Source organism: Muscardinus avellanarius (genome assembly GCF_963383645.1).
Source record: "Muscardinus avellanarius genome assembly, chromosome: X".
Lineage (NCBI taxonomy): Eukaryota > Metazoa > Chordata > Mammalia > Rodentia > Gliridae > Muscardinus > Muscardinus avellanarius.
The window spans coordinates 96,453,202-96,597,380 of NC_137792.1; the positions used below are offsets into that span (position 1 = coordinate 96,453,202).

General features: G+C 39.0%; 1 protein-coding gene across 1 annotated transcript; it reads left to right on the forward strand.

The window, feature by feature from the left end:
* Window positions 1–32,843: 32,843 nt before the first annotated feature.
* Window positions 32,844–92,517, forward strand: LOC308278986 (52 kDa repressor of the inhibitor of the protein kinase-like; the record flags this gene model as incomplete). The annotated part of the gene is made up of 4 exons (XM_080718962.1): window positions 32,844–33,279; window positions 33,454–34,998; window positions 91,883–91,941; window positions 92,344–92,517. 4 exons carry the CDS (start codon window positions 32,844–32,846, stop codon window positions 92,515–92,517), a joined length of 2,214 nt encoding a protein of 737 aa, XP_080575088.1.
* Between the last annotated feature and the right edge of the window lie 51,662 nt (window positions 92,518–144,179).

Consider the following 144,179-nt stretch of genomic DNA (forward strand, 5'->3'; position numbering starts at 1 on the left):
AGGATGTGTTGTCCAGACAGAAAAGATCTGCACCATCAAAACAATTGGGTGAGCCTGAGGTGCTGGAAAAAATGAAGATGGAGGTAACAGTACTACTACCAACCTTCCCAGGACTATGATGATTAAATGAAGTAATACAGTCAGCCCACCATAGCCACAAGTTTTTTTTTTTTATTAGGGATTGATCCCAGGGGCATTCTACCTTTGAACTACACCCCCAACCCTATTTTATTTAACATTTTTTATTTTGATACAAGTTTTGCTAAGTTGCCGAGGCTGACCTGGAACCTACAAATCCTCCTGTCTCAGCCTCCCAAATACTGGGATTATATAGGTATGTACCACCTCACCCATATTCAACCAGGCACAGACTAAAAATGCAGTTTGGCATATAGTGGTTGCATGTGTACTGAACATGTACAGACTTTTTTGTCATTATTTCCTAAACAATACAGTATAACAACTATTTACATAATATTATGTATTATAAGTCATCTATTTACATTGTATTATGTATTACACGTCATCTAGAAATTTTTTTAAGTATACAGGGTTCAGCTAAGTGCAGTTGTACATGCTAGTAATCCCAGTACTTGGGAGGCTGAGACAGGAGGATCTCTGGTTCAAGGCCAGATTCAGTAATTTAGTGAGACCCTCAATAACCTATCAAGACCTTGTTTCAAAATAAAATATTTTTAAAAGTCTGGTGTATATCTCAGTGGTAGAATGCCCCTTGGCTTAATCTTCAGTGCCAAAAATAAAGTATACAGAATTGGACTGTGGTGTAGCTCAGTGATAAAGTGCATGTCTAGCACGTGTGAAACCCTGGGTTCCATTCTCAACACTGCAAAAAAAAGTATACAAAAGGATGTGCATAGGTTATATGAAAATATTATGGCATTTTATATAGAGATTTGAGGATCTGCACATTTTAGTATCCATAGGAAGTCCTGGAAACAAGCCTCCACTAATATGAAGAGCAGACTATACATGTGAAACTTTTAGAACAGTGCCTGGTGCCATTTAACTGTCCAATAAATGTTAGTTGTTCTCTCCCACTGAAGACGAGGTGGCTCGCTAGCAAGGATTTTGATCTAGCACAGGCGATAACTATAAATGATGCTCTTCATTTCCTTCCTTTCTTCTTTCTTTCTTTCTTTGTACTGAAGGTTGAACCCAGTAGCATTCTACCACCAAGCTTCACCCCTAAAACTGTTTTCTTTTTTATTTTGAAACAGTGTCTTCTAAATTTACTGAGGCTGGCCTAGAACCTGTGATCTTATGTTCCCGTCTCCATCTCCCAAGTACTTAGGTTTCTGGCATGTGCCCCCTAACTGGCTCCTTTCTAAGTAGTGATCACTGCCCACTGGAGGGCCACACTTGGAGCTCCTGCTGCCTTCTCCCTCCCACCTCCCATCCTGGCCTGCCTGCTGATGATTTCCTGGACCATCCATACTCAAAGCCCTAATGCCTTCTTTTCCCTCATAATAACCCAGAGGTTTCACAGTGGCAGTAAATATGTGCTGTGGACATTATTTTCTTTGGCTTATTTGGTCTATTTTATAAATTAGAGTTGTGAGACAGGAGAAGAATTGCAGGTTGGAGGCCAGTGCACAGTATCTTAGAGAGACCCTGTTTTGAAATAAAAAATAAAATGGGGCTGGGGTACCAGTCAGAGGTAGAACGCCACCAGGCTCAATCCCTAGTAACACACACACACACACACACACACACACACACACACACACACACACACATCAGGAGTAACCAGATGTGGTGGCATATACCTGTAATCTCAGTATTTGGGAGGCTGAGTCAGGAGGATTGCAGATTCAAGGCTAGTGCACAGTAACTTAATGAAACCTTATTTTAAAATTAGAAAGAAAATAGGGCTACAGGGCATAGCTCAGATGTAGAGCACCCCTTGGTCAATCCTTAGTACAACAACAGCAAATCAGATTTCCTGTAAAAAGCTGCCCCTTTGATTTTTTCCCATCATTCTTTCTTTATATTTATTTCTTTTTTCTCCATTAGTCTTAAGATTCAGCAACACATGTCTAAGACCCAATTGAAAAATGTCTATTGCCCCTTGAATCCCTAAATTCTCTGCCACTGTCCCCATTGGGTCCATCTCTTCCTTACTAACACCAGCAATAGTGCTTCTGGGTCCACCAGGAAGGGCCTTGATGGTTTATTTGAGCCCAATTCAGTGGCAACGGAAGACAGGTTTGTCTTTCCTAAAGAGCAGGAAAGGGGCTCAGTGTAAACAAAATTCAATTGCCTATCCCTATCTCTACTTCCTGGAGGGAAGAAGAGATTTTCTTTTCATACTAGGAAAGGATGTCCTTCAATGAAGGTGAGATAAATTGTTTCTAGTACTTTGCTCTACTACTACACATACATTATCTCTAGTCCTTACGAAGGTATGTTAAAAAGACATGATTAGCTGTATCATCTGGGAAATAGGCATGGCAAGTAAAGACAATAATACTAGCAATAATAATAATAATAGTAATAACAATAATAATGTGAAAGGAGGAAAGGTGGAATGTGAACCTGGTGCGTAGACACCTAAACAGTTTAGAGGCCTACAGAAAGCTCCCTGGAGGAGATGACCTTTGGATTGGCCTCTGGTGTCAATTGTACTGGCTCTGGGGATCCAAGAAATCAGGCCCATCCACTCACTCCAAAAATCAAACAGAAAAGGCAATGGCAAAAGGCATGAATGGAACTTTAATGTAGCAACACTGGGAAGATAAGGTGACCCAAAACCTTTGCCCTGTCTTCAAGGGTCCGACAATGACTTTGAGGTATTAAATAATGTTGAGTTAGGGCAAGAGTGAGGGGGTGCATAGCTGGAGGTTTTTCACAGCCTACAAAGTAGGTGATCTTGATCGGGTGTGTTTCCTCCATAGTTATCTCAGAATGGGTCAGGTGGGACCCTGTCCAAGATAAGAAAGTTGTTGTCACGCAGGGAATAGCTTCGGCTCATCACAAGATGTTTATGAATCAAACCTTGCTGGAACCCAAGGTGACTCAGAGCAAGGGAGATGATGAAATGAAATGTTTCATTTCATGTTCATTGTCACTACCCTCAAGCTCAGAAGAACTGATCTACTGTTTTCTTCTCGAAATTCATAGTAAGCTAAGTTGGGCATGGTGGTGCACACTACCTGGGAAGTTGAGACAGGAAGATCTTTGAGATGATGAAATGAAATGTTTCACTACTACTCTGGGTAGTGAAAATGAAAATGAAGGCAGAGATGAAGAGCCTTCAGCTGTGCTTTTAGTCACCCATTGTAGGCAAAAGTGAAGAGTCTAAGTCATTGTTACAAAATGGCACCTTCTAATTCAGAAAGGAAAAAATACAGAACAAGCTGCGCATGTAATGTTGTTTATATACTACTACAGATACATCTGCCTTCAAATAAGGCAGTCTACACGTGTGTATTTCAATTAAGCTTTCTTTCTTTCTTTTTTTTCATTTAGTCGAGATTTATTTTGGGCTGGGATATAGCTTAGTGGCAAAATGCTTGCTTTGCAAGCACAACGCCCAGAGTTCAATTCCTAGTGCCAAAAAGACAAAAAAAAAAGGATTTATTTTGAGGCCTGAAAACATCATGCAGACTAACAAAAATGAAACTATATGCATATAAACTTAATATAAAGCTTTTTTTTTTGGTGGTACTGGGGTTCCTGGAAGCCCTTCTTCCTCCGGGCTACACTCCCAGACCTATTTTATATTTTTGAAACAGGGTCTCTTATGCCAGCACGGCTGGCTTCGAACCTGCGCGATCCTCCTGTCTCCGCCTCCCAAGTGCGGGGTTTACAAGCGTGCGCCACCACGCCCGGCCCAATATAAAGCTTTTTAAAAAGATAGACACAATTAGCAACTCCTACACAATACATGATACAATTTTTAAAAGCAATGGTATTTAACAACAATGAAAAAAAATCAAAGGACGTGCACATAGTGAATTAGAACATAATTAGCAGTGAATTATTCAGACTAAGTAAATACAAATCTGTCTTTACAAGTTCCATGTTTTTAACTTTGTTTCTCTTATAAAGCTACTGATAATTGAGGTAAGATTTCTAACATTAAAACTGTTTCAAGCCGGGCATGGTGGCGCACACTTGTAATCCCCACGCTTGGGAGGCGGAGACAGGAGGACCGCGCAGGTTCGAAGTCAGCCACGCTGGCTTAAGAGACCCTCTTTCCCAAAATAAAAAAGTATAAAATAGGTCTGGGAGTGTAGCCCGGAGGTAGAAGGGCTTCCAGAAACCCCAGTACCACCAAAAAACCAAAAACAAACAAACAAAAAAAAACTGTTTCAGGGCTGGGGTTTAGTTTAGCAGTAAAACACTTGCCTAGCATGCAAAGGAACTCAGTTCAATCTCCAACACTGAAAATACGTGCTTTTTCTAAAATTTTTCATAGAGAAATTAAAAAACCACAAGTTGCATTTTATGTCATAAACCGAAAAGTAAAATATAATCCAACTGAATCTACTCTTCTACTCTAAGCTATCTTTCTTCCTTAACAAGTAACACTTTGTCCATGGACTTACAGGGGGTGTATTATCCAAATACTCTGAGCTTCTTTGTGGATACATGGATGTACATTCTCCTGGAAAACAGTCGGGATGCAAGAGCCTGCAAGGGTGGGATAGAGAAAACACAGAATGCTGATTTAGCCAAGCTTTTCCAGGTGGAAGTCAGCCTCTGGGTAGTGAAACCCAGCTACAAGCTAGAAAGCTTGTAGAAGTTCATCTGCCCTGAAGTATCTACAGCTTACTCCACTTTTTTTGGTAATGGGATTGAACCCAGGGATATTCTACCTCCAAACTCCACCCCCAGCTCTTTTCATTTTGAAACATGGTCTTGCTAGGTTGCCGAAGGCCTTACTATAGTTCAAACCAAAGATATTCCTGTCTTAGCTTCCCAGGTACAGTGTGTACCACCATGCCCAACTTAGCTTGTTACAAATTTGGAGAAGAAAACAGTAGATCAGTTCTTCTGAGCTTGAGGGAAGTGACAATGAACATGCAGTTACTGTGTGTCTCTCGCACCAATCCTATGAGAGGTCCTGTTACTATACTTTTTTTTCCAAAATGGAAACTGAGGTACAAGAGGCCAAGTCACTAGCTTAAGGCTATGAAGCCAATTAGTATCTGAGAGGGGATTCCAACCCAGGCAGTGTAGCTGCGGAGCTTGTGCTCCTGAGCACTGCACAAAGTTTCTCTGTTGTAACAAGATCAGCAGCATCAGTATTACCTGAAAACTCGTTGGAAATGCAAATTTTAGTTCACCAGCCCAGGCCACCTGATCAGACGCTCTGAGGGTCGGACAAAGCAATTTGCGTTAACAAGTCTTCCAGGTGATTCTTATGTAAACTCAAGCTGAGAACTGATGTTTTAGCATGTGTTCCTAATGTTCAGCGATACCCCCCATGGGTGACACTAGAATGAAACAGGTACTGGTAGTAAGTAGCCTTGGATGCAACTTGGGGGCATTAATAAAAATAAGGGAGTGGTGGCAGTGCCTGGGGGTGAAAAATATTTTTTTCTGCAAAGAGGTCAGTAAACCTATAAATTTGGTAATAAGGGACCTCCAGCATTTGTAATAGAGCACTTCAGGTTATCTGCTTGGAAGAATTCTGTTGCCAGAATATGCAATCATTTCAATGACAATCCAGAGTGGGGGGTGATCCACGTGCCCATAAATCACTTCCCACATGTTCCAATATCTGGGATTTCCACTACTAGCCATTGATGTCTTTAGATTTCAGGATTTAGAAGCCATTTTTATGAAAATACAAATGCAAATGTAGGCTGGGGTGTAGCTTACCCCTTTGCCTAGCATGCAGAAACCTGGGTTCAATCCCCAGCACCATACAAAAACAATATTAGCTGAAGGTGGTGGAGCATGCCTGTAACCAGTACTGTGGAGGCTAAGACCAGAGGACTGTAGGTTCCAGACCTGACTCAGCAACTTGGGGAGATACCTTTTCAAAATAAAATTGAAAAAGGCTGGAAGTTTAGCTCAGAGATAGAATGCCCCCAAGTTCAAGCCCCAATAAACTCCTTCGCCAATTGTGAATGTGCCTGGCAAAAGGAATAAGAGAAGACAGTTTTCAGCCATAGATTCCTGTGAAGAATAACCATCCATTTTTGTTTGCCACATATCTCCTGCCTCAAGGGCTGCACACACCCCTGGTTTATCATAAGGCTGGCTGTGTAGACCTATGTATTCACAAGAAAAAAACACAGGCGGACAGGAGGAAGTGCTCAAAGGGTTCCCTTCTACCTGAACCCCTATGTCCTTTACTCCCCAGCTTGCTGTATGAGAGGAAAGGAAAGGGTGACTATTTTTTATAAAGACTACTGAGCCTGGCCCAGGGTAAAGGTTTTGCTCTGCAGGAGTGTAGCCCTAAGTCAAAACCAGGGACACCCATTGGTTGCTGCCAGGATGGGAACTGAGTTTTCAAGGAAGGCTTTCATGTCTTCACTGCTCTTGGCAAACTCAGTTTGTCTTCTCACTGGAGCCTCACTGGAGCCACACAAGAGCAGTGAAGAAAGTTGGAAGCCAGCTACCTGCCCAGGTTGAACGCAAATACCATTATAAACAAGCCATGCAAATATTTTCAGAATTGACCTCCCAGAACACTCATCTAAGGGATATGCAAAAAGTAAAAGTACACTGGCATGCACTCAGGGAAGTCCAAAACAATCTCCCTGCTTCCCTTCACCCTGTTGTGCCCTTTACCTCTCTTCAAACTGTCCTCCCCACCCAAAGGTTGGAAAGGCAAAACACAAAACATTCTTTCACAGAGGGGAACCTTAGAGGACACAACAGGAAGCCAACAACCATTTTCTTGTTATATTTTCTGCAGGATTAACAATCACTTGGCTGTTTCTCTCCTACTTCCTAATGACCCAAGCAGTGCAGCTATTAAGTGATAAATCCTCTGTGTATTCATGACCGGCTGGTTTAATTCTGCAGTCCAAACTGCAACAATCAAGATAATTGAGCTATCTCGGAAACATTAGGGGAGCCAGTTGTTGTGCAAGGCAGAAAACAAATTTAGCTGGCAGCAGAAACTCTGTCCCCCAGAAAGAAGAGTATAAACTTTAGGAAGGGCCAGTAGAAGAAGAAAATAAGGAAGAGAGTTTCCAGTTCCTTCTCATCTTCCTGCCTCCTCTTTTGGCCTGTATCCTAGCAACCAGCTGGAGTCAGCTGGTTGGATTTACTTGAAGTAGCTCATCTAGGGGTGCAATTTGCTAGAGTTTGGGAATGGGGAGGATGGAGAAGCTACCTGTTAAAGAGAGAGGAATTGGAAGGATGCCACCCAACTCCTGTTCCACCAACATCTCTTACGTGTAATGAAGAAAATTTATTTGTTGGCATTTGCTCTCTCTCTCTCTCTCTCTCTCTCTCTCTGTGTGTGTGTGTGTGTGTGTGTGTGTGTGTGTGTGCATGTGTGTGTGTGTGTGTGTGTGTGTTGTATGCTTTATGGTCTTTGTTGGACAAGCAGATGCTGTTTGGAATAGGGTTTTCTGAAGCTTCATGGCTCAGGAGGGCATATTGTACAGCAAAATGGTTACTTCCTGCAGAAGGTTGTAGCAAGCCCTAGATTATCTTTGTAAGCTACAGTACTTTAGAGGTATTTCTATTGCGTTTTCCTGGAGAATCAGCTCCAGGTAACTGGCACAACCGCTGAGCAGATGGAATTGCTCACAGTCTCTTTATAAACAGGTCAGGGCTTGACGTACCTCTAGTGACTATAAAGTTACTCTTGACTCCAAACTCCCCAGAGCAAACATCCTAATCCAGCAACAAATCAATTGGCTCATAAATTAAAAACTCAAAACCTTTTCCTTGGCTGAATAGTTTAAGAGTTGTATTTACCCAGGGAAAATCTTTATTCCAAATGAATCGTGTTGAAGAGTTTAAACGAGGAAATATCTGCCTGAAATGACTTTCCCCATCCCTGCTTTGATTTTTTCCTTCCAAATTGTTCTGCACACTGTGACAGGTTAACCTTTCACACAATCAATTTCTACTTAAATATTGAAATAATTATAGACTCAAAAAATTGCAAAAAGAGTACAAAAAAAAAAGGTTTTATTCCCATCACCCCCATTACCTGGATTCCCCCTAGTGGTGACATCTTACAGAATATGATCAAAAGCAGACTCATTCAGTCATTACAGTTAAGTGAATTATAGATGTTGCTCATCTTTCAGCAGCGAGAGAGAGAGAGAGAGAGAGAGAGAGAGAGAGAGAGAGAAAGAACTTAAAATATTACAATGAATTTGTAGTGTCCAAGGCAAGTGTTTGTCTGCTGTTCAGGTCCCTCATGCTCAGGCCCCACACCATCCAAGGAGCCATAGTGTCTACTGCTCTCCAAAGCACGTGGACCTCTTTCAGTCTGTCTGGCTATTTTGTTCAGGGTTCAGGCCATGCCCATAACTAGCTCTGGGCCTCCACTTCAGCTCTTCTCCCCTAACTCCCCCTTCTCCCAACTGGATACTTTCATATCAGCCCCATTTATCTCATGCCTTTTCTAGAAAACTTCCATCGGGGATGAGGAGTGTGACTCACTGGTAGAGCTCTTGGTTCACACGCAGGAAGCCCTGAGTTCCATCCTCAGCATCACAAACCAGATCAAACAACAATGACAGAACTTTCCTCAGTCACGGCATCCTCCTTGAGTTTTCCTCATTCTGAGTCCATTATGGCTTAAAATTACTTAAAACCAAGCTGTATAATTTAGCATCTGATGATATTAACATATAGCCTTACATTTTTAAAGGTATGGTAAAATACATGCGACGAACCAAGTGTGATGGTGCATTCCTGTAATCCCAGTACTTGGGAGGCTGAGAAAGGGGGAACACAGGTTCCAGGCCAGCCTCAGCAACTTAGCAAGACCCTGTTTCAGAATAAAAAATATAAAGTGTAAGTGGTATAGCTCTGAGGTAGAGCGATCCTGAGTTCAATCCACAGTACCATACACAAAGTACATTCGGCATATAATTTATCATTTAAACTATTTTAAGTGTAAAAATTAATGGCATTAAATACATTCATGTTGTTTCACAATCATCCTCATATCCATCTCTTGAACTTTTTTGTCTCCCTAAACAGCAACTACACTCATAAAAGAATATCCTCAGCCCCTTGTAACCACTATTCTACTGGTCTGTATCTAAGAATATGACAGTTATAGTTTAATATCAGGTATCTCATATAAGCAAATCATATTTATCTCCTTATTGCATTATTTAAAATAATTTCATGGCTTCTGCTGGATTGGAAATTCTTCAAAGGCTCAGTAACCTGCTTAAATAAAATTTAAAAAGTAACTTATAATAAAAACATATATATATATATATACATAATTTTCCCTACACTACCTAGCACATACTTCTGGGTGATTAATAGATGTGGATTTTTTCGAATTTGTCAGCAAACCCTCTCCCCACACACCTTTTTCATATAATCCAGGAATATCTTAAAAAATGTCTTTCAGAACTTTTATAATGCCCTTCTCAGTTTTGGGTAAAACATCACATTCTGGGGTCTGGGTATGCATCTGCTCATACCAGTGTGTTCTGCCTGTGTACACTGTGGTAAAATATGTATGTTGCTAAGTTGCCGTCCTTTTGGTCCATCTTCCCATATGTTTTGTTTCTTCACAGTATTTGTGGCAGTGTCTGCTCTATTAAAAAGCATGCTATTTTTGCAGTACTTGGGATTGAACAAGGGATGGTTCAGCCACTGATCTACATCCCCAGTCATTTTATTTATTTATTTTTCTTTTGAAACAAAGTGTCACTAAGCTGACCATGCTGGCTTCAAAACTGTAATATTCCTATCTCAGTTACCCAAGTACTGGGAACACAGGTGTGCACCACTGTGCCTGACCCCCCCAAAATCACTTGAATGATGTTGCCAAGATGTACTAGGGGTGGACATTATATGCCTGTCCATAAATCTAGTCTAGTTATTTATTTATTTATTGGTGGTGCTGGGTATTTAACCCAGGGGCTTCCTATTTCAAGTTACAACCCCAGCCCTATTTTTTACTCTTTTTATTTTATTTTATTTTTGCGGGTCTGGGGGTAGAAGCTAGGGAATTCAACCTCTGAGCTATACTCCCTGCCCTATTTTTTATTCTTTATTTTGAAACAGGGTCTCACTAAGTTACGGAGGGCCTCACTAAGTAGCTGAGGCTGTCCACAAACTGCGATCCTCCAGTCTCAGCCTCCCAAATGCTAGGGTTACAAGCATGCATCGCCACGCCTGGCTTCTTTTTATTTTAAAACAGAGTCTTGCTAAGTTTCAGAGAACCTCACTAAGTACCTGAGATTGGCCACAAACCCGGATCCTCCTGTCTCAGCCTCCCAAGTACTGGGATTACAAGTGTGTGCCACCTTGCCTGGCAAAATCTAGTCTAAAAATGAGATGAAAATAGGGAAGAAGTTAGTGTCTGTCTTTAGGACAAACCAGAAGCTTTGTCTTAAAGACAAGTATCAGTCTTGGTGTCCTAATTAGGGAAGAAAAAATAATAATTAGAGCCAATATTATTTTCACTTAAAACCTGCCAGGTACTTCTCTAGACACTTGACACATATCTCTTAATCTTAGCAATAATAGTAAGTGATAGGTATTATTACTAGTGTTATTATTCCTCTTGTACAGATGAAGAAAATGAGACATAGAAGAGTTAAGTGATTTACCAAATTTAGCAATGAAGGGTTAAGATTTAAAATTCAGATAATCAGTCTGGTGTCTGCACTGTTGGGGTCATATGAGGAATCAAAGAACATAATGCCCTTCAGACATTAACGCATTTGAAGCTGCTTCTTCGATGTGGTTATTGAGCTGGGAGCCAGGGGAATGGACCTTATGGTTCAATTAACTTTGTTCCCTTCCATAGCCTGCCCCAGGCTGGAAAGTGGTTGCCCTAGCTCACAAAGGGCCAGAATAAGAGACTTCCAGTTACAGTGCAACTTCATCCCTGTCTGCTGGCCAGTCAACTGTAAGGCTTCTGCTTATTCCAACTCCTACAAATCGTGGGTCAATAATGTCATGGTCATATACTAAGGACAGCATGTTTTGGTATCAAAGAAGCACTATAAACTCCTGGGAAGCTAAAGACTATATAAACTCTGGCTATTGCCGATTTGTTGTTTAATGGCCATGAAAGAGCCATTGTGTTCACGGGGCCCCCCACCACCACCCCCAGAGGGTCTGTTTATTTTTCTGTAGGAAGTGAATAATGTTCAGCAATTTCTGTCCCTAGCTGGGAGACTAAAGTATGATCCCTTGGGCACCCAGCCCACTTCATGTATACAGGAAGAGGCGCCCAAGTGGTTGACTCAGCTTTAGAACAATATATGTCCTGCAGGAATACTTCCTGTTGCAGAACCTCACTGACATCCTTAAGTAGTAAACAGCTTTGATTCAGGTGAAAAAGAAAGGGCCAGATGAAGCAATGAGAATGAATCACTATGCTGATGGGAAGGGCTGGTGGGGTTTTGTGTTCAAAAACAGGGATCAGATCAAGAGAGAAAGGGCAGAATTTGAGAAGAAATCCCCATGGTGGGGATGTTCCTGGTATATTTGGAGAATACTAAGGTGATCAGCTTGGTTGAAACAGATGATTCCTCCTGACTAAAAGTGCAAAGTATTATTTGTTGTTGCTGTTGCTGTGTGGTAATGGGGATTTAACCTGAGTTGTTCTACCTCCAAGCTACATCTCTAGCCCTGTTGGTTTATTTTGAAACAAGGTCTTGCCAAGTTGCCGAGGGCCTAAGTTGCTGAGGTTGGCCTCGAATCTGCAATTCTCCTATCTCAGCTTCCCAAGTACTGATATGATAAGTATGTGTCACTGTGCCCATTAAGTATAAGATGTTATTAAGGGGAAAAGGCAGGCAAAAGGATTTGCATTTGAAATTGGAAGATATCGTGTGTTGTTACTAAAGGCTGACCCCATGACCATTGATCCTATCATTTTGCCAGTGCAAATAGGGAACAGTTCACTGGGGGCTGCTGGTGTTACCATTCCCTCTCCTAGCTCCTACGTGTGTGTGTGTGTGTGTGTGTGTGTGTGTGTGTGTGTGTGTGTTTTGCTCTGGATTGAACCCAGAGAAATTCTACCTCTAAGCTATACTCTCCTCCTTTTTACTTTTTAAATTTTAAGACAGGGTCTTGCTAAGTTGCTGTGAGTGGACTGGAACCTGTGATCCTATTGTCTCAGTCTCCCAAGTACTAGGATTACAGGTGTGGACCACCGTTCTCAGTCCCTCCATCTTTTTTTAATGCATGCTGTGGCAGTAGTAGGATAAAGAATGGGGGAAACAGTACAGATCATCACATTTCTCAGACACGTGGGGTTACTCTACAATATTGTACCAAGATGCCTGTCAGTTGCTTGCTAACGTACTTGAAGGCTTCCAAGATGAATATGACACAGGAAATTCGTCAGATAAATGCAGTTTTTATTCACACCGACAGACTCCTGCTTTGATTCTATTTTGTCTCTTACTTTACTGATCTGAGCTGGACAATGAAGATAATTCATTCCATCTATTTTTTTTTTCAATTCTGGGTATTGAACCCAGGGATATTCTATTTTTGAGCTATATTCCCAGCTCTATTTTTAAAAAATTTGAAACAGGAACTCTCCAAAATGCTGAGGTCCTTGCTAAGTTGCTGGGGCTGGCCTCGAACCTGTGATCCTCCTGTCTTAGCCTCCCAAGTACTGGGATCACAGGCATGCGCCACCATGCCCTCGCTCTTAACTTAGTGAGGGGTTCTGTAGCATGCATTGAGGTTAGAATATGGGGGACAAAGGACTTCCAGTTGAATGAGACAAGAACAATTAATAGGGTTGATGTGCTGGGCATGGTGGAAAGCTGAGACAAGAGGATCGCAGATTAGAGAACAACCTCAGCAAGTAGTGAGACTCTCCTCTTGTACCACCTTTATCTTCCCTCTTAACCTTGTTTAGACCAAAAAGTGGACAGCCAATTCCTCTTTTTCTCCTCTCCCCTGATCCTGCCTTTGCTCTATATAGCTCTCCTACATTGAATTTACCATTAATGTGGGAGATAGTGGTAGAGAGAATTCATCAGGGAGAAAGAAAGCATCAACCCTCTTTGTGTGTGTGTGTGTGTGTGTGTGTGTGTGTGTGTGTGTGTGTGTGTATTCTCTCCTAGGTTGATGAGAATCCTCCTGTATCAGCCTTCCAAGTACTAGAATTACAAGAATGAGCCACCATACAGGGCACATCAAATCCACTGATTGCTCTTAACCTACCAAAGCCCTATTCAAATGGAAGTTCTTTGTCCCCCATATTCTAACCTCAGTGCATGCTACAGAGCCCCTCACTAAGTTAAGAGTGAGGACTAGTGAGCTACATGGCCACTCTCCAACACCAACTTATACCTTGTCTTGGTTCTAGTTAAGATCCTGGTTTTAACAGCAAGATATGTAGCCAAGTAAGGGCACTAGTATTCCATTTGCAGGAGATTGGCTTGTAGCTGAACCTTTCAGTGCAGGAGATATGCAGGCAGCAGAAAACATCTGGGACACATGCAGGGACACTTTAGCCCTCTTAGAGCCTTTCATAAACATCTACCCCTTCGAGCCGGGCATGGTAGCGCACGATTGTAATCCAGCATTTGGGAAGCTAAGACAAGATGGTTATGATTCGCAGCCAGCCTCAGCTACTACTTAGTGAGACCCTGTTTCAAAATAAAGAATAAAAGCTTGGGTTCGGGGTGTAGTTCAGAGGTAGAATATCCCTGGGTTCCATCCATAGTAATATATAATATATATTTCAAAGTTATTAGGGAATATATCAGGCCAACATTTTAGCTACATTGACCCCAAAGCCAGGCTATGAAAATGGACAAAACAAAAATTAACTTTTTAATCTCAATCTATTCCCAACTACATTCCTCAGCCCAGCTTCCTGGAAAAGCTTCAACAAGCTGAGCCCATGGCACTAGGGTTGAAGCCAGAGTAGCAGCCTCTCCAAAAGCAAGCTATGGCTATTCTAGGACAATCCAGGTCATCTCCCGTCACTTGTGTCCAAAGGTTGTTTGAGCAAATGGAGGTCTCTCCCCTCTGTCCTAGCCTGGTTTCTTGTGTTCAGTTCTTTTCCAGAAGAATGTGCCTAGGCTTCTTTTCCAGCAGTTGCCAGCCAGGGCATCTCTGCCTTGGGTGGCTCTCCTCCAATGTGTTTGCTGTGGAGAAATCTTGCTTACCTCGATTCATTTATATTATTTGCTGAGCCGGGCATGGTGGCTCATGCTTGTAATCCCCACGCTTGGGAGGTGGGGACAGGAGGATCGCGCAGGTTGGAAGCCAGCTGCACTGGCTTAAGAGACCCTGTTTCCAAATTTACAAATATATAAAATAGGTCTGGGATTATAGCCCGGAGGTAGAAGGGCTTCCAGGAACCCCAGTACCACAAAAATAAATTAATTTAAAAAATTATTTGCGATTATAATGCATTCTATGATCATGTAGATATGTGGAAGTTATACAAAAGGGTCAAGAGAGAGAAAAAAACCCATCACTCGTGCATGATATCATTACCCAGCAACAACCAATATAAACACCAGCTGCGTTCAGTGGTGCACACACTTGGTTGGCTGAGACAGGAGGAATGCAGGTTTGAGGATAGACTCAGCAATTTAGTGAGACCTTCTGAAACTTAGTGAGACCTTGTTTCAAAGTGAAAAATGAAATAGGGCTGGGATTGTAGTTCAGAAGTAGACTGCCCCTGGGTTCAATCCCTAGTATCACTAAGTTAATTAATTAATTAATTAATTACATGATGTGCATATTATATTTCAATAAAGCTGTTATAATAAAAATAATACATATCTATTATAAAAATAAGAGAATTCAGAAAAGTAAAAAGAAAAAAAGAGACTTTATATTAAAAAAAAACATAAAAGTTGGGTGGTTTTTTTTGTTGTTGTTGTTGTTTTTGGTGGTACTGGGACTCCTAGAAACCTTTCTACCTCCGGGCTACACTCCCAGACACCTATTTTTTATATTTTTCTTTGGAAACAAGTTCTCTTAAGCCAGCGAGCAAGGCTGGCTTCGAACCTGCGCGATCCTCCTGTCTCCGCCTCCCAAGCACGGGGGATTACAAGCATGCACTACCACGCCCGGCTATTTTTATTTATTTATTTATTTTTGTGGTACTGGGGGTGGAACCCAGAGGCTTTCTACCTTTGAGCTATACGCCCAGACCTATTTTCTATTATATTTGGAAACAGGGTCTCTCTCACTAAGTTGCTGAGAGCTTCACTAAGTCGTTGAGGCTGGCTTCGAACCTGCATGATTCTCCTGTCTCAGCCTCCCAAGCATGGGGATTACAAGCGAGCGCCACCTTGCCCAGATATTTCTGTAAACTTGAAAATTAGAATTAAGACACTGTGCCAATTAAACATTTTTAAAAAATCAATTTTACTGAGCCTCAAACATCTTTGGGGCAATATCACAACCTCTAACACTCATGTAATTCAAATTCCAAAAGGGGAAGAAAAAGCAATTGGTGCAGAAGCTAATTTTTAAATAAATAATTGCAGCCAATTCCCATACATTTTATCAAATATATTAATTTACAGAGTCAAGAACTCAATGAACCCCTAACTGTATAAACTTAAAGAAAAATCACTCCTAGACAGGTGATAAAATTTCTAAATATCAAAGATAAAGAAAAATCTTGAAAGCACTTTAAGGAAATGTCATATATTATATAGTATGGTAACAATAATTTTTAAATGCTATGAATTTCTCATCAGAAAACATGGAGTCCAGAAGACAATGGAATAATGTCTTCCTTCCTTCCTCCCTCCATCATCTTTCTTTCTTTCTCCCTTTCTTCCTTCCTTTCTTTCTTTCTTTCTTTCTTTCTTTCTTTCTTTCTTCCTTTCTTTCTTTCTTTCTATTTCTTCCTTTCTTCTCTTATGTGCTGGGATTGAACCAACCCAGCATTCTGCCTCTGAACTACACCCCCAGCACTATTTTGTTTTTTATTTGGAAACAGAGTCTTGCAATATCGTTGAGGGCCTTGCTATGTTGCAAAGTCTGGCTTTGAACCTGCTATCCTCTTGTCTCAGTTTCCAAACTACAGGGATTACAGACATGTGCATTACTCCAGCTAACAATGTCTTTAAATTGCTGAAAGAAGTCTGGTATGGTACATGGGAGGGTGAAAAAGAAAAATCACAAATTCAAGGCAAGTCTCAGCAACTTAGTGAGACCCTCAGACTCTGTTTCAAAATCAAGTAAAAAAACCAAAGGGCTGAGGGGTATAACTCAGAGATAGAATGTTTCTAAATTCAATTCCCAGTACCAAAAAGCAAATAAATAATATTGCCAAAAGGAATCTGGGCATTGTGGTACACACCTGTATTCTCAGTACTTGAGAGGCCAACCCAGGAGGAACATAGGCTCAAGGCCAGCATGTGCTAACAGACCCTGTTTCAAAATGAAAAATAAAATAGGGCTTGGGGTGTACCCCAGAGGTAGAGTTCCTCTGGGTTCAATGCTTCTCCAAAACACACACATACACACACACACACACACACACACACGCACGCACGCACACACACACGCATGCACGCGTGCACACACACAAACACACAACCATATTTCTCTCCCAGCCTTTACTGCTGAACATATATATTTTTTTTACTCTCTTTCTGGAGCTGGTGCTGTGAATGAGGCCTTAGCATGTACCCTTCCAAGAAAAAGGAAGAACATTCTTAGCTTCCTCCTCAGTCTTCTGTGGAGGCCAACCTTCCTTTCCTGGAGACTCTCCCTGAAAAAGATCCTGCTTTCAGCATAACCTGAAAAAGCAGAATCTGCTGCTTTGAAAGGTGTCCAGGCTTGTACTGTCAGAAGCCAGGGATGTGCCAGGGCAATTCTGTCCTTTGCAGTCCTCCTTCTATGTCTGCTTTTCCTCTTTATCCTTCCTGCACTATTAGGAGCAGAGGACACTCCCTCCAGTGAAGCCTGCTCCAGAGATGCAGCCGATCCCAGGCCTTAGCCTATGAAAGACGTTCAAGCCTATAGTGCCAGAGGCCAAGGATCAGCCATGTATTTTGGTTCTTTTCTTCTCCATTTAGGTCTGCATTTTTGCTGTACTTTTCTCTCCCCATTGGCTGTCACAAAGGCCTTCTAAAGAGGGCCCAACTTGGCTTGCTTCTGGCAGCAGCGTGCCAACCAGCACCTCCCAAGGCCAAGCAAGAGCTAATGATTTCCCCTTCTCATTCTCTCCCCCTGGCTCCTGTTTGCCTGCCCCACATCAGCATCTGGCAAAGCCAAGTCTGGCCCAGAAATGGGGCTGAAGAACATGCCTGAGTCTGTCATGTCAGCAGCTAAGGAAGATGTACAGTCCTACTTTCCTATCTCTTTTTCCTTTTACAGCTGTTTTTCTGCCTTATATCACTCATTCCTGCCCATCAGCAGCAGAGAAAACCTCCTTCAATGTGGCATGACCCAGAGCCACATCTGGATAGGGGCCAGCAGCCTTTGCGCTCTGACACAAACTAAAGCCAGATGTTTTTTACTATCTCGTCGTAGTCTTTTTGACCCACGCTTTTCTGCCCCACATTTATCCCATTACTTTAAGCTGGTGAAGCATGTTCAAGTGGAGTCTGAACCAGAGTTGCCACGCCTGTGGGTTTTACTGCTGCTGTGGTGGCTGCATCCGTGTCACTTGCCCCAGTGGACAAAACTACCACATGAGGCAAAATGTCTTTGTCCAGATTTCTCCTTGCTCCAACTTTTGCTCTACTTTTATTTCTGAATCAGGCAGAATGTTTATCTGGAACAGAAAGAGCAGAAAGAAATCCAAGAGGTGAATGTGAGTTGGGCTAGCAAGAAGTCTGTTTTGGAAGAAAAGCATTAAGCATCAAATTGGAGGGCTGAAATCGAGATCAGGCATCGAGGATACGTGGAATGATTAGGATCAGGAACACAGGGTGGGTTGAAGAGGCCACAAACAAGGCAAGGGTGACAATCCGTGTTCATATTAGTAGTTGTCTGTCTAATGCAGCAATAGGTACTCCATGACCTTCCTCAAAATATTCTACTCCTAGTACAGTGGCCACCGGGGGACTCTGTATGCTCTAAAAAACTAATGGGTGGCATCATTTCACTCCTTATCAGCTTTTTATTTTCTCTTGGTGTGTATGTTACTGAGGATTGAACCCAGAGGCATTACACCTCTGAGTTATGCCCATAACCCTATTTTTATTTATTTATATTTTAAATTTTTGTGTGAGACTGGGAATTGAACCTCAGGGACATTCTATCTCTGAGATATACCCTCAGTACATTTTTTTGGTTTTTGTTTTTACATGAAAAATAAATTTCATTCTAAAAACAGACCTCAGTAACAAATAACCAAGGCTGGTCAATATAATAGAAAAAAGGTAAGAGGAGCTTGCTTTCTTGCTCTAAAAATACAGTTATGACTATAATAGTCTGCCCACACTCATCTATCTTTATTCTAATTGTTCCTTTTATTCAAGGATATTTTTGAATCAGAGTGGCTTCTGCCTGATACTTAGAGACATAAATTTGGATTTTTTTTTTAAAGTAGATACCTTCTCAAGGAATGCAAAGAGAATTAAACACAATTATCAAAATAAATGTGTGCTTAGGAAAATATTAATTTTTTAGCTTTTGTTTTGCAACAGGGTCTTGCTAGATTGCTGAGAGTCATGCTATGTTGCTGAGGCTGTCCTCAAACCTGTGATCTTCCTGTCTCTGCCTCCCAAGTACTGGGATTAAAGGTGTGTACTAACAACCACTATCCCCTCCATTTTTTTTTTAGTAGTGGAGATTGAACCCAGGAGCATTTTCCTCCTGAGCTACACCCCAGCCCTCTTTTTTTAAATTTTGAAACAGGGTCAAGTTGCTGAGGGTCTCACTTAACTGCTGAGACTGACCTCGAGCCTTGGATCCTCTGCTTTCAGCCTCCCAAGTACTGGAATCACAGGCGTGAACCACCACACCCAGCTTTAATGTATACCTCTACCATCTTGTACTCCATTAAGATGTATGACTACAATACACCAACAAAAAATTCAAAAAATAAGCTTTGGCTATCAACACCAGCTTCTTTAAAAGCAGATGACGATACTGAGAGGAAAAAACAAGCTACGAAGATATTCAGATAAACATTCCTGCTTCCATATAAGGGGGACAGAAACATCGCTTAGGGAATAGGTAAAGGCTTTAGTATTTTTATTTCTCCATGCTTCAGGTTTCAGCCTCATGAGACCAAATCAATAGCAGTGGTTGAGTCTACACAATCAGAGAGAGATGGCATGATCAACATGAGCCTCAGCAGGTGTGCCCGGATGCCAGTCTGAGCAGACTCTTGCCTGCCAATCTTAGAAATGCATTGTTCCACATTCCTGTCTAACTTTCTTTGGTCCCATGAAAAGGAATTGGTGTGTATGCTCATGCCTCAGAGCCTTTACATAATTCTGTATGTAATAAAATAACTTCAGCAATTGATGAAGGAATTCCATCAGGTTCACTAGGTTCGCTATGGTATTAACCTTTAGGCTTTCTTCCCTGATGACTGATTCTTTGCGAGCTAGAATCCAGGATGGGCTGGGAGGTCTCATGCCACTAGCCAGCACATCTCTCCTTCATCTGTTTTGGATAAGTAGACCTAGAGAGATAGTTTCAATTCCCTAAATTCATAAACTGACTAGACCTGCAGCAAACTACAGTCCTTTTAAAATATTTGCACTATCTTGGAATGGCTGTTTACATAATATATTTTCTCTGAGTGAACATTTTTTATTAACCTTCTAACCAAAAAAAGAATAAAAAATAAAAAATCTGGGCGTGGTGGTGCATGCTTGTAATCCCAGTGTCTGGGAGCCTGAGACAGGAGGATCGCACAGGTTTGAAGCCAGCCTCAGCTACTTAGTGAGGCTCTCAACAACTTAGTGAGACCCTCTTTCCAAATAAAGTATAAAATAGGTCTGAGTGTATAGCCTGAAGGTAAAAAGCCTCTGGGTTCCACCCCCAGTACTAAAAAAAAAAAAAAAAGAAGAATAAAAACAGGGCTGGGGAATGTAGCTTAGAGGAAAATGCCCCTGGGTTCCACCCCCAATACTGACAAACAAAGCCAAGATGGGATCAAACCATTTTTTCTAGCTATGACTGACACAGCGCAATGTGGCTCCTGTGTTTTCCTTCAATAAGAAAGTGTAACCACAGAGCAGTACAACACAAGTTCTGGCATGGACCTGGGCAGGAAAGCTTCTGTTTGCTCTTTATTTGGAGCATTTTTTCCTACAGTAAGAGATACAACTATGCCTATGTGTATGTGGTACCTTCAATAGAGAGGAGGGGGGGAAAAGGCCCTCTGCTCCTTCTCTTGGTTCCATAAAGGGTTTAGGACAAGTTTTGCAAAGATCATATACTCACCCAACTCTCTGACAATGTAAGGTTGTAGAAACAGGAACCACACAGTGAATATTACAAACAGAACTGGGTGTGGTGTTGCATGCCTGTAATCCCAAAAATTGGGAGACTGAGAAAGGAGGATTGCAGGTTCAAGGACAGCCTCAGCAATGTAGTGAGACTATCAGAAACATAGTGAGACCCCATTTCAATGACAAAATGTTAAAAAGGGCTGGGAGTAAAGTGCAGAGGTAGAATGCCTCTGTGTTTGATCCCCAATATCAATAAAGGAAGGAAGGAGGGAAGGAAGGAAGGAAGGAAGGAAGGAAGGAAGGAAGGAAAGAAGGAAGGAAGGAAAGAAATTACATACACCAATTATCTAGAGGGGTTTTAGATATTCCCAGCATCTTTCATGGCTCTGAGAGTAGTTTAAATAATTGTACTTCTTAGATTAGCTCAGCTCATGACAAAGGCAGAGGTTATCACTAGATGAAAGCCAGCTGGCTGGCTGCCTAAAAGCCACATAAGGTGAAATTTACCTTGTTCAATGTAGTTGGGTCCAAAGTCTGACATCCAAGCACCCAGTTCTCTATCTTTATTTTCTGTGTTCGTATCTATAATAAATGCTGTCTCCTAAACAGTATGTGAAGAATGATTACCTGCTGCAGGCTCCTTAGATTTCCCCTGCTATGTTGACCCTTTTGTTCATGGAGATTCATTCACTCAACAAATATTTACTGACGCTGCTCTGTGCCAAGTATGAGGCTAGGTGCAAGAAGACATATAGTTCATTTTCAGGTTACTTAGAAAACTCTCTCCAGGTTTCTGAGGCCTGCACACTCTTTGCCTCCCTGTACTGGCAATCAACCTCTCTGGATTTGGGTAGGAAGAGGAGAGCTCCTGATTCTAGTGCCATCCTCCTGTATTCTGTCATTACCAATGCCCTTTCAACTTTTTGGTAAACAGGTAAGAACTGTTTGCTACTCAATTATTTGTATGTTATATGGTGGTTCAATTAATGTGCACTGTGGCATGCAAATCGTTTGATGTCCCTCCTTTGACAAGCAGGAACCAGTGAGTGGATAGGACTGATGTGCAGTGTCTTATGAGAGACAAATTTTGGAAATCATGTCCCAGAGTGGGTTGGGACCCAGGAAAAACAGTCATATCCTGTGGGATTTTTTTTTCTTTGCAAGTGATAAAAAAAGTCTCAAACTAGCTTGAGCAAAACAGGCTTACTAAAAGTTAAATGATCAAGGATAAAGCCAACTTCATATGCGATTTAATAAGGAATGCAAATGATTTCACCAAGAGCCCTTGGAGATACTTTTGGGTTGCTTTCAATTTTTGGGGTTCCTACCGAGGAGCCCAGGCATTTTCAGTCTCACAATGCCTAATCCAGTAGTGGCATTCACCTCCCTCGAGGAGCAACTGGAAGTCTCTAAATTAAATCTTGTTGGTGAATTGGTCTGATGTGGGTCATTTATCAGCACTTCATCCTTTTTTATGTTCAATAAATATTCTTTTATACAGATATACCATATTATGCTTATCTAGTCATCAGTTGGTAGACATTTAGATTGTTCTGCCATTTTGTTTCTGTATTTGTGGTACTAGGAATGGGACCCAGGGGCATTCTACCTCTGAGCTATGCCCTCATCTCTTTTCATTTTGAAATAGGGCCTCACTAAGTTGCTGAGGCTGGCCTTGAATCTGTGGTCCTCCTGTCTCAGCCACCCAAATACTAGGACCACTGTGTCTGGATGGGTTATTTATGTTTTTATTATTGAGTTGTAAGAGTTCATTATATATTCTGAATCTAAGTTATTGATAATATGTGACTTGCAAATAGTTTTCCCACCCTATGGGTCAACTTTTCACTCTCTTGATAGCTTCCTTTGAAGTACAAATTTTTTAATATTGATGAAATCCCATTTATCTATTTTTCTTTTATTTGTGTTTTAGTTATCATATTATAGAAATGATGGCCTAATCCAGGATCGAAAAGAATTATGCCTATGTTTCCTTTCAAATTTTTATAGTTTTAAGCCAGGTGTGGAGACACATTCTTGTAATCCTAGTTCCTGGGAAGGGAGGCTGAGACAGGAGGATTGCAGGTTTGAAGACAGCCTTAGCAAGCAATGAGACTCTCATCAACCTAGCAAGACCTGTTTCAAAATAAAAAATAAAATAGGGGTACAGGTGTAGCTTGGAGGTAGAATGTCCCTGAGTTCTATCCCCAGTACCACACACATAAAATTTTTATATGGTTTTAGCTCTTACATTATTTACATTAACCCTTCTATCCATTTGGAGGTGTGACATACAGGAGTCCACCTTCACTTTTTTCACAAGGATATTCCACCATCCCAGCACCATTTATTGAAAAGACTAGCAGCATGCAATGGCACATGCCTGTAATTCCAGCAACTTGGGAGGCTGAGGTAAGAGGACTGCAAGTTCAAAGGCAGCCCACACAATTTAATGAGATCCTATCTCAAAAAATCAAAAAGGCTTTGGAACATAGCTCAGTGGTAAAGCACTCTTGTGTTCAATACCCAGTACAAAAAAGACTATCCTTTGCCCATTGAATATCCTTTTCACTGTACATTGGATTTCTTATGGTTTTATTTATTTGGGTTTTGTTTGTTTGCAGTGCTAGGAATTCAGCTCCAGGCCTAGCATGTGCTAGAAATGTGCTCTATCACTGAGCTACATCCATAGTCCTTTTTATTTCTATTTTATTTTGAGACAAGATCTCATTAAGTTGCCCAGGATGGCCTTGAATTTATGATTATCCTGCCTCGGCTTCTCAAGTAGCTGGCATTACAGATCCACATCACCATGCCCAGTCATACATTGACTTTAGTTTTTGTTTGTTTGGTTTTGGTACTGAGGATTGAATCCAGGTGTGTTCTACCTCTGAGCTATACTCTCAGCCTTTTTATTTTTTTATTTTTGAAATAAAAAATTGCTAAGTTGAAATCACTAAATTGCTGAGTTCCTGAGGCCGGCTTCAAACCTGTGACCCTCCTGTATCAGCCTCCTAGGTACTGGGATTACAAGTGTACACCGCCACATCTGACACACACTGACCTTTATTTATCTGTTTTTACCTTTTTTTAATACTGAGGATTTAACCCAGGTGTGTTCTACCTTTGAGCTACACCTTCAGCACTTTTTAAAGTTATTTTTTTTATTTTGATAAATGGTTTTGCTAAGTTGCTGAGTATCTTACTAAATTGCCAAGGATGCTCTCAAACTTGCAGTTGCCCTGTCTCAGCCTCCCAAATATTGGGATTACAGGTGTCCCACCAGCACATCTGGCCACACATTGACTTTTCAAGATGTTACTGTGCATCATATCAAGAGGCATGTCATGTCAGATGGTATCAATACTGGCAGTGTTAACTATAATCACTCCATTAAGGTGATGTCATTCAGAGTTCTCCATTGTAAAAGTATTATTTTTGAAATTAAAAAATAATCCATAAGGAGCTACCAATTGGCTTCCTAGGATCAAATTAAGATGACACATATAAAATACTGAATGCACCGGGCATGGTAGTACACGCTTGTAATTCCAGCATTCAGGAGACTAAGACAGGAGGATCACGGCTCACGGACAGCCTCAGCTACTGAAAAAGGTGCTCTGCAACTTAAAGAATAAAAAATAGGGCAGGGGTGTAACTCAGAGGTTGAATGCCCCTGGGTTCCATCCCCAGACCCCCCATACTGAAATCAATGCTTGTATATTGGTTTTGTGTGTGTGTGTGTGGGGGGTCTGGGGCTGGAACCCAGGGGGATTTGACCTCTGAGCTACACCCTCTGCCTTATTTTTTAATTCTTTATTTTGAAACAGGGCCTCACTAAGTTGCGGAGGGCCTCACTAAGTAGCTGAGGCTGTCCGCAAACCGCGATCCTCAGGTCTAAGCCTCCCGAATACTGGGATTACAAGCGTGCGCCACCACGCCCAGAAATGCTTGTATATTGTAAACCTGAAAAAAATGTTAGGTAGTATAATATTTTTACTAATCTTACTATTATAGTTGTTATTATTCGATTGTTATTGGCATATTGTAATTAAACATCATAATGAGGTTCAGAGTAATAAATACATGCATGCACACAACATGTGTTGTGTGTTTCCCTCTGGTGCCAGCCCTGCTCCCCCATTCTCCACATATAATCTTTACATTGATACAAATAACTTCATGTATAAACAAAGGGTTATTTTTATAGTTACCATCATGAGGAGATCTGTTATTATTAACTTAAAATACTTTACAGCCCTGTGTGGAGATGCTCACTTGTAATCCCAGTACTTGAGAGACTGAGACAGGAGGATCGCAGGTTCACGGCCAGCCTCAGCCACTTAGTGAGGCCCTCTGCAACTTAGTGAGACCCTGTTTCAAAATAAAAAGAATAAAAATATAGGCCTGGAAGTGTAGCTCATAGGTAGAATGTCTCTGGGTTAAATTCTCAGTACCACAAAAATAAATACTTTCTGTTATATGAAAAGAGAAGTCTGGAACATAGAACAATATAAGTTGAAGAATTATTGAGTACAAGTACTCAGTGGCATGTTGGACAAGAATGCTCCTGCAGCCTGGTACAGTGGCTTACACTTGTAATCTCAGTACTTGGAGGGCTGAAACAGAAGAATCTTAGGTTTGAGCCTAGCCTCAGCATCTTATCAAGACCCTCTCTCACGATAAAAAATAGAAAAGGAAGTGAGGGTGTAGATCAGAGAGGTAGAATGCTCCTGAGTTCAGGAGAGAGAGAGAGAGAGAGAGAGAGAGAGAGAGAGAGAGAGAGAGAGAGAGAGAGATATGCTTCTGTGAATTTTCCTTTTCAGCAATGAGATGCTAACTTCTTTGTTTCATGAACTATTAGCTGCTTATAAGATTCTTGAGAAGACTGTTGATGCAATTTAATTAATTTTACACTCTCTTTAGGGCATCTTCACCTCTCACTGTGTTGTATTCCTAGAAATTACATAAAAGAAGGAATATATAAAGTAGGTTAATGGGTTTCTGTAAGAGCAACCTTACAATTACATGGTATGTCCCTGATTAAGCCTTAACTAAATCACAGCTATGATGAGCTAAACAAATATGAAATAACTATAAATTCAGTCATGACTTTTTGTGCAAAAACATTTAAAAAAAATCAAAAGTACATACATGTAGTAACACACCAAACAGTAGAAAATATTTTATTATGAGAAGCAACTCCGCCCCTCCCCAGCCCAGGAATAGAAGCAATCCTACCAGGTGTTTGGGGCTTATTTTTTATTTTCATATGAAAGTCTCTAAAATTACACTATTCAGTATGCTGTTTTCTTTAAGTTTTGAGTTAATGCCACACATCAGGTTAAATAAAGATTCACTTCTACTCTCAGTTTACAAAGGTTATTATTTTCATTTTTTAATAATAAATGTGTTGAAATTTATTAAAATTTATTTTTGCCTCTGTAGGATTGGTCACATTTTTATCCTTTAATTTTTTAATGTGGTGATTATTTTAGTAGACTTTTTGTTACTGGGAATTAAAGCCAGGGGCATTCTGCCTCTGATCTACACCTGCAGCCCTTTTTTATTTTATTTTATTTACTTTTATCATATATATATATATATATATATATATATATATATATATATATATATATATGGATTGAAACCAGGGGCAGTCTATCTCTAAGATACATCCTCAGCTGTATTTTATATTTTATTTTGAAACAGGGTCTCATTGAATTGCTGAAGCTTATCTCAAACCTGTGACCCTCCCAAGTAAACGTTCTTATGTTGCAACAACCTTTCATTCTTTGAATGAACTGTACTTACTAATGATATATTTTTTAAAAGAGTTTACTAAATGGTCTTGCCAAAAGTTTTTCATTTATATTTGGGGATCTGGTTCGTAATTTATGTTAGTGTTCTTATTTGGTTTTGTATTCATTTTATGAATCACTAATAATTCTATAAAATGAATTTTAGAACCTTTATATCTTAAACATTTATGGCAAAATTTACCCCTAAAACATTTAGAATCTGAAAAATATGTGGTTTCAGAGACTTTTAACTGTGATTCAGTTTATTTTCTAATTATTGATTTATTTATATTTAGTTATTTGTTCATAACTAAGTTTGGTAACTTTTGTTCTCCAACAATGGTGCCATTCATCTGTCTTCATATTTACTTGGACAATTTTTTATTGATCATGCTTTTAAAATTGTTACTGTTTATGGATATATGTCTATGTTACCTCTTCACACAAATAAAACAAGGGTCAGAACCACAGTGAACTTTATAGCCTAAATACCTTCAGGCCTCTGAAACACAATTATTTTCATTCATTCTATAATTCTATACCCATTGAGTTTAGATTAAAAAGTCACATTTATTCATGTAATATGACAAGACTCAAAGTATTGTGTCCAGTTCACCCTTTTATGTGAGGCTACCAGAGTATTTTATACAGCAAAATGGGCAATAAACCAAGAAGGAAGACCTGAAGCCCAGTAATCAAAGGCAATAACACTACAAAGAAGTAAAGAGAATTTCCAGGATGACAAGTTTGCAGCAGGACTAGAGAACAATCACTTAATAGCAGGCAAAGGAGGCATGCAGCTGTGAGAGGGAATTTCCAGTAGATAAAATTGGATTGTTATATTATTTGATACACTGAGGTTGAAAAATTTTAGTAGACAGTTTACTAATCTAAGAAAGAATTTTGATAGGTATGTAGTATATAAGGAAATAAAAATCCTAACAAAATTCTAAAAACTAGCACAAATAAAAGAGTATATGAGAAAAGAAACAATCACTGAATCTACTTGGTTCGATGATAAAAGATAAAAGATATTCTTTTCTATTTTTTAAATTTTTTATTTTTTATTGGTGCACTGTATTCATACATCATAATGGGATAAAAAAAAACTTTTGTAGACATACATGCACACATCGCCCAGTTAGCCCCTATCCGATCCCCACCCCCTTCCCTCCCCATCCCTCCTTCCCATGCTTGGCTTAGTGGTTGACATCTAGTATTATAGCAATTTATCCAAAATTAACAATGATAATCTCACATAACAGTTTAATTTGTCTGATACCAAGCTTTTGATGACTTAAAGATAACATTTCAATATTTCTTTTTGCTTTCTTTCTTACCAGAGAATATTTTTTCTTTCTTTTTTTTAGGTGAAACTATCATACATTTATTTATTTATTTTTCAGAAAAAAATCTATCCTAATATGGAATATGGATTCTAGATACCCAAAACGATCTCGAAAAAGAACAAAGCTAGAAGATGTATATTTTCTGATTTCAAACCTTATAAAGCTACAATAATTGAAATGGTTTATATATCTGTTATAAAGACAGATATATAAACCATTGGAGTTAAATAAAAGCCTAGAGATACATTCTTCCATATATTGTCAAGATATTCTTAACATTGATTGAACAAAATGAGTTGGGAGAGTGGGAGAAATGCACATGACACAATAGGAGGTCAATTGACAATGGAAAGAAAGAAAGAAAGAAAGAAAGAAAGAAAGAAAGAAAGAAAGAAAGAAAGAAAGAAAGAAAGAGAAAAAAGAAAGAAATGAAGAAAGGAAGGAAGGAAGAAGTCTAATAAAAATAGCAATGTAAGCCTACAAATTATACATAGAAATGGGTAGCTAAATACAAAAACAGCCTAGTTAAATTGTTGAAAATGATTGTTCCTGAGACATGTGACTGGCAGATAAGGAAAAAAAGACCATACTTTTCATTATAAACCTTTTATATTAGATTATTTTAGGTTTATTTAATTTTATATTAGTATGCATTTATCTTTATTTATATTTTTCAGTGTGGGGGTTTGAACCTATTGTCCCAAATATATTAGGCAAGCACTATACCCCTGACCTATGCCCCAATCCCTACAATTCCTAGGTATTCCTTCCTTCCTCTTTCTCTTTCTTTCTTTCTTTCTTTCTTTCTTTCTTTCTTTCTTTCTTTCTTTCCTTCTTTCTTTCTTTCTTTCTTCTCTCTTTCTCCCCCCTCTCTCTGTCTTCCCCTTCTTTCCTTTTCCTCCCTTTCTTCTTTCCTTGGAATGAACCTAGGCGCGTTCTAAGATACACCCCGAGCCCCTTTTTAAAAATAATTTTGAAACATGAAATCTTGCTAAGATAACACATGCTGGCTTGGAACTTGTAATTTTCCCTTTTTAACCTCTCAGTTACTGGAATTACAAGTGTGCACCATGGAATACAACATTATTTGTTTATTTTTAAATATAACTTTTAATTTTGGCAAAACTGGAGATTCCCGTGCAGTTTGAGGAACTAACACAATGAGATCCTCTGTAGGCTTACCCTGTTTTCCCCAATGGTAACATCTTTCAAGACTGTAGAGTACTGTTGCCACCAAGAAGTTGATATTGATAGTCAAGACCCGGAACTTTGCCATCACCACTAGGATCCCTCACCTTGGCTGGTTAGAGCCATACTCACTTCCTTCTCACCTCCATCCCTCTCTTTAACCACTGGCAACCTCGGAATTTCTCCATTTCTAAAATTCTGTCATTTGAAGAATGTTATATAAATATAATCACACAGCATGCAAACTTTTGGAATGAGCTTTATGATTCAGTGTAATTCTCTGGAGATTCACTCAGCTCATTGTGTGTATCAAAGGCTTGTTCATGACTTCCATTGTATAGATATACCACAGATTGTTTAAACTTTCACTCATTGAGTATTGTTTCCGGTATGAGGTTATTATAGATAAAGCTGCTCTAAATATTATTTTGCATGTTTTTGTGTAAGTAGATAACTTTTCATTTTTCTGATTTAAATGCCCAAGATTGAAGTTTCTGGCTCATGTGGTAGTTGTAATTTAGTTTTACAAGAAACTGCCAAGCTGGTCATCTGGAGTGGCTATGCCATTTCACGTTTGCCCCAGCAATATATGTATTAATGATCAAGTTTCTTCACATGCTCATCATCATTTGATGTTGTCACTATTTTTTAAATGCTAACTATTCTGATAGGTATGTAGTAATATCGTATTATGATTTGGGGGGTAGGTGCTGGGGATGGAAAACAAGCGTAGTCTAGCTCTGAACTGTACTTCCAGCCATTTTTACTTTGAAACAGGTTCTCTCTAAGTTGCTGAGGGTCTTGCTAAATTGCTGAGGCTGAAGCCAGACATGGTGGTATATGCTTGTAATCCCAGTACTTGGGAGGCTGAAACAGGAGGATTGCGGGTTCACAACCAGCCTCAGCTAATTAGAGAGCTACTTAGTGAGACCCTGTTTCAAAATAAAGAATATAAAATAGGGCTCTGGCTGTAGCTTGAAGGCAAAATTCCCTGGGTTAAATCCCCAGTACTGCAAAAATGAATGAATGAATAAATAAGTTGTTGAGGCTGGCCTTGAGGCCGAGATCCTCCTTTCTCAGCCTCCCAAGTACTGGGATTACATGTGCATGCCACCATGCCTCACAGAGGAAAAATTTTCTTTCTTAAATGAAAGTATTCAGTGAATTCAATTATTTGGGGTAAGTTTTAAATTGAAAATTCAATTTTTCAATAGTTATGAGGCCATTCAAATTATTTATTTTATATTAGATGAGTTATGGTAGGTTGCATTCTTTGAGGAATTGATCCATTTTATATAATTTGTCAAATATATGCCTACAGATTTGTTCGTAGCATTCCTTTATATCTGCAAGGTCTATAATGACACCATTTGTTTCATTCTTCACTTTGATAATTTACTTCTTCAAACCTTGCTCAAACTTTGTCAATTTTATTGATATTTTCAAAGAACCTGTCTTAGTGTCATTGAATTTCTTGATTGTTTTTATATTTTTAATTCTACTGACTTTTGTTTATATCTTTATTATTTCATTACTTCAGATTACTTTGTGTTTATTTTGCTTTCCTTCTTCTAGATTCTTGAGGTAGGAACTCAGGTTATGTGTTAGAGATTTTTTTCAAATGTAAGCATTTAGTGCTATAAATATCACTCTTAGGACTTCTTATTCTCCATAGATTTTGATATATTCCATTTTTATTCTATATATCTATTTCACTTACAAGTTCTTGAGATGCACAGTATTTTTGTCTTCCTGTGCTTTCCTGGGCTGCTCCACTGCTTATTGATCCAATCAGAATGTCACCCTTTTACAATCTCTACAGGTTGCAAGGGACTCAGCACCTCCTTCACTATTTTTGTTGTCTATTAACCTATTTTGCATCTGATTGATTTGCTTCGTTAGGGCCTTTCATGAATCAACTTTTTTTTATTGAAGTATGTATGTTTATACTTTGCTCTTCAGTGGAAAACCCCAGTGGTCCTAAGTGTATCCTACCTGGGTTCAGAATTGTCTCAAGCATTTGTTAATTGGGCTTTTCATAATATGTTATACTATGAGCGCATGCCAAAATTGGGCTTTTTTATCCTATAGTAGAAAAATCCAGTAAGCTTCCTTCCTTCCTTCCTTCCTTCCTTCCTTCCTTCCTTCCTTCCTTCTTTCCATTTATATACTAGGAACTGAACTCAGGGTCATTCCATCTCTAAGCCACACTCCCAGACCTATTGTATTTTTGTTATGAAACAGGGTCTTGCTAAGTTCCTGAGACTGAACTCAAACCTGAGCTCCTCCTGTCTCAGCCTCCCATATACTGGAATTACAGGTATGTACCATCACACCTGGTTCTAGGATTTTCCAGATACTGTTTGTGGTTCCCACTGAGATAAGTACTATAGGCAAATCTATAATCTGTAAGATTAAACCCCATCTGGGTTTTTCTTACCCAAAAGTAGATTGGCTTCTATATATATGAACATATTCGTGTGTATATTCCAATATGTCCAACATTCAGATACCTAGCTGTATGATAGTTGACTACTTAAAGTACTGTTCTGGTTTGAGATATTCTGTAAATCGACCCCCAGTCTTCCAATTCCCATGGATCTGTAACTCCTTCCCTTTAGTTCAGTCAGACAAGATCCATAAAACAGATGAGTTCCTAAGTATTCAAATTGTTGACATTCTATCTACTTTTTTTTTAGGTACTGGGGATGGAACCCAGGTGTAATATACCTATGAGATACACCCCCAACCCTATTTTTTAGTATTTTTATTTCTTGAAACAGGGTCTCACTGAGTTGCGAAGGGTCTAAGTAGCTAAGGCAGTCCTCAAACTGCAATCCTCCAGTGTCAGGCTCCTGAATGCTGAGATCACAGGTGTGCGCTACCACGCCCAGCTCTTCTAACTACTTTTATACAAAGTCTATTTTGCAGTTCTCTGATTAAACTACTTAAGTTCTGAAAATAATGGGTCATTTTCTTGAAATTCGATTATCATTACATTGTTAGCCTGATTTATTCCTGTGCAAAGCTAAATATATGAATGCAAATCCTTCCGTGCCAAATCACCTTGCCCAGAACCCATTGTTTTCCCTCCATACCAACTGGCACCTTGTCATCTGGGAGTGGAAGAGGAAGCTTACATTCTCACTTCTTCTTCGTGGCATCACTTTGGGCTGATGGTGTGTCTTCTCTGGGCCTGAGTACATGTGATCATTGTTTATCATCTCTCCATTTCCTTTGTCTATTTGCTTATGTTTTGCTTCAGTTTTTATTAGAATTATATTTTTATTATTTTTTATGTATTTCTTTATACAATTTTTTACTGACTGGTTGAGATCTTATATTATCATACATAGCTTGTCACATTTTACTGGGATCATTATTTTATCAGTTTGGGTGAAATGTAGAAACATTATCTCCTTTTTTGGTATTGGAAAGTGAACCCCGGGACAGTCTACCCTGATCTATACTTCAAGTGCTATTTCATTTTTTTTTAATTTGGAAGCAGGATCTTGCTAAGTTGCTGAGGGCCTCAAGCTAGCCTCAAACCTGCCATCCTCCTGTCATGGCCTTCCAAGTACTGGAATTAAAGGTGTGTACCACCACACCCAGCTACATTACCTCCTTTCATGTCCTTTTATACTTCCTTGTTTATAACTGTCTTATAAATTTCATTGTGACAATTTTTGGTACTGGGGGCTGAGCCTAGGGTCATTATTCCTCTGAGCTATATCCATAACTCTTTTTATTTTTTTCTTTGGAAACAGGCTCTCAATAAATTGTTGGTGGTTTTGGTAAATTGCTGAGGCTGGCCTTGAACCTGTGATCCTCCTGCCTCAAGCTCCCGAGTACTGGGATTTCAGGCACGCACCACTATGCCCTGCTCTTTTATTATACTTAGAATCACATCTTGGAGCTCCCATCCCTGGCCTGCCGGGTGCAGGCTTTCCTGAGGAGGCGGGGAGTGGAGCTCTGGGCCGGCTGGCCGGCAGGCAGCCATGCCGAACTTCTGCGCGGCACCCAACTGTACCAGGAAGAGCACACAGTCCGACCTGGCCTTCTTCAGATTCCCGCGGGATCCCGCCAGATGTCAGAAGTGGGTGGAGAATTGTAGGAGAGCTGACTTAGAAGATAAAACACCTGATCAACTAAATAAACATTATCGATTGTGTTCCAAACACTTTGAAACTTCAATGATCTGTAGAACTAGTCCTTATAGGACACTTCTTCAAGATAATGCAATACCAACAATATTTGATTTTAGCAGTCATTTGAACAATCCGCATAGTAGGCACAGAAAACGAATAAAAGAATTGAGTGAAGATGAAATCAGGACACTGAAACTGAAAAAAATTGATGAAACTTCTGAACAGGAGCAAAAACATAAAGAAACAAACAATAGTAATACTCAGAACCCTAGCTCAGAAGAAGGGGGTGATGAGCAGAATGAAGACATTTTGCCTTTAACTCTTAAAGAGAAGGAAAACAAAGAATACTTAAAGTCTTTATTTGAAATTTTGATTCTTATGGGTAAACAAAACATACCCCTGGATGGGCATGAGGCTGATGAAATCCCGGAAGGTCTCCTTACTCGTGATAATTTTCAAGCACTGCTGGAGTACCGGATAAATTCTGGTGAAGAGGTCCTGAGAAAGCGCTTTGAGACCACAGCGGTTAACACACTATTCTGTTCAAAAACACAGCAGAAACAGATGCTAGAGATCTGTGAGAGCTGCATTCGGGAGGAAACCCTCAGGGAAGTGAGAGCCTCACAATTCTTTTCCATTATCACTGACGATGTGGTGGATATAGCAGGGGAAGAGCACCTGCCTGTATTGGTGAGATTTGTCGATGAGTCTCATAACCTGAGAGAGGAATTGGTGGGCTTCCTGCCTTATGAAGCTGATGCAGAAATTTTGGCTGTGAAATTTCACACTACCATAACTGAAAAGTGGGGACTAAATATGGAATATTGTCGTGGCCAGGCTTACACTGTGTCAAATGGATTTTCTTCGAAAATGAAAGTTGTTGCTTCTAGACTTTTAGAGAAATATCCTCAAGCTGTCTACACACTCAGCTCTTCCTGTGCCTTAAACATGTGTTTAGCAAAATCAGTGCCGGTGGTGGGGGTATGTGTTGCGTTAGGAACGATCGAAGAAGTTTGTTCTTTTTTCCATCGATCACCACAATTGCTTTTAGAACTTGACAATGTAATTTCTGTTCTTTTTCATAACAGTGTGGAAAGGGGAAAAGAACTGAAGGAAATTTGCCATTCTCAGTGGACAGGAAGGCATGATGCTTTTGAAATTATAGTGGACCTGCTACAAGCTCTTGTTTTGTGTTTAGATGGTATAAATAGTGACACAAATAGTAGATGGAATAACTGTATAGCTGGCCGAGCATTTGTACTCTGTAGTGCAGTGACAGACTTTGATTTCATTGTTACTATCGTTGTTCTTAAACATGTCTTATCTTTTACAAGGGCCTTTGGGAAAAATCTCCAGGGACAAACCTCTGATGTCTTCTTTGCTGCCAGTAGTTTGACAGCAGTGCTGTATTCACTCAATGAAGTGATGGAAAATATTGAAGTATATCATGAGTTTTGGTTTGAGGAAGCCACAAACTTGGCAACCAAACTTGATATTCAAATGAAACTCCCTGGGAAATTCCGCAGAGCTCAGCAAGGTAACCTAGAATTTCAGCTAACCTTGGAGAGTTACTATAAAGAAACCCTAAGTGTTCCAACAGTGGAACACATTATTCAGGAACTTAAAGATATATTCTCAGAACAGCACCTCAAAGCTCTTAAATGCTTATCTCTGGTACCCTCAGTCATGGTACAGCTCAAATTCAAGATATCAGAGAAGCACCATGCTGACATGTACAGAAGTGACTTACCCAATCCTGACATACTCTTAGCTGAGCTTCACTGTTGGAGAATCAAATGGAAACACAGAAGGAAAGATAAAGAGCTTCCATCTACCATTTATGAAGTCCTCCATCTGCCGGATATCAAGTTTTTTCCTAATATGTGTGCCTTGTTTAAGATTCTGTGTATTCTTCCTGTGATGAAAGTTGAGAACGAACGCTATGGAAATGGACAAAAGCGTCTCAAAGCATACTTGAGGAACACTCTGACAGACCAAAGGTCAAGTAACATGGCTTTGCTTAACATAAATTTTGATGTAAAACATGATCTGGATTTAATGGTGGACAGATACATCAAACTATATACAACTAAGTAGAGTTTCCTACAAATAATTTAGAAAGCATTGAAAATACCTAGGAGACTAAAAATGGGCTTTTTCTTATATTGGATATTTCGAAGAAAAGCTGTAAGGTATATGTCAGCCACTTACTGGATATCTTTGCCTATAGGCCTCCCAGTACATACATTAGTCATTGGTAATTTGCCTATTTAAATGGCTCCTATCTGAACTCTCACATTTCAAGGACCTGTCTGTTCTTCCAGAAGATAGGAAGTTCCACACCTCATTTCTACGTGACCTCTGCTAGTGGCATTCTAGAATTGTTTTAGTTAAATTGTTTTAGATATAACATTTATTATCACTGTGGAACCAGTTGTCAGTTGTTGAGTTAGGACAAGCATTCCTTGGGGAAGCCCTGAACAACAGATTTTGTTTTAATATCAGATTGAGACAATTTATGGAGACACTTCCAGCTGCGACTTCCTATCTAGAATACAGGAGAGAGAATGGATAACAGTGGAATTAGAAGCAAGATGACAAGGAGGCGCCCACCATGCAAGAAAAACGATTTTTGGAACAACATCCCAGAAGGGATTAGAGAAAAGACCACTTCAGCTGCGCATTTTGAGGACGCTTAACAACATACCTTATAACAAAAATGATCCAGGCGTGGTGGAGGGAGCCGAGCAGTGCAACACGAGGAGCCGAGGTGCACATCCTGGGAATTCAGCGTGCCTGGAAGCTGCACTTCTCTGTGCTGCACCAGTGGCCACGGTGCGCTCGGAACAGCAGATCCTGCTCAACGTGGTGAGGCTGTGGGCCTCCACTCTTGGAATGGAGATAAAATTCATTGCTGCTGAGTGCTCGATCTCACGACCTCTTCAAAGCACACATACTGTCTTCTATTATTTAAAAAAAAAATTGGAGAGGGACCAAGATGGCGGCAGTGGCAGAGAGGACCCAGGAGATGCAGACAAATCCTATCCAATTCACCTGGAACTTTTGGAAAAAAAATCCCCGCGAAGGGGGACTGCCCCTGCTGCACATGCTTAAGAATTATGGACATCATATCATGTAAGGAAGGAGCTCAGCAGAGAACCAGGAGGAAGGTGGCAGCAGAGGTAGAGGCTATTATTTTGGAGAGGCAGAGATCTGATTCAAATCACCTTGATCATTTGAAGAAATTTTCGCAAAGGTAGAAGGCTACCACCACACATACTTGAGATTTGGGGCAACATGCTGTGTGAAAAAGGTGCTCAGAAGAGAACTGAGGTGGCTGTGGCAGCGGCAGTGGTGGTTAGTATTTGGTAGAGGCAGATATTCAATCCAACCCACCTCATAATTTTAAAGAAATGTCCTTAAAGGTGTACTGCCATTGCCACACATGCTCGGGAATTCTGGAAAACAAACTCTGTGGGAAAGGTGTTCAGGAGAGAACTGAGATGGAAATGGCGGCACCGGAGGTGGTGGTGACCAGAATTTGGAGGGGCAGACAGATCCAGTGCAGTCCACGATGAGTCTTGGAGGAAATCTCCCCAAACGTAGACTGATTACTTCTGCCACACATGCTTGAGAATTCTGGACAACATGCTAAGTGGCAAAAGGGTTTGGGGAGTATAAGAGGGAGCCCCGCATAGCGGGGATGGGCCTACACACTGCGTGTTCTGGGAGTCATCAGCCCTCATGGTCACTGCGCTTCTCTGCGCAGAGTGGGAGGCCAGAGCCTGCTTTCTGAAGGGAAGCCATGGACCTCTGCCTTTGGGGTGAAGACAAAATTTATTGCCACTAGGTATTTGTGGTCCCAGCTTTTGCAAAAGACATGTACTGCTTCCTCATATTAAAAAAAAAAAAAAAAAAAAGAAGAAGAATGCCGGGCATGGTGGCGCACGCTTGTAATCCCTGTCCTTGGGAGGCGGAGTTAGGAGGATCACGCTGGTTCGAGGCCAGCCTCACTCCAGGAGTGTAGCCCCAAGGTACAAGGGTTTCCAGGAACCCCAGTGCCACCAAAAAAGAAAGAAAGAAAGAAAGAAAGAAAGAAAGAAAGAAAGAAAGAAAGAATAAAGGGAACATCTGTAGATGACCTGCTCATAGTGACAGAGACCAGAGCCCGATGCACAGCAAGGCTGGTGCCGGGGACTCTGAGGCCAGTATAGGAGCTTGCCAGGTGGCTAGGCTGGTGCTGGGCCAGAGTGGCCGGGATTGGAGCCTTCTGTGAGGCAAGGCTTGTGCTAAGGCCTCTGAGGCAGGGATCAGAGCCTGCCAAGGGTTGAAGCCGGTCCCGGGGCCAGTGAGGCCGGGATCTGGGCCTGCTGTGAGGTAATGCTGATGTTGGGGCCTCCAAGGCCGGGATAGGAGCCTGCTGAGGAGTGAGGTCAGAGTCGGGGCCAGTGTGGCCAGTATTGGAGCCTGCCATGAGGCAAGGCCAATGCTGGGCCTCAGACTGGGATAGAAGCCTGCTGAGGGGTGAGGCTGGTACCAGGTCCAGCAAGGCCTGGATTGGAGCCTGCTCTGAGACAAGGCTGGTGCTGAGGCCTCCGAGGCCAGAATCGGAACCTGCCAAGGGGTGAGGCCAGTAACAGGGACAGCGAGGCCGGAATCGGAGCCTGCTGTGAGGCAAAGCTGGGGCTGAGGCTTCTGAAGCTGGAACTGGAGCCTGCCGAGGGGAGAGGCTGGTACCGGGGCTTACGAGGCCGAGATTAGAGCCTGCCATGTGGTGAGGCCGTACATGGAGCCAGCAAGGCCGGGATAGGAGCTTGCCTAAGGCAATGCTGGTGCTGGGGCCTCCAGGACTGGGATCAAGGCCTTGCATGAGGCAAGGCCAGTGCTGGAGCCAGCGAGGCTGGGATCAGAGTCTGCTGGGTGGCCAGGCCAGTTCCGGGGCCTTCAAGAGTGGGATCGGAACTTGCAATGTGTCATAAACAGAGAATTATCACAGAAAATAAAAAATCAGATGCTTTCCCTAATATGCAAAAACTAGGAAGAAATGGGTAATAGGAGGAGATCTAGTTGAAGAAACGGCCCTATGGAGGAGCAATTAAGGCGACCAATCAGAGGGGATGGGATTGGGGAAGATGGAATCTCTTTAAAACACATGATGTGAGCTTTAAGGAAGATGGCGACTAAGACAAGCAGCGTTTACGAGTCCCACTAACAATTGAAATCTATTGCCACAAAATCAGTGCTTTTCATAGCCAGAAAACACCATCAGTAGAGAAATAAAAACTATAAATACAAGGGACAGAGAAAAAGAAGGCCAGAAGAACAACCAGAGACAAGAAAAGAAAACAACCCGCATTGTGGCTGCAGAGCCACGTGGGTGTCATCTTGCCTTGCAGCATCAGGCTCCAGAGAAGAAAGGGACTCAAAACAGAGCTCAAAACCAGAAAAGAAATACACCAGCCTCACAGCTGAGGGCGCAGAAGCAGTTCCATATTCCCAGCAGCAGCGGCGAGTTCACCATGCCTGCAACAACTCAAGATCAGGGCATTAAAAAACCCACCAGGCTCCAGAGAAGAAAGGTAAACAAGGAGCTGAAGTGAGCAGCTGCAGATCATTCTGGTGTAATTCAGCAGTTTTTTCATTACAAAGATCGTCTAAAACTCCCAGGGGCAAGGTCATCATGCCTTCCAGGGACTCAGAACAGAGCTCAAAACCAGAAAAGAAATACACCAGCCTCACTCCTGCCAAGGGCATGGCATCAGTGCCATATTGCCAGAGGCTGTGGTGAGTTCACTGCACCCAGGACAGCTCCAGATCAGTGCATTCAATAACCGTAAGTGAAATTGTGGCCCCTAAAGGAGAAATCCCAGTACTGCACCCCCAGGGACTTGCACAGCTTTGATAATCTACCTGGGTCCGAGACTTTGCAGTCCAACCCAGTGAATGAGTAGTGGTGGAAGAGATACACACCCTAGTCACAGCTCCCTTTGGGAAAACACCCAGCCTGGTACCCCCATGGTCTTGTGCAGCGTCAGTTAACTCCCTGGGTCTGAGACTTTGCGATACAACCCAGTAAAGGAGTAGTAGTGACTTAGATTAGCAAAGACTCGAGATCCAAAGTACCCTAAAAGAAGTTGTAGTGACCCAGGAAAGAACCCATAGAAGGCACAAACTTCTGATATCATGGGAAAGCAGAATAAAAATGGAACAATGAGCGCCCACAACCCCACAACATAAGAACCTAATAACACAGAAATTCAGAGGTCTCTAGAAGATCAAATCAGGAATATAACTGTAGAAATAATACAGGACCTTTGAAAAGAATTTAGAGAGTTTAAACGAAATAAAGGATGGATTCGTTGAAGTAAAGGACACAATTCAAAGTATAAACAATCTATTAGACCACATGGAGAATAGAATCTCACTCCAAGAAATGATAATTTCAAAAATGAACACATTGTTTATAAATTATTTATTTATTTATTTATTCCGCAATAAGTATGGAACCCAGAGGAATTCAACCTCCTAAGCTACACCCCCTGCCCAATTTTTATTCTTTATTTTGAAACAGGGTCTCACTGAGTTGTGGAGGGCCTCACTAAGTAGCTGAGGCTGTCCGCGAACCCTGATCCTCCGGACTCAGCCTCGCAAATGTTGGGATTACAAGCATGGGCCACCATGCCTGGCTTATAGTTTATAATTTAGAAAAAAATCCGACAGTAGGAATCTGACATTGAAGAAATATGGGCCCATTTTAAGAGAGTTAACCTAAGAATAATTGCAATAGAGGAGGGAAAAGAAGGTGAAACCAAAGGGATCAACAATTTCTCCAAGGAAGTAATAGCAGAAAATTTTCCAAACATAGAGCAAGAGGTCAATACACAGGTCCAGGAAACTTATAGAACTTCCTTTAGACAGGATCAAAGAAGAGGTTCCCCATGCCACATAATAGTCAAAATGACCAATGTGGAAGCCAAGCAGATAATCTTAAAGGCAACAAAAACAAAAGGCCAAGTGACATTCAGAGACAAACCAATTAGAATCACTCCAGACTTCCCAAACAAAGTCATGAAAGCCAAAAGGGCGTGGAGTAACATATTCCAAACTCTGAAAGAAAATAATTTCCAGCCAAAAAAATTCTACCCAGCAAAACTATCTATCAAATTAGATGGGGAAATAAGAAGCTTCCATGACAAACAGAAACTGAAGGAATTTATGTCTTCAAAACCAGCGCTAGAGAAAATACTCAAAGAGATTAACTACAAAGAAGAAATAGGTAATACACACCAGAACCAAAGAAACAAGATTTTCCATCCAGAAGACAACTAAGCAAAGAATAATAAACAGTATTTCAAACTGAAATAAAATCTTAACATGTTAGGAATTAAAAATTATATCTCAATAATCACACTGAATGTAAATGGCCTCAAATCCCCAGTAAAAAGACATAAAGTGGCAAAATGTATTAAAACCCAGAATCCATCCATTTGCTGCTTACAAGAAAAACACCTTACAAGTAAAGATAGGAACAAACTCAAGGTAAAGGGCTGGAGCAAGGTAATCCATGCTAACGGAACTCAAAGGCAAGCAGGAGTAGCAATTATGATGTCAGACAAGTTAGACTTCAAGCCCAAACTTATTAGAAGAGACAAAGAAGGTCATATTTTACTGGTAAAAGGAATAATCCATCAAGCTGAAATAACAATAATCAACGTTTATACCCCAAACATAGGTGCAGCTACTTTCGTAAAACAAACTCTTTGTGACATGAAGTCACAGATAAATACCAATACAATAATACTGGGAGACCTCAACACAGCTCTCAGAACATTAGACTGATCTTCCAGACAAAAGGTCAGTAAAGATGGCTCAGAACTAAAGAACACCATTAATAAAATGGACCTGCTGGACACATATAGAATATTTCATCCCAAAACAGCAGAGTTTACATTTTTCTCAGCTGCTCACGGAACTTTATCCAAAATATATCACATCCTGGGACACAAAATGAGCACTAAAAATTTAAAAAATGTTATATACTTCCCTGTGTTATTTCAGATCATAATATAACGAAACTAGAAATAAACTATAAGAAGACCCAGAGAAACAATAAAAACATGTGGAGACTGAACACCACACTTCTGAAAGAAGAATGGGTCATAGAAGATGTAAGAGGTAAAATCAAGAAATTTCTAGAAACAAATGAAAATAAAGATACAACATATCAAAACCTCTGGGACACTTTGAAGGCAGTATTAAGAGGAAAATTTATAGCACTGAGTGCTCACATAAGACAAACAGAAAATCTTCAAATAAATAACTTAATAACACACCTCAAAGCCCTTGAAAACCAAGAAAAATCAAACCCTGAAGCCAGTAGAAAAAAGGAAATTATTAAAATCAGAGAAGAAGTTAATGAAGTAGAGAATAAAAAAAGAATACAGAAAATCAATGAAAAGCTGGTTTCTTGAAAAAACTAAGAAGATAGACAAACCACTAGGCAACCTAACTAAAAAGAAGAGAGAATCAACCCAAATTATGAAGTTAAGAGATGAAAAAGGAGATATTACTTCTGACAGTGTTAAAATCCAGAGGATTATCAGAAACTGCTTTGAAAAACTATACTCCACCAAAATGGAAAATCTGGAGGAAATTGACAACTTTCTAGATAAATATAACCTTCCTAAACTGAGTCAAGAAGATATAAAACACTTTAACCAACCAATAACAATCAAAGAGATTGAAACAGCAATAAAGAGCTTACCATCAAAGAAAGCCCAGCACTAGATGGTTTTCCAAGTTAATTCTCTAAAACCTTAATAGAAGAGCTAACCCCAATACTCCTCAATCTATTTCATGAATTAGAAAAAAACGGGACTCTCCCAAATACATTCTATGAAGCCAACATCACATTAATACGAAAACCAAATAAAGATAGTTCAAGAAAGGAAAACCACAGGCCTATATCTTTGATGAATTTGGATGCAAAACTGCTAAACAAAATACTAGCAACATGCATTCAAAAACACATAAAGAAAATCATACATCATGACCAGGTAGGGTTCATCCCAGGGATGCAAATCTGGTCCAACATATGAAAATCGATTTATATAATTCATCATATAAACAGAATCAAAGACAAAAATTACAAGATCATTTCAATAGATGCTAAAAAAACCATTTGATAAAATCCAACATCCATTTATAACAAAAATCACTGCAGAGAATCAGAATAGAAGGAACCTATCTCAACATCATAAACGCAATCTACAATAAGCCCACAGCCAACATCATATTAAATGGGGAAAAACTTCAAGAATTCCCCTAAAAATTGGAACATGACAAGGATGTCCATTATCACTTCTCTTCAATATAGTACTAGAGACTCTAGACAGAGAAATAAGGCAGGAAAAGGAAATCAAAGGAGTACAAATAGGAAAAGAAGAACTCAAACTTTCACTATTTGTAGATGACATGATACTACATTTAGAAAACCCAACAAACTCAACCAAAAGGCTTATAGAACTGATCAACAAATTTAGCAATGTGTTGGGACACAAAATAAGTCTTAAAAATCAGAAGCTTTTCTGTACACTAACCATAAATCCACTGAAAATTTCAGAAAACACTTCCACTGAGGATATACTACAAAAAATAAAATAGTTAGGAATAAACTTAACCAAGAAGGTAAAAAATCTCTACAAAAAAAATTACAAAATATTGAGAAAAGAAATCAAAGAAGAACTGAGAAGATGGAAAGATTTTTCATGTTCATGGATTGGCAGAATAAATATCATTAAAGTGGCCATCTTTCCAAAAGTGATCTACAGATTCAACACAATGCCCATTAAACTACCAAGATCATTCCTCACAGACATAGAAAAATCAGTCCTTAAATTTATTTGGATTAACAAAAGGCCCAGAATAAACAAAGTAGTTCCCAGCAGCAAAAACCTTGCAGGAGGAATCACAATACATGACTTTAAACTATATTACAAGGCCATTGTAATAAAAACAGCACGGTACTGGCACAAACACAGATATATAGACCAATGGACCAGAATAGAAGACCCAGAAACAAGCCCACACACTTTCAACCAATTGATTTCTTACAAAGGGGCCAAAAACATACCCTGGAAAAAAGATAGCCTGTTCAACAAATGGTGTTGGCAAAACTGGTTAACCATATGCAGAACTTTGGAAATTAATCCCACTTTCTCACCCTGCACTAGAGTCAATTCAAGATGGATCAAAGACTTGGAAATCAAATTAAATAACTTGAAGCTCCTTGAAGAGGCATAGGTCCAACACTGCAACACATAGGCACAGATAAACACTCTCTCAACAAGACCCTAAAGGCACAATTAAATTAAAAGGCAAATCAATACGTGGAACTGCATGACATTGAAGAGCTTCTGTTCAGCAAAGGAAAACTGTCAAGAACCTCAGTCGAGAGCCAACAGAATGGGAGAAGATTTTTGCCTCTTACACCTCTGATAGAGGACTAATATCTAGAATATACAGAGAACTCAAGAAACTCAACACTAAAAAAATAAATCATCCAATGACAAAATGGGCAAGCGAACTAAATAGACACTTCACAAAAGAAGAAATACAAATGGCCAATAAATGCATGAAAAATGTTCAACATCATTGGCAATCATAGAGATACAAATCAAAACTACCCTGAGTTCTCACCTAACTCCAACTAGAATGGCAGTCATTCAAAACACAACAACAACAAATGCTGGCGAAGATGTGGAGAAGTGGGAACTCTAAAACATTGTTGGTGGGATTGCAAATTAGTGCAACCACTTTGGAAAACAGTATGGAGAATCCTCAGAAGAATGGGAACAAATCTACTATTCAATCCTGCAATACCACTTCTGGGTATCTACCCCAAAGAAAGAAAACCAAACTACCAAACTAATGCATGTGTATCTATGTCCATAGCTGCATAATTCACAATTGCCAAACTATGGAACCATTCAAGATATCCATCGACAGATGAATGGATTACAAAATTGTGGGATATGTACAGAATGGAATTTTACTCAGCCATTAAAAAAACACAATTACATCATTTTCAGGGAAATGGATGGAACTGGAGGACATTATGCTAAATGAGATTAGTCAGTCACAAAAAATAAGAAATTAGATGCTTTTTCTAATATGTGAGAGCTAGGGAGAAATGGGTCATAGGAAGAACTCTAGATGACAAAGGAAATCCTATAGAGGAGCAAACAAGACAACCTAAAGGAGGAAAAAGGAGGGGAAAGAAGGAAAATCTCTAAAACACACAATGTACTTAAATATATTGAAGTCAACCACTAAGCCAAGCAAGGGAAGGAGGGATGGTGAGGGAATGGGGTGGGAATTGGGTAGGGGCTATTTGGGCGATGTGTACATGTATGTTCACAGAAGTTGTTTTACCCCAATATGATGTATGAATATAATGCACCAATAAATAATTTAAATAAATATGGTCTTTTTAATTTTAAAAAAAGAAATAGGCTGGCCTCGAACCTGTGATCCTCCTGTCTTAGCCTCTCAAGTATTATGATCACAAGTGTGTGCCACCATGCCCCGCAACTAGAGTCCTTTACATTTGTTTTATCCAGGGTTTTTAGTTCTACTTAGTGTGAGGAAATGGGGAAAGTGCATCAACTACATCATCTGAGAAGCAGAAGACTCATTTTATTTTGTTAGATGTGTCCATGCATATTTTTACCTATTATGTATTATCTATCTAATCTATTTATCTGTCTATCTATCATCTATAAAGACATTGAAGGAAGCTACAGCTAATGTCTTGTTCCTGTCTTTTGGAAGTGGAGACATTAGTAATCATTGCATTTACCTTAGAATTGTACGCAATCACTAAAGCAAGTGATCATCATGTCTTTAAGATAACGACATTTCTATCATTCAACGTATTGCCTAAAGTACAAGCTGACTAATATTTCCATTTTATGTTATCTCACACTTTAAGATGTAGAAATATAGACTAGATTATATTGGGTTTTTTTGTTCGTTTTTTGTTTTTTGGTATTAAGGCTTGAACCAATGAGCATTCTGCCTCAGTTACACTGCAGTCCTTTCTAAAACAATTTGTTGTTATTTTGAAACAGGATTTAATTAAATTACTGCATGCAACCTGCGATTCTCCTGTATCAGCCTCCAATATACTAAGGTCACAGGAACTCACTACTGCATCTGGCTAGATCATATTGTTAAATAGTATTTGCAACAATTCTGGATATGTTGGATAATTACCCAAAGCTCTAATTTTAAAAGGCACAGTATACAAAATCTAATTTTCATTACATTGTGCTGTAGGATAATGATATAATTTATTGACTTCGAAAAAAAAAAACCAGTCATATGTCTGGTATTTTTTTTAATGGACAAGTAGCTCAAATGCTAGACTGTTTTTTTTATCTAAACCAGATACCTAGCAACCTTAGAACCTCACTAGGGAGGACCAGACCTGCTGGAGCAGAGCAGGCAATCTGGGAAGTTTCCAGGAAGTTAAATTCAATGAGCATTTGTTGTACAAGGAGAGGACATATGGGACAGCATGCAGCATATTGGTTAAGTCTCACAGGTAATAGATAAGTAGATCATTGGCATCAGAGGGATCTCACTGTAGGTGTGTTCCCCAGAGGCCTAAAAGAGCTTACTCATGTAAGTATTTGCCTATTAGTCCCAAAGAACTGGGGTAAATATGTGTATCAAGAAACAAGTAGAGGAGAATGAAGTTCAAGTAGTGACATTGTAGAAAGAAGGATTGCAGAGCTCCAGGTCTACAGGAGTTAGAATTCTGAAGTTATCAAATCAGTGGTGCAGGTATAAGGAAGAAAATTAAACAGCAAGTTAAAGAAACATGGTAAGAATCCAATAGGTCAATATCTTAGTACACAGACGCCAGACATTCCCAAGCCTCTGTCATCTGATCTCTGGATACCAGTTCACTTAAGCCTATGCTGTGACTGTGTTCAAAACAATGAGAAACTTCCTCACTTATTTATTGCTAAAATTCCTTCGTGTTTGTTTTCATTTATTCAACTGTCCTTTGCTCCTTAGTTGGCGTTAGATGTTGTTCATATTTGTTTTGTTTTGACTTGTTTTGCTCTTCCTGTGATTCCAGACTTTAGCCCTTACACGTTGCCTTCACAGCTCCACATGCTGTCATGACTTTGGTCCATAGCAACTGCCAGGACACCTGCAAAACCCCACTAGGCCCTCTGCCTTCTCACACCATAGCCACAGGAAAATCATGCTCTTTATGATTTCATTAATCACCTGGTTGCTTGTATGCTTGGTCTGACAGAAGAAATGATCCATACAGACTAACACCAGAGTTAGCTTTTGCTGAGACACTGAAAATTGTGGCTTAAGGCTCATAATGTCTTCTGGACTAGTGGCAAGATGGCTAGGGCTGTGTCTGCACACAGGGTGGGTCCAAATAATCCAGAAAAATGAGCAGGTCATTTCATTTGCCTCTTACAGTCTTTAAGGTTCAATGTCAAATTTCAATAAAACAAAACCGTGGGATATGTACACAATGGAATTTTATTCAGCCATAAAGAAAAACACAATTACATCATTTACAGGGAAATGGATGAAATGGGAGGACATTATGCTAAGTGAGATTAGTCAGTCACAAAAAATAAAAAAATTGGATGCTTTTTCTAATATGCCAAAGCTAGAGAAAAATGGGTAACAGGAGGAACTCTAGATGAAGAAGGAAATCCTATAGATGAGCAAATAAGGCAACCTGAGGGAATGGGAGAGGGAAAGAGGGAAATTCTCTAATGCACATGATGTACTTTAACACATACATCAAAGTCAATCAGTAAGCCAAACATGAGAAGGAGGGAGAGGGAGGGAATGGGGCAGGAATTAGGTAAGGGCTAATTGGTTGATGTGTGCATGTATGTCCCACCACCTTTTATCCCATTAAGATGTATGTCTACAATTCACCGATAAATTTTTTTAAATCCACAGGAAAAAATTCAATAAACGTCATTGGAAAATGACTTGTTTAATCACTCTTCAAATTTTTGACAGCATTCTATTCATCCTAAAAAATCTACATATGACAATCACCAGCTTATTTTTGTTATTGTTATTACTGGGGCCTGACCTCATTGTCATTCTTCATCTGAGCTACACTTCCAGCCCTATTTTATTTTTTATTTAGAAACAGGGTCTTGCTAAGTTGCTGAGGGCCTTGTTAATTTGCTGAGGCTGGCCTCGAACCTGAGATCTTTCTGTCTCAGAACGAATAGGATCTAAATGCAGAATTATGAAACATTTCTCATAGAATATTCAAGACAGATATTAGACTGCAAAGGGGTGCTTTTCTTGGTACATTCAGGCACTGGAAGGAAATGTTGAATGAATGGAAGAGGACAGAACCAATAGAAGGTGTGTGTTTTCTAGAGCATCAAGTGAGCAAGGTTATAGTCTAAGAATCCACGAATTAGTGAAAAGTAAATAATAAAAGTCCATGCTTCTACAATAATCTTTCTTACCAAGTTCCCACAAACACAAACCAAGGCCCTCATACATGCTTAGCAAGTACTCTGCCACTGAGCTACATCCCCAGCTATTTTTAATTTATTTTGAGACTAAATTTAAGTTGCTCAGGATGGCCTCAAACTTGTGATCCTCCTACCTCAACCTTCTGAGAAAATAGTCTTCTCAAGATGGACTCTTACTAGATTGCCTAGACTGGCCTTGAACTCTTAGCCTCAAGCAATCCTCCTGCCTTAGCCTCCTGAGTAGCTAGGACTACATGTGTACATCATTGTGTTCAGCTTTATATTTTTCTTTTTAGCCAAAATTAATGAATGGGGGTTATGGTACAGATGAGGGACCAACTCCATTAATCTATTCTAACAGGGAAAAATAACCTAAGTTACCATGTCAATTGAAAGGTTTTAAAATTTGATGAACTTTGGAGACAAAAATAAATGCTGTGGAAGACCACTTTTCCTTCTACAGGTTTTCATAGGTTTTGAAAGTGCGTTGATCATCTGGGTATAGTGTCAAATGCCTGTAATGCCATAAGTTGGAAGACTGAGATGGGAGAATCGCAAGTTCTAGGCCAGCCTTAGCTACTTAGATACTCAGCATCTTAGACCCTGTTTGAGAAAAAAAAAATATCTAGGAGTATAGCTCAGAGATAGAAGTCCTCTAGATTTAATACCCAGTACCACCAAAAAAAAGTACTTTGATCTTTCTCTAAATTGTGAGAATTCTACTAATCATCACCCCAGGACTTTCCTCCTTTTATTTTAATTAATTAATTAGCTAATTAATTAACTTTTTCAGAATTGGAGATTGAGTCCAGGGGAATTCTACTGTACCCTCAGCCCTTTCTTATTTTTTGTTTTCAAACAAGGTTTCGCTAGGTTGCTGAGAGTCTCACTAAGTTGCTGAGACTGGCCTTGAACCTGCAATACTCCTGTCTCAGCTTCTCAAGTACTGGGATTACAGGCATATGCCACCATCACACCCAGCTTCTCTTTTTATGTAGTTGGCAGTTGAAGACTATAAATGCAACAAGAGTTTAAGGTGCTGAGCACATTTCAATAACATGAAATAAAACTGCCAAGTCCACTCAGTGATATATATGAACTTGATATAGCCTTTACATAATTTTTCTGAAGTTGCATTAAAGTGAGAAGATAAATATCTCATAATCAGTACATGAAGTGCCTTCAGCATTAAATAAAGTAACAAAAAAGTCCTAAGAAGGCGGAGGGGAAGTTCGTTTGCCCAGAGGCTTTGGTTTTTGAAGCGCCACTTCACTGAAGGAAGCTCTGAATCACTTGTATGTTTTACAAAGAGAAATGTGAGCAAGTCCCTCCAGTCAAAAAAGGCTTGAAAGCCAAAAGTTTCACGGGCTCATACTTGCCATGTGATAGTCTGAAAAAAGGTACTCTGTCACGTATGTTGGTTTGGTTTTGTATCACTTAAAATAATATTGCTATGACTTCCCTGCTGTTGCAAAATTTTCCACAGTAAAATCATTCATATATGAATGCTATCTATATTAGCTTCCTACTAGTGTACATGTTCTCCAAGAAGCTCATTATGACTCAATCTATTGAAGCAAAGCCACATGTGCACTGCAGTGTCTATTGTTTTTTCATTATGGAGCATTCAGAGGCATGGGAACTGCCTCTCGCAGCCTATACTTGATGCATGGGTGGCATCAGGGTAGGGGTCCTCAAACAGAGCAGAACTCAGGAAGGTGAGAGATATTTATCTTAAATTCAAGCCAGGTGTGGTGTTGCAAGCCTGGAATCCCAGTACTTGGGAGGGTGAGAAAGGAGGATTTCAAGTTCAAGGCCAATTATAGTATCATAGCAAGATGTTATATAAAAAAAATCAGAGGCATAGCTAAGAGGTAGAATGATCAGGGGTGGTACTGGGAATTGAGCCAATGGGTGTTCTCAGTGACACCACAAGCGCTTTTTTATTTTTATTTTGAAACAGGGCCTCACTAAATGGCTGAGAGTCTAAGTTGCTGAAGCTGGCCTCAAACCTGTGACCCTTCTGTCTCAACCTCCCAAGATCTGAGATTCCAGGCTTTTGTGCCATCATGCTCAGCAACAAAAATATTTTTATAAGATATGCTGAAGACTCAGAACACTTAACTACCAGCATCACAAAATGTAATCTTATTTGGAAATAATATCAATGCAGATGTGGTTAATTAAGATCAAACTGGACTAGGGTGGGTTGTTAATCCAATATTTATGATGTTTCTAAGAACAGGAGCGAAATACATAAAGGGAACTCCACCGGAAAATGGACACAGAAATTAGAGTTATGCAGCTGCAAGCCAGGGAGCACCTGGTGCTATTCAAGGCTGGAATATTCAAGAGAGGAACATCCTTTAGAAACTTGAGAGTGTGGTGGTTTCATACTTCTTGCTTCCTCACCTGTGAAAGAATAAATTTCTATTGATTTAGGCCTTCCCAGATTGTGATGTTTTATTATAGTTGCTCTAAAAAACCAATATAGCTAACATCTAAGTTCTCTGTCCATTTACTGAAAATGTCCAGTTCATTGAACATTGTTTGTTTTGGTACTATATATTTAACCTAGACATATTCTTTCTCTGAGCTACATGCTCAGCCTTTTTTACTTTTTTTATTTTGAAACAAGTTCTCACTAAGTTACTGTGTGCTTGTCTTGAACCTGAAATCTTGTCTCAGCCTCCCAAGTACTGGGATTGCAAGCATGTACAATCATGCCTAACTATATACTGAACATTTAAATTTTTTTAGGTACTGAGGATTGAAACCAGGGCATTCTATCTTTGCTCTACACCCTCAGCCTTATTTTCTATTTTGAAAAAGGGTCTCACTAAGTTACTAAGGCGGGCCTTGATCCTCCTGTCTCAGTCTCCCAAGTACTGGAATTACAGGTGTCCTATTACACTGAACACTTTTCAACTCTGATTTAGATAAAACATTTCTAGCCAGCCATGGTGGCACACACTTGTAATCTCAATACTTGGGAGGATGAGACAAGATGATCGCAGAATTCTCGGCCAGCCTCAGTTACTTAGTGAGTCCTTTCACAATTTAGTAAGATCCTGTTTCAAAATAAGGAATAGAATTTGGTCTGGAAGATGGCCACCGAGTAAAGCAGCTTTTACAAATATGGCTGACACTCAATCTCCATAGCGTCAAAAATAATGCCTTACAGATTCAGAAAATACTATCAATAGAGAAATAAAAGCTATAAATACAAGAGGCAGAAAAAAGACTAGACCAGAGAAGCAGAAAAGAAATTGTCCTGACGCGGTGGCAGCCACCGGGCCGACAACACCTTGCCTCACAGAACCAGATTCCAGGAAGGAAAAGCAAAGGAGCTGAAGCAACCAGTTGCAGTCCATTTAGATGTAATTAAGCAGTTCTTTCATGTTAAAGACAAGCTAAAACTTTCAGCGGCCAAGCCCATCACGGTCTCCAGGGATTCAGAACGGAGCTCAAAACCAGAGGAGATATGACAGCCTCACGGCCGAGGGTGTGGCAGTAATGCCATATTGCCATCAACAACAGTGAGTTCACCATGCCCATGGAAGCTCCAGCAAAAGCTCCAGCCCAGAGCTTCTACAATCCTGACACCTAGAGACTGAAAGTAATCTACCAAAAGCAAAGGGTACAAACTTCTGAAATCATGGGAAAGAGGAACAAAAACAGAGCAATGAGGTCTCACAACCCCACAATAACAGAATCTGATAACACAGAAATGCAGAGATGTCCAGAAAATAAAATCAGGAATGTAACTGTAGAAATAATTCAGGAATTTAGAAAAGAATTTAGAGAGTCTGAAAGAAATAAAGGATGCAATAATTGAAGTAAAGCCATCAATTCAAACTATAAAACATCGATTAGACCACATTGAGAATAGAATCTCACTCCTAGAAGATGATCACTCCAAAAATGAACGCATAGTTTATAACTTAAAAAAAAAACAATTCATCAACAGGAATTGGACATTGAAGAAATATGGGCCTATCTTAAGAGAGCTAATCTAAGAATTATCAGCATAGAGGAGGAAAAAGGAGGTAAACCCAAAGGGATTAACAATCTCTTCAAAGAAGTAATAGCAGAAAATTTTCCAAACATAGAGCAAGAGGTCGATACATAGGTACAGGAAACTTATAGAACTCCCTTTAGACAAGATCTGAGAAAATGTTCCCCATGTCACATAATAGTCAAAATGACCAATGTAGAAGCCAAGGAGAGAATTTTAAAGGCAGCAAAACCAAAAGGCCAAGTGACATTCAGAGGCAAACCAATTAGAATCACTCCAGACTTCCCAAGCCAAGTCATGAAAGCCAGAAGTGCCTAGAGTAACACATTCCAAACTCTGAAAGAAAACAACTTCAGCCAAAAATTTCCTACCCAGCAAAACTTTCTCTTAAATTAGATGGAAAAATAAGAAGCTTCCATGACAAACAGAAACTGAAGGAATTTATGTCTTCAAAACCAGCGCTAGAGAAAATATTCAAAGAGATTAACACAAAGAAGAAATAAGTAATACATGCGAGCACCAGAGAAACAAGAACTTCTATGAGCAGACAACTAAGCAAAAAAGAACAAATAGTATTTCAAACTGAAATAAAACCTTAACATATTAGGAATTAAAAATAATCTCTCAACAAACACATGGAATGTAAATGGCCTCAACTTCTCAATAAAAAGACATAAGTTGGTAAAATGGATTAAAACCCAGAACCCTTCTATTTGCTGCTTGCAAGAAATACACCTTACAAGTAAAGATAGAAACAAACTTAAGGTAAAGGGTTGGAGCAAGGTATCCATGCCAACAGAACTTGAAGAGGAGCAGGTGTAGCAACTATGATGTCAGACAAGTTAGATTTCAAGCCTAAGCTTATTAGAAGAGACAAAGAGGGTCATTTTTTACTGGTAAAAGGAACAATCCGATAAGAGGAAATAACAATAATCAACATTTATGCCCCAAACATAGGTGCAGCTACTTTCATAAAACAAACTTTTTGTGACATGAAGTCACACATAAATCCCAATACAATAATACTGGGAGACTCCAACACACCTCTCACAACACTAGACTGATCTTCCAGACAAAAGGTCAGTAAGGATGCCTAAGAAATAAAGAACACCATTAATCAAATGAACATGTTGGATACATATAGAACATTTTACCCAACTACAGCAGAATACACATTTTTCTCAGCTGCTCACAGAACCTTCTTTAAAATAGATCACATCCTGGGCCACAAAGTGAGCACTAGCAAATTCAAAAAATATGACACTCTTCCCTATCTCTTTTCAGACCATAATGGTATGAAGTTAGAAATCAACTATGAAAAGACCCCAAAAAAACACATGAATATGTGCAGGCTAAACACCACACTTCTGAATGAAGAATGGGTCATAAAAGACATGAGGTGAAGTCAAGAAATTTCTAGAAACAAACAAAAATAAAGATACAACATATCAAAGCCTCTGGGACACTTTGAAGGCAGTATTAAGAGGAAAATTTATAGCACTGAGTACTCACATAAGAAAAACAGAAAATCATCAAATAAATGACTTAATAACACACCTAAAAGCCCTTGAAAAACAAGATCAAGCCCCAAAGCCAGTAGAAGACAGGAAATTATTAAAAATCAGAGCAAAAATTAATGATGTAGGGAATAACAGAACAATACAGAAAATCAACAAAACCAAAAGCTGGTTTCTTGAAAAAACTAACAAGAATAGACAAACCACTAGGCAACCTAACCAAAAAAAAAAAGAGAGAATCAACCCAAATTATGAAGAAGATAAGAGAAGAAAAAGAGATGTTACTACTGACAGTGTTAAAAATCCAAAGATTATCAAAAACTGCTTTGAAAAACTATACTCCACCAAAATTGAAAATCTGGAGGAAATTGACAACTTTCTAGATAAATACAACCTTCCTAAACTGAGTCAAGAAGATATAGAACACTAAAACCAACCAATAACAATCAAAGAGATTGAAACAGCAATAAAGAGCTTACCATCAAAGAAAGAGCCCAGGACCAGATGGTTTTCCAAGCGAATTCTATAAAACCTTTATAGAAGAGCTAATACCAATACTCATTCTGTGAAGCCAACATCACATTAATACGAAAACCAAATAAAGACAGTTCAAGGAAGGAAAACTACAGGCCTATTATCTTTGATGAATTTGGATGCAAAACTGCTAAGCAAAATACTAGCAACACACATTCAAAAGCACATAAAGAAAATCATACATCATGACCAGGTAGGGTTCATTCCAGGGATGCAAGTCTGGTTCAACATTCAAAAATCAATCCATGTAATTCATCATATAAACAGAATCAATGACAAATATCACATGAGCATTTCAATAGATGCTGAAAAAACACTTGATAAAATCCAACATCCATTTATCATAAAAGCACTGCAGAGAATCAGAAGAGAAGGAACATATTTCAACATCATAAAGGCAATCTACAGTAAACCCACAACCAACATCATATTAAATGGATAAAAACTTCAAGAATTCCCCTAAAAATTGGAACATGACAAGGATGTCCATTATCACTTCTCTTCAATATAGTACTAGAGACTCTAGCCAGAGCAATAAGGTAAGAAAAGGAAATCAAGTAGTACAAATAGGAAAAGAACTCAAACTTTCACTATTTGTAGATGACATGATACTATATTTAGAAAACCCAACAAACTCAACCAAAAGGCTTATAGAACTTATCAACAAATTTAGCAAAGTGTCTGGATACAAAATAAATCTTAAAAAATCAGAAGCTTTTCTGTACACTAACCATAAACCACCGAAAAAGAAATTCAGAAAACACTTCCACTGAGGATGTACCACAAAAAAATACTTAGGAATAAATTTAACCAGGGAGGTAAAAAATCTCTACAAAGAAAATTATAAAACACTGAAATAAGAAATCAAAGAAGACCTTAGAAGATGGAAATATCTGTCATGCTCATGGATAGGCAGAATAAATATCATTAAAAATGGCCAAGTTTCCAAAAGTGATCTACAGATTCAACACAATTCCCATTAAACTACCATGATCATTCCTCACAGACATAGAAAAATCAGTACTTAAATTTATTTGGAATAACAAAAAGCCCAGAATAGCCAAAGTAGTTCTCAGCAACAAAAACCATGCAGAAGTAATCACCATACCTGACTTTAAACTATACTACAAAGACATTGTAATAAAAAAAAACATGGTACTGACACACAAACTCATACATAGGCCAATGAAGCAGAATTGATGACCCAGAAACAAGTCTGTACACTTTCAGCCGATCGATTTTTGATAAAGGAGCCAAAAACATACACTGGAAAAAAAGATAGCCTCTTCAACAAATGGTGTTGGCAAAACTGGTTAACCATATGCAGAAAATTGGAAATTAATCCCATTTACTCACACTGCACAAGAGTCCATTCAAAATGGATCAAAGACTTGGAAATTAGGCCAGAGACCTTGAGGCTCCTGGAAGAGGGCATAGGTCCAACACTGCAACAAATAGACACAGATAAAAACTTTCTCAACAAGACCCTAAAGGCACAACAAACTGAAAGGTGAATCAGTACTGGGGATTGCATGAAATTGAAGAGCTTCTGTTCAGCAAAGGGAACTGTTAAGAACCTCAGTCGAGAGCCAAGAGAACGAGAGAAGATTTTTGCCACCTACACCTCCGATAGAGGACTAATATCTAGAATATACAGAGAACTCAAGAAACTCAACACTAAAAAAACACCCCAAATTATCCAATAACAAAATGGGCAAGCAAACTAAATAGACACTTTATGAAGGAAGAAATTCAAATGGCCAATAAATGCATGAAGAAATTCTCAACATCATTGGCAATCACAGAGATGCAAATCAAAACTACCCTGAGATTTCACCTAACTCCAACTAGAATCGCCATCATTCAAAACACAAACAACAACAGATGCTGGTGAGGGTGCAGAGAAGTGGGAACTCTAAAACATTGTTGGTGGGATTGCAAATTAGTGCAACCACTTTGGAAAACAGTATGGAGAATCCTCAGAAGAATGGGAACTAATCTACCATTTGATCCAGCAATACCACTTCTGGGTATCTACCCAAAAGATAGGAAACCAAACTACCAAACTAATGCATGTGTATCTATGTTCATAGCTGCACAATTCACAATTGCCAAACTATGGAACCAGCCAAGATGCCCATCAACAGATGAATGGATTACAAAACTGTGGGATATGTACTCAATGGAATTTTACTCAGCCATAAAAAAATACAATTGTGGTATTTCCAGGGAAATGGATGGATCTTGAGGACATTATGCTAAGCGAGATTAGTCAGTCACAAAAAATAAGAAATCAGATGCTTTCCCTAATATGTGAAAGCCAAGGTATAAGGGGTCATAGTAAGAACTGCAGGTGAAAAAGTAGATCCTTTAGAGGCGCAAATAAGGCATCCTATTTGTGGGGATGGGAGGTGGGGAGAGGGAAACACTTTAAAGCACATGATGTACTTACTCATATTGAAGTCCACCACTAAACCAAGTTGGAAGGGAAGGGTGGGGAGGGACTGAGGTGAGGACTGGGTGGGGGCTGACTGGGTGATGTGTGCATTTATGTCTACACAAGTTTTTTACCCCATTATGATGTATAATACAATGCAGTAATAAAAATATAAAAATAAATATAAATAAATATATAAAAATAAAGAATAAAAAATACGGCTCAGGGTGTATCTCAGAGGTAGAATACCCCTGGGTTCAATCCCCTGTACTGAAAGAAAGGAAAAAGAAAATGAAAAAAATCATGTACATATTGCAATTTAGTAGCATTGGCATGTTTAATATCCAGTGAACTATAAGTGGGTATTTCCTGTCCTATGTTTTTTATTTTGAAGCAGGGGCTTGCTAAGTTTCTGAGGGCCTTTCTAACTTGCTGAGACTGACCATAATCCTGAAATCTTCCTGTCTCAAATTTCCAAATACTGGTAATACAGTTTACACTTATAATCATCATAATCATCACTCTCATTCTCATATAAAATGAACAATTATTAAATATTTCATTTAACGCATTATTAATGAGATAACTGTAAATTGTTACAACCAGTTCAAATGAGTAGTCAAAAATGCATGCACACATTTATATGAAGTAAAGGAAGTTTGAAATGAATTTGCAAATGGATTAGGTACTAGATTTTTCTATAGTGTGGAAAAGGAAAATCAATTGCCCTGTCAATAAGCAGAATTTATATGTTTGATAGATATTCATACTATAGGCATATATGCAAATAGTCAGAAAAGACAAGAATTACTTGGAGATAGGCGTGGTGGTGCACACCTATAATTTCAGTAATTGGGAGCTGTAACAGTAGGATTACAAATTCCATGACAGCCTCAACAATTTATTGGGATCCTGTTTTAAAATTAAAAAGGGCTGGGAGTGTAGCTCTTAAGGTAGAATGTCTCTAGGTTCAATCTCCAGGACTCCCAGAATAACTTTGTACTGATACCAGTTTTCTATAATTTATAGTTTTAAAGTCACTGAAATAAAGGAAAGATTGTAATTGGATAGCCTAGAAGAATATGCTCTAAAAATGCAGAGTTTTCATTGCAGATACCTAGTAATCTTTTTTGCTTATTCCAAAGTTCCCTCTGACTATGATTTAAGTGTGCCACTCCAAATTCAGGTGTTGGAGAACTAAAACCTCAATGCAAGCAGTGAGAGGTTCATAAGACATCTACCACACGCATGAATGAATTCAGACCATCAATGCCAGAGTGGGTTAGTCAGAATAGAGCAAAATTCAGCCTCCTTCCCTTTCAAGCCTTCGGCCATGCTAAGATGTAGCAAAAGTCCCTCACCAGATGTGCTCTTGGTCTTGGATTTCCCAGCCTTTAAAACAATTAGCCAAATAAATATCCATCATTTAAAATTTACCCAGCCTGTGGTGTTCTGTTAAAGCATCAGCTATACACTGAGTAATAGACATACACAGAATATAAGAGGCATGATAGCAAATGGTCCAAGCCATTTGGGTTGGAGGCGGGAGTTATGAATTTCTTGTACCATCTCTTGTGCTCAGAAGTTAGTCTGGAGCTTCTTATGACCAGGAATATAATCAAAAGAAAGGGAAGGGGTTTTATATGACAAATAGTCCTTCAGAGAGGGTTTCTTTAAGCCAGGCCGGTTTTGAGTTCAAGGGAAGTGCAAAAGTGAGATTTCAGCGTTGCTGAGTAGTAGATGATGGTGGGTACAGTACAGCAGAGCAATTTTATAGGACCCAGATTCAAAGCTTCAGATCACCATTTATTTAAGCTTATATCTAGCACTGCTTTTAAAAAAACAGAAAATAATAATTAATTTTATAAGATGAATGTGGTTATACTTTCCTTACTGCCAGAAAGTAGGAGTACCAGGTGAGCAGAGAAGACATTTTATTGAGGCCCTAATGGAAGGTTTGTACAGACATGCACCTATATGTGAATATGTGGCTCATCATTTAAAATATAATTATGCACTTATACAAGGTGATACATGTATTAGTACAGCAACTTGGTCTTCTATGTAGGCAGCCACCTACATGGTGTGATATGAGTGTGATCAAAAGTCTCCCTGCTCCCAGATGTCTCCTAGTGATCTGTCATTATTTATAACACTTATACCATTAATGTTATTTCTTTGAGAAAAAATAGACCCAAAAAACACTTGTTAAAATGCAACAGGAGCTTTGAAATAGGAGTTATGAGAGTATTAAAAAGGTCTAGTATGCAGACAGAGATGGCAGGCCTGAGAAGGATGCCAAACGGGCAGCTCTGAAAAGTCCAGGAGGTGACTTGGGAGTCTCAGGTACCTGGAAGGGGGATCAATGACAAGAAGGACAGTAAAGGAAGATTGTAAACAATTTTTACTGTACCACAAGGGCCTGTGACAGTATGCAATGATATAAATACTTTAAGAATTACTCAGAGCTGATTGTAGCCAGTAATTTCAGTTATCAGGAGGCTGCAACAGGAAGATTGTTTAAGCCCAGAAGTTCAAGGCCAGCCTGGGCAACATAGTGATTGATACTCCACCTAAAAAAAATCTGAACCTGTCATGGTGGCACATGCCTGTAATTCTGGTACTTGGGAGGGTGAGACAGGAGGATCATATATTTGAGTCCAGCCTCAGCAATTTAGTGAGACCTTGTTTCAAAAACAAAAAATATAACAGGGCTGAGTGTGTAGCTCAAATGCCTTTGAGCTTCAATCCCCAATTCCCCATCAAACAAAAATCTGTACAAGAATTGAGTTTCCCTGGGTATAAACCTGAAAATATCAAAATCAGAATTAAATAGATATAACTGCATACCCATGTTAATTGCACTACTATAGATTATATCCAAGTTATGAAATCAGCTCAGATGCCCATCAGTGGATAAATAGATAAAGAAAATGTGTACACAGTGGAATGTTATTCTGCTATAAAGAAAAATAAAATAATATCATTTGCCAGAAAATGGGTGGAACTAGAGATCATCATGTTAAATGAAGTAAGCCAGACTCAAAAAGACAAGTATTGCATGCTTTTTCTCAAATGTGGAATCTAGAAAAAAATTTAAAAATACTACATTAAAGTAGAAATGAGACTATGAGGGAAGGGGAAAGGAAACAGGGGAGTAAGAAAGAACAGGGAAAGTCGATATGATGAAAGCACATTCCTTATAAGCATGCATGAAAATGTCACAAGGTAGCATTGTTTTATATAATTAATATGCACTAACAAGTACAATAAACATTGTTATTATAAGAGAAGGACTGACTTTCAAAAGGCAATCATTCAAAACACAAACAACAACAAATGCTGGCGAAGAGAAATGGGAACTCTAAAACATTTTTGGTGGGATTGCAAATTAGTGCAACCACTTTGGAAAACAGTATGGAGAATCCTCAGAAGAATGGGAACAAATCTACTATTCAATCCAGCAATACCACTTCTGGGTATCTACCCAAAAGAAAGGAAACCAAACTACCAAATTAATGCATGTGTGTCTGTGTTCATAGCTGTACAATTCACCATAGCCAAACTAAGGAACCAGCCAAGATGTCCATCAACAGATGAATGGATTACAAAACTGTGGGATATGTACACAATGGAATTTTACTCAGCCATCAAAAAAACTCAATTACATCATTCACAGAGAAATGGACTGAAACTGGAGGACATTATGCTAAGTGAGATTAGTCAGTCACAAAAAAATAAGAAATCAGATGCTTTCCCTAATATGTGAGAGTTAGGGAGAAATGGGTCATAGGAGGAACTCTTGAAAGAGGAAATCCTATAGAGGAGCAAACAAGACAACCTAAAGGAAGAGAAAGGAGGGGGAAAGAAGGAAAATCTCTAAAACACACAATGTTCTTAAATATATCGAAGTCAACTACTAATCCAAGCAAGGGAAGGAGGGACGGGGAGGGAATGGGATGGGAATTGGGTAGGGGCTAAATGGGCGATGTGTACATGTATGTTCACACAAGTTTTTTGTCCCAATATGATGCATGAATACAATGCACCAATAAAAAATTAAAAAAAAGAAAATGTCACAAGGAAGCATTATTTTGTATAATTAATAGTCACTAACAAGTACAATAAACATTGGTATTATAAAAGAAGAACTGACTTTCAAAAAGCTAAGTCACATATTATATAAGAGGCATCTAGTTTTGCTCTTAGTATATCGTTGAAAGGCATTTGGCTAACACTTGATACTCCGGAGCCAAGTTGCAAATCAGGTATTACCAGAAAACAAGAGTAGAAGTGGAAAAACTGGTTTATTTTCCAAGGTTAAGGATTTAAGTACAAATAGCCAAGAGAGACGTCCTTATTGCCATCCACATGTCATCCTTAGGATCAAAGGAGTCATTAACTACCTATTGGTGCACTGAGCCATAGCAAAGGACTGAGCATGTGCCCAATCAACTGCTCACATGGCATTTGCACTGGTGTAGATAATTCCATGATGGAGGCACAGTGAACACACACCAGACTTAAAAAATCCATAACTACTCATTAATTTAGGAAATTACAGTTTCACTCAGTGCAAATGTGAACTGAAGTATACTTACCAGAGAGTGGAGCAAAGGAGCTAGGATGTGAAATTACTGTCAATTTTCTCAAGACTTATTCTGGTGGAGAGAAACTTTCAACAACTGTTTAAATGATGGAGGGATACGGATCTTATAGAATTAAATTTGGTGAATTTCAGTAGAATATTCAGAGGTGAGGATGACTCAGAGTCACATCACTCATTAAGTTTGTATCTAGCAGGTTTTTTTTTTTAAAGGGAGTAGCTAAACTAGCATAGTGGCACATGCCTATAATCCCTGTTCTTGGGAGGCTGAGACGGAGAATCACGGATTTGAGGACAGCCACAACAACTTAATGAGACCTTCAGCAACTTAGTGAGATCCTGCTCCAAAATAAAAAGGGCTAGGGGTATAGTTCAGAAGTAAAATGCCCCTGGGTACAAAGTGCCAAACCAGTACCAAAAAAGTAATATTTATTAATTTTATGAGACTAACATGGATATACCTTTTTCTTTTCTTTCTTTCTTTTTTTTTTTTTTTTTGGTGGTACTGGGGACGGAACCCTTCTACCTCCGGGCTACACTCCCAGACCTACTTTTTTATGTTTTATTTGGAAAGAGGGTCCCTTAAGCCAGCTAAGGCTGGCTTCAAACCTGCGCAATCCTCCTGTCTCCATCTCCCAAGCGCAGGGATTACAAACGTGCACCACCATGCCCGGCATTGGATATACCTTTTTTTATTACCAGAAATTAAGGGAATTAAGTGAGAAGGGAAGGTATTTTATAGGGTCCTAATGGAGGGAATATACAGACATGCACCTATGAAATTTGCATTTATATCTAAATATGTGGCTATGTGGTTTATTTTTTTAAATATTATTATGTACTTATACAAGATGATACAGATATTGATGCACAGACTTGGCTTTCCATGTAGGCAGACACCCTCATGGTGCCCCTCATAGTTTCTTGAGAAAATGGACAGTAGAGTGACACTTGTGACCACTCTCTTTGCCCCTCCCTTATGCCATATCAATTGAAGAAAGACTCATCTAAGTTTTTTTTTTTTTGCAAGTCTGGGGATGGAACCCAGAGGCATTTGACCTCTGAGCTACACCCCCTGCCCTATTTTTTATTCTTTATTTTGAAACAGGGTCTCACTAAGTTGCGGAGGGCCTCACTAAGTAGCTGAGGCTGTTCGCAAACCGTGATCCTCCAGTCTCAGCCTCCCAAATGCTGGGATTACAAGTGTGTGCCACCATGCCCAGCTCTAAGTAATTTTTTAAAAGAAGAAACTGGAAATGCTCTGTTCTTCCATTCCTAGGTATTGTTTCTAAGGTTTTAATTGTGGTCTATTTGAAGCTTGTGGGGCAATTCAAACCCAATGCAGAAATGGGTAGATTTAGTAAGAAATGAAGACATCTGACAATACAGGATGATAACTCTCATAAACCTCATGAAGAAACTTCACTGTCTTCTATATTCCTTTTCACAATGGTCTTTACTAAGATATGCTAGATAGTCCAGGGCTTTTCAGATGAAAGTGAAGGAACCATTTCTCATTCTTTTAAAGACTTCAATCTAAAGCCGGGCATGGTGGCGCACGCTTGAAATCCCCGCGCTTGGGAGGCGGAGACAGGAGGATAGCGCAGGTTTGAAGCCAGCCATACTGGCTTAAGAGACCCTGTTTCCAAATAAAAATATAAAAATAGGTCTGGGAGTGTATCCCGGAGGTAGAAGGGTTCTCAGGAACCCCAGTACTACAAAAATTAATTAATTAATTAATTAAAAGATAAATAAAACTTTAATCCATCATAGGCTTGTACTTAACAATTCAATAAACATAAATTCTTATAAGATTGAATAAAAACCAAAGAAATACAAAATAAGTCCAAATTGGTTTAATGGTTACATTCAATTGACAAAATATTGTTATATTGCCATAAATGTTTATAGAAGCTGGGCAACAGTGGTGAACGCCTTTAATTCCAGTACTTTGGAGGCTGAGACAGAAGGATTGCAGGTTTGAAGCCAGCTTCAGTAACTTAACAACTTAGCGAGACCTTGTTTCAAAATGAAAAATAAAAAGGGCTGGAGGTGTTGTTTAGGGAGAATTCCCCTGAGTTCAATCCCCAGGGCAAAAAAAAAAAGTGCTTATAAAACCTAGCTTTCGGAGGACTTCCGAGAAGATGGCGACCGAGAAAAGCGGGGCTTAAGAGCCCCGCTAACAACCAATCTCGATTACCACAAAATCAGCGCCTTTCATAGCCAGAAAACACCATCACCAGAGAAACAAAAAAATCACCAGGCTCCAGAGAGAAAGCGGACTGAGAACAGAGCTCAGAGCCACAGAGGAGATACACCGGCCTCACGCCCGAGGACGCGGCAGCAGCGCCATACTGCCGGTGGCAGTGGCGAGTTCACCGGACGGCTACAGCAAGCCGAGGTGAGCCACTGTGGAAGAGCCAGGCGGGATTTCTCGGTGCAGGGAGCATCTAAAGCTCCCAGTGGCTGAGCTCAGCACACGCTGCAGGGATTCAGAGTGGAACTCAAAACCAAGAAGAAATACGCCAGCCTCACGGCCGAGGGCATAGCAGCGGCTCCATATTGCCACCGGCGGCAGCAGCAGCGAATTCACCGAGTCCAGTACAGCTACATCTGCGTACTCAAGAACAGTGAGTCAAATTGTGGGCTACAGAGGAGAAATCCCAGTACTGTACTCCCTGGGACTTGACCCAGTGGGGGAGTGGCGGTGGCAGAGATATCACACCATACGAGAACGTGCAACCTGGCACCCCCCACAGTCTAAAGCAGCCTCTATCGACTCTCTGGGTTGGAGACTCTGTGATACAACCCAGTAAAGGAGTAGTGGGGTCTGAGATACCACAGACTCGAGATCTAGAGCACCTTAAGTGAAGTCATAGTGACCCAAGGGAAGAACCCAGAGAAGGCACAAACTTCCAAAATCATGGGAAAGAGGAATAATGCTGGAGCAATGAATGCCCACAACCCCACAACATCAGAACCTGATAAAACAGAAAATCAGAGATTTCTAGAAGATCAAATCAGGAAAATAACTGTAGAAATAATAGAAGTGCTTCGAAAAGAACTCAGAAAGAGCCAAAAAGAGATAAAGGATGCAATTAATGAAGTAAAGGCCTCAATTCAAAGCACAAACAATCGATTAGACCACATGGAGAACACAATCTCGCTCTTAGAAGATGATCATTCCAAAAATGGACGCATTGTTTCTAATCTAGAAAAAAATAACCGACAGCAGGAATCTGATATTGACGGAATATGGGCCCATTTTAAGAGATTGCTAACCTAAGAATAATTGGAATAGAGGAGGGAAAAGAAGGTGAAACCAAAGGGATCAACAATCTCTTCAAGGAAGTAATAGCAGAAAATTGTCCAAACATAGAGCAAGAGGTTGATACACAGGTCCAGGAAACTTATAGAACTCCCTTTAGACAGGATCGGAGAAGAGGATCCCCACGCCACATAATTGTCAAAATGACCAATGTGGAAACCAAGCAGAGAATCTTAAAGGCAACAAAAACAAAGGGCCAAGTGACATTCAGAGGCAAACCAATTAGAATCACTCCAGACTTCCCAAACCAAGTCATGAGAGCCAGAAGGGCTTGGAGTAACATATTCCAAACTCTGAAAGAAAACAACTTCCAGCCAAAAATTTCCTACCCAGCAAAACTTTCTATCAAATTAGATGGAGAAATAAGAAGCTTCCATGACAAACAGAAACTGAAGGAATTTATGTCTTCAAAACCAGCACTAGAGAAAATACTCAAAGAGATTAACTACAAAGAACCAGAGAAACAAGAGTTTCCATCCAACAGACAACTAAGATTGGTTGTCTGTGGAGATTCATTATTTATGTTAGTCTTTTGCCTATCTTTAAATGGTATTGTTTGCCTTTATTGTTGTTAATTTTTAGGATTTCTAGTTGGAATATTAATATACCTTCAGATATAGCATTTGGAAATATTTTATCCCATTCTATTAGTAACTTTTAACTCTGTTTACATTGTCTTTGGATATACAATATTTTTAGGGAGTTTGTATACTCTTCTGTTGCTTGTGCCATTGAAATCATATCCAAGAAATCACTGCCAATTTCAATGTTGTGAGGTTTTATGACCCAGAATTTCTCCTAAAAGTTTATATTCTTAAGATTTATATTTAGGTCTTTTATCTATTTTGAGTTAATATTTGTATATGGGATTAGGTAAGGGTCCAATTTTATTCTTTTCCATGTAATTATTATTTTTCAACAATATTTAGTTAAAAGATTATTATTTCCACCACCAAATGTTCGTGGAAACCTTGTCAAAAATAACTTGACAATATAGGGAAGAATTTAGCTCTAGGCTTGTATTTAACTCCAATGGTTTATATATCTGCCTTTAGAATAGTACTACACTGTTTCAATTATTGTAGCTTTATATGGTTTGAAATCAGAAAATATATATCTTCTAGCTTTGTTCTTTTTCAAGATCGTTTTGGGTATCTAGAATCCATATTCCATATTAGGATAGATTTTTTTTCTGAAAAATAAGTATATAAATATATGATCGTTTCACCTAAAAAAAAACAGAAAAAAAATTCTCTGGTAAGAAAGAAAGTAAAAAGAAATATTGAAATGTTATCTTTAAGTCATCAAAAGCTTGGTATCAGACAAATGAAACTGTTATGTGAGATTATCATTTTTAATTTTGGATAAATTGCTATAATACTAGATGTCAACCACTAAGCCAAGCACGGGAGGGAGGGATGGGGAGAGAATGGGGTGGGGTTAGGGTGGGGGCTGACTGGGTGATGTGTGCATGTATGTCTACAAAAGTTTGTATCCCACTATGATGTATGAATACAGTGCACCAATAAAAAAAACCTAGCTTTCAAGAAAATAGGAAACTAAAAGGACTTTAGATAAATTAAAGAGCTCAGTAGAATAGTGGAAGAGATAGGAAGATGTAGGTAGAAGGGAAAAAGGAGAATTGAGGAAGGGAACAGTTCAAAATGGTATGTCCATATCAAATGGTATCACTAACAATATTATTAATGTGCACAGGGATGGAGGAGCAGAGTGGGATGCAGAGATAAAACAGCAAGTGATGTGCACATGCATGAATGTGCCATTTTAAATCTCCCTGTGATGTATAATTATATTACATCTATAACATCTGGGGACAGAACCCAGGGGCATTCGACTTCTGAGCTATACCTCCCACCTATTTTTTACTTTTTATTTTGAAACAGGGTCTCACTAAGATGTGGAGGGCCTAAGTAGCTTGGGCTGTCCACGAACTGCGATCTGCTGTTCTCCTGCCGTGTCACACACCTGCAAGAAACAGGACACGAATCAGCATTGGTCTGGAACCCATGCTTTAAAATAATATTGATATAATCCACTTAAGTTCACAGAATCCTCCTCATTATCCTCTAATAATGGTACCTAGAATATAATAGAGGTTTAGAGTATAGGCCTGGAGACTGGCACAGTAGTGCATGTCTATGTAATCCTGGTACTTGGGAAGCTGAGACAGGAGGATTATATGTTTCAGGTAAGCCTCAGCAACTTAGTGAGACCCTCAGAAACTTAATGAGATCCTATTTCAAAACAAAAATAAAAACGGGCGCCGGGCGTGGTGGCGCATGCTTGTAACCCCAGCATTTTGGAGGCTGAGACAAGGAGGATTGTGGTTCACAGACAGCCTCAGCTACTTAGTGAGGTCCTTTGCAACACAGTGAGCTCCTGTTTCAAAATAAAGAATAACCAATATGATGTATTAATATAATGCACCAATAAAATTTAAAAAATAAAAAAATAAAAATTAAAAATAAAGAATAAAATATAGGGTTGGGGTGTAGTTAGAGGTAGAATGTCCCTGGGTTCCATCCCCAATACTGCAAAAAAAAATCAAAAACTAAAAAAAGGGCTGGGGTGTATCTCAGAGGTAGAATTCTCCTGGGTTTCACCATCATTTCCACTAAAAACTAAATAAAATGAATAAAGAGAAAAGTAAAAGAAGAGTGCAGGGTCTGGCAGTTATGTGCATGTACAAATATGTAGCAAGGAATCCCTCTAAGTACACCGATTTAAAAAGAAAGGTTATGAGAAGCCATGCATGGTGGTGCACAATTGTAATCCCAGAACTTGGGAGGCTAAAATATGAAAATTGAACGTTTGAGACCAGCCTCAGCAACTTAGTAAGAGCTTGTTTCCATGTGAAAAATAAAAAAGTCCGGGAGTATAGCTCAGAAGTAAAATGCCCCTGGGTTCAATCACACACACACACACACACACACACACACACACACACACACACACGCACAGTATAGCCTCAAAAGATCAGAAAATCACCAAATATGTTTCTGTGAACATTTGCAGTGTATTTTTTAAATGCTGTTGAATATTGTCTCGCAAAATATTAGTCCTATTTCCTATAAGAGAAGAAGGCCTAGAAGGCTTTCAAAATACTAGAATAACTTAAGAGTTCAGAGGGGTGGAGCCTAGATTGTACTTGCTCCATTAGATCAGGAAGCAAAGCATGCCAAATGGCCTTGTAACAGAGTTAAGCAGAAATTTCTGTTTGTCAGAGAAGTGGTTAACTGTTCCAATCTCCACCCCCGTTGGCATTTCCTATTCTGCACTTTTCCGGTTCCAACTAAGTCAATTTCTTTTAATTATATAAAAATGCTAATGAAACACCTGAGTTGCATAGAACATTAACGGAATGTTTCCACACTCAAATACACTTTCAGTAAGGCAGAGCTAGGAAAACTTCCTATTTGCTCTCACCACTGTGGTCTGTTCTGTCTGTAGGGCCCAAACAGGCAGTTTGGGTCACAAGAGCTTTCTCGAGCGTGCTTCTCATCTCACTGGGGCCCAGTTTCCTTTATTGTGGTAAACTGAAATGACTTTAGATTTTCCAGTTTGGTCTGGTAAAGCTGCATATTTATTACTTTTTTTCTGTGATACTGGAGATTGAACCTAGGGGCATACTACCTCTGAGGTATACCACCACCCGGATTTTATTTTGAAACTGGGTCTCACTAAGTGGCTGAGGCTGGCCATGAACTTGCAGTCCTCCTGTCTCAGTCTCCCAACTACTATGATTACAAGTGTGCACCACCACACTCAGCGAGTATTCCCTTCATAAGTGCCTTTGTAGAGTCTTTAAGCAAAATTAGAACATGAAATGTATAATTTTAGCCAGACAACTTAGTGAAGCCCTCCACAGCTTAGTGAGCCCCTAATTCAAAACAAAATAAAAAACCAAATAAAATGGGGCTGGGTTTTTAGCTCAGTGGTAGAATAGCCTAGGATTCAGTACCCAGTAACACACACAGACACACACACACACACACACACACACACACACAGGAATACTAGCCAGGCCCAGTGGTATACTCCTATAATCCCAGTACTTGGAAAGCTGAATCAGGAAGATCACAGGTTCAAGACCAGCCTCTGAAACCTACCTAGACTCTCAGAAAATTAATGAGACCCTGTTTCAAAATAATAAAATATATAAAATAATAAAATAAAATAGGGCTGGGGGTATAGCTCAGAAGTAGAATGCCCCTGGGTTTAATCCCCAGTACACAAAAGGGTCGGGGGTGGATACCATCTTGAGACAGGTGAAGCAAAATTTTTCAGAATTGAAGTTTAGTTTGTAAAAGAGCACATAAGCTCAATATGACATTTTGGGAATGGTATATAAATTCAAGGTGTCAACAGGTTATTATGTCATGCTTATCTCTGATTTGAAAGATTATAAAGCCCTGTAATTTCTCACTAATGTTAAGAGGATGGGAGGTGGGGAGTAGGGCATAAAAAACTTTCAGAATTGAAGATTTATTGTTCTATGAAAGAGAAAGCTAAGTGATGAGTAGGATATCCTCCCAAACAAAGCCATCTGGCAGGCCTTTGGCAGAACTGAACTTGAAATCAAGAATAATTATCAAGTCCTCAGTCAAAATTAAAAATCATTCTTGCTCCTCATCTAGTGAGTAAAAATAGTGCATATTTACCTGGAATATAAGCTTCAACAGTCTCACTTGTTCTTGGGGTTCTGGAGAGGAGTTGGGTGAATTGATATTTTAATAATTGAGTAAAATGGCTCTCCTCCTGCTGTCACCCTCTTCATATGTGGTTTATCATTAGTCAGATTGAGGTGAATCACTTCCAGGTGGGCAGCTTCACCTGGGAAATGGACTTTTCAGCAGCCCCATATTCAAATGTACTTACAGAGACAATGAGAGACATTAGAGGAGTCATTTAATGGGAAGTCATCTTTTGATAAGATGGAAGAGTATCATTCGGAAGCATCTTCTTTTTCTTTGTATTATAATTCAATCACTAGTGAGCCAGAATACCTTGATTCTGACTCAATAGGCCACAGTGAAAGAATACTTGGCTAAAATGCCTTTGAAACCTACAGCTAGCAAATATACAGTAGAAGCCAACCAGTGCTCCTGTGGCATTTAGCCTACACTTATACCCCTAAATCCATATGCCATAGATGATTCACCTGCCTTTGATCATCCACTATTTGAGTTTTTAGGGAGCGGGGTTCATTCGTTTATGCTTCATAGAAAGTGGCATTTAGTTGTGTCTGGGTCCTCTTTGGTTAACATTTGAAAAGCCCCCAAACCTTTGTGGCTTGGATTTCTATATTTTGGGCTTGAGTGAACATTATAGTCAAGTGAGAGTCAATGTTTTTTAAATCTCTCTCTCTCTCTCTATCTCTATCTCTATCTCTCGTTGGAAACATAAAAGACTTTAAATAATGTGGAGTGAGACCTGTGGAATAATGGAAGAGAATTGGGGGGGGGAGTTGGAGAGGGGAAAAAGGAAGACTGAGGAAGGAAAAAGTTCAATTAATATGAAAGTGTTACTATCAATTTCACTGAGTAGGCGAATATGGCGGGATGTAGAAGATAACAGACCAAAAACTCTGTTTATGTATGTTTGAAATACAATGAACCTCACCATGATGTATACTTGAAATGCATTAAAAAAGTATTTTATTTATTTTTATTTTGGTAGTACTGGGGTTCCTGGAAACCATTCTACCTCCGAACTACACTCCCAGACCCATTTTATATTTTTAATTGGAAACACGGTCTCTTTTTTTAAAAATTTTTTATTGGTGCACTGTATTCATACATCATAGTGGGATACAAAGAAAACTTTTGTAGACATACATGCACACATCGCTAGTCAACCCCCACCTGATCCCCACCCCATTCCCTCCCCATCCCTCCTTCCCATGCTTGGCTTAGTGGTTGACATCTAGTATTGTAGCAATTTATCCAAAATTAAAAATGATAATCTCACATAACAGTTTCATTTGTCTGATACCAAGCTTTTGATAATATATAGATAACATTTAAATATTTCTTTTTACTTTCTTTCTTACCAGAGAATATTTTTTTCTTTTTCTATTTTTTAGGTGAAACTATCATATATTTATATATTTATTTTTCAGAAAAAAATCTATCCTAATATGGAATATGGATTCTAGATACCCAAAACGATCTCGAAAAAGAACAAAGTTAGGAGATGTATATTTTCTGATTTCAAACCATATAAAGCTACAATAATTGAAACAGTGTAGTACTGTTCTAAAGGCAGATATATAAACTATTGGAGCTAAATAAAAGCCTAGAGCTAAATTCTTCCATATATTGTCAAGTTAGATTTGACAAGGGGAAACACGGTCTCTTAAGCCAGCGAGGCTAGCTTGGAACCAGCGCAATCTTCCTGTCTCCACCTCCCAAGCACGGGGATTACAAGCGTGCGCCACCATGTCCGGCCAACAAAAGTATTTTAAACTGTGCATGGTGACATCTCAGTACTTGGGAGGCTGAGATAAAAGGATTACCGGTTTGTGGCCAGCCTCAGGAACTTAGTGAGACCAAGTTTTAAAATAAAATAGAGATGGGTGGTGTAGCTCAGAGGTAGAAAACCCCTGGGTTCAGCCCTTAGTACCACAAAAAAAGTATTTTAAAATCTCTCTCTCTCTGTCTCTCTCCCTCTTTTCCCTCTTTTTGGTCTGTACATCCTGAAGTTCTCTGACTTCCAACTAGATCCTTTTTTGGTACTAAAGATTAAACCTAGAGGCATTCTATCACTGAGAGCCCTTCTTGTTTTTTAATTTTTAAACAGGGTATCATTAAGTTTGTGGAAGGTCTGCTGCTGAGGCTGGCCTCGAACCTGTGATCCTCCTGTTTGAGTCTTCCAAGTATGGGATTATAGGCATGTGCTACCATGCCTTGCCCAACAAGGTCCTTGAATAGTCACTACTTTACTGGATCTTCATGATTCTTGAAGTGGCCTGATTACAGGGTGAACTCTCTAAATGAGGTAACTGTGGTAAAAACGGTTCCTAAACCTCACTTGGCTTCCAGAGGAAATTCAAGAATCTCTTAAGCCATTCTTGGACCCAAGAATTGGAGATAAGTATACTTAGCAGTCTAAAAATAGTTTTTAGGCAGCGGGAGCTAGCCAGTTTATTACTTGGGTATAGAAAGAAAATACATTTACTCTACCAAAAGCTTATATAATCTTTACAATTTTCAATGTGTTATAGCAGTAGCACTGTCTCATGAAATCCTCTCAACCCGTGAGGTGAGGGAGTTCATTATATTCCTGTAAGGAAACTGAGGTCAGAAGATTAAATAACTTCCTTAAATGTGTTATTCCAAACTCTTTCAACTGGAAGGTTAACTTTAACACAACAGGGAATTTATTTGTTCACATAACTGCATGGTACCTGGCAGAGTTAAAGGAAGAAAGAGTTTCCAGGAATCAGAGTCACAGAGATGGGAATAAGGAATCAACATTGCCAGAAATTTTTTCCACTCATCTTCATTTTTTATTGTCCTTGCTTGGATTCATTCTGTAGAAAGGATCTGTAGTCTATAGAATGGTGGGTTGTAACCCTTCTCCTCATCTTCTTCCTCTTCCTCCTCCTCCTTTTGGGGTACTGGGAGTCGAACTCAGGCAGTCTACATCCAAGCTATGCCTCTAACCAGCCCTTGTGTGGTGTTTTATTTGCTTTGGTACTAGGGTTTGAACCCAGGGGCTTTCTTCTTCTGAGTTAAACCCTCAGCCCTTTTTATGTTTTGTTTTGAAACAGGATTTCACTAAGTTGCCGAGGCTGTCCTTGAACCTGTGATCCTCCTGTCTCAGCCTCTCAAGTACTGGGTTTACAGTCATGCACCACTACACTCTGCTCAGCCTTTTTATCTATTTTTTTGTTGTTGTTTGAAAACAGGGTCTCACTTGTTTGCTGAGAGTCCCACTATCATGCTAAGGCTGGCCTTGAACCTGCAATCCTCCTGTTTCAGCCTCCCAAATACTAGGATTACAGGTATACTCCATGCCCATTTCCCAGCCCCAGTACTTATCCCAAAGTAAAGGTTACCTTCATTTCAGATACTTTTGGGTAAGACTCCAATGTGCTTACATTATGTGACTTCTCTCTGTTTCCCAGGAAATACAGTGAGTGGCTGGAACCCATTTTTCAGTCAGGTTAGCTGGGAACTTTATCAGGAAGACAAGGGAGCAGGGGAGGTCTCCAAAGGAAAGATAGCAATGGACAACGATGGGTATAGACAAAAACAACAACTAACACACCCACCACACTAAAATTCTGGTTGCTTTTCCCAAAATACCACACTAAGACAGAGTGAGGAAAAGCAAATTGGTTGAACACATAGTGTTTAAGGAATTTTAGAAGGTTACATTAGAGCTGCCAATCATTATTTTTAGAAGTTATAAAAAAAAGATTTAGGCCTGGACAAATGAAAAGTTTGTGTACAGCCCATAAATGAAAGGAGAAAAATTGCTGGGCATGGTGGCATTCGACCTCTGCCCTAGTTTTATTCTTTATTTTGAAACAGGGCCTCACTAAGTAGTTGAGGCTGTCTGCGAACCATGATCCTCCTGTCTCAGCCTCCTGAATGCTGGGATTACAAGTGTGTGCCACCACGCCCGGCTTCATTCTTTTTTTTTTTTAATTTTTAAACAGGGTTAGGTTGCTGAGTATCTCACTAAGTTGCTGAGGCTGGCCTCAAATCTGTTATCCTCCTGTCTCAGTCTCCCAAGTATTGGGATTAAAGGTAGGCATCAGAGCATCCTGCTATCCCATGATATATTTAAAAGATTTTTAAATTGGTGTATTACAATTATACATAATAGTGGAATTCCTTGTTACATATTTATACATGCACATAACATCTTATGACATTTGTTTTGTTCTGTTTTGTTTTTTTTTTTTTTTTTGGTGGTGCTGGGGATGGAACCCAGGGGCCTTCTACCTCCAGGCTACAGTCCCAGATCCATTTTACATTTTTTATTTGGAAACAGGGTCTCTTAAGCCAGCGAGGCTGCCTTCAAACCTGCGCGATCCTCCTGTCTCAGCCTCCCAAGTGCGGGGATTACAAGCGTGCGCCACCACGCCCAGCATCTTATGACATTTTAATTTCCGTTTTGATAGAAAAGTTAGGCAAAGGAGTTAGAAGTAAGAGTCATTTTAGTGAAATCAGTTTGAAACGCTTTAAAAATCATGTTAGGCATTTACAGTCATATATATCAAAGAGTATTTGTTAACCTTGGAATTCCCTTACTTCTAAGAGTTTATAATGTAAAACAGAATATATCTGTAGAGTTTGCCATAGGAATCTATACTTAAAAAAACAGGGAGCTAAATAAAGAGTCTCAGATTTAAACAATTGAATTAGTATATTAAATGCTCAGATTCTATTTAATGTCACAGTGTTTTCCATGATACCACAATCAATGGTTATTTGTAAAGAATTGTTAATGTGGAACCATATCTATCTGGCCACCATAGCTCATTATTAACCCAGAGATATAGTCTGACATGATGATTCACAGCTGAGTGCTGGGGATGGTATTTCAAATTCATCAATAACTCCAAAAAGTATTGATAGGGTTTTCATACATTTTGATATAGTTCTAACTTATATACCTGATTATATTGGAACTGCACCCTGAGAGCAGGCCAGGTAATATTTCTGGGCTTATTGGGCCAAGCGATAATGTTTGGGGAAATAGAACTTCTAGAGGAAGAGTTCAGTAATTGTAAATTTGAGTGTTTTATTTAGTATCTACGTTTCTCATTCCCCACAGTGTCCACAAAGCCTGATGGAGAGTACTATTTGGTACTACCTGGTCCTTCATTACCTTTCTTTCCAGCCTCCGCCCCCAAGGTTGAAATATCTGGCTCTCTGAACTCCAATCAAGGTGGCACACACACATACTCATTCATTCTCTCTCTCTCTCTCTCTCTCTCTCTCTCTCTCTCTCTCTCTCTCTCAATTAGGGATAGAATCCAGGAGCTTCCTACCTCTGAGCTGCATTCCAGTTCATTTTATTTTGAAACAGAGACTCGCTAAGTTTCTAAGGCTGGTCTTGAACCTGCAATCCTCCTGTCTCAGCCTTCCAAGTTAGAGTCTAAGTCAAGCTTACGTTGTCAGATTTTAGCTCTAGTTCTAAATTCAGATTCCTCAGGGATGCCCAATGACTAGACTATTCCTCCTCTTACAAAGTTTCTTAGAACCTATCACAGGTACACGCTTGCCATTGTTTGTGTGATTATTTGTTCAATGTTTATCTATGTCCTCATCTAATTGGATTGTAAATGTCACGAAGGCAGAGATTAGGTATGTTTTCACTCTTTCACTCAGCATTATAGATCACAGTACTACTAGATGTCAAATAGAGGAGATATTAAATGCAACAGCATGCTGGGCTCTTGTCCTCTAAAGTCTCCAGTACCATTTGAGGTGGGGTGGGCATTGGAAGAGCCATGACTTATCCTTCCATCTCTTAAGTTTGTCTCACTCCCTTTATTTTCTCCACAGTTCATTTACTTTTTGTGATTATGAAGTTAAAGAGGCTATTGTAACTCTGAAAGGCTAATGTAATTATATAGAACAGGGGTAGACAAACCCAGTAGCCAACTTACAGCGTATGTTTATAAATAAAATTTTATTGGAACAAGTTATGTACATTCATTTACATATTGCTGATTACTGCTTTAGCCACACAGCAGAATAGTTGAATATTTGCAATGCAGACTGTCTAGGCTAGAAAGCTGAGAATAACTCCCACCACGCAATTTACTGAAAAGGTTTAACAACTCAACATACAAAAATGTTTGGGTATTTTTGTGTGTGTGTGTGTGTGTGTGTGTGGTACTGGGCTAGAAACCAGGGGCATTCTCCCTCTGAGCTACACTCCCAGCCCTATTTTTTATTCTTTATTTTGAAACAGAGTCTTACTGAGTTGTAAAGGGCCTCACTAAGTTGTAGCTGAGGCTGTCTGCGAATCATGACCCTCCTGTCTCAGCCTCCCAAATGCTGAGATTACAAGTGTGCACCACCATGCCTGGTATGTCTTGGGTGTTTTGAAAGCCTTGTATCTGTGTTTAACTTCCAATATATCACTGGACTGTCCCATGAGACACTTATAATGATCACTATGTGTATAGATGGACACAAAATGATGTTGGGTTATTGACACTCCTTCCACATAATCTTCTCAAAAGCATATGCCCTTTTTGGTATGTGTGGCACTGGGAATTGAACCCTGGGGCATTCTATCTCTGAGCTACACCCTCAGCTCTATTATTTTATTTTAAAACATGGTCTCATTAAGTTGTGAAGGGCCTTGCTAAGTTGCTGATGCTGACCTTGAACCTTCCATCCTTCTCTCTTGACCTCCAAAGTACTGGGAATACAAGCGTATGCCACCATGCCCTAATATAACAGTTCTTTGATTTTTCAGAGTTGCCCTATAGAAAGCCTGAAATTTTTGAGTCCCTTGACAGTTAACATTTACTTAGCACTTTCTTGGGGGGGGATGAAACCTAGGGCCTTGTGCATGTTAGGCCAGCATTCTACCTTAGCTACACAGTTAAGCTTTTATTCAGCATTTTCAATGTACCAGGTTCAATTATTTTTAATACACCTTTATTGTTGCATTATAGTCTCACGTCATAATGTAAATCATGTTGATAGTGACATACATGCACATAGTACTTGGTGGACACTCATCACATCCCAATTTCTTGCCTTCCTGATACAGAATATTGAGATTGACGTTAGTATTTTCACATATGTACACAAAAACAACGGCAATAGTTACTTCAGTGAACCGCACTCTTTCCGCTCCCTTTCCCTTAGGTAATTTCCTTGACTCCACTGAAATTTCTCCTCCATTATCTGGAGTTCTGGTATCCCAGTTACTCCCTCGCTTGTACATATTAGAGAAAATATATGACCCTTCACTTTCTGTGACTGGCTAATCTCACTTAATATTATGTTCTCCAGGTCCTTCTGTTTTCCTGAAAATAACATAATTTTGTTCCTCTTTATTATTGATTCTCGAGATCTTTTTATTTCTCCCCTTATTTCTTCTCTGATCCAATCCCCATTCAAGAGTATATCAGTAAGTCTCCATGTATTTATGTAATTTCTTTTGGTCTTTCTGTTGTTGATTTCTACTTTCATTCTATTGTGATCTGAGAAGATGCAAGGGATTATATTACATTTTTTTTCAATTTGCTGCTACTTGCTTTGTTGCTGAGAATGTGATCTGTTTTGGATAAGTTTCCATGGGAAGCTGAGAAGAATGTGTTTTCAGCTGTTGTTGGCTGAAATATTCTGTATATGTCTATTAGGTCCATTTAGTTTATAGTATTCTTTAGGTCTGAAGAGTCTTTACTCATCTTTTGCCTAAAAGATAAATCCAGTGCTGTGGGTGGTGTGTTGAAGTCTCCCAATATTACTGTATTTCGATCTATTTGGACACGATGTTATTTTTTTATTTTTTTGAAGGGGAGTAAATGGTTTATTGAGAGGAGCATGGAATAAGGAAAGATGGCTGAACACCCCAAAGGGGCTGTCAGAATACTGGGGTCCAGCAGTTGTCTTCAGGACAATACTTGCGAGTAGCCCAAGTCGAATGCCTTCAGTTACAAGCTGCTTTCTTCCAGAGTCCACGTAATCAGCCAGAAAGGAATAGGGAAAGTGGCAGAACACCTCTCGGGCCATCGGATCTCTAGTGTCCAGCCGCTGCCTTCAGGACATTACTTGGGAGTAGCCCAAGCCAAATGCCTTCAATTACAGGCAGCTTTCTTCCAGAGAGCCGAGCCACATGCCCTCAGTTGCACTCCACCTTCTCTCAAGGCTAACACGACCTGTAGAGAGAGAAAGAAACGCTCCCTAAAGGGGAGGGGGTCCCCAAGAAGGAAAAACCCCAATGGACATGATGTTCTAAAGAGATTGTTTTATAAAAGTTGGTACACCCAAATTTGGGGCATAAATGTTTGCTATTATAATATCGTCTTGGTGGATAGTTTCTTTTATTAATAAGAAGTGATCCACTTTGTCTCTTCTGATTTTTTTTTGTGGTACTGGGGGGTGAAACCCAGGGGCTTTTCTACCTCTGGGCTATACTCCCAGACCTATTTTATATTTTATTTGGAAACAGGGTCTCACTAAGTTGCTGAGAGCCTCACTAAGTGGCTGAGGCTGGCTTCAAATCTGTGTGAACCTCCTATCTCAGCCTCCCAAGCTCGGGGATTACAAGTGTGCGCCACCACGCCCGGATCTTCTGATGTGTTTTAGCTTAAATATTTTTGTTGAAATGAGTGTTGCTACCCCTGCTTGTTTTTAGTCTCAAATTGAATGGTATATCTTTTTCCATACTTTCACCTTTAGCATATGTATATCTTTGCCTGTAAGGTGAGTGTCTTGCAAGCAGCATATAGTACAATTATGTTCTTTATTCCACATGGCCTGTCTATACCTTTAAATTAGGAAGTTAAAACCTTTGACATTTGTGTTTTTTTTGAGATATAATTTTTGTTTCCTCTTATTTTGAGCTCTATTTTTTGTTTGATGAGGTATTATTTCTCCTTTGCTTATTTGCCTATCTGGTAGAATTTGCCCCTCCTCTGGTTCTGGTATTTGCTTTTTCTTCTTCTTTGTGTTTTATTTCTTTAAGTATTTTCCCTAGTGTTGGCTTGTAGTCATGAATTCTTTTGTTTCTGCTTCTCTTGGAACATTTTTATTTCTTCATCAATTCTGAATGATATAGCAGTCTTGGTTGGAAGTTGTTTTCTTCCAGTGTTTGGAGTGCATCATATCAGCCCTTCCTGACTTTCATGACTTGAATTTAAAAGTCTGAACTAATTTTTCTTGTTTTTCCCCTAAATGTCACCCATTATTTTGTTCTTGTTGCTTTTAAGATTTGTCCCTTGGCCTCTATTTTATTTATTTTTAGTAGTACATGTTGTGGAGAAGTCCTTCTTTGATATTATCTTGTTGATGTTCTGAATATCTCTTATATATTCCTGTCCAAGTCTTCTTCTGTGGGAAAGTCTCTAAAATTATTTCTCTGAAGAGGTCTCTGATACCCTTGGTTTGGGGTTCTAAACTTTCTTCAATGCCTATTATCCATAAGTTAGATTGTTTCATATTGTCCGATATTTCTTGGATGTTTAGGTTGTGTTGTTATACTGTCTTCTCTATATTGTTGACTGTATTTTCAGTTTCAAATGAACTGTTTTTCAAGAATAGTACTCTGTTTTCCATGAGGTCTAGTCTACTAGAGATAGTTTCTGTTATAGTCTTTATTTATTGACTCCTTTATTTCACTCAAAGCCTCCTTTTGGTTCTTATTTAGGGCCTCAATTTCTCTAGTGATATGATTTTTCACTTCCTGTACATTTTATTTGAGGCCTTTCATCATATTGAAGATCAAAATTTAAAATTCACCTTCTGGCATTTTCTTCAGGTCAGTATTGATGACCTCCCTTGTTGGGTTGTGGGAGTTTATTGTTTCCTAGCTGCTCTTCATTCTCATGTTTTAAGAATTCTCAGGTTTGTATTTCTCCTGTCTTGGCATCTTATTCCTCTTTGTGTGAGTTCTATGTTTATTTGCTATCCCTTTCTAATAAGGTCTTTGCTGGAGGTATATATTTGCCTCTACAAAATTGTCTCATAATTGAAAAAATTTTAATGTGGATCATATTGGAAAAGGCATACACTCACATAGTGCTTGGTGTCCTTCCCCATGCTTCCCCTTTCCCCCCTTCCAAAAATGAGTGTCCAGTTTGACCATGCTACATTCACACTTATGCACATACTCAAATGTAGCTCCTCTAATAATCAACCTCAGCCGTCTTCCTTTCCTATCCTACCATTCTAGCGTTGCTGAGGTTTCCCCTCAATTATCTGGAGTCCCTCTGATATCCCTAATACTGTTAGGTTCTGGACTCCCCCCAGGGGGCAGGGGCGGGGCTGGAAGCCAGGAGGCAGGAAGACCCGCCTGCTTACCCTGCAAGGTCCAGGGTCTTTCCCACGGAAAACCACTCCCCTTTGATAAAAAGGGGGACGGAGCGATCCAGAAGAAGAAGCTTGCGAGACAGAGAGATTCCTACACTCGTGGAAGGCTCTCTTCCACACATCTCCCCCACCCCACCCCGCACCCGCGACACGGGGGTGGGGGAGGGAGCTGCCCGGGACTAGTGGGCTGGACTAATAAAAGACTTATGGCACCTGCATGGATGATCTTGTGTGTCTGTGGAACTTGCAAACCTTATAAATACTCCTAAGTTTGGGCGTAGTAGAGAAAACACATGTCGCTTCTCTTTCTGTGCTTGGCTGATCTCACTTAATGTTTTTCAGGTCTATCTTCTTTCAAATGGTGTGATTTTGTTCTTCCTTATTGCTGAGTAGAATCCCATGTGTATTTATTATAACTTTGCAATCCATTCATTTGTTGGTGGAGACCTAAGTTGGTTCCATATTTTGGCTATAACAAATTGTGCTGCTATGAACATGGGTATACATATGTTACTGTAGTTCTCTGATTTCAACTCATTCAGACAAATACCCAGGAGAGGTATAGCTGGATCATATAGTGGCTCTTTTCCCAGTTTTCTAAGGAATCTCCATACTGATCTCCATAGTGGCTTAACTAGTTTGCACTCCCACCAACAGTGTAAAAGAGTTCCTGCTTCCCCACACTCTCACTACCATTTGCTTATTTGACTTCTTTATGCTTGCCACTCTAATTGGGGTTAGATGGAATCTCAGCACAGTTTTGATTTGCATCTCCCTTATGGCTAATGATGTTGAACATTTTTTCATGTATCTATTGGCCATTTGTATCACTTTTTTTGCAAACTGTCCATTCAATTCATTTGCACATTTCTTGACTGGGTTATTTGTTTCGCTAGTGTAGAGTCTTTTGAGATCTTTGTATATTCTGGAAATTAGCCCACTATCAGAATGGTGGCTGGCAAAGATCTTCTCCCATTCTCTAGGCTTTCTCTTTAGGTTCTTGATGGTCTCCTTTAATGAGCAGAAACTTTTTAGTTTGATGCCATCCCACTTGTTAATTATTGCTTTAATTTCCTGTGCTTTGGAGGTCTTGTTGAGAAAGTTACTACCTGTGCCTATATGTTGGAGTGTTGAGCCTATGCCCTCCTCTAGTAGCTTCACAGTCTCTGGTCTAATTTCCAAGTATTTGATCCATCTCTAGTTGATTCTTGTGCATGGTGAGAGGAAAGGATTTAGTTCCATCTTTCTACAAATGGAAAGCCAGTTCTCCCAGCACCATTTGTTGAAAAAGCTGTCTTTTCTCCACTGTATGAGTTTATCCCCTTTGTCAAATATTAATTGATTATAAGTGAGTGGGTTTGTTTCTATATCTTCTATTCAGTTCCATTGGTCTGTATGTCTGTTGTTGTGCCAATACCATGCTGTTTTTTTTTTTTTTACTACTATTGCTCTATAGTATAATTTGAAGTCAGGGATTGTGATGCTTTCTGCATGGTTCTTATTGCTGAGAATTGCATTGTCTATTCTGGGTATTTTCTTTCTCTATATGAAATTCATGACTGATTTTTTTAGGTCTATGTAGAATGTCATTGGGCATTCCAAAGCAACCAATCTAAATTCTTTTACTTCCTTTGTACATTGAACAATATCCAATTGCCTTAGTTCCTTGATACCAGGCTGTTTGATGCCTCGATATTCCTTGATTTTGCTATTTCTGTTTCCTAGAATATGCTTATACTTCACTCCTAAAGATTTCAGCATTAAGGCAATCAATATTCATTAATTGTAACATTTTTTGTTTGGTGGTACTGGGGTTCCTGGTAGCCCTTCTACCTCCGAGCTACACTCCCAGACCTATTTTATCTATATATTTGATAGGAATTTCATTGAATCTTTAGATCACTCTTGGCAGAATGGCCATTTTGATGATATTTATTTTGCCTATCCATGAGAATGGAAGATGTTTTCATCTTCCAAGGTTTTCAATTTCTTTCTTTAATGTTTTGTAGTTTTCATTGTAAAGGTCTTTTACATCTTTGGTCAGGTTTATCTCTAGGTATTTTATTGATTTTTGAGGTTATTGTGAATGGGATTGTTTTATTTCTTTCTTTCATTGTGGATTAATTTTTGGCATACAGGAAAGCAACTGATTGATTTATGTTAATTTTGTATCCTGCAACTTTGCTGAATTGGTTAATCAGCTCTAGTAGTCTTTTGGTTGAGTTATTTGGGTCTTCTAGATAAAGGATTATGTCATCTGCAAACAAGGATAATTTTAATTCCTCTTTTCCTATTTTAATTCCTTTGCTATTCTTCTCTTATTGCTGTGGCAAGAGTCTCGAGGACTGTGTTAAAAAGGAGTGGTGGTAGTGGACATCCTTGTCTTGTTCCTGATTTTATAAGAAATTCTTGCAGTTTCTCCTCATTTAATATGATGTTGGCTTTGGGTTTATTGTATATTCCCTTAATGATGTTGATATATATTCCTTCTATTCCAATTTTCTGCAGTGTTTTTTAACATGAATGAGTGTTGTATTTTATCAAATGCTTTTTCAGCATCTGTTGATATGATTATGTGGTTTTGTTCTTGGTTTTATTTATGTGGTGAATACCAGGCACTGATTTGCATATATTAAACCAGCCTTACTTTTCTGGGATGAAACTAATTGGTTGTGGTGTACAATTCTCTTGATATGGTTTTGAATGCGTATAGATAGATAGTATTTTGTTTAGAATTTTTCATCAAAAGATATTGTCTGTAATTTTCATGTTCACCAAAGATATTGCTCTGTAATTTTATTTCCTTAAGGTATCTTTATTTGGTTTGGGTATTAATGTGATACTGGCCTCGTAGAAGGAGCTTGGGAGAATTCCATCTCTTTTGATTTCCCAAAAAAAAGTTGTGAAGTACGGGGATTATTTCTTCACTGAAAGTTTTATAGAATTCAGCTGGAAACTGTCAGGGCCTGGGCTTTTCTTTGATGGTAGAATTTTTATTGCTGTTTCTATTTCTTTGCTTGCTATTAGTTGGTTTAGGCTTGCTGTTTCCTCTTGGGTCAATTAAGTAGGTTATATGTGCTTAGAAATGTATCAATTTCATCCATGTTTTCTAGTCTATTGAAGTATAAATTTTTAAATAGTTTCTGATAATCCTTTGAATTTCCCCCACTGTCTGTGGTGATGTCTCCTTTCTCATTTCTGAGTTTAATGATTTGAGTTGATTCTTTCTTTTTCTGGTTAGGTATCCAGGGGGTTGTCAATCTTATTAATTTTTTCAAAGAACCAACTTTTTGTTTTTTTGATTCTTCGAATTTTTTTTATTTTTTATTTCATTTATTTCTGATCTGATTTTAATTACTCCTGCCTTATGCTGGCTTTGAGAGTAGACTGTTGCAGTTTTTCTAGGTCCCTGAAATGTGTCATTAGGTTGCTTACTTGGTGACACTCTTTTCTTAGTGGGCACTCAATGCTATAAAGTTTCCTCTTAATACCACATTCAAAGTGTCCCATAGATTTGATATGTTGTTTCTCTATTTTATTTAATTACAGGAATTTCTTTATTTCTGCCCTTATTTCTGATCTTACCCACTCATCATTCAATAGTGCATCATTTAATCTTTATTTATTTATTTATTTATTTATTTATTTTTGGTGGTACTGGGGTTCCTGGAAACCCTTCTACCTGCGGGCTACACTCCCAGGCCTATTTTATAGTTTTATTTGGAAACAGGGTCTCTTAAGCCAGCGCAGCTGGCTTCGAACCTGCACAATCCTGTTTCCGCTTCCCAAGCGTGGGGATTACAAGCATGCACCACCACACCCGGCTCAATCTTCATGTATTTAAAAAGTTTCTTTTGGTTTTCCTATTGTTGATTTCTACTTTCATTCCATTGTGTTCTGAAAAGATGCAGAGAATTACATCTTTTGAATTTTCTGGTGCTTGTTTGCGACCCAGGGTGTGATCTATTTTGGAGAAGATTCCATGGGCAGCTGAGAAGAATGTGTATTCTGCTGTTCCTGATTAAAGTATTTTGTATATGTCTATTAGGTCCAACTGGTTTATAGTTTTTTTTAGTTCTGAAGAGTCTTTACTCATCTTTTGCCCTAAAAATTGATCTAGTGGCATAAGGGTGTGTTGAAGTCTCCCAATATTATTGTATTTGGGCCTATTTGAAATCTGATATCCTGAAGGGTTTGTTTAACATTTACTATCATTATATCTTTTTGGTGAATTGTTCCTTTTACTTATTTCTTTTTATTTTATTTTTGGTGGTACTGGGGATGGAACCCAGGGGGCTTTCTACCTCTGGGCTATACTCCCAGACCTATTTTATATTTTATTTGGAAACAGGGTCCCACTAAGTTGCTGAGAGCCTCACTAAGTAGCTGAGGCTGGCTTCGAACTTGTGTGATCCTCTTGTCTCAGCTTCCCAAGCGTGGAGTTTACAAGGTGCACCACCACGCCTGGCAAATTGTTCCTTTTAATAAAAGGAAGTGCCTGTTTTGTCTCTTCTGATGTGTTTCAGCTTAAAGTCTGTTTTATTGGATATCAGTGTTGCTGCCCCGTGACCATTTTTGGTCTCCATTAGCATGATATGTCTTTCTTCATCCTTTCACTTTCAGCCTATGAATGTCTTTGGCTGGAAGGTGAGTTTCTTGAAAACAGCATATATTTGGATTAATATGACCTTTATAATATAATAAAGTCTATGCTGGAGGTATATATTTGCCTCGACAAGACTGTCTCATAATCAAATTTTTTTAGTTTTCCCCCAGATCCTTTTTAGTGCTTAGTTTAGGCAAACAAGTGTCTCTAATTGGTTGCAGGCTATCATATTCTTCTGGTCCAAATTCTGTAGTGTCAGAGAATATGATGTTCTGTTCAGAGTCTGCAGCCCACTGGTTGGCATTTAATGGCCCACAAATACCACCACTGCTCTGTTAACTGTGAGCCTATTAAATTGCAGAGCACTGACCTCTGGCCTCTGTGGCCAGTAGGCCTAAGTTCAGTAGGGCCAGCAATTGATATGTTCTTTTTTAATTGAATGAAAATTTTTTAAATTTATTTTTATTGGTACATTGTAGTCATATATCACATTGGAATACAAGACTTGAGAGGATATACAAGCACACATCATCCAATCAGCCCTCATCCACTCCCCATCCCATTCCCTCCCCCTCCCTCAATCCCATGCTTGTTTGGTGATTGACTTTGATACATTTGTGTATGTACCTCCTTCGTTTTAAAGAGGCTCCATCGTCCCCTATTCCATACCCTCTGATTGGTCACCTTAGTCGCTTCACTATAGGGCCCTTTCTATAGCTCGACCTCTTCCTGTTGCCCCTTTCCTCCTAGTTTTTGCTGATTAGGGGAAGCAGCTGATTTTTATTTTATGCGATATTTCTCTGTGCATGCCGTGTTGCCAATACCGATTTCACTCTTGATGGCCCCAGTAGTGGCCTGGCTACTAGGTGGACTGATCCAGACCTCGCTGGCTCAAGCAGCGGCCTTGCCTCATGGGAGGCCCCGATTCTGGTCTTGCTGGCACTGACACTAATCTAACCCCTCAGCTGGCTCTGATCCCGGCTTTGGAGGCCCCAGTAGTGGCCTTGCCTCACTGCAGGCTCTGATTACGGCCATTGGCCCCGGCACCGGCCTAACCCCTTGGCAGGGTCCAATCAAGGCCTCGGAGGCCCCAGATCCGGCCTTGCCTCATGGCAGGCTCTGATCCCGGCCACGCTGGCCCCAACACTGGCCTAACCCCTCAGCAGGCTCTGATCCAGGCCTTGGAGGCCCCAGCTCTGGCCTTGCCTCACGGCAGGCTCCGATTCCTGCCTTGCTGGCCCCGGTACCGGCCTAACCCCTCGGCAGGCTCCTATCCTGGCCTCGGAGGCCCCAGTAGGGTCCTTGCCTCACGGCAGGCTCTGATACCGGCCGTTGGCCCCAGCACAGGCCTAACCCATCGGCAGGCTCCCATCCCGGCCTTGAAGGCCCCAGCACCGGCCTTGCCTCACGGCAGGCTCTGATCCCGGCCTCGCTGGCCCCAGCACCAGCCTAACCCCTCGGCAGGCTCCGATCCTGGCCTTGGAGGCTCCAGCACCAGCCTTGCCTCATGGCAGGCTCCATCCCAGCTTTGCAGTCTCCGTCGCCGGCCTCAACCCTCGGCAGGTTCCAATCTGAACACCCTCTTCACCCAGCCATTTGTCCCAAGTTCTCGAGGGTGTGTGGTGGTAGCCTTTTGCCTCTGGGGTTATTACTTCAAAAGTTCTAGGTGTAATGCATCAGATCTTTGCCTCCCCAGAGTACTGGCCACTGCCATTGCCACTGCCTCCACCATTTCAAATCTTTCCCAAGCTCTTTTTCCACTCTGAATGTTGTCCAGTGTTTCTAAGCATGCGCGACGGTAGCATTCGACGTTTGGTGTAATATCTCCAAAAACTAAGGTTGGTAGGATCCGATTTCTGCCTCTCCTGAATACAAGTCTCCACCGCCATCGCAGAGACCGCTTCCAACACTGCCTTCCTCCTAGGTCTCCACTAAACTCTCTTCTTACAGGTGATGTCCAAGATTCTTAAGAATGTAGAGAAGAAGCAGTCCTCCAGGGGACTGGCGTGCTTCGCGCGATCCCGCCCGAGGCCCATAGTCCTGCAACCCGGGCCCTGGCTCTTCCGGGCCCCGGCGTGCCCCGCCTGATATGTTCTGAGCTATGGCCCAGTTTGCTGAGCTTTACTGGCCCAGAGACATTGCTATTGATCTGCTGGTTAAGATACTGTGGACTGCCAGGTGTGGTGGCACATGCTTGTAATCCCCGCACTTGGGAGGCTGAGACAGGAGGATAGCACAGGTTCGAAACCAGCCTCAGCTACTTAGGTTCTCAGTAACTTAGTGAGATCTTGTTTCAAAATAAAATATAAAATAGGTCTGGGAGTGCAACTTAGAGGTAGAAAGCCTCTGGGCTCCACCCCCAGTACCACCATAAAAAAAATATCCTGTGGACCACTGTCAGGCACTGGCATGTATGCATGCCAGGGACAAACTCTCCTGGTAGAGAGAGTGTTGAGTTCCTCTACTGTAGATGAGATCACATGAATCCCTGCTGCCCCTGGACTTCCTGCTTTCAAGGCCCAGTCTCTTGGAGGGAGACATTATGCCAATCTAAGTTCAGGGTTGGGTGGCTCAGTTATTTAGCCCCAGGGACACTGTTGCTGCTCTGGGCAGCTGCAATTACATTAGCCCCTGTTAGCCTCTGGCATTGGTTCTTGTAGTGCCCAAACACAGCCAGGTGACAGTTTATAGCTTTCTGAGTTTTCAAATGAGTAGATTTAGTTATTTCACCGCACATATTTCACGGTTGGCTGTCCTGTGATTATCACTAGGGATTCTGCAAGAGCATGGCAAACTGTAGACTCTAGTTCCCTCCTGTCTGAATGTCCCTAGGTGCTGTCTGTTAATTCACATGCTATCTGACTATACCTTCTACCCCCATCTCCACAGGGGATAATATGCAGACTCACAGACCCAGCGAGTCTGTTCATTACCACCGAAGTTCCTATGGCCAGCCCCACATGGGCTTAGAAAATGGCGCCGTATTCCCCTTACCAGCCAAAACACACAGAACTACTCTCAGTCCTCTGCTCTTTCTGTTGCCTCAGATTCCACCGTGTTTTGACTGTCACTGTTGTGTTGAGTTTTGGCTGCTTTTCTTCTCTTGCCACAAGCAGTTTTCCTACTGGTTGAGTTCCAAGTCTCGTAGCACTTGAAACACACTGTCTTCCTCTATTTTGCCATTTTTAATACCCCCAGGCTTAGCATGGGTAATGATAAGTACCTGTTTCCTCTATTCTCTGCTTTGTGTTACAATGAACTAACAACACTTGCTATCTGATTATATTCCAGCACTTTGTTATTGGTGAATCTACCATGATAATTAATGTTAGTAGATCACACACACTTGATTTGGTAAGGTAACAAGTTAAATTTTTTAAATTTAATTTAAATTGGTGTGTGTGTGTGTGTGTTTGTGTGTGTGTGTGTGTGTGTGTGTGTGTGTTTAGAACTGGGGCTTCAACTCAGGAACACTCTACCTCTAACCTACACCCTCAGCCCTACTTTATTTTTTATTTTGAAACAGGGTCTCACTAATTTTCTGAGGGTCTTACTAAGAGGCTGAGGTTGGCCTCAGAACTGTGATTCTCCTGTCTCAGCCTCCCAAGTACTAGGATTACAAACATGTACCACCACACTCAGCTGGTAAGGTAATGAGTTTAAGGGTCACATAGATGATTTGTCCAATCCCCACTTATAGCTCCATACTGTTTTAAAGACGGAAGATATTGTGAGCTGGAAGAATTTTCAAAGTAGCCAGACTTATTCAAAAGTTGCCATAACTCAGTTCCATTGATGACATTAAGAGGTTTAGCGAGATCAAAAGACCACATAAAATCCTGATGTCACTTTGCCCACATACAGACACATTTTTATAAAATCTGCCCAATGGTCACACAGAGAGAAGCATCTTGCTGCTTAGTGTCCCGTTCTAATTCCTAGGGCTCATAATTATGGAATATTGTATGGGGAAGGATTTTGCCAGCCAGAGAAACAGTGGGAATGTGTTCCTTAATATTTTTCATTCAACTCTAATCTATTGTGTGCCTCCTGTGAGGAGCCTGTATTCTAAGTGCTAAGATTGTTACACTGAAAGAAACCAAACAACCCCTTTTGTTCTCATGGAGCTTACATTCTTGTTGGGAGGAAAGGAGAGAGGACTGCTAAGGGCATGATGGTGGATACCTGTAATCTCAGTACTTAGGAGGCTGAGACAGGAGGATTGAGACCAGCCTTAGCAACTTAGGGAGACCCTGCTTCAAAATAAAACATAATATAGGGGTGAGAATGTAAATCAGAGGTAGAATTCCCCTGGTTTCCATCCCCAGTATTCCCCCTCTTCCTGAAGAGGTATAGGAAAGAAATATATAGAGGGCTGGGGGTGTAGCTCAGTGGTAGAAAGCTCACCTAAATTTGACCCTTGGTACTGCAAATAAAAAATAATATCAGGTGGTGACAAATGCTATTGAAACTAATAAAGCTAATATAAGAAGAGGGAGACAGAGAGCTGGGTGACAAATGTTGGGGTTGTGTGTGCTACTTTGCACAGGATATTTAAATAGGGTAGTTAGGGAAAGCCTGTGTATAGTGCATAGCATTTCATGAGACCCAAATGAAGTGAGGGATGTCAGAGGAAATTGTATTCGAAGTTAAGAGCAGCAACAGGGGTAATAAAGTCTTTTGGTTATTCAGGGAACTTCAAGGAGGCTAAAAGGGCTCAAAAAAGAATGGGTAAAGGGGATAGGTGCTCAAGATGAGGTCACAGAGAGAGAGTTGGCAGATAGTTACTGTGTGAACTGGTGGGCAAATTCAAGGCTTTTAAAATCATATCATGATAAAAGCTACTCTTGGTTTTATGTTTTCTATTTTAGAGTTTCCAGTTGTGAACTAGGCCACTGATAATAGAACAATATTTAGTTGTGGAGGAAGAAGTAGCCAGCATGTATCTCAAAAGCTCATAAGCCTTTATTCTCAACCTAATTGGGAAATAAGAAAATAAGGGCAGGGATTGATACGTGTATGTCATAACAAAGTTATACTCAAGACAGATTAGCTCTCTGTGAATGGCTTAATATTTGGCATGATAACATCTGACATTTTAAAAATGCTTTTAGATCCGTGACATCATCAGACTCTCATTAATAACCTCAGAGGACAGGGAGGACAGTTGACGTCACTGATATGTTAATAGAGGGAGCTTTTACGGTTTACCCCAAGACCACTCAGTGTATGAATCATTATCAGAGGCATGGACTCCTGACTCTTGAGTACACTACCTCCTCATTTCTGGCTAAAAGAATTATTGAGTAACTTTTTGACTCAAAGGTCAGAATGTTGAATCAACCAAAAATATTAATTTGTTTCTCTCAGTTCCCAGGGGCAGAAAAATATGAGCTACAGAGTTGAGCTAGCAAAGGAAAAGGGAACTTTTGTTTCTTCTCTTTTCTTTCTTTTATTTTCTTATTTCTCCCTTCTCCTCCTCCTCCTTCTCATTCCTCTTCTTCTTTGTCTCTCTTTCTCCTCCCCTACCTAGAGCAGGGCCATTGACTGGAAGCTCAAATGCTTTGAAAGCATAGACCTATCCTCAGACAGCAGCTTGGGCATATCAGACCCTGACCACCTTGGGCATATCAGACAATTGACCATCGCAATAGTCAAGGGAACATTTTTCCTCTGTGGCAGAAACCACTTTGGAAGAGTATAGCATCACTAGGCATGGTGGTGCATGTATGTAATCCCAGTACTTGGGAGGCTGAGGCAGGAGGATCATAGGTTTGAGGCCAGCCTCAGCAACTTAACAAGAATCTGTTTCAAAATTTAAAAAATTAGGGCTGGAAGTATAGCTTAGTGATAGAATACCCAAAGTTAACTCTCCAGTCACACACACACACACACACACACTAGCATCCCTCTGAGTCTCATTTATTTTTCTTAATATTTTAACAAATTAAATATCTACCACCATATCCACATTTTACAATATATTTGCCAGCATCTTCCTAATGATACTTAATAAAAAGTGAAAGTACCTATCAGCCAAAATAGCACAGTTCCTTCAACAGTGCTTATTTAAACAGAGGAAAATTATTTTTTGGACAGTCCCAAGTAACTGGGTGGCCAAGAAAAAAATAATTCAGGAGTTCTGAATTCCCGAAGTGAAGAAATAATCCATGTATGATTACAACTTCCTCCCCATTACAAATGCTGGAATCTCCTGAGGCCCAGCCCACAGTGCTCTCCCATTTCACTCTATACTTTCTCCCTAGGCAAGCTCACCGTTCTGTAACTTAATTACCACCTGCAAGTGATTGAACTCCCAATCTATATTCCCAGTTGAAACCTCTCATCTGAACATCAAAGCAGTATAGCCAACTGCCTACTTGACCTCTTTTATGAGATGTTGCAAAGGCCTTCAGACTCAACTTGCCTTCTAAATTTGGTTCTCTTCCAGTCTTCCCTGCCGCAGTGGCTTTCCCTACCACAGTATGTTATACTTAGGGATCTTTTGATACCTCTCTCCACCCTAAATCTTGTGGTATTTGTTTATTTATTTATTCATTTATTTTTGTGGTGCTTGGGTTGAAACCCAGGAGCATTCTACCTCTGAGCTACACCCCCAGCCCTATTTATAATTCTTTATTTTGAAACAGGGTTTCACTGAGTAGCTGAGGCTGTCCGCAAACCAAGTTCCTCCTGTTTCAACCTCCCAAATGATGGGATTAAAAGCGTGCATCACCACAATGGCTATCCTGTGTTTAAAAAATCTCTTATTATTTTTGCAATAAGAGGGAATAGACTTTATTCTAATATGCCTTTATTTGTGTATTGTAATCATACATCATACTGAGGTTTTGTGTAATAGTAACATACTTGTACATAGCACCTGGTGCGTTTGCCTATGGTTGGAACCTTGCTCCTTTACCCTTTATGTCCATAATATTGCAATTGGTATTGATAGACTTACAGATATACATGAGATTGTTTGAACCAATTGCTTTATCAAGTCTTCTTTCTCCCCATCTTACTTCCTTCCCCAAACTCCCTTCTACCATTTTCCTGGTATTTCTCTTCATTGTTTGAAGTCTCTTTTGTTTGCCAGTTTCTCTCTAGCTTTTACATATGAGAGAGAATATATGACCCTTCACTTTTTGAGACTGGCTAATCTCACTTAGCATAAAATTCTCTAGTTGCATCCATTTTCCTACAAATGACAAATCGTCTTTTTATTTCCTAAAAATTTAGAATCCATCTAGTTCTTTTCATCTCAATTGCCACCATTGACTGTGCCAACATTTTTTACCTAGACAAGTGTAGCACCTCCTAATCTCCTCACGTCTGTTTTGACTCCTTTTTAATCTTATCTGTTCTCACTGCAGGCAAGATGGTATTTTCATAAGGAAAGTCATGTCACTCTCACATTAAAACCTTCATGACTTCCTGATTTTTTGTGGAACTCGGGATTGAACCCACAGGGATTCTACCTCTGAGTTAGACTCTCAGCTCCTTTTATTTTTTATTTTGAAACAGGGTCTTCCTAGGTTGCTGAGGGTCTTGCTAAGTTGCTGAGGCTGTCCTCAAATTTGTAATTCTCGTCCCTCAGCCTTCCCAATACTGGGATTACCAGTAGGCACCACCATACCCATTTCTTTATGTTATTCTTACAAAGCTCCTTAATGTAGCCTATAAGGCCTTGCATGATGTGGTACGTGCTTATTTTCCAGCTTCATCTTGACTGTCCTCAGGTCTCCACATTGCAGCCACATTTGTCTTAAAGTTCCTCATGTTGCTATGCCCCCTTTTCATATGAAGCCTTTGCATATTTTTATCTCTCTCTCTCTCTCTCTCTCTCTCTCTCTCTCTCTCTTGCAGTATTGTGGATAGAACCCAGGGACATTCTACCTCTGAGTGACGCCCAAGCCCTATTTTTTTAGTCTTTTTTTTAAATTTTTGAAACAGGGTCTCACTGAGTTGTAAGGAGCCTCACTAAGTAACAGCTGAGGCTGTCCTTGAACCTTGATCCTCCGGTCTCAGCCTCCCAAAGGCTGGGATTAAAAGTGTGTGCCACCACGCCCGGATGATTTCTCTGTCTTAATGGAACACCTGTGCCCTTTTTCTAACCTTTCATTCATCCTTCAGATTGAATTTTGATTAATTCCTTCAGGGAAGCACTTCTTGATACTCCTGACTAGGTCAACCCAGCTGTTAATTAGGTGTACTCTTGTACTTTTAACAGTTCCTTTTTACATTTGTTAGTAGGATTACATCATGATGACAATGATGATGATGATGATGATGATGATGATGATGACTATTTGGTACTGCGGATAGAGCCCAGCTGCATTCTACCTCTGAGCTACAACCCAGCCACTTTAAAATATTTTATTTTGAAACAGGGTTTCACTAAGCTGCTGAGGGTCTGGCTAAAATGTTGAGCCTGACCTCCAACATGTGATCCTCCGAACACTGGGATTACAGGCATGCATCACCATACCTGGCTGATGATTGTTTTTTATTTGAAAATATTGATTGATTGATACCAAGGAGTGGTAGCCAGCAAGGGATGATCTCTTGTCCTCTCCTTCCTTGCCAGAGACTACATACACTGATCCCTTGGCAATGATTTTCTTTCTGCTCTGATCTTGGAAACAACCAGGCATATTTCTGCTTCGTCAGGAAGCAGAGGAAATGTGTTCCTCTGTTTTGATGATTAACTCTAGCCTGTCAACCATTCAAGGCTCCTTGGCTTTGGACAGCAAACCGTTCTCCAAGGAAAGACCAAAGGGCATCAGACCTCAGAAACTGGTGTGCTGGGTCCTGATTACTTGATTGATCGTTTCTCTCCACTGATTGGCTTGTTCCTTGAAAGCAAGAATTCATCATGGGATTCCTAGTGCCAACCACAGTGCCCAGCACATAGTACACTCCTAATAAATACTACTTGAATGAATAACTGAGTGTGTGGAAGCACATTGGATCAGTGCTTTTCCTCCCCTGGGGAAAAATAACAAATAGTTTCCCATATTTTAGTCTTCCTGGGTTTCATATCTATGCTCAAATTCAAATAGTTATCTATGGTTTATAACAATATTTTCTATATTGGCATGGAAAATAGACATTGTTATGGCTCCCATAAATTTAAAAGCCAGTGTCTGGGCACGGAGGCACATGCCTGTAATTCCAGTACTTTGGATGCTGAGAGGGAAGGATACGGGTCACAGCCAGCCTCAGCTACTTAGAGAGGCCCTCCACAATTTAGTGAGACCCTGTTTCATATTTTAAAAATAGGTTTTTAAAATTTTAGGCAGTAGCTTGGAGGTAGAATGCACCTATGTTCCATCCCTAGTACCACAAAAAATAAGATAAAACAGGGCTGGGGATGTAGCTCAGAAAAAGAATGCTCTTGGGTTCAATCCCCAGTGCCACTAAAAAATAATTAAATGCCAGTGAGGAGAGGAATGGCAGAAAGGAATAAACAGTTTTTCAATGGGAACTTAAGGTATAAATCACTGAAAAGAATGTCATCTAATCATGCCATTAAGATCATTTAAATTCTAGCAGTTTTTAAAATTATTTTCCCCTTTCAAGTAGACTTTATTTTTAGGACAATTTTCAGTCCACAGCAAAATTAAGCAGAAAGTACTGACAGTTTCCATGTACTTCCCAACCCCACACATGCACAGCCTTCTAGCTATCAACATCTAGTACCAGATTGTTACTCTATATTGATACATCATTATCATCCAAAGTCCATAGTTTACATTAGGGTTTACTCTTGGTGGTGTACATTTTATGTTTCTGGACAAATGCTTAACAAACTGAATCTGCCATTATAGTATCGCTCTAATATTTTTATTTTTTGTGTTTTTTGTTTTTAAATTTGAAACAGGGTCTTGCTAAATTACTACATGCTGGCCTTAGACATGTGATCTTTGTCTCAGCTTCCCAAGTACTGGGACTACAAGCATGTGTCACAGCATCCAGCCTTTCACAATTATTCATTCATTCATTCATTCATTCATTCATTTAGGATACTGAGGATTGAACTCAGGGACATTCTGCCACCGAGCCACACCCTCCAGCCCTTTTTATTGTTTTGCTTGAAAACAGTCTCACTACGTTGCTGAGAGTTTCACTAAATTGCTGAAGCTGGTCTTGAACCGGCCATCCTCCTATCTCAGCTTCCTAACTACTGGGATTAAGGTGTGCACCCAGTCTGCCCTTCAGTTTTAATTGTTATGTATCTTTTGATTTACAATAGATTTGTTATAGCTGAATCAAAAATTCAGTTGGGACTTTTTTATTCACTCTTTACAATATCTTTTCATTGTTATATTCTGACCACTGATACTTAAACATGATTATTTATATAGATAGATTAATACGTACCAAATTTACTATTTTCTTCTATTCATTTCCCTTGCTTTTTGTTTCTATTTTTGTCTTTCATGATTTTTCTGCCATTTTTAGTTTTAATTTAGTATTTTACATCATTTTATTTTTTCTTATCTTTCTTAGTATAACAGTTATACATTTTGTTTTGGTACCGTTGGTTTAACCCAGGGGTATTCTACCTTTGAGCTATAGCCTCAGCTCTTTTAAATCTTTATTTTGACATAGAATCTATCTGAATTTCGGAGGACCTTGCTAGCATGCTATGTACTTGTCTCAAACTTGCAATCCTCCTGTCTCAGCTTCCCAAGTACTAGGATGACAGGTATGCACCATTGTGCCCTCCTTTCAACAATTATATCTTTTAAAAACTTTTAAAGATAAAGATGAAACTTTTTTATTGTTTCTAAACAAAACAATAAAAAGGGCTGGTGGGTGTAATTCAGGGAAAGTCTGCTCCTGAGCTACACCCCCAGCTCATTATTTTTTGTTTTGAAACAGGTCTCACTAAGGTGCTGAGGCTCGCCTCCAACCTGCAGTCCTTCTGTCTCATCCTCTCAAGTACCTGGATTATACGCATGCACCACCACACTTGGCTATCAAGTCACTTTCAAATAATACTCTACTGCTTTATATGTAGCACATATGCCTTATAATAACAAAATATTCGTATTTCTAACTCCTATTCCTCTTTTCTCTTGTATTAATGCTGTTATTTATTTCACTTATACCTAAGCATGCATAATTATATATGTACCAGAATATATGCAGATGTAATCTAACTCATTGTTGACATTATATTCAACAAACCGATCGATATAATTAGATTAAGAAAAAGAAAAAATTGCTAAAAATCTTAACACCACAAAACCAAATAACCCAACTAATAAATGGGGAAATGAACTGAACAGACACTTCCCAAACGAAGACAAACACATATATTAAAAAAGCAGTCAACATCTTTAGCAATCAGGGAAATGCAAATCAAAGTATACTGAGGTTTCATTTCACTCCTCTTAGAATGGCAGTCATCAAGAATATAAACAATAATTGCTGTAGAGACATGGGGGAAAATTAATGCTTATATATATTTGGTGGAATTGTAAAGTAGTACAACCACTTTGGAAATCAGTATGGTGGTTCCTTGAAAGACAAAAAAATGGAACCACATATGACCCACTGATACCACCACTTGGTATATACTCAAAAGTATTAAAGTCAAATTAGTATAGAGATACACACATACCCATGTTTATAGCAGCAGAATTCACATTACCTAAGTTATGAAACAGGCCTATTTTGCTAGTCAACAGAAGAATGAATAAAGAAAATGTGGATATATGATGAATTTTTACTCAGCTATAATGAAGAACAAAATTATATCATTTGCTGGTAAATGGATGGAACTCAATAACATGCTGAATGAAATAAGTCAGATGCAGAAACTCAAGGGTCATGTGTTTTCTCTTATATTTGAAAGCTAGAGAGAATACAAGAATAAAAAAGAGATCTCATGGTAATATAAGGGAGACCAGTAGAGCAGAAGAAAGGGAAGGGGGGAGGAAAGAGGGTCAGAAAAGGAGAGGTACTGGGGAAGGGAAATAACCAAATTGTTATGTGCACATACTAGTATTTCACAATGAGTCACACTTTTATGTGTAATTAAATGCACCCATGAATAAATAAAATTTTTAAGAAAATAATTTTTATTTACTACCACTTATTTCTTATCTGATGTTCTTATTCTTTTTATGTAGAGTCAAGGTTCGGATATATAATATTTTCTTTCCCTCTGAAGAATTTCTTTTAACATTTTTTTTTCCAAGGGGCAGGCCACCATCAACAAATTTCTTTGATGTTTGCATACTGAGAATGTAATTTTTCATCTTCACATTAGACAGAAAAATTTGCAGGTTACATAACTCGGGGCTGATTTGTTTATTTCTCAACACTTTAAATATTTTACTTTGCTTTCTTCTTACTTCAATAATTTCCTAGGCAATAAGATGTAATTATTATCTTTGCTTCCCTATAGGAATGATAGGTTCTATCTGTCCTTTTCTTTTTGTGGCACTGGGAATTGAACTCAGGGACAGACTACTTCTTAGCTATACCTCCAGTGCTTTTGATTTCTTATTTTGAAACAGGGACTTTTTTTCTGTCACTGGAGTTTGAATCCAGGGATATTCTACCTCTAAGGCACACCCTCAGTCCTTTTTATTTTTTGTTTTAAAACATGGGCTTAATAGGTTGCTGGGAGTCTGGCTAAGTTGCTGAGGCTGGTCTTGAACCTGAGAACCTACTGACTCAGCCTCCCAAGTGCTGGGATTACAGGCATGGACCACCATGCCTGGCTAAAAAAGGGTCTTGCTAAGTTACTGCTCACTAGCCTCACACCTTCAATCCTTAGGTCTCAGCCTCCTAAGTACTGGGATTACAAGCAGGTATCACCAAGCCCAGCCTCCTCTGTCTTATTTCAAGATATTTTCTTTATCTTTGATTTTATATTATATGGCTTGGTATGATGTTTTTGTTTACTTGTTTGGTAGTTATCTTGCTTGTTGTTCTCTGTGCTTCCTGGGCATGTGATTTAGTAACTGACTCTAATTTGGACAAATTCTTAGTCATTGCTTCAAATATCAAATACTTCCTGTTCCTTTCTTTTTTACCCTTATAATTTCCATCATACCCCGGTTACATCTTTTATACTTGTTTATTAGTTCTTGGACATTGAGTTTCATTTTTTTTCAGTCTATTTTTCTCTTTGTCTTTCAGTTTTAGAAGTTTCTGTTGACATAAGGTTTTGTCATTGTTTGTTTGGGGGTATTGAATTTAGGAGCATGATGGCCCCATGTTTGACCCCCAGCCCTTTTTATTTTTCATCTTGATACAAAGTCCTGCTAAACTGTGAAGGGTCTTCTTAAGTTGCTGAGGCTGGTTTTGAACCTACGATTCTCTTGCTTCAGTCTCCCAAATATTAGAATTATGCATCACTACACCCGGCTTCTAGTGACATATCTTTAAGAGCAGATATTCTTTCTCCAGCTGTGTCCAGTCCATCAATAAGCCTATCAAAATCATTCTTCATTTATGTTATAGTATTTCGATCTCTAGAATTCTCATTTTTAGAATATGCATCTGTCTTCTTACATTGCTCACCTACTTCTGAGCTACAAAACCACCATATTTTATTTTTTAAAATAAAAACACCAGTTCTTACTAAGTTGCATTAGACCTTGATAAATTGATTAGGCTTGAACCAGGGTGGTAGCCTGCGCTAATAATTCCAGTGCTTGGGAGGCTGAGGCAGGAGGATTGGAGGTTCGCGACCAGCCTCAGCAACTTAATGAGGCCCTCCACAACGTAGTGAAACCCTGTTTCAAAATAAATTAAAAAATAAAAAAATCAGGCAGGTGTAATTTCCCTGGGTTCAATCCCTAGGAACTGAGGCTGACTGCAAACCTGAAATCCAACTGTCTCATTCTCCTAAGGACTGGGATTACAGGTGTGTGCCACCATGCCAGTCTCTCTCTCTCTCTCTCTCTCTCTCTCTCTCTCTCTCTCTCTCTCTCTCTCTCTCTGTGTGTGTGTGTGTGTGTGTGTGTGTGTGTGTGTGTGTGATGCTGGGAATGGAAGCCAAGGCCTTACATATGCTAGGAAAGTGTACCATGACTGCACTACATCCTAGTCCTACCCATCGCTTCTTGTATGTTGGCTTCTCTACCACTTAGATATCTTAGCATATTGATCATAGTCATTTTAAATTCATGTTCTGACGGTGCCATCATGTAGTTTTTAAGATTTCTCTTCCTTTCATACTGTATTCTTTGACTGACTCTTAGTATCCTCATTTTTTTTTGAAAGAGGAACATGATAGGAACAGCACTAAATAGGCCTTTAGTGATATGGTGGTAAGGTGTGGGGGGGCAAGCATTCTGTAGTCCTATGCTTCTCAGGCTTTTAGTGATTTTGTGACCCTGGCTGTAAGCTTTATGTGCTCCTCTCAGTTCCCTCTGATGAAACTCCTATGGGTTAGGATGTTAGGATCTGGTCAAATTGATTCTCTCTCTCTCATACTGGGGATAGAATCTGGGGACATCACCCCTATCACACTTAATCTTTTGTTTTGAAATAGGGTCTTTATGGATTGAGGAGGATTTCACTAAATTGCTAAGGCTGGTTGTGAACTTGCAGTCCTCCTGTCTCAGTCTTCCATGTGCCAGAATTATAGGCATATATTACCACACTCAGCTAAAATAGACTCTCTTAAGGTCAAGTCTTGTTATAAACAGAACACAGTGGCCCATTATAAAATGTATAGTCAGTTGAGTTTTATCTATTTTCTCTTCTGGAGTTCTACTATGTTCTCACAGTGAAGATCAGAAAATAGTCCCCTTGAGCTTCCTGTAGCAGAAGAAAAAGGTATTCTTTCTTCTTATTTTTGCAGTACTAGGGGCCAAATCCATGGCCTTGCAACAAGAGCTCTAACACTGAGCTACATCCCCAGGACTTTTTAATCTTTTATTTTGAAACAGAGTCTCACTATGATGCTATGTTGCCTAAGGTGCCCTTGAATTTCTATCCTCCTTTCTAAGTCTCCCAAGTAGCTGGTTCAGAGACAAAAATGCCTCTGGGTTCAATCCCCCGTACCAAAAAATAATTGAAATAATAAATAAGTAATAAAAGGGACCGTGGCGTAGTTCAAAGATAAAATTCCTCTAAGTTCAATCCCCAGTACCATACACCAAAAAAAAAATGGAAAGAAAGAAAGAAAAGAAAAGAAAAGAAAAGAAAAGAAAAGAAAAGAAAAGAAATCACTTTGCTATATATTATCAGCATAATTGACCAAAGAGCTATTATTCCCTCTAGGCAAAGTTTAAGTTTTCTGTAAGGAAATAATTTTAATTTCAATGGGGAGAGCCATAATGGCTTTCTTTTTAAAGACAAAGGCTATATTCCAAGCCACTCTTTTAAACATATTTTTTATTTTCTGAATTTCTGCACCATCATCTTCTCCCTGTGAATTATGAAAAGAAAACACTGTTGGCAGAGTCATTCCTAAGTGAAACGGTGACTGAGGACTCCATTGACCACACCAACTTTTCCATGCTAGTGTGTAAAGAACTCCAGCTACCATTTCTGTGAACTTACACTATTTCCAGGTCTGATCTTTTATTCCAAGTTACAGCCTGTGTCTCCCTCTTCCCCACATAAATATTTTGCACCATCAGGCCAATTTATGTACCGATAGGTGCAGAATATTTTACTTGTTCATCTCAAAAATATTTGACTTATTTCCAGTCTCTATCCCTGCTTACACTGTCTTTTGTTCCAAGGAAGTACTCTGTCATCCAGCTAAAGTCCAGATTTTTTTGTGAAACCCTCTGTGACTCGAGCCTTTTGGACTTGTTCTGATACTTTTGGTCTGTTCTACAGCCTTTGGCCTCTTTGTTTGTTTTATAGCTTCCTCTGTTTTGTATATTCAAGTTTTGTCTCCTCAATAAGTGATTAAATGTCTCTTTCATTCACCCTGAGCAGCTAGTGCAGTGGAAGGCACATAAGAACTTCTACATGTTAATGACTTCCCTGACAGTTGTCTATCATATTGGAGTGTTTACTGCCGTGAATGTCTAAAATTCAATGGATCTGGAGAGGCCTTAAAGCTCTGCTTTACAATGACTTTATATTGTTTCGTGGAGGAGAGAGACTACCTATTTACTCAAATTGTGTTTACTATGTGGAAACCTTTGCAATGCATGTAAGATCTATGATAACTCCACTCACCTTCATTTTTTGGTGATCTTGGTTTGTCATGTGATTTCTAAGGATTTCTTAAAGGGAAGGGTGATAAAGGTATTTGAAACACCTAAGACCCAACTCTGATAACGTGTGTGTGTGTGTGTGTGTGTGTTTTACAGGGAATTGAACCCAGAGGCATTTGTACCTTGAGCTATGCCCCAGCCATTTTATTTTACCTTTTTTTGAAACAGGATCTCACTAGATTGCTGAGTCTCATTAAGTTGCAGAGGGTGGCCTTGAATCTGTGATCCTCCAATCTCAACCTCCCAAATATGGGGATTACAGGTGTGAACCACCATGTCTGGCTCTGATAACCTTTTTATTGATGTTGCTTTAATACTTTTTCTACTTACTTAAATTTCCCAAGATATCAACTTTTTGATTATGGTTTTCTTCAATTTAATAGGATTTTAAACTAATGTTTAGTTGCCTCTAAGAATATCTTAGGAAGCAAGATTAAATTTTCATGATTTACATTGATATATGATTCCAGTAGTATTCATATTCATTTTCTTCATCTTTTTTTCTTTTTTCTTTTGGTGGTACTGGGGTTCCTGAAAACCCTTCTACCTCTGGGATACACTCCAAGACCTATTTTATACTTTTTATTTGGAAACAGGGTCTCTTAAGCCAGGGGGGTTGGCTTCGAACCTATGCGATCCTCCTGGCTCCACCTCCCAAGTGTGGGGATTCCAATCGTGTGACACCACACCTGGCCATTTTCTTCATCTTTGACACATCATCTTGTAGATATTTTCTATATCATACACTTAGACTGTAACAGAGCAGTTCATGGAGGCATTTTTTTAAATAACAAAGCTATTTCCTAAAGAAGGTGCTTCTTCTCTCCTCTCAATTTCTATTCCTCTATCTTTAACATCCTTTCTAAATCTTTCTGCATGCCAGTTGTGGTGGCATGCTTGTAATCCTAGTAGTACTAGAGAGGCTGAGACAGGAAGATTGCAGGTTTGAGGCCAGCATCAGCAACTTAGATCCTCAGCAAATTACTGAGACCCTGTTTCCAAATATTAAAAATGGTAGGGTATAGCTCAGAGGTAGAATGCTCCTAAATTCAATCCCCAATATCACCAAAAATATGCAAATAAAAGTAAATAAAAAGGTTGAAGGTGTAGCTCAGGAGGTAAAATGTCCCTGGCTTCAATTCCCAGTACCACAAAAATAAATCCATCTGCAAAGATTATTCTCTTTTCACACTAAAAGGACACTTGTGTTTCTAAAAAGTAGATTCAGATGCTGGCCCTAGCAGATTGAGTTTTCCATTGACTTGATAAGGAAGTCCCAGAGTATTTGAGATAAGTCAGGATTTCCTATTGCCAAACAAGGACACAAGGAAACAATGAAGGCAATGTGGTCTGGGAGGAAAGAGAAAGCTGTGAAATTTCTGTCCTTTGTCCCAAAAAACTCCTTTCCCTCCATCAAAGCTTCCCTTGTCCTTTAGCTTTTGTAAGATAGGAATTTGAAACAAGAAAATTTTCTCTATCTTCATTTAAAGTTGACTTTTCATAAAATCTGTTTTCCCAACAACGTGACTCGGCCTTTGTGGAGCAGAGGAGTGGTGGGGCCAAGCCTCTGGTCCCTCTTGGTGACAGTTCCTCCAGGTAATTACATGGTAGTTGAGAAGCAAATCAGAGTAAATAATGTGACCTAATTGAGGGGATGGGAGGGGAGAAGAGGGAAATTTTCTAATGTTCATGATGTACCTTCACAAACATATCAAAGTCAATCAGTAAGCCAAACATGAGAAGAAAGGAGAGGAGTGGTAATGGGGTAGGACTCGGGTAAAAGCTAACTGGGTGATGTATGCATGTAAGCCTCTACTATCTTGTATTCTATTAAGATGTATAACTACAATGCACCAATAAAAATTAAATAAATAAGTTCAGGCCAAAGACCAGTTTCAAAGTTCCTTGTTGAGTTATCAAAAATGGCTTCTAGAGGAAAAATCAATCTATACAACCTTTTTCATCTTCTTGTTGATAGAAGGGAATTATTAGGATATCAACCTCTATCTCCCTTATAGCTGACCATATTTTTATGGACTATTACATGGGTCTTATATGAATCTTAAATTCTCAGGTAACAAGATATGTGGCTAGAGTCCAAGGAATTTGTATTCCTAAATCATGCGTTCATTGATAATATATTCAAGAAGTCTGGCTATTCACTGATTTTTTTTTCCTGTACTTAACCACAGTACAAACATTTTGAGGACACTTTTTTCTATACTGACCAAACAGTTCCAAGAAAAAAAGACAAGGAACAAAATAATGATTATAATTATTGTACTTATCCAAAGTTGCAAAAGTTTGGATTTTCAGACTCTCTTTGTCTGAAAGAGACCAGCTTTGCCAGGCATGGTGGTGCATGCTTATAATCCCAGAATTCGGGAGGCTGACACTGGAGGATCGCGTTGCGCAGACAGCCTCAACTAGTGAGGCCCTCCGCAAGTTCGTGAGACCCTGTTTCAAATTAAAGAATAAAAAATTGGGCAAGGGGTTTAGCTCGGAGTTTGAATGCCCGTGGGTTCCATCCCCCAGACGCGCAAAGAGAGAGAGAGAGAGAGAGAGAGAGAGAGAGAGAGAGAGAGAGAGAAGCTTTCATAAACACTAAGTTATTGAAAGAAGCAAATGTCTCCCTGTAGGAAATGTTTACAAAAGGATATTTAGAGCTTACCAAGTGGGTAAAATAAATATAAGCTAGATGACTTTTCTCAAGGAAGAGTGTCCTTGTTGACTTAGTAGGGTATCTGGGGAAGACTAACTCCAGGGAATTTACAAAAGATCAGAACTGTGACCAGTTACTATGATGTTAACAAAGATAACTTGGAAGGACTGTCTTAAAGGAAGTAATCGGGTTCCTTTAGACTTGGGAGAAAAGTAATGGCTCAGAACTGGAATAGTATTCTTTTCTGTGTATGTATGGTACTGGGAGATTAAACGTGGGGACATTCTATCACTGAGCTATACTTCCAGCCTTTTTTTTTTAATCAGGTCTCATTAGGTTGCTGAGGCTGGCTGTGAACCTGCGATCCTCCTGTCTCAGCCTCCTAAGTACTGAGATTACAGATGTGTGCCACTTTGGTGCAGTATTGGTTTAAGATCAAGGCAAGTTTAAGAAGTCTTAGTTGTTTTTAGAATTGAGGCCTAGGGAACAAAAAGTCTATAACCCAAATATCACAGATTTTTCCAGCTGGTGAAATGAGATCACATGAACGCTAGTATCTAAATTTCATCAGCTGCAAGTCCCCACCTGTTCACCAAAGATAATAGCTTCCTTCCAGAGACTCTCCAGTTATTTCTGGCCAACCTCAGCAGGGTGGTTACCACATGTGTTTACAACAAGCTCAATTCCATTCTTACACTCCAGGCTACTTGTCGTCAGTGCTTCTGCTGTGGATGTTTTTTTTTGTGTGTGAAATGTATTGCCTTTCTGGCATGGTAGACTTTGGAATCCTAGCAATTCAGGAGGCTGAGGCAGGAGGATCACAAGTTCCAGGCTAGCCTGGGCAATTTAGCAAGACTCTGTCTCAAAGTAAAATTTATTTATTTTGGTACTGGTGATTGAATCCAGGGGCATTCTATCTCTAGGCTACACCTCAGCCCTGTTTTATTTTTTTTTTATTTGGAAACAAAGTCTTGCTAGTTTGCTGAGGGCCTTTCTAAACTGCTGAAGCTATCCACAAACTTGCAATCCTCCTGTGTCAGTCTCCCAAGTACTGAGATTACAGGTGTGTGCCACCACACCCAGCTCAAAGTAAAATAAAAAAAAAGAAATAGGATTGGGTATGTAGTTCAGTGATAAAACGTAATGCTCACATGCATGTGGCCCTTGGTTTAGTCCTCAATACCACAAGAAAAAAACAGTATTGTCCATCAAAGAAAATGGCCTCCAAATTTCCCAAAGTTTTCAGAAGCTGAAGTACTGGGATATGGGCTTCTCATCCAACTCCATGATATTTTGACAGTTTAACAATGAACAGCATTAGTTGAGCCCCAAATGATAGAAAGTCCTTCATGAAAATGATTCCCTTAGCTTTTGACTATATACTCTTCCCTCGATGTGCCTCTAATCCAAAGGGTCAGCCAGATTATCAGCACCATATCTTCCCTTCCATTTTTTCCAACTTTATTTCCCTTGTTCTGTGTGCCCCAGGAAGAAACAAAAAACATAATTCATCAGTCTTCCTCGAGCCCAGACCCCAAAGTCTCCATGCATATAAAATTATGCAGATGAGTAAAGGAAAGGATAGGTAAAGTGGCATTTAATTTCTCTCAGACAAGGTGCTAGCTTCAGCAAAGCCAAGACATCTTGATACACATATAGTCAAACATAGGTTCTTTCAATGAGGGCTTTGTGGGGATTAGAAGTGCAAAGTAGAGGAATGAAACAGTGATATAAAAGGAACCACCTGGGAATGGTGGCACACGCTTGTAATCCCAGCGTTTGGGAGTCTGAGACAGGAGGATGGCAGTTCGCAGACAGGCTCAGCTACTTAGTGAGGCCCTCTGCAACTCAGTGAGACCCTGTTTCAAAATACAGAATGAAAAATAGGGCTGTAGCTGGGCGTGGTGGCGCACCCTTGTAATCCCCGCACTTGGGAGGCGGAGACAGGAGGACCTCACTGGTTTAAGAGACCCTGTTTCCAAAGAAAAATATAAAATAGGTCTGAGAGTGTAGTCCGGAGCAGGGTTCCATCCCCAGTACCACCCAAAAAAATGGCTGGAGGTGTAGCTCAGAGGTAGAATGGTCCTGGGTTCCATCCCCAGTACCGAAGGGGGAAAAAAAAAAAAAAAGGAACCACCATACTGGGCACACTGGTCTCCCAGTATTTTGGAGGCTGAGATAGGAGAATAGCAGGTTTAAGTTCAGTCTCAGCAACTTAGCAAGACCCTGTTTCAAAATAAAATAGAAAGGGCTGTTGGGGTAGCTGGGAGGTAGTTCAACCTGGTACCAAAAATAAATATAGTAAGACATTATATTTGAATTATCTAGAATATCACATTCTTCTACCACCTCAGGAGATCAGGGGGTGAATTCTAATAAGGAATTGTATTTTTCCTAGTTATCATATGAATCACTTAATATTTAAGTTTTCTATGTCATATATAGACATTTACATAATGTCCGGTGTCCTATAACTGACTGAGAACCTGTTTCAAATTTAAAAAAAATAAGGCTGGTAGTGTAGGTCAGGGGTAGAACACTTCTGAGAGTTCAATCTTCAGTACCCCCTACACTAAATAAATAAATAAATAAATAAAAGGAATAAAAGAAACCACTACTTTATAAATAAGGTTAAACCTTAAAAGATATAGTAATTCCACTGGTCTTTATTTCTTACTGTTATTTTTCATTTTTTTCAGGTTTAATTTCAACATTGGGTCATACTCTCTTCTTCCTTCATATTTAGCCCTAGAGTAAAACAGAAATTAGTATTCGTGGCTTCACAATTACTACCTAAGGTGTTTTTTTTTCAGCACAAAATGCTACAGAAACTGACCGATGATGTTGGGTTTGCCAGACCTCTTTGCCTTAAAATAATTCTATTTCATAGCTGCTGTTGAAGCCTTCTGTTCCATAAATCAGTGGAATGTCTTTTTAGGACAAAGCAGCCTTAGTACAAAGAAAGTGTCACTCTCAAACTACAGTTATCACGGCAGTGATGAAGTACAAGTAGTCTTTTTAATCAATCATCTTAGTACACAGAGTTTCAAAGTTGAACCCTTACCTCAGTTACCCAAGCCGGGCGTGGTGGCGCACGCTTGTAATCCCCGCGCTTGGGAGGCGGAGACAGGAGGATCGCGCAGGTTCGAAGCCAGCCACGTGCACTGGCTTAGGAGACCCTGTTTCAAAAATATAAAATAGGTCTGGGAGTGTAGCCTGGAGGTAGAAGGGCTTCCAGGAACCCAGTACCACCAAAAAAAAAAAAAAAAAGATAGTGTTACCCAAGAGGAAATGACATTGAACTCCTATGACATTTAACTCCTACTTCAATTGGTATGTTGTGAGTAGCTAAACAAAAGTGGAGATGAGAAAAAGTCTGGAAGCTATAGGTGACAACACAGGGGATTTTAAAGTCGGGAGTAGAATTCTTGAATATCAAAGGTTTCTGACAGCATGGAGATCCTGGAGTTCGTAAAAAATATTGTGAAGGGTGGAAAGTGCCATAATGAAAAAGTGAATAGCTATATTGACCTAGAACAGAAAAATTTCCCTCTAAGGATAGTTGGAAATAGCTGAAGATAATTAAAAAATTAGTTTAAAGATTTTTTTAGAATAGCTTTAGAGTTACAAAAATGTTGCAAAGATAATACAAAGACTTCAGTGTACCTCTGCTTCGTTTTTCCCTTTTGTTTTTGTGTTTTGTTGTACTGGTAATTGAATCCAGAGGCACTTTACCACTGGTCTACATCCTTAGCCCGTTTCTCATTGTATTTTGAAACAGGGTCTCACTAAGTTGTGAGGCTAGCCCCTGTTGTTAAGAATTTACATAAGTATGATACATTATTGCAAGAATACATATTGACACAGTATTGATAGATTAAATTTATACCTTAGTAAGATTTCCTTAGTTGCTACTTTTCCGTTTCAGGTTGGGGGTTGAACCCAGGGCCTTGAGAATACTAAGCACATGCTTTCCAAAGGAGCTACACACCCAACACTACTGAAAACAATTTTTTGTTGAGTCACCCTCTTTTTTGAGGGAGCACTGGGGACTACACTTACAGGGTCATTCTATCTCTGTGCTATTCCCCTAGTCCTTTTTAATATTTTTATTTTGAAGCAGAGCATCACTAAGTTGCTGAGTCTTGCTAAGTTGAGAGGCTGGTCTTGAACCTGTGATCCTCCTGTCTCAGCCTCCCACGTACTGAGATTACAGACATGTGCTATAACACCTGGATAATAAAGATGTATGTGTGTGTGTGTGTGTGTGTGTGTGTGTGTGTGTGTGTGTGTGTTACTGGTGACTGAAACCATGGTCATTCTACAATGGAGCTGTACCCTCAGCCCTCTTTTATTATTTATTTATTTATTTGGCGGGTCTGGGGATGGAACCCAGAGGCATTTGACCTCCAAACTACACCCCCTGCCCTATTTTTTATTCTCTATTTTGAAACAGGGTCTCACTGAGTTGCAAAGGGCCTCACTAAATCCTCCCAATGCTGGGATTACAAGCTTACACCACCAAGCCTGGTTTATTTTTTAATTTTGAGACAATGTCTCACTAAATTGCCCAGGCTGGCCTCCAATTTGCCACTCTCCTGTGTCAGCCTCCCAAACTACTGAGATTACAGGCATAAAACACTGCTTCCTAGCCTTTTAAAAATGGAAACCTGTCAATATATTTACAAAATATGAATTATTTTAAAAGAACCATTAGCTGGGCATGGTGGCACATGCCTCTAATCCCAGTACTTGAGAGGCCGAGACAGGAGGATGACCAGTCCATGGCTAGCCTCAGCAATTTAGCAAGATCCTCTGTAACTCAGTAAGACTCCGTTTCAAAATAAAATAAAGCTGGGGGTATAGCTCAGAGGTAAAATGTACCTGGGTTCAATCCCCAGTACCAAACAGTACCAAAAATTAAGAAAATGTTTATTCTTAGAAAATAAATCAAGATAAATGATAATTATACCATGATGGGGTGGTAGTACATGCCTATTATCCAGTACTTGGGAGGTTGAGACAAGATCTCAGATTTGAGACCAGCCTTAGAAATTTAGAGAGACCCTTGGCTACTTAGCAAGACCCCATTTCAAAACAAAACAAAATAAAAATAAATAAATAAAAAGGCCCAGGGGTATATGTTGGAGGGTTTAATCCTCAGCACCAAAAAAGATAATTCAGAGATAACTCTCTGAATATGAATTTTACCCCATGGAAACTTGATTTGCCCAGTTTTATTTTCTGAGTTATTTAACTACCAGCAGTGTCTTCTCTGATGCTTTATTTCATGAATTTTCATAAAGTCAAAGTGTATAATCTATTGCTTCATGTTTGTAATGCCAATTCTTTTAAAAATAATAAGGTAAAATTCTAATAATACAATATAAGGAATTTAGTGACATTTAGTACATTTACCAAGTTGTGCAACCACCACCCCTACCTAGTTTTAAAACCTTCCCACAGCCGGGCGTGGTAGTGCACACTTGTTATCCCCGCGCTTGGGAGGTGGAGACAGGAGGATTGCTCAGGTTCGAAGCCAGCGCTGGCTTACGAGACCCTGTTTCCAAATTTACAAATATATAAAATAGGTCTTGGAGTGTAGCCTGGAGGTAGAAGGGCTTCCAGGAACCCAAGTACCACACAAACACACACACACACACACACACACACACACACACACACACACACACAAATATATATATATATATATATATATATATTTGTTTTCTATATTTTCTACAATGAATAACAGTTTTTAGAAATAGATATAAAATGCTATTAAGCACTTTTAATGAAAGTAAATTATACAAGAGTGAGAGTAATTGTTCTCTATTAAATTGGCAAGATTTTTAGTTTGCTAATATTTGGATTTGGTAAAGATATAAAGAAACTGGCACTCATACGCACTTGAGTAAGAGGTTCTTAAAAATTTACTTTCTAAATAGCTTTTAATGAATGTATTAAATTCATGTACAGTGATATAAAACTACAGATTTTAGACATCTTCATGTAGGGCCTAATGGTCATTATAGCTCAATATAGAGACTGCAGTCACAGGGAGAAACGGAGTGATAAGTTGATCTAGATCACTGTAACTAAATTTTGGCCCTATGGCCACAAAATTAGATTTGACTGTTTCATAAATACTATTGAAATTAGCTTGCAGAAAGTTATGTCATCACTGATTCTGAAAGATATCTGTATACATTTTCTGGATTAGATACATATATCACCTAAAATCGACCTACTTAAAATCTGTGGGTTCGCCTTCAAAGTATTGCTATAAATGTCTTCTTCAGAGAAGAGTTACTCCTGGGTCTAATATAAAAGTAGAATGCTAAATGAGATTTTGCTTCTCTTTGAGGTGGACTTATGTAATAATGAGTCCAGACATGTTAAATGTTGCTTATTCATCCATATTTCCTCTGAAATAATAACAGTATCTACCTCATAATCTTGTTGTGACAGTTAAATGACCTAATGAGTATAATGTGTTTGGTGGTGGCTGGCATACAGTAAATGCTTAATAAATGGTGGATTTATTATTCAAACATATTGCTAATGATTTTCTATTTGAAAAATAAATTGCAGCCTATAGCAGGTACCATATAGAGTCCAAGTGAAGCAGATATTTTTATTTTAGTATTTTAGCTTTAAGTAGGATTGCTAAGAATATAATTCTGAAGGTTTGAACAGGGTGAATATTTAGGTATAATTATGGGGTTTATCCTTTTCATGGAAGTCATAAGCAAAGGGAATATTTGCAGGACTGAAGGAAATATGGATTAGCTTGGAGGTCAAAGAATGATCTAGTGAATGAAATGGCTGTGGACTATTTCTCAGAGGCTTTAGCCCTTGGCTTTCAAAGGTCACTCAATAAGTCAGAGAATCTGGAGAAAGATGTCTTGGTTGCAGCTGATTTTTTTTCTCATCTGTAAAATAAGAAGGTCAGGTTTGTTAATTAATAGCCACCATTTTCTACTTACTCTTCACACAACTAAGCATTTTATGAGCATAATTTAATATAATCATCAGATGAGCCTTATGTGTGATACTATCATTATTTCCATTTTACAGATGAAAAGACTGAGGCTCAAAAAGAGGTTAAGTAACTTTGTCTAGGGTGCATGTTCTAGGTCCAAAAGCCTTATGATATCCCTCCTATACTCTTCCTCTCAAGAGCTTCCCAGTTCTGAGTAAGGAACATTAAATTTTTTTGGTCATTTAATTGGTCTTTTAAAATGGTAAATATTGGAATAAAGGATAACAAATCAACGACTGACCTTTTTTCCCCTAACATGACTGGGCCAGAATCGCAATAGGGAGTGGGCAAAACTCCTGCAGATTTGATAAAAATAACTATTTATTTCTCTCTTCCTTGGCTTCATGGATAAGACATTCTTAATCTTCTCAGAAAGTTGATAAAGCAACTTTCAAGGATAACTATACTTTCAAGGATAACTGCAGAGGATTTTATTTACGAGGGAAATGTGTTAACTTTTTCTTTTTTGTGGTACTGGAGATTGAACCCAGGGACATTCTACCTCTGAGCTACATCCCCAGGTCTTTTCAATTTTTATTTTGAAACAGGGTCTCCTTACGTTGCTAAGGCTGCCTTGGAACCTGAGATACTCCTATCTCAGCCTCCTAAGTACGGATTACAGGCATGTGCCACCGTGCTTGGCTTAGGCGTTAGCTTTATAAAGGTCAGTGAATGAGTTTCATGAGAGATACTAAAATTAAGTCCATTAAAACCCTCCTGGGATTTTGATTTGGACTGCACAGGTATAGATAAATTTGGGAAGACTCAACTTTTTACAGTATTGCATTTTTTCCATTCAGGGGCCTTAGACATCTTTCCCTTTGTTTTAGTTTTTCAGCTAATTTAAAATCTGGTTTAAAAGCCAGGTTTGAAACCTGTAATTCCAGTATTTGGGAGCCTGAGATAGGAGAATAGTAGGTTTGCAGCCAGCCCTGGCAACTTAGTGAGACCCTATTTGAAAATAAGAAATAATTTAAAAAAATGGCTGGAGATGTAACTTGCAGGAAGAATGCCCATGGGTTCAATTCCTCGTACTAAGAAATAACAAAACAGTACAAAAAAATAACCCTGGTAAAATGTATTGCAATTAAAAAGAAATAGTTATTTGAAAAGATTAATCAGTTCTCAAAAAATGACATTTAGATCTAACTACTATGCCTTTGGCCCTTTTTTTTTTCTTTGTAATGCTAGGCAAGTGTTCTATCACTGAGCTACTTTCCTCTCTGCCCTGCTTTGACCATTTTTGAAAGGTGCAGATTATGTTACTTAAATTCACAGTGAGATCTTTCTAGGTTTCTGATTTCACTAGTTTCAGAAACAGCACTGAAAACAGTAAATTTACCTGGCATTATATGTGCAAAAAGTAAGTTTTTTTTAATAGCAAAACCTACTTGCTTGTGTAAATAGTATTACAAAGTCCTTCTGTTTGTACTTGGACCACAGGAAGAAATTATCCCCAAAACCCATGAAGTCAATTTTAAACGCAAAAGCTTGTTACACAATCAATGAAGAACAGTTGTTTTCTGTCCTTCCATAAATAACTAATGCCAAGAGCAGCCTGGCTATCTGTTTCAGCTTCTTGTTACAGAAGAACAAAATGGCAAGGCCTAACTATTAGTAGTGCCTGCTAACAGAGTGGTTCTGTTAAAACGAAAGGTTTAATTTTCATGCTTTCAGTCTTTTTTTCTTGGTGTTGTTTTTATTTATTTTTTTGGTACTGGGGTTTGAACCCAGAGGCATGCTACCTCTAAGCTACATCTGTTTTTCTTTTTTCTTTTGAAACAGGGTCTTGCTAAGTCGCTAAAAGCTTTGCTAAATTGCTGAGGCTAACTTGGAGCCTGTGATCCTCCTGTCTCAGCTTCATAAGTAATGAGACCACAGATACGCATCATTGTACTGGCTAATAAATAGCTTAAGTGACAAAAATCTTATAATACAATTTTTAGTCTGATAAATATATTTGTATCAACCTGGTGCGTGGTGGTGCATGTCTGTAAGCCTAGTACTCGGGGGGCTGAGACAGGAGGATCACAGGTTCGAGGCCAGCCTCAGCAATTTGGTGAGGCACTTTTCAACTTAGTGAGACCTTGTTTCAAAATAAAAAATAAAATAGGGCTGGGGTAAATCTGGGAGGTAGAATTTCTCTAGTGAGACCCATTTCCAAGAGCCATTATTCCCAGCACCAAATAATGCACATAGGCATATATATATATATATATATATATATATATATATATCAGACATACATACAAACAGAAATTGGGCTTGAGGATCTTGTGATTTCTTCCCTTTATTCCTTATAAAGTTGAAGGAACTTCAGGAAGCTGAAGACTCAGTGTTCAAAGAATTACCTGATTGAAAATGTCTGGACCAAGAAGCTGATAATAAAGGAAATGGGCAAAAGTACCCTTTAATTACAAGTTGGTTTTCATCTTGGTCTAACAGATTGATTTATGTGCTATACTGGGTCTGCATTGCATCTATGACTTAAACCCACAAGTAGACATTAAATGTGTTGAGGGCAGGGATGATGAGTTCTCCAACTTCTTTTATGTTAAGCCCACTGTACAGGGCAGTTCTCTGTATGCAATAGGTATCTAGGGATTTTTTTGGTGGTACTGGGGTTCCTGGAAGCCCTTCTATCTCCGGGCTACACTCCCAGACCTATTTTTACATTTTTATTTGGAAACAGGGTCTCCTAAGCCAGCGCGCGCGGCTAGCTTCGAACTTGCGCGATCCTCCTGTCTCTGCCTCCCAAGCGCGGGGATTACAAGCGTGCGCCACCACGCCCGGCCCTCTAGGGAATTTTAAAGCTGGCAAGTGATTACCTATTTCTGGTATTACAACAAGATCTCATAAAAATAGAGACGACAATTAAAATTGTTGTTTCATGTCTGACCTTTCTAGGTCACTCCTGAGGAAAGAAACTACATGACAACCTTACTGTTGGACATTGAGTAATATGACTTCAGAGTAGTAATGTACAAAAGCAAGCTGTATCTGTGTACTCTCGCCAGTCACCTACAGTGTCACTTACATATTATTAAGAATTCAAATTTCTCAGCCTCTCAGATTCAGATCAAAATATCTGGAGATTACAGTCTTAGGTACCCACATTTGAACAATCACCTTAGATGACTGCGATGCACACTAAAGTTATTTATTTTTGGTGCTACTGGGGTTCCTGGACGCCCTTCTACCTCCGGGCTACACTCCCAGACCTATTTTTACATTTTAATTTGGAAACAGGGTCTCCTAAGCCAGCGCGCGGCTGGCTCCGAACCTGCGCGATCCTCCTGTCTCTGCCTCCCAAGCGCGGGGATTACAAGCATGCACCACCACGCCCGGCCACACTAAAGTTTAAGAACCACTGTAAGTGGGCACAGTGGTCCACACCTGTAATCCCAGTATTTGGGAGGCTGACACAGGAGGATCGTAGCTTCAAGACAAGCCTCAGCAACTTAGTGAGGCTCTAAGCAACCTAGCGAGACCCTGTTTCTAAATAAATAAATAAATAAATAAATAAATAAATAAATAAAGTGAGTAAATACGGCTGAGTATGTAGCGCAGAGGTAGAATGCCGCTGGGTTCAATCCCCACCCCCTTCCCATAGCCTGTAATCTGATATAGTGAGGCACATACATATATATGTGTATGTGTATATGCAATTCTATGGCGAAGTGGAAAAGAGCAAGTGAAGTAAAATACCCATTACCAGAAGGAGAGGAAGCTAGTCCACCATCATGCACCAGGGAACTGGTAGCATACTTGACATTTACTTCTTTTGGTGATACATTCTTGGCAGTCTGTAGTGGCTCATTTGCAATTATAGCCTGTCCCTTTGGAAGTTTTGAGGCAGTTCGTTGGAATTTTATTTTTACTAGTAACTTCTCGAATCTCCTGGGGAAAGCGTTTGTAGCGCTGGCTTAGAAGCAACGAACAGGGCCAGCGTGACCTCACAGCACTGAGATGACATTTTCTTGTAAGTTGTGGGCTCTTTGGCTATTACGTCGTGGAAATGGAATAGCGTGAAAACCCTGCCTGGCTATGGTCTATCTTATGAGCCAGAGGGAGCTAAGATCTGAAGGCAGCGAGGCAAGATAAAGGGATGAGAGGTGCAGGATGCCTTCACTCAAAGACTAAGATCTCTGTCTCTAAAGGAAGAGCAATGCAGTCAAAGATGAGTATCTTTAAAGGGCTGCTGGAAGATGACCTCGGGGGAACTTTCGAGCCTGGGGTGGAGTCCTGGGAAGCAGGTGCGGGCGTGGGCCGCCTCTGCATCTCTCCTCAATTAGGCGCCAGGCCTTTCTAAAGCTGGCGATCTGGGCAGCAGCGGCCACCCTCCGGGAGCCGTTAGCTGCCTGGCGCCCCCGCAGCAAGCCAGTCCTGGCAGCTGGAGGCCCGCTTTGCTCCGCCTTTGCGCTGACGTCCCCGGCTAGCGGGGGCGGGCGCGTGGGTGGGCCGAGCCGTCTGCTGCCTGCGATTCGGCGGGCGCAGCCACACCACCGCGCGCCCCCGCTCCTCCCGCCCCTCCGGGCGCGTCTTTTCCGGGCTCGCCTGCGCCCCGCCCCCGCTGGCTGTCCGGGTGCGCGCGCGCTGCTGCGGCTTTTTCTCTCCTGCGCTCGCGGGCACGCGGCTCCCTTCCCTGAGCTTCCCGAGGGCCGGGCGCCGGCGGGCGGCGAGAACACAGTGGGCAGCGCCTTTGGTGAGTAGTCCTGGCTGAAACGCCTGCGGCCCCTCCACCCTAGCCTGGGGATCTCGCGGCCCCAGCTGCAGGGCATAGTGAGGGAGAGCCTCACCTGAGCCGGGGGAGGCTGGCTGGGCATTCTGGTCCCCAGAATCCGCTGGCTTTCTTCCTGAGCCCGGCAGATCTGCCTGCCCGCCTCACCAGAGGCCAGGAGCATTCCCGCGGTCACTCTCTCCTCCTTTGATAGAGGCTGAGGTCCTCGAGAACCCGGCCTCCCTCTTCCTACCGCTCACAGTATCTCAAGGGCCACAAGTCATCTTCCCGATGGGTTACTTAAGCTTCGCTATGACCCTTTTGAGAGGGGCACAGTAAGTGCTCGCCAGACCTCCAAACGACCTTTAGGGCGCCCCTAGACCTCAGCTCCATTTTGTCCCCTCCCCGTCGCTCTCCATCAGAGAGCCGGGGGTCTCTCTGGCTCCAGCAGCATCCACTCTCTTGAATATGAGGGATGTCCCGGCTTCCTATAGCTTTTTAACATACACACCTTAGAAAACAGCTGGAATCTCACAGAAGCATGCTCCCCCACCCTCGCCACACACACCCCATTCTTTCTGTCTACATCTCTGCCTTCAGTGGGTGCTGCATATTTAGTACTAGCTCGATTCACTTCCTCTTCCTCTCATTTGAGCACCCGAAAGAACTGTGGCTGATGTCTGTAGACATAGAAAAACCTAGGAGAATATGATTCATTGCCTAACCCCATCAAGGGGTTACATTTTTGAAATCAGACGTCATTTCTCTTCGGAGGCATTCCCCCAACCCCCCAACCACTTGAAATTAATTTTGCTCCGTTCGCTTTTTTTTTTTTAAGTCAACCCTCGCTCTAAGAAACGACAGTGAGATCCAGAACAAGGGTAAAAATGTCACTGAAGTGAAATTAACCCCTTTGGAAAAGTAAGCTTTTTGCTTTTTTGGTTAATGCCTCGATGCACTGTTCAGTTTCCCTTCTTCAAAAATAAGGATGTTGGACAAGAGCATAACTAAGGTTCCGTCTAGTGTTTTCATTCTTGTACTTCTAAATTAATGCTTAGTAACATGTTGCTGCTTAACGGAAATTTAACTTGATGGAAAGCCCTATTTTCTATTGTTAATCATCACTTTAGTTTTTCTTTTATTTCGCCTCTAATAGTTTTCAATGTTCTTGATACATAAGGCAGCAAGTGGAGATTCAATTATAATCCTGCCAGTGAGCATATCAGTGAGGATTATAATAGTGTAAGGCCTCTTCCTTAAACTGTGAAATAGCTCCTCTTTTTAACTGAAGCTGCTAAAGCCTAAGACATGCGTGACTCCCTGATAGAATTAGTACTCACTCTGCCCTTTAGGTGGAGAATGAAACCTGAAACCGTCAGTATGCTTCCATCTAAGCCTAACGGGCCTTATTGTCCTGATAAGAGAAGTAATTTCACACCTAAAAGTCTTTGGAAAGTGTAATGTGACAATTACATGTTTGAGTAAATTCAGTTTTGTGTTTTTTGGGGAAACTATTGAAAAACACAAGTAGCCAAGCCATTAATCCCAGTACTTGGAAGACTGAGAGAGGAGGATCACAGGTTTAATGCCAAGATCTGCAAATTAGACCCTCAGCAACAATCCCCAGTATAAACAAACAAACAAACAAACAAACAAACAAACAGAAACACATAAATGATTCAGATTAAGTTTGAGTATTTAAAGTAGGGATGAGGTGGCTGGGCAAAGTAGAGTCTTGCCCAATTCAATGCGAAGAGAAATGTATTGGTGCTCTGGCGAGGCTCAGGTTCTAGTCCCAACTCTAACTAGAAGTGTGGCCTTGAAAAAGTCTTTGTACCTTTCTTAATTTTCAAATCCCTCAAGAAAGTATCTTCATGGTTGGCAGAATGATCTGTTCAGTGTCCCAGTTTGAATTCTAGATTTTTCTTCTTAATAAAAATGAATACATATGAAATGCATTTGCATTAAAGATGGTGTCATAAATCCTTTTATACCAGTTGTTTAGAGTATTTTTTCTAGAAGATCTGCATATACTAGCTTCAATTTAGACATGCTTAATTTGTTTCTTGGCACTGGGAATTGGACTCAGAGACTTTCTTTCTCTGAGCTATAACCCTGACTTTTTTTTTTTTTAAATTTTGAAGCAGGGTCTTGCTAAGTTGCCAAGGGTTTAACTGAATTGCTAAGGCTGGCCTTGAACCTGTGATCCTCTTGTCTCAGCATCCCAAATACTAGAATTATAGGCATGAAGTAGTAGGCCCAGTTTAGATATACTTAATTCATCCTGGCTGAATGTAGTAATATAAGTTGGAAGCGTTTCATACATCAGGTAGTAGAATTATGGTTAACATCTACTTGCAAATGAAATATATATATATATATATATATATATATTTATATATATACTGATTTTTAAATATCCATGGGTTTATGAAATTTGTAAAAGAGTGTGAATATTGTCTTATAATTGAAATTGACTGGGAACTTTAAAAGAATATGTAAACATCTCATTCATTCTGTCTATTCATTCAAGTATTTTGTTCCCTCATCTGTCACTTATTTTGTGCCAGGCTTTCAGGGCATGATGGTTAAGAACACAATCCCTTACTTATGAGTATTTAATGTGGGATGGGGGTGGGGTGGTACAGAGACAGATATACTTTATTTTTGTGGTACTGAGGATTGAACTCAGGGCGGTATGGTTCTGTAACTGAGCTACATTCCCTGCTGCCCTATTTTATTTTTCTATTTAGAACAGCCTTGCTAAATTTTCACATGCTGTCATTGAACCTGCAATCCTCCTAAGTTTCCCAAGTACTGAGATTTATAGTCATGCACCACCCACCTGAATTATAGTTTATGTTTATTAAAAACGACAGCAGCCAGGTGTGATGGCACATGCATGCTTGATATTCCAGCACTTACAAGTCTTGAGACAGATGGATCACAGGTTTGAAACCAGCCTCAACAACTTGGTAAGGCTCTGTTTCAAAATTTAAAAATAAAAATAAAAAAGGCTGGGGTTGTAGCTCTGAGGTCTAATGCCCCTGGATTCAATCCTCAGTACCCCCCAAAAGAGCAAAATCAGGGACATGAACAAAATCCTGGGGGGTTAAACCTCCTTAGAAGAAGAAAAAACAATGGTATTAATTGTAGTTTGTAGAGTCTCTTCCATATTGCTTTGTAACTTTGTTTCTTTCCTTGACTTTAAATTGTTGAGCCCTTAGGAAAAATAAAAGCTTTTTCCTCCCATTTCTACCTTTGGCTTATCTTATATGCTCCTTTTTATTATAAGTTTTAAGATAGTTGTAGGTTGTCATAGTGTTGTAAGAAATAATAACCTTTTATCTGATTTCTACCCAGTGGTACAGATGCCAAATTATAGCATACCATAACAACCAAGAAAATAAAATGGATATGATCCATTTAACTTATTCAGATCTTACCAATATCCATGTGTATTAATTTGTGTGTGTATTTCATTCCATACAATGTATCATATATAGATTTGTATGATCATCACAGATACGCTACACAGAAGCCTCAACACAAGAATTCCTTGTGTTGACCTTTTATATTCACAGCCATTTCCCTCCCTCTGTGACCTTTTGACACGCCCTGATCTGTTTACCAAGTTTATTGTCTTGTTATTTAAAAAATGCTAAATAAATGGAATCACACAGTATGTAACCTTTTGAGGTTGACTTTTTTTTTATTTGGCATAATTCCTTAGAGATTCATGCAAGGAATGTATCCTTTATTGCTAAGTTTGTTCCTTTTCTTTGCTAAGTAGTATTCCATGTTGTGGGTATATGTTTAACCGTTCACTTGCCAAAAGAAATCTGGTGTTTCCAGAATCAAACAAAGCTCCTATGAATAATTATGTACAGTTTTTAGAAGAGCATAAATTTCTATTTCTCTGGGATAATTTCCCAAGAGTAAAATTGCTGGATTTTATGGTAGCTGCAAGTTCAGTTTTCTAATGAACTGACAAACTATTTTTCCACGGTGGCTGTACAGTTTTCCATTCCCATCAGCAAAATCTGAATGTTCCTAACCCTGGTCAGCATTTCATGTTGTTACTATTTTGTATTGTAGCCATTCTGAGGGGTATATAGTGATATCGCCTCATGATTTTAATTTGCATCTTCTTAATTGCTAATGATGTTGAATATTTTTTCATGTACTCATTTGTCTTCTGTAGATCACCTTCAGTGAAATGTATGGTCATGTCTTTTGTCTATTTTCTAGTTGGATTTAAAAATTGTTATTAATATTATTATTATTATTATTATTATTATTATTACTATTATTATTATTTGTGGTACTGAAGATTGAATCCAGGTGTGTTCTACCTCCAATCTATACCCTGAGCCCTATTTTTTATTTTAGAGCAGCATCTCACTAGGTTGCTGGGAGTCTTGATAAGTTGCTGAGGCTATCATTAAACTGGTGATCCTCCTGTCTTAGCCTCCAAAACACTGGAATTTTAGGCATTCTGGCTGGGTTTTTTTAAACTATTGAGTTTTGAGAGTTCCATATCTATCTATCTATCTATCTATCTATCTATCTATCTATCTATCTAGATATATTTTTGTTAAATGGTTTAAAAGTTTATTCTTTCAGTCTGTAGCTTGTCTTTCCAATCTCTTTACAGGGAATTTTAAAGAAGAAAATAATTTGGGTGAAGTCTAATTTACTAATTTTTCCCCTTCTGGTCTGTGCTTTTGTTGTCAAAGGTCTTATATACTTTTCTTAGTTGATTTTATTTCTATATAATATCCATTATTCCTATAACCAATGTGAGCACTTTTCTCTCTCAATAATCCTGGAGCTCAAATATACTTTGTGAACAGGTGGTCTTGGACTTAGCATGTGAATAATATAATCAGACATGCTATCAGTGTATTAAAACGACTACCATCCTTTTGTGCTTTAAAATATGATTTCTGCCTTACCAGGCTCTCACATGCAATTTAGAAATCTTTATTTTAAAATTAAACAGACACATTTTATGCCAAGGAAGTTTTTGGTTTCACTTTCTAAATTAAAATACTTCAACAAACTGTATATTCTTTTCATCAAAGATGGTGGTAAGTAATCCAGAAAACAAATTTATGTTCTCATTTTAATATTATTTGAAAGTGTACTGCATTTTGGATATTGATGCCTTTTTTACTTCATTCAGTATACTTTTTCTACTCATTATTATTGTTATTATTATTATTGTTGTTGTTTGTGGTATTGGGGATTGAACTCAGAGGCATTCTACATTTGAGCTAATCCCCCAGCCCTATTTTTTATTCTTTATTTTGAAACAGAGTCTCACTGAGTTGCAGAGGGCATCACTGAGTAGCTGAGGCTGGTGATGAACCTGCACTCCTTCTGTCTTAGCCTCCCAAGTACTGGGTTTAAAGCATGTGCCACCACGCCCTGAATTTTCTACTCATTATTATCAAAATAATGAATAAAAGATTACTGAAGTTGGCTGTTCAGGCTGCATATTTTCCTTTCATACTACCTACTTAACATTCACTTTAGCTATTTTTAAAAATAAATATTAGCTTTCAGTGTTACTTGTTATTTTGTATTTAAAAATGTATGTGCATATGATCTGAGACTTCTGTAGTAAAAGCATAGCAATTGTTTTGGAGAATATTCATTTCTGCAAGGTGGCACTGAGATGGTCACGTGCCCAGGGACATTCTACCACTGAACTATATCCCCAGCAGTTTTTATTTTTTATTTTTTATTTATTTTTATTTTTATTTTTTTGGTGGTACTGGGGTTCCTGGAAGCCCTTCTATCTCCGGGCTACACTCCCAGACCTATTTTTACATTTATATTTGGAAACAGGGTCTCCTAAGCCAGCGCGCGCGGCTGGCTTCGAACCTGCGCAATCCTCCTGTCTCTGCCTCCCAAGTGCAGGGATTACAAGCGTGTGCCACCACGCCCGGCTTATTTTTTATTTTGAAAGAGTATCTGGCTAGGTTCCTGAGAGTCTTGCTAATTTGCTGAGGCTGGTATTGAACCTGCAGTCCTTCTGTCTTAGCCTCCCAAGTACAGGAATTACAGGTATGTGCTATTACACCCAGCTTACACATGCTTTTTTTTTTTTTTTCCAGTACTGGGGCTGGAACCCAGGGGCATTCTACCTCCAAGCTACACCTCCAGCCCTATTTTTTATTCTTTATTTTGAAACAAGGTCTCACTAAGTTGCAAAGTGCCTCACTAAGTAGCTGAGGCTGTTGGCAAAAAACGGATCCTCCTGTCTCAGACTCTCAAATGCTAGGATTACAAGCTACTCATGCCTTTTAAATTTGTTAATGTTTTGCAATCTGTTCAACTAGGAGTGGCGAGAATTGGAGTTCTAGTTGAAAACTTGCAGATGAAATGACACCTAGGATTTGCTTTTAATTATTGGGAGATGGGGGCAGAAGTTATGGACTGGGTATGTATTGAATTCAGCACATAAGGATAACTGCTGAAGCTGAGAAATGGTTACATTAGTTTCATTACAGTGAAGCTAAATGAGTGTTTTAGAAAGAGTTGACGAAATTAAGTTGCTAAAAAATATTAAGCAGAACTGGATGTATTGGCACAAGTGGTGGCACATGTCTGTTAGCCCAGTACTTAGGGATAGGAGTATTGCAGGTTTGAGGCCAGGCTCAGCAATTTAGGGAGGCCTTCAGCAACTCAGTGAGACCCTTATTTCAAAAGTAAGAAAAGGGTTGGGCGTGAAGCTCAGAAGTAGAACACCTCTGGGTTCAATCTCCAATACTACCATAAAATATTAACTAAGTAGGTATGGGTAAAATGACTATAAATGATTTGCATAGCTGGGTACAGTGGCTCAGGCGTATACACCTAATACTTCAGAGACTAAAACAGAAGGAACACAGGCTCGATGCCAGCACAGGGTAATGTAGTGAGACTTTTCCAAAATAAAAAATGAAAAGTGCAAGTGGTGTAACTCCGAGGTAGAAAGCACACACAAAAGATTTGTATAAAATTGAAATAGAAATTTAAAAGTGTTCTGCACTCATTGCTTTGTAAGGATCTTTTAAGCTCTTTAAACATTTACTCTGAGAATTTAGTGGGCTGAGTTAAAAAAAAAAAAAGTTCTTAGCCATTTTGCATTTCCAGAGGAAGAAATAAAAGTGATTAATAAAAGAGAAAAGATGCTCAAATTCACTCTAGTAATTAGGGCAATGTTAACTATTTTTCACTAAATACATTGGTACAAAACACTAAGCCAAACATCAGGAGGAGGGAGGGGGAAGGGAATGGGGTAGGATTTGGGTAAGTGCTAATTGGGTGATGTGTACATGTATGCCTTTACCATCTTGTACTCCATTAAGATGTGTGACTACAGTGCACCAATAAAAAAATTAAAAATAAAGCAAACCAAAAAAATAAGTATAGGAGCCACTTTCAGCAAATGGATACTCTTATGCATTCTTAACTTCACGATAAAGGGTAATGTAACTTTGTATGAACTAAATCCTCACCCAGGCATGGTGGCACATGCCTGTAATGCCAGTACTTGGGAGGCTGAGGCAGGAGGATCACAGGTTTGAGACCAACCACAGCAGTTCAGTGAGATTCTCATCAACCTAGCAAGACCCTATTTCAAAATAAAAAATAAAACAGGGCTGGGGATGTAGCTTGGAGGTAGAATGTCAAAATGTCTCTGGGTTTAATCTCAAGTATCTTCCCCCTAAAAACGAACTAAGTCATTTCATAAAAAAATGTACATATATTTTGGGCCAGCAATTGTATTACAAAACGATTCTAGTATTCTGTTTGTATGTACAAAACTATATAAGGTTTCACTACCACAAAAACTCAGCACCAATCTAAATATTCAACAGTAAGAGAATGATTTAAATAAAAGGTTTTACTGCAGAATATCATAGAGCAAGTAAAGAAAGTCAAGTAAGTCCTATAGGAATTAACATAGGAGTTCTCAATATGTTAAGTGGGATGAGGGTATCACAGAAGAGTTAATAAACTATGATTCCACTTATCTAAAAACAAACAAACTTATCACTTTTATAGATAATTAAGCCAGGTCTGATTGATAACATACCAAGCGTAGTTATCCTTAAAGGAAAAGGGAGTGGTGTTAGATAAAGGTGTGTATTGGGATACTTTTACTTTTTACCCTATACAGTTGTATAGTGTTTTTAATAATTCATAATTGCTATTTTGTTAGTAATTATGAAGATGAATAATATGAGACTTTTGGACAAAGGAGAATATGTGATTCCTTTATTATTTAACACCACCACTAGAACTAGTGAGTGAGCAGTCAGGTGTCAGAAACCATAGATAAGCAAATAAGGAGGCCTAACTGGGGGTGATGGGAGGGGGAAAAGGGAAATTTCTAAATGTACATGATGTACATTCACAAACATCAAAGTCAATACTAAGCCAAACATGAGAGGAGGGAGGGGGAGATAATGGGGTGGGAACTGGATAAGGGCTTAAAGTGGTATGTGCATATATGCCTCTAACATCTTGTATTCCATTAAGATGTATAACTACAATGCATCAATAAAAATAATAAGAATTCAAACATCAGCCACGTGTGGTGGCACATGCTTGTAATCCCAGCATTTGGGAGGCTGAGACAGGAGGATTGCAGTTCACAGCCAGCCTCAGAAACTTAGCAAGACCCTCAGCAATTTAGCAAAACCCTATTTCAAAATAAAAATAAAACAGGACTGGGGGTGTAGCTCAGAGGTAGAATGCCTTTGGGTTCCATCCCTAAAACTCCCCCCTCCAAAGAAAAATAGAAAAAACAACTTCTGTGTCTAGTTTACACTAAGGTTGTGTATAAAGTTGTGTTATTTTACAGTTTACAAAAGTAAAGGAAATCTAGGTATCTGTTGCATCTTAAATCCGAGTTTATGAAATCTCAGTTTATTGTATGAAGAACTGAATAGTAGGAGAACTATGTTGGATGACGAAGTTTGATTTGGGAAGTATCATATGCAATTTTCTTATATCATATGGAGACATTTAATAAACAAGTCCACTGAAGTCCCTTTGTAATTTCTTCTTGGTTTATCCTGTGGCACTTAGAAGAAAAAATTACATTATTTTGTGATGCGACTTTTTTTTTACATTAATCATTTCCCACAAACTCAGTAGGACATGTTGTTACAAAAAACATTGTCCACCTGGTGGACCGGGGGTGTTAATGTGACAGATCTGTGCAGCTCTGTCTTCTTTGGTTATGGTGAGTTTCTTTTGCAAGGCTGTATATATCTTGGCCTCTGGTAAAGATTTAATAGCAGGAAGAGTTTTCTCCCATAGGTGCTGTCAAGTGGAGTCAGGATAGGAGGTTTTGATTTCTTAGTTGCCCAATAAGAAGTACATGTGAGATCAAACTATTAAAGCGGTGTTGAGGAGCTGGATGTGGTGGTGTGCACCTGTAATCCCAGTACTGTGCGGCTGAGACAGGAGGATCGCAGGATTGAAGCTAGCCTCAGCAACTTAGTGAGACCCTCAACAACTTAGCAAGGCCCTACTTCAAAATAAAAAATAAATTAGGGCTGGGGAGATCTATCTCAGAGGTAGAATGCCCCTGGCTTTAATCCCCAGCACACCACGCACACACATGCGCGCATGCATGCACACACAAGATGTCAACATTTTCATGATAGATTCTAATGTTTGTTATGAAATAAAGCAGAGGGAGCATGATGAAATACCTGTTTTCTTTTAGGTATTCTGGCTATTACCCTTAATATGTGCTTAAATTATTTTAATACTATAAAAAACAATGATAGGTTTAGAAGGACTGCTCCCCTGAGGGTACCTGTGGGATGTGTCATCAAAGAGAACTTGAAGTGAGCATAGCTGCTATTACTGGGGAGATGGCGAGAGTTTATTGGGCTCAAATTATGACAGTCATTTTTGCTTCTCAGCCGAACTGAAAGCTGCAGAGTTCCCTTAGACAGGAAACAGGAACTTCATGAATGAGCATAAAATTCAGTCATGGCTTAGAGACGAGAAAGGAGGAGAGGAGAGGGTAAGAGAAGACGAGTTTCACGCTAATATTGCATAGGATGAATCCAAGAAAAAGATTCTGTGGTCCACATGACCAATGAAGATACTAAATTGAGAAGGAGATTAAAAGAATAGTTGATACCAGGCAATGCCAGATAACATTTTAATTTGCTAAGTATTGTTTGTATGAGTCATCTTTTATTTATGAAAAAGAAATTTTAGTTCAAACAAGAATAGTTGAAAAATTATATGACTGAAGGATAGAAGTGGGCAGAAGTAATCACAACAGTTCTCAAATGAATATATTCCCAATAGAACAGAAAAGAGAAAAGCAAGCCAGGGCTAATTATATTACTAAAGTTGAAACCATAGTAATATTGTGAATTTGGCCAAAGGTCAACTGCAAGGTTAGTCCAGGATGATATAAAGTCTTTGGTGTCATATTTGGAGTGTAGAAAGTTTTAGGTAATAAGGCAAGACCAAAAAAGTTTTATAAGGCATTGGCACCCCTTCTGTGCCCAGGCAATTTCTTACATGGATAGCTTAGGATTTTTGTGATGAAAGTTATTTCTATAACCTGGAAACTAGAAACGGTAGAGTTCCCATGCACCTTTGGTGAATTATGCAACCTTTAATTGGGATGTTGTGTAGTGTTTATTTCCCTAAATAGAAATGTCAGCATTAATATATCCATTCAACTATATTTACATGTTACTCATTTTAAAGCAAAATGACTGACCTTCTGAGGATGTTATTCAACTCAAAATTTCCCCCAGAAATTTTTAGATAGCTTTACTTAAATTTTATTTTTAGTGTGAGATATAAAAAGACCAGGATTTTTATTTGGAGAGAAAGCTTTTTCATTTTTATTCATATTTACATTGAGTTTTAACATTCTATTGATTGCCAGGAGATTAAATATTAAACTGTGTGTAGGAGAGCAGCTTTCTTTAGGAATGAGCCTTCGAAGAGTTCAGGAGTTTCCTCCTAGCCAAGGTTTTTCACTATCTACAGTTTCAGTTACTTCTGTGTAGCCATGTCTGAAAATATTAAAAGAAAAATTCCAGAAATAAAGCACTTGATTAAGCTTAAATATCTTTTATTACAGTGAGATGTTATAGTTATTCTGTTTTATTATTTATTGTTAATCTCTTATGGTGCCTGATTGATAAATTGAACCTTCTCATAGATATACATGTTTAGGGGGAAAAAGTTATATGTATAGATTTCAGTACTAGCCACAATTTCAGGCATGTGAGGAATGCCTTGGAATAGATCTGTGGATTCTGAGGTGGGGTGGGGGGTGACTGTACTTTATTACAAGTGGTAGCCCCTTAAAGTACATGGTTATTTTAGAAGGGGCAAGTGTAAAATGAATACCTTCATAGTGAATTTCCCTACTTTCTTTTTAATTTTTGTTTTGAAATGGAGTTTCCTAGCATCATTTACAGCTCAGACATATTTCTATATTTCTATTGGAAATCCCTTGGTTAGAACTAAATAATTGGGAGTTCTCAGTCCCAGAAGTACAAAACAAAATTAGTGGAGTTAAAAAGCCATACCAGCCGGGCCAGCTGTCTTAAATCCTAGCTCAGTGGGGATAGAAATGTGGGGTGTAAATAGACATAAATGTTATATAAGAGGTGGCAGCTTTGGCACTTTGGAGGAAAAGGTCCCAGTGGTGAGATAGCTTCCCAACCAAACCTTATCTTAACTCTGTGGTGCTCTACAGTTAGGCCACTATTGTTTGGTTACATGAAATATTTTTTGTTGAGGGATTGGCCCATGATTGTAATGGTAACATTTAGGAAAATGGGAGATTTGTTTCTGACACAGTTTTCATTTAGCTGATGTTTTCTCCCAAAACCAACCAACCAACCAACCAACCAACCATCTAACAGACAAATAAACAAACAAACAAACATCCCAAGCCTTCTAAAGAGCATCCTGAGTGTTCATTAGCCTCATAGGAATTAAGTGTTCGCTTACATTTTGGTTTCCAGTTGTCCTCAACAGGGGGAGACTTGACCACATCCCTGCCCTACCTTTGAAGGGTCACCTTACTTATGACACTGATAGTGAAAAAAAAGAGCTGGATTCTATGCCAGAGTATTAACACAACGGAGGCAGTGGAAGTGAATTTATGGTCTGTAGCCAGGATGTCCCTTGAGTTTTGAAGACCAGAAATCTTAAATCCAGTTTGTATTTAACAGACATATTTTTAAAAGAGGCTATAAGCCAGCCACTGTGGCACATGCTTGTAATTTTAGTAATTTGGAGGCTGATCAGGAGCATCACAAGTTCAAGGCCTTTATCAGCATCTTAGTGAGAGCATGCTTCAAAATTAAAAAAAAAAAAACATTGTAAAAAGGACTGGGGATGTAGCTCAGTGGTTGAGCACCCCTGCGTCCTGTTTCCAGTACCCCCACACTTATCTGATGGCTTCCTTAGGCTAAATAATATATTGAGAAGCTTTGTAGTGTTTAATTTTATAACCACAGTCTTCAGTGAAAATCTACAAAAATGAGTCAAATTTTTCATTATTTTTAAAAGGTGGCATCGTTATATAACACCAATATGTTACTTTAATGGCTTTAATTAGATGCAAGCAACTCATTTTGAAGTAGCTAACTATAGTTACAGGCATTGCTTTTCAACCTAGAGTTTGTTTTCTCTAAATTTTGCATCATTCTTAGCTAAAGTGGCAAGCAGTTTAGGCAATTTTTGTCTATATTTTTCCCTAGCTGTTGTAACATTTTATCACAAAAATCATGGAAAAATATTTCTTTTGAATTGAAAGGAGTGCCTAAGAATTTAAGATAGAAAATTAGTTCTTAGACTATATGCCTTGATTTAAATACAATCAAGGATATTTCAAAATTGCACACTTACTTATTTGGATGTCTTACAACTCACGTTGCGTGGTCCTCTAAACTAGACTTTGGTCTTAGGCCTGGTCTGCAGTCATGTCTTGCTGTTTCTAAACACTTTGTTCCCTACTTTTACCAATACTACTGTATTGCTGTTGAAAGATTAGCATGTTGCCTGGATTTGGTACCAGGATCTGAACCTTAGTGTTGTCTTCTTATGGAAACCCTAAGATGAGGGTGTTGGAAGCATTTTATGATACATTTTCTTCAAAATGTGGCATATAAGACACTCAAATAACCAGCAGAACTCAAGAAGATGAATGGGAAAAGGGAACATTTCCAAACTATCCTCTGTGTTGACCTTAGTTTTGCTTTTGGAGGAAATTAAGCAGCAAATTGCTCCATATACACGAAAAAGCAAACAACTTTCTTATCTTTTATTGCTGTTGACATTGGTTAGAGATGCTTCAAGGAGGATTAAATTACTGCCTAGTTTGAAGATGATATATTTTAGATTAAATAATTACAAAAATAACTGCAAAGGGATGTCTTAAAGACACTTTACATTGCCGATTCAGCAGCAGCTAAAAACATTAAGAATTTATGATAATATCTACTGGTAGGAAATATCAATACTTGAAACTGGAGCAGGTTTCTTGGCCAGTCTTTTTATGGAGATATATAACTCCCTTTTCCTTAAATTGTATTTTATTGAGATGGCGGGGGCACCTTCTACTTGTTTTTTTTTTTTTTAACTGCTTTTGTACCTTTTTAAAAATCTGTTCCTAGAATTCTTATTTTATTTTTTATGGTGCGGGGAGGAGATGGAACCCAGGGCCTTGGACATGCTAGGTAAATGTGTTACTACTGAGCTATACCCACCAGCCCTGAGTTCTTACTTTGGCACCTTGCAGAAAGGCTTTACATTGAGAGGTTTTGAATACTAGATAAGGTAGTCTCCATTGGTTATTTCCCATAATGGAACTATTCTAAATTTTACAGTTGCTGGAATAATATAATCAGAAATGCATTTTTTGGTAACAGATGGCTACTCTGTAGATGAAATTGTTTGCGACAAACTTTTTGTTTACTGTTCATGCTTTTATTTTTGAGGTCCTGGGGATTTAACCCCGGGGCATTTAACCTCTGAGGTACAGCCCCATCCCTATTTTTTATTCTTTATTTTGAAACAGGGTCTCACTGAGTTGCAAAGAGCTTCACTAAGTAGTAGCGGAGGCTGTCTGCGAACCGTGATTCTCTTGTCTCAGCCTCCCAAACGCTGGGATGACAAGCATGCGCCACCACACCCGGCTCTATTTATGCTTTTTGATGCTGCAGTTTTCTTTTGTTCTCTTTCACAGCCCCAATTTATCACTTCCTCTGCTTGCTTTTTCATGCCCCAATATTTGAAATAAACACCACTTTTAGGTAAGCTAGCCAATACGAACAGGGACAAGTATAAATGGATATTCACGAGAGAGTGCCTATTATCATTAACTTTTTAAGTCTAATTGTCTGGTTGAGCTATTATTTTAGAGTTGAGAATTGCCTCATGAGTGACCTTTTTCTGTTTTTTTCTATGGATCTAGTTTTCTGTTAGGCTGATACGCACTTAAAATATTGTCTTGTCTATCAAACAGTAAGCTTCATGAGAGCAGAGCATATGTTCCTTGAACATGCACACACATGCATTTGTTATCACTCAGGAATTGGCAAAATAGAGTTTTTAAATTTTTATGAAGCAAAAGGGTTTTCACTGGCTAGGCTGAACTTTTAAGTCCTTCCCTACTTCAGTTCTTCACATTCTTGTAATGGGTACTCTTCAGCTATGATGTTTGCATAGCCATATAAAATAGAGATTCACACATTTGTTTCCTGCTTCAGCGAGTCTAGGCCTGGTAGAGTGACATTATTTCTATATTTAGGAGAGGCCAGGTTATATAATTGTCTTTACTGCCAAAAATGGATTCCACCATATTCTTGTTCATATGTAGGAATGGCTTAACCAAATGGATTCTTTTTTCAGGATTTTAAAGCATATTTTTAGTTTGTAGTCTATATTTTTAAAATGTGACATGTCTACATGGCTCTCTCTTTTATTTTTATTATTTTTTTGCAGTATTGAGGATGAACCCAAGGGCATTCTACCTTCAAGCTAAACCCCAGCCCTGTTTTATTCTTTTATTTTGAAACAAGGTCTCAGTATGTTGCAGAGGGCATCACTAAGTATCTGAGTCTGTCTGTGAACCCATGATCCTCCTGTCTTAGCCTCCCAAGTACTGGGATTACAAGTGTGCGCCACCAAGCCTGGCTGACCTGGATTGTTTTAAAGTATTTTATTTTGGAAAAATTTTAGATTTACAAAAAGTTTATTAAAAATAGTTCATATATCCCTTTTCCTAATGTTAGCATTTTATATAACATAATAATGGTATAATACCATAAGTAACAAAATTCATTTGGATTTTTCTTAGTTTTTCTACCAAACTCTTTTTTTTTGTTCCAGGATCCAGTGTTTTAGAAGATGTATACAGATTAAGTTCAAATAAAACAAAGCTTGATTAATCTTTATGTCAGAGACAACCGATATATAAAAATTTGTTACTGGGTATTAACCCGCAGGCATTCTAACTCCAAGCTACACCCCAGCCATTTTTTATTTTATATTATTTTTTAAATTTTGAAATAGGGTCTTGTTAAGTTGCTGAGGCTGGCCTTAAACCTGTGATCCTTTTGTCTCAGGCTCCCAAGTATTGGGATTGCAGGTGTATACCACCAGGCCCAGCTGACAACTGATATTTTAGCATATATCTGTTTATACATTTCTCTATGGAGAATATAAATTCATTTGCCCAAAAACTATTTGAGCTTCCCTAAAAGATATATTACAAAAATGTAGTTTATATATCATTTTTAAAATTTGCTTTTTTACAATTAGTGTAGCATTTACTTTGGTAAACCTCTTCCCATATTTCCTCTGTATTTATTTCTTGATATAAGAGATTCAACCCAGGGGCATTCTTCCTCCAAGGTACACTCCCAGCCCTTTTTATATTTTAATTTTTGAAACATAGTCTCCCTAAGTTGCTGAGGGTCTCAATAAGTTGCTGTGGCTGATCTCAATGTTGCAGTCTTCCTGTCTCAGCCCCCCAAGTATTGGGATTACAGGTGTGCAACTAGTGCCCCTGGTCCGTTTTTAAATATAGTTTATTTCCCTATACTTAAATATTTTCTTGTATCCATTTCTTTGCATAGATAATTCACAAGGACATTGAGGAAAAGTCCAACTCTGTGTGTGTTCTTACCCTTTTCCCCTTTAACAAACCAGAGAAATATGACATATTTTCATCAGTGATTCTGAATATGTTTGTTAGGTTGAACCATTTAAAGTTGCTGGGTTTTTTTCCATTCCAACAGCAGTTTCATATAGTTCAACCTAAAATTTGAAAAATCTTTCCACACTATTCTGATCCCCTTTTCACTTCACTGAGAATCTGCATTTAGAAGAGTGAGCTGACTCTGAAAACTTTTTGGCTAGTCAAAAATGTTGATAAACTCACTTCCCAGGAGTCTCTGATAAATACAATATCCTTAAGACCTGTCTCTGCTTATCACTATAATGGAGATAGTCTTCTGGAGCTTTCAATGTGATCTTAAGATTCTCTTAAGATTCTCTCTTGGTTTCATTTCTGTAGCCTGTAGCTAGAGACACTAACGCCACCCAGTGGCACCTTCTAGACAAGCAGCTGATGTTCTACTGTTCACCTTATCAAGTACTTTGACAATTTTTTTGTCTTCTTTGTATGCTTTTTCACATTCATGGGCTCTCTCTCCTTTTCTTATTTCCACCTATGCCCCTGGTGATTAAAGGTTTCATTTAGCTCAGCTCATTATATTCAGAGAGGTATACTAGCCATATAATTTTGCTGTGATATCCTTATCTTAATAAAGGCTTTGGAATATGGGACATGAATAATAAGTGTAAACACGCTGAACAGACTATTATTTATTCGCATTATTAAGACATGCTTCTTTATCCAACATAAGTACAAAGTTTGTGCGTCATCAGAGTATGACAGTTTTTGGCTTTGTGTGGTACTGAGGATTGGATCCAGGGGTGTTCTACCTCTGAGCTACACCTCCAGTCCTATTTTATTTTATTTTATTTTTGAAAGTGTCTCACTGAGTTGCTGAAGGCCTGTACGTTACTGAAGTTGGCTGCGAACCTACGATCCTCCTGTCTCAACCTCCCCATTGCTGGAATGACAGGTTTGCACTATCATGCCAAATTTAGAGTATCACCCTTTCAATGACAACCTGATGACACTTTTAATGGCAAGTCCTGTGGTGTATCATAGGAAACACTCCTATATATCTCAGATGCTATATCCCTATTTTGAAACAGGGTCTCTCTAAGTTGTCAAGGCTAGCCTCAAACCTATAATCCTCCTGGCCCAGCCTTCTAAATACTGGAATTACAGATATGCACCACCATGCCTGGACACAAACTTCTATATAAAGTAGTGCACAATTTAGCTTAGTATTCCTTCTTTGGTTTTCATTCTTCATCGTGTGATTTACTATTTCAGTTCAAATTCATTCAAGGAATATTTATTAATCAACTACTATGAACCTGTACTGTACTAGGTCCCAGTATTACAATAGTGACCAAGAGGCTCATGACCTCTCTCATTCCTAGCAAGGGAACAGACACATCAACTCTGAGGGCAAACAGATGCACCTGACATAAATAGAAAGACAAAGAAGGCTTTCTATGAGTTACATTTAAACCATAAATTCCCAAAGTTGGCAATACCCCCCCCATGACACTGAAATGATCGAGGGAGGTGGTAGTAGCCTCTAGTGCAATTGGGGATATTGAGCAAAAATAAGGAAGTGGAGCTGGGTGGAATAGCACATGCCTCTAACTCTAGTAGTTAGTAGGCTGAGACAGGAGGATCGCAGGTTTGAGGTTAGCTTCAGCAACCTAAAAAGGCCTTCTGCAACTTAGTGAAACCCTATTTCAAAATAAAAATAAAGTAGGGCCGAGTGTGTAACCCAGAGGTAGAATGCCCCTGGGGTCAAGCCCGAGTACCAAATAAATAAACGTACTGTTGTCCACAAACTACTTAGACTATGCACTAATTTGATATATGTGTGTGTATGTGTGTTTAGTGGCGTGTAACTGGTGCATGTATGACTGGATTCAAATAGGAGTTTATACTCAGAAGTGCTTTTTTAGTAGTAAAAGTGGGCTTCTGCTAATGTAGCCATACATTCTTGCCTTATTCTTTGTGGGATTAGAGTTAGGGCACATCTGGGGTCATTACAAGGATATTTTTGTAACAGAGAGGGATTTAACAGCACTTTAGGGCAACAGGTGTATGTATTGGAGCTGTGCTTGACAAACTGAGATATGTGATCACTCTACTTTTAACCAGTTCTTCAGAGATCAAGTATGTTGAGTTTTGCTTCAGAAGTTCTGGTTCCATGCAGCTGAGTTAACCATCAGCCACATAGCAATTTCCCCTTACTCTGGAATGAAAACATTAATTTTGAGTAAATGAGTAATTTTGAGTAAGTTTTGAGTAAATGTATGATTATATCTTGTAGTGTAATATAGCATAGCAGCTGTACTCTTTTTACAATTTTTAGCACTGTGAACTCCACGCTGTGGGGCCCTGTTGAGGTTATTGCAGGACATGTTCATAGATGTGTGGGCCTTACAGGAAGTAAGGTTACTTCATGATACTTTACTGTTGCCCAAAACATTTTGAAATTAAAACTTTGAGGGAACTAAATGATTCAGCCATTTCCGTGCCCTCCTTCATTTTGAAGTCAGCTAGGACACCGTGGTAATATGAGATCAGAGTTGATGGAATGTCTGAAGCAAGACTGTCTTAGGTAAGATGATAGCCTCTGAAGTTGGGAGTATTTGGTCCCAGAGACCAGCTTGTAAACAAGAAAGGACTGACGATACTTCACTTCTTAAATACCCTCCCTCCACAGTCTCTGTGAGCCCCGATATGGTAGGCAGCACTCTAGGTATACTAATTACAGACATTAAAGTTATCCATTTGGCCCAGTTTGACTGAGATCCCTTCTTCTGGAGCAGGCTTTCTACCCTGGGGAGTACAGATGCTGGTCAGATAAAAACATTTTCTTCCTGTAGGAATGTGAGTATGACTGGTACCTATTAAATCTTATCTAGATATTATCTGGCATTTGAATTCCTGTTTGTTTTAATAGGATAAGTAAGTGGAACTCTGGGCTTCACAGAAATTATTTATACATTTATTTGGGTATGGAGCTCCTCAGATTCATGTTTGGGACTTTTTGATAGTGGGAATAGTAGTTAATTTTTGTTTGTCACTTTTTTTGTGGTACTGGGGACTGAACTCAGGGACATTCTACTTCTGAGCTATACTCCCAGTTATACCCCCAAACTTTTTTATTGTTTTTGTTTTAAAACAGGGTCTCACCTAGTTGCTGAGAGTCTTGTTACTTTGCTGAGACTATCCTCGAACTTGTGATTCTCTTGTCTCAGACTCTCAAGTACTGGGATTATAGGTGTGCACCACCATGCCTTGTTGTTTGTCACGTGTGTGTGTACGCATGCACATTACTGGGGATTTAATCCAGTGGCTTTCTACCTCTAAGCAATGCCTCCATCCCTATTTTATTTTAAAACAAGGTCTTGGTAGATTTCTAAGGGTCTTGTTAAGTTGCTGGGGCTAGCCTTAAACCTGTGATCCTCCTGTATCAGCCTCCCAAGTATTAGGATTAGAGGTTTGTGCCACTGTCCAGCTGTTTGTCCTATTTTGACATATTTGACATACTTGACATAGGGAATTTCAGTACTCATTAGGAATTGGGCATGGTGGTGCACACTTGTAATCCCAACATTTAGGAGGCTGAGGCAGGAGGATTGAGATTTTTGGACAGCCTCAGCTACTTAGTGAGGCCCTTTGCAACTCAGTGAGACCCTGTTTCAAAAATTTTAAAAAAGCCAAAAAATAGGGCTGGGTGTACCTCGGAGGAACAATGCCCCTGGGTTCCATCCTCCATACCGCAAAAAAAAAAAAAATCCATATCATAAGCTCTGTATAATGGCACATGACTGTGATCCCAGTCCTTGGGAGGCTGAGACAGCAGAATCCCAAGTTTTTAGGCCAACGTGGTAACTTAGTGAGACTCTGTTTCAAAATAAGAAGTAAAAAGGGCTGGAATGTAACCCCACTCTACTCAGTGATAAAACACCCCTGGGTTAAATCCCTAGTAACGCCAGGTGTGGTGGCACTGGTTTGTAATCCCAGCATTTGGGAGGCTGAGACAGGAGGATTGTGGTTCACAGACAGCCTCAGCTACTCATGCCCTTGCCACTCAGTGAGACCCTGTTTCAAAATAAAGAATACAAAATAGGCTGGGGAGTCACTCAGAGGTAGAATGCCCCTGGGTTCCATCCTCAGTAATGTTTAAAAAAAAAGATAAATTCCCAGTAACAAACACACATATACACACATCCCAGTATCATAAGATTCTTTATCTGTTAAGACAATTAGTATCGCCATAGCACTTTTCACCTATTGAAAGTTTTATCTCTAGTGGTTGTTTCATAATTAATAGTCAAGCTGTATCTTAAGTATACCTCAAAATATGATTTATTGATTTTTATGACTTAAAACATTCTTATTTAAATACAGTTAATATATTGAAAACTTGCAAAGAGAAAACATTTTCCTTCTTTTTTTGAGATAGGGTCTCACTCTGTTGTCAAGGCTAACTTGAATCGTGGGCTCAAGCACTCCTCTTGCCTCAGCCTCCTGAATAGCTGGGAATGCAGATGTTTCCAGCTTATTCTCTTTCTTGATACTGCTAATTTAATCCTTGGTAGCCAAAAAATAGGAATAGTGCACATTTTTATTCTCTTATATTCTCACATTCATCTAGTTTCTTAAGCATCAAACTATAATAAAAATTGATTATAAAGAAATTCTAAATTGTACTGTATAGGGAAGCACATAAGGCACTCTCCTAATGTTCTAGAAAGCAGACCTCATTTTTTAGCTTCTGGAGTCATGGCAGGGAAAAAAGTTTATTTTAAAATTTATTTTATAATTTTTATTATGTTCAATTAAAAATTGGTTCTTACAAAGATCCTACAAGATAGATAAAGAATAATTGAACTCATTTTAATATCAATTTATTCCTTAATTTAAGCAAGAATATGCCCCAATTCAAAATTCAAGATTTCAAAAAATTTTATTAAAAAGTAAATGGGTACTGGTGCCATCTGCCTGTGATCCCAGTACTTAGGATGCTGAAATAGGAGGATCACAAGTTCAAGACCAGCTTCAGCAACTTATACCCTTAGCAACTTAGTGAGATTGTTTTAAAATAAAAATAAACAGGGTTGGAGGTGTACCTAAGAGGGAGAATGCCACAGCATTCAATCCCTAGCATAAAACAAAACAAAAAAGGAAGGAAATGGTTACTTACATCCTCCTCATCTTCATTTTTTTCCCATTAGAGCAGATGTTGAAAATCTCTCCATTGTTAATAGCTTCTATTTTTCATTAAACATGAGGGAGAGGTGGATTAACGGCTGAAAAATGAAGTATCAACAATTTTCTCAAAGGTAAATATTTAAACTGAGTTTGAAAGCTGAGATAAAGAATGTAGCTCAGAAATTGTGTGTGTAGACTGCAACTTAGCATCAGGGACAGAAAGCAAATGGGCAGAATACACCACCCAGACAAAAATGTAAAAGCAGGCCCTTTGGGTTTGAGCATCTTCCATTTCCCACTAGTTAGTCCTGTTTAGCTAAGTTTAATCCTGAGAAATATACACTGCAAGCCAGGCATGGTGGTACACACCTGTAATCCCAGTACTTGGGAGTCTGAGACAGGAGGATCACAGGTAAAAAGTCAGCCTCAGCAACTCAGGGAGGCCCTCTTCAAATTCATGAGACCCTGTTTCCAAATAAAAAATAGCACTGGGGGTATAGCTCAGAGGTAGAATGCCTTTAGGTTCAATCCCCAGTGTAAAACACCCCCCACACACAATATACACTGCAGAAACTTCCAAAAAAGAAATGAATACACTTATTTGGCATCTTAACTGTTTTATACCTAAATTTGTATTAATTGTAAATAGAAGAACAGTTATAACTATATAATTTTAAAAATGGATTTGAATACTATTGGTATCACAAATTACTATTTAAAAATATGTTGTCCTTTTAAGGAGTACTGAGGATTGAACCCAGGGGCATTCTACCTATGAGCTATACTCCCAGCCCTTTTTATTTTTTATTTTGAAACAGAGTCTTGCTAAGTTCCTCATCCCTTCCTTTCATGCTGGGGATTGAACCCAGGGCATTCTACCTCCAATTTGTACACTTAGCCTTATTTTATTTTCATTGCTAAGTTGCTGAGGCTGACTTTGAACCTGTGATCCTATTGCCTTGGCCTCCCAAGTACTGTGACCACAGGCATATGCCACCATTCCTGGCTGAATTTGACTATTTACGATTCCTTATATCAGTGCTAACATATAGTTTTTCTTCTGTGTCTGCCTTGTTTCACCTAGCAAAATGGTCTTTTAAGTTAATTTATGAGAATAGTTTCTTTCTAAAAACTACTTCACTATCTTCATTTTTCTTCTTATTTTGGCTCTGAAACACTAAATTTGTTAGTTAAGGAGTGGAAATTCTGTGCATGCTGTTTATCTTTCTGTCTCAGCTGAAGTTTAGTACTCACACAATAGATACTTGGTAGATCTATATCTATCTCCATACCAAATATATGGAGAGAAGTTATGTAACAAAATAGGTGCTAAACTGAGCATGGTGGCATATGCCTGTATTCCCAGTACTTGGGAGGTTGATATAGGAGGATTGTAGGTTCCAGACCAGTCTCAACCACTTAGTGAGAACCTCAGTAACTTAGCAAAACCCTATTTCAAAACAAAAATTAAAAAGTGCTGGGGTATCACTTGGAGGTTGAATGACCCTGGATTCAATCCCCAGGACCAAATAAACAAAAAACCAAAATGGGTACTAATAGTAGTATTAGTGAAGAAACAATATTTCTTTTGATATTCAAATTGGAATCTGTCATTAAGCTTAGATGAAGACATGGGTCTAGTATTTAAATAAGCATTGCTTTAACACTAATAAACTAAAATTTTATGAGAATACTGAAGATTTAGCTATGCAAAGAAAAAGTGACTTATTTCCATATATATGCACTTTATAATGTTCTTCCAGCATTCAAAAGATTAATTTTTTGGTTATGACTAAAATCAAGGACTTTGTTTAGCTAAAATAGATTGTCCTGATTCTAAAATGTAATGATAGCTTTTTGCCAGAAGTACTTTCTGAAAATACCTTTTGGAGAAGATAACCTAAAATAATAATCCTAGCTTTAAAACCAGCTATAAACAGCTGGGTGTGGTAGTGCACACTTGTAATCCCATCATTCAGGATGTAGAGACTGGAGGATCGCAGTTAGTGGACAGCCTCAGCTACTTAGGCCCTTCACAACTCAGTGAGACCTGTTTCAAAAAATATAAAGACTAAAAAATGGAAATAGAGGTGTAGTTTGGAGGTAGAATGCCCCTGCGTTCCATCCCCAGTACTGGAAAAAAAAAAAAAACCCTCTGAGGAGAAAATCATGGCTTAAACTAGCTGCATTCTCTGACAAGTGTTAGTTTCTCTTATTCAGTCCATGAAAAATTTGATATTGTTTGCAAGCCAAAGTGGGAAATGAAGATATGACATGGTCTTTGTTCTGAATGAGTTTATAGATGAGAGGTTGAGAGAAATAATACACAATACAAAGTAACATATAATACAATATAATATATAATATATAATATAATAGCTGTTAGAGACAAAGCTATAGGAATTTGAAGAAGGCTAGAAATTTTGGTTAGATGTATGAGTGAAAGTATACTAGGAAAGGTGGCTTTTGAGAAGAATAGTGGGTAGAAAGAAGGCATGAATAATCTCTAAAACAAAAGAACTTCAGAGAAGGTTAATATGACATACTTTTAGTGGTACTAGGGATGAACTCGGAGGCATTTTACCTCTGAATCACACTTCCGTTCTTTTTATTTTTTTGTTTTGAAACAAGGCCTCACTGAATTTCCGAGACTGACCTCAAATCTTCTATCATTCTGTCTCAGCATCCCAAGTACAGTGATTACAGGCGTGTACCAACACGTTCTGGTCATGACACAGTTTTTAAAGGTAATAAAATGTTTCTCTTTGGTAGAGTACAAGCAAAGTAGATATTTTCATCTATTAAATAACAAAATTATTTTATAGTAAAATATTCAGTTCTGCTGATGGGAATATTAACAGGTATAGCTTTTCTGCAAAGTGATTTTGTGGTATGCATCGGTAGTATGTACTATCCTATTTTGGTACATATCATTTTCGATACATACCATCATATTTTGTGGTATGTATCACTCCCCTCATACCCACTCCTCAGTCTATTTTTTACCTAGTCACACTTTTAGGAAATATGAAGTTTTATAATCTTGAATTGAGAATATGACCCAGAAGCCATGTGGAAAATTAGCAAAGGACTTGAGCAAGATGCTAATATAATCAATTAAAATATAATGAAATATTTTATACATTCACTGGCTAAAAATGAAAAATATCAAATTAAAACAGTGTTTTAATTATTAAACACTAATTATTAGGCACCAATAATTCAGTATGTTGTTGGTGGGAATGTGAAATACTGTATTTTTTTCAGGAGAAGTTGAATTATTCTTTTATACTGGTGATAAAACCCAGGGTCATTCATTCTACCACCAAGGTGTACCACCAGCCCTTCTATTTATTTATTTTTTGGTTGTGAGAGTTTCTCTAAGTTTCTGAAATTGTTGTTGAATCTGTGATCTTCCTATCTCAGAGACATGTCTCTAGAGATGTTCATTGCCACATCTGGCTTCAGGTTTAATTTTTTTAAATAAACTTCAAACTTTTACAAATATGTTATAAAAATAGTACATTTCCATGGGCCCTTTACTCAACTTCCCCTAATGTTAGTGTCTTACATAATGACATTATAGTACAATTATCAACACTACTAATGTTGGTACAGTACTACTAACTAAACCACAAAGCTTGTTCATGTCCCACCAGTGATATCCCTAGTGTCTTTCTGTTCCAGAATCCAGTTCAGGATTCCACATTGCATTGAGTTGTTCTCTTTCTTTAGTCTCCTCTAATGAGTGACAATTCCTTAGTCTCTGCATTTCATGACCTTGGCAGTTTTGAAGCGTCTTGGTCATTTACTCTGTGGAATGCAAAGATCTGACCACATAACTTAGAGGAAAGAAGATTTATTTATTTATTTATTATTATTATTTTTTTTTTGGTGGTATTGGGGGTGGAACCCAGAGGCTTTCTACCTCCGGGCTATACTCCCAGACCTTTTTTATATTTTATTTGGAAACAGGGTCTCGCTAAGTTGCCGAGAGCCTCACTAAGTAGCTGAGGCTGTCTTCAAACCCGTGTGATCCTCCTGTCTCAGCCTCCCAAGTGCGGGGATTACAAGCGTGCTCCACCACGCCTGGCGAGGAAAGAAGATTTAATTTCTTATAGTTTCGGGTTCAGTCCATGTAAGCCCTGGGACCATGGATGTTAGCATGGCTGCAGGGGGCAGAGAGAGAAGGTGAGCACATGGGCTGCGCTTCTCATATCATGGAGGCCAGAAGCAAGAGAGAGGGAATATGAGGAGGAGGAACCATGTATAATCCCCAAGACAACACACCCAGGGACCCACCTCTCGAGCCACACCCACTGTAATAGATCTATCCACTGCTGGAATTATAACCCTCATGACTCAACTATTTTAACCCTGAATAATTAATAAATAAGCTCCTTAGCAGACATTTTATATTTAACTATAACAGCCTCCAACTTAGGTTAATTTGGTATTTTGCATGATTCTATTGAGATTATGATATTCGACCAAAATACTAGGGAAATGATGTGCTTTATAACTGATTATGGTAGCTATGTGTGTGGGGGAGAGATATTAGGGATTGAACCTATGGGCATTCTACCTCTGAGCTATACCCCCATCCCATTTTATATTTTGTTTTGAAACGGAGTCTTTCTTTTTTTGTGGTACTGGGAGTGGAACCCAGGGTCTTTCTACCTCTGAGCTACACTCCCAGACCTCTTTTATATTTTATTTGGAAACAGGGTCTCACTAAGTTGCTGAGAGTCTCACTAAGTAGCTGAGGCTGGCTTTGAACCTGCAAGATCCTCTTGTCTCAGCCTCCTGAGTACTGGGATTACAAGCGTGCGCCACCACGCCCCGCTGAAACAGGGTCTTTCTAGGTTTTTGAGGGCCCCACTAAATTGCTGAGGCTGCCCTCGAACCTATGCTCCTCCTGTCTCAGCCTCTCAGGCATGTGCCACCACACTTGGCTTTATGGGAGCTTTGATCAACTGGGTAACATGGTATCAACTGTGCTTGTCCACAGTCATGTTACATGTTACTGTTTTCATTTTTGCAGTAAGGAAATATTAAAATTCTATATTGATTCTATTACACGCATTCAGGAAGAGAGATTTTGAAACCATATAATATGCAGTTTCATCTTTGAATTTCTGCTTATCAATATTAGCATTCACTATTTTTGTCTGCAGCCAATTATTCCTAAAATTTTCTAATGGGGATTTACCTTTCCTTTATTCCTTCTACATTTATCAATTAGAATTCTTAGTGGAAGATTTGTCCTTTCTGTCTCATTTATTTGTTTAATCATTTATTTGTATCAGTATTGATTCATGCATTTTTTTCCCTTTTGGAATATAATTTAGTGCTCACATTATTTTTATTTATTTTGTGTAGTACTGGGAATTCAACCCAGGGATATTCTTCCACTGAGCTATACCTCCAAATAAACCCTTTTCATTTCTTATATTGGGACAAGGTTTTGCTAAATAGCCACATGCTGGCCTTGAACCTGTGATCCTCCTGTCTCAGCCTCTCAAATATTGAGATTGCAGACATGTTCCTTCACACCTGGCTATCTTGTTGCCCAAATCATACCAGCTTTAGTGATTAGGGTTGGCCTCTATGACCTTTTGGTGTATTGGGCTTTTTGTAAGCACTTCCTTATTGTCTTGTACTAGGTAAACAAGCTCATATTGCATTTCTCTTCCCCTTTCTCTGTAATCAACCACTCCAAAGACCCTTAGTTCCTTTTATTGGAGAATAGTATTTGGAAACTCAAGATTTGGTTGCTGAATATGCTCATTGCCATTGGGGTATTACTGTTTCTACATCTGGAGAGCAATATTTGCTAAGCTAAAGTCTAAAATTATCATACCCTTTGACTCAGCATTTCTGCTATAAATGTATTTTATAGCCGGGCATGGTGGTGCATGCTTGTAATCCCAGCGTTTGGGAGGCTGAGACAGGAGGATCACGCAGGTTTGAAACCAGCCTCAGCTACTTAGTGAGGCTCTCAGCAACTCAGTGAGACCCTGTTTCCAAATAAAATATTAAAAAATAGGCCTGGTTGTGTAGCCCGGAGGTAGAAAGCCCCTGGGTTCCACCCCCAGTACCACAATATATATATTTTATAGTGGCATGGGCATAAATATGTTGATAAGAAAATTCTTTGCTGTATTTTTTAATAATGAGAAATTAGACAAATCCAGAATGCCCACCATCAGAGAATATTGGTTCAACTAAATTTTTGTATGGTCATAGAACTGTTAAATAGTAGATCTATGTACTCTGACAAGAAAAGATATGTAAGAGAGTCAAAAAAATTTTTAAATGCAGCATAGTATTGGCACAAAAATAGCCACATAGACCAATGAAGCAGAATGGAAGACTGAGAAATAAATCCATGTACTTAGAGCCAATTGATTTTTGACACAGGGGGCAAAAACACACATTGGAAAAAAGTTTCTTCAACAAATGATGTTGGAAAAGCTGGTTAACCATATGCAGAAAAATGGAAATAAACCCTAATTTTTCACCCTGCACAAGAGTCAATTCAAGATGGATTAAAGATTTGGAAAAAATGTACACATATATAAATAATATGATTTAGTTTATGCTTAAACATTGTATGTATCCAAACATCTTTAAAAACGTATAAGCTGTTTTTATAAAAGGAAAAGGTCACTTTCACTTTATTTACAGTATTTGAAAATGTTTAACAAGTTTAAAAACATTTTAAGTAATTATTTAAATTTTCTATGAAGCAATATTCTAGGCTATGACAGTCTGTAATTATCTCCATATTCTTCACACTATACCCCATAATTATTGGTAAGCCGATGATGCTGGTTCACGCCTGCAATCCTAGTTCTGAAAGTTGAGACACAAGAATCACAGATTGAAGGCCAGCCTCAACAACTTAACGAGACCTTCAGCAACGTAACAGAACCCTATTTTAAAAATGAGTAAAAGGGCTGCGGATATCGCTCAGATATAGAATAACCCCAGCTTTAATCCCCACTAAATAATAACAACAACAATAATAACAATAATAAATTTTGGTAGTGGTAATTAGTTTAACATTTCTTTAATATGTTGTAATATTTATGAACCAAATAACCAGCATTCTTACGACCATTTATACCTTTTGGAACACTCATACACACATATTCTTAGGAAGAAAATAAAAAATTCTTCCAAAAGCTTATAGTCTGTGCAGAATTCTCCAGTAATTTGACTGGCTCAGGACAGTTAGTTACATAGTTCTGTCTTAGCTGAGCCATTTTCTTATTCCTTTATAAACTTGAAAATCAATTTTAAGTATGTACTTTTTTTTTTGTAGTACTGGGGATTTAACTTAGGGGCATTCAACCTTTGAGCTATATCCGCAGCCCTATTTTTTATTCTTTATTTTGAAACAGGGTCTCACTAAGTTGTGGAGGCCGGCCATGAACCTGCGATCCTCCTGTCTCAGCCTCTTTAGTATGTAACCTTTATTTATGGAAATTTTGGAAGATAGTAAATAGGTACAAAAATATAAAAAAATTATTAGACATATAAAATCAACTTGTAATCACTCTTGTACATGTTGCTAATTTTCTATGAATATATAACACTCAATATATATATATATGATGAAATCATACATAATAATTTATACCTATATGATTTCTTGATACTGATGTTTCTAAACTTCAACCTATATTCTACTATGACAGTTTTCGGTACTTGCCAGTATATGGCTTTTTTGTTTGTCTTTAAGGTATTGTTATTCTGGTTTATGTCAACATTTGATATTTAGATACTTTTCATATTTGTTTATCTTTCTATTGGTGCATTGTGGTTATACATCTTAGTGGGGTACAAGATGGTAGAGGCATACATGCACACATCACTCAATTAGTCCTTCCTCAGTTCTCATCCTATTCCCTCTCCCTCCCTCCTTCTCATGTTTGGCTTAGTGATTGACTTGATATGTTTGTGAATGTATATCATGTACATTAAAGAATATCCCTCTTCCCCCATTCCATCCATCCTCCTCAGTTAGGTCACCTTATTCGCTCATGTATGGTTTTTCCTTCTTTGTCAATATATATTTTATATACACTTCTCTGAAATGAGACCCATAAAAGAACATTGTTTAGGAAATTGTTTTAAAAAGGACTTTCCAGCCAGGTGGTGCACATACCTGTACATACAGTACTTGGGAAGCTAAGATAAGGGGGATCACAGATTTGAGGATAACCTTAGCAATTTAGGCCCTCAGAAACTTAGACCATGTTTCAAAATAAGAAATGGGCTGGGTGTGGTGTCACACGCTTATAATCCTATTACTTGGGAAGTAGGTTCAGGAGGATCCTGGTTTGCAGCCAGCCTCAACTACATAGTGAGGCCCTCTGCAACTTAGTGAGACCCTATTTCAAAATAAAGGATAAAAATTCAGGCCAGGAAATGGAGCTCAGAGGAGAATGACCCTGGGCTCAATCTTTAGTACTGGGGGGGGGGGGGGACACGGAATAGGGCTGGGAAT